A 108,550-nucleotide genomic window follows, 5' to 3' on the forward strand; every position below is an offset into this window, starting at 1 on the left:
AGTTTGAGGTTGCTGTAAGCTAGGCTGACCCCACAGCACTCTAGCCAGGGACAAAAGAGTAAGACTCTGTTTTAAAAAGAAATAAAAGGAAAAAAGTATAGCCTTTTTACAGCATTGCTCTGAGAAAGGGAAATCCTTAGTAACTTCTTCACAGAAGCTTCCCACACTAGCAGAATGGCCATCAAAGTGTTTCAGTGTGAGCAATTAGTAATTTTAGCCACCTCCCAGTTACAGGTGATCACAGTAACATACGCACATGGCAGATCACAACCACTATCTTCTTGTAGCCCCGCCAGTGAACCTGGGGATAGTTCAGCCTCCTAGGATAATTAAAGTTCTTTCCTCAGCACCCAACTTCCTAGAAAGGCTACTCTGAAGGCTTACAAAAATATTTCTCTACCCAATCTATACTGTGAAATAGCCCGGTTTAGTGAGATTTTTCCCTCTCTTCTAGTGGAAAAAGAAAAATAGCCAATAAATAAAAAATAAAAGAACTATGCTATGTCAAAGGCATAGCTTTGTTATGAGGTGTCTCTCACAGAAGATCCTGAGAAGATCTCTGAGAACAAGGACAGAGCCTCATTCATTCCTATATCTCTGGCACATAAAAGTCACTGTAAGCATTAGTTCCCTTCCCTTCTAAATTCCTTCTGTCTCCTCATTCCTCATCTGTCCCAAATCTTGACCACTCTCTATTCATCCTCCTTTATTAAGTGTGAGTTTCCTCAAATCCAATCCCATTATCACCAATCTAAAAAGTTACCTACAATTAAACCAATAGTTCTGAACCTTGACTGCAGATTTTAATCACCTGGGAAGTTCTGAAACCATACCAATATCCAGGACCCATCCCAGACTAATTAAACCAGAAACTTCCAAGGTGTGGCCCAGGTATTGGCTTTTTTTTTTTAAGTTACCTCAGTAATTCTAAATTAAATCACTGTATTAAACTCTTTCTGATTTCCTTCCTCCTTGGCTGAATAAATGCCCCCCTCCCCCTCCCTGGCTTAGGACTAATCCCTCTGGGTGTGGATTCTATCCTGTCCTTTCCTACCTCCATCCATTCTCCCATCTCTCCTCTATTTAACTCCAACCTCTTCACTTTTCTTCAGACATAGCAGACATAATAAAATAAGATCTAGTAGAACCTCTGTAAGTTGACCACCCAAGAAACTGTAACAAACTGGTCAATATATGGAGGTGGTCAACATAAGGAACTAGGCCCCAGTGTACTAATATGTACATGTGGTACATGTCCCATCTGTGACAATTAGGTCAACTTAAGGAAGTGGTCAATGTAGGGAAATGGTAAACTATGTTCTACTGTACTTCCCTCCACTTCCTCCTTCCTTTCCTTCTCCTCCAAACTTCTTTTTTTTTTTTTTTTTTTTGTAGAGACAGAGTCTCACTTTTATGGCCCTCGGTAGAGTGCCGTGGCCTCACACAGCTCACAGCAACCTCCAACTCCTGGGCTTAAGCGATTCTCTTGCCTCAGCCTCCCGAGTAGCTGGGACTACAGGCGCCCGCCACAACGCCCAGCTATTTTTTGGTTGCAGTTCGGCCGGGGCTGGGTTTGAACCCACCACCCTCAGTATATGGGGCTGGCGCCTTACCAACTGAGCCACAGGCACCGCCCCTCCTCCAAACTTCTTAAACCAGTAGATTCTTCACCAACATCCTTCCACCTTCCTTCACTCCTCAGATCCATCCCAGCCATCCTTTCCATGTCTTTCCTCCTCCCAACTTCGAATACTAATGTTTCCCAGAATTCAGCCTTTGGCCTCTTCACTTCCCACTCTATATGCTTTCCCAAAGCAACATCATCCACTCAGTGGCTTCAGTCAGTGCTTACTTATTAATGCTTCTAAATCCAGGACTCTCCTCTGAGCATTAGACTCATATTTCTAACTTCCTACCAGAACTTGGCCATTCCTTGAGTACTTTAAATATCCTAAGTTTAAATGAATATATGACCTTCCTTCCATCTCCATCCCCTTGACTTGTTCACACATTTATCACTTCCAAACTTGTCTAATTCCCTTTCAAATTATCCTGCTCCCTACTGCCAATTTTTCTGAAAGAGAAATCAGCCTGTCACTACCTTGCCTAACACAATCCAATGGCTTCCCATTGTCTACAAGAAGAAGTCAAAACTTCTTGGCACTGTGTACAGTCTTCAATACCTGGCTCACTCTCCTCCTTCAGCTTCATCTCCTATTGCTCCCTGTAATTCAAAGTGCAAACATTCAATATACTGTATCAAACTATGGCCATCTGCTGTTGTTCTGCTGACTTGGGACCCAGTGTTACTCCTCTACCATCACACAGTGTTTCTGTCGCATGAAATGCCTCCCCACTTCTCTGCCTAGGAAGTTTTGCTCATCCTTCAAGATTCCTGTGTCTGTGGCCTCCTCTGCAACTCTTTCCTAACTTTCCCAAGCAAAGTTGTATATCCTCTGCACCTAGAGAGTCTTCTCTGTGCCTCCAGAGCTCCAAATACCTCAGTTTTAGCATTTATGGCATTGTACGTTGATTTCTTATTTACATATATGTCTGCCCAGCTGTTCTGTGAGCTTTTCAAGTGGTGGAAACAGTGCCTTACTTAACTTTCTATGCCTGTCACCTCAGAGAATGGTGCACAGAAGTGAGTGTTTGTCCAATAGAACACAGGAGAAGAGACTGAGAGGAGAACTGTGGAATATCTAACATTAAAGTAATCTACTTGTATAAGGAAATAACAGTGTGGCTCGGCACCTGTAGCTCAAGTGGCTAAGGTGCTAGTAACATACACCCGAGCTGGCGGGTTCAAATCCAGACCGGGCCTGCCAAACAACAATGACAACTGCAACCAAAAAATAGCCCAGGGTTGTGACAGGTGCCTGTAGTCCCAGCTACTTGGAAAGCTGAGGCAAGAGAATCTCTTAAGTCCAGGAGCTGGAGGTTGCTGTGAGCTGTGATGCCATTGCACTCGGAAAAAAGGAAGGAAGGAAGGAAGGAAGGAAGGAAGGAAGGAAGGAAGGAAGGAAGGAAGGAAGGAAGGAAGGAAGGAAAATAGTGTTTGAAGTTGAAAGAGATTCTTCTCTATTTTACAGATGAGGAAACTGTTGCAGAGGAAACAAATTGCCAAATATCATACAGCTAATTAGTAGCCGCTCCAGAGAACTAGAACCTGGGTCTCCCAAGTTCTTATTCGGTAGTCTGTCAAGAGCACCACATCAACTGAGCATTATCTGTCTCTTCTAAAATAAAGATACAGGGCAGTGGCTCTTAGCCTTCTGTGGATTGTCTCTCTAAGACTTTGATGAAAGCTATATGCTCTCCCCAGAAAAACATACATATATAGACAGAGAATTTTACATCCATCCTCAGGGGATATAGGGACTAGTAGCTGTGTGAGACATAGTTTAAAGGGGAAGAATCTAGAACTGGAGAGACCAGAAAGAAGGGTAATACAGTGGTTTAAGGGGGATGGCTGACTCCAAGACTATGAAGACAGATGAGGATAGAAAAGAAAGCAAGTATGAGAGGCAACCTGCAAGCAGGATGAACAGGATTAAGAAACAAGGAGACATTTAAGATGACTCAGAGGCTTCTGTTATAGATATTTCGGAAGAAAGTGATGCCACACATCGAATTAGGGGAAAATGAGAGACCATAGGTTTAAAGGGTAGATAATGTATTTGATCTGACAGGTGTCTCATGTATCTGTGGGCCATCAGGGTGGGGATATACATAGGAAAACGGTAATAACATGCCTCAGGCCATCTGGGCAATCTATTATTCCCTGAACCAAACAGGGTTTCTGGCCTCCAATCCTTTGCTCATCTTGTTCCTTCTATATGGAACACTTTCCTTGCACCATCACCCATATTTAAAATATTTCAAGGTCCAATTATAATGACATTTACTCTATTAAATCATTCTTGAAACCACCACCTTCTCTAAAATTCCAAATCCTAAGGCCAGGCTCAGTGGCTCACACCTGCAATCCTAGAACTCAGGTGGATTGCCTGAGCTCACAGGTTTGAGACCAGCCTGAACAAAAGTGAGACCCTGTCTCTAAAAAGAGCCTGGCATTTGGCAGGCACCTGTAGCCCCAGCTACTCAGGAGTCTTAAGCAAGAGAACTGCTTGAACCCAAGAGTTTGAGGTTGCTGTGAGCTTTGATACGACAGCACTCCACTAAAGGCGACAAAGTAGACTCTGTCTTGAAAAAATAATAATAATAAAAATAAAATCCCAAATCTTTCTCCAAACCTCTCTTACCATATTTCTATTTTGAATTCAAATTTTTTTATGTTCCTGAGAAAAAGAAGAAAAAAGGCTTATCAGAGTAGCTCATGCCTATAATCCCACCACTTTGCAAGGCCAAGGTGAGAGGCTCACTTGAGGCCAAGAATTCAAGACCAGCCTGGGAAACACAGTGAGATCCCCATCTCTACAAAAAAAAAAAAAAAAATTCCCAGGTATGGTGGTGCACACTCATAGTCCCAGCTACTCCCGATGCTGTGGCAGGAGGATCCCTTGAACTGAGGAGCTTAAGGCTGCAGTGAGCTGTGATTGTGCCACTGCACTCCAGCTTGGCTCAATCAAGTATAAAACATTCCACTCAAAAAAAAAAAGTTCCACTCAATAACAAAATGTACATTCTTTTCAGGAACATTACAAATAGAACATTTACCAACATAGATCGTATCTCGTACCATAAAAGAAGTTTTGATTGATTTAAAAGGAATCCAGTCATACAAAATATATTCTCTGATTATAACAGTATTTAATTAGATATCAACAATACAAAGATATCTGAAAAATCCCCAAATATTTGGAAACAACACAATTATAATTAAATCATGGATGAAACAAGAAATCAAGAGAGAAATTAATATTTTGAACTGAATGAAAATAAAAACACAATGTAATAAAACGTGTGGTAACGTAGCTAATGTGGTACTTTAAAGGGAAACTGATAGCACTAGGAACTTATGCTAGAAAAGAAAAAAAGGTCTCAAGTCAATGATATCTGCTTCTACTTTACAAAATTAGAGGAGAGCTTTTTTTTTTTATAGTTGTTTTGCTATTTATCCATTTTATTTTATTTTATTTTATTTGCAGTTTTTGGCCGGGGCCGGGTTTGAACCCGCCACCACCAGTATGTGGGTCCAGCACCCTACTCCTTGAGCCACAGGCACCGCCCCCTACTTTACAAAATTAGAAAGAATACAAATTACACTCAAAGTAAGCAGAAGAAAGTCAATAATGAAGATTAGAACAGAAATAAATTAAATGGAAAACAGAAAATCCATAGAGAAAACTCAGTGAAGCCAAAAGCTGTACCCTGAGAAGATAAGTAAAATAGACAAATCCAGCTAGGGTAATCAGATAAAGAAAAAACTCAAATGGCCAATACCAGGAATGAGGGAGGCGACATTGCTACAGATTCTACAGTTATTAAAAGGATGATAAGAGAATATTATAAACAGCTTTATGCCAATAAATTTCACAATTTGGATGTACTCTTGAAAGTAACAAACTCACTCAAGAAAAAGTAATCTGAATCATCCTATGGCTAGTGAAGAAACTGAATTATAGTTAAACACCTTCCGGCAAAGAAAGCACCAGGCCTAAATGGCTTTAGTGGTAAATTTCACCCAATACTTAAGAAAGAAAGAATACCAGTTCTACAAAAACTCATCCAGAAAATTGAAGCAGAGGAATTACTTCCCAACTCATTTCATGAAGCTGTATCACTATGCAAAAATCAATTACATTTTTACATACTAGCTGCATTAGTTTCCCACAGCTGCCATAGCAAAGTACCACAAATGGGAATGGCTTAAAATGGCAGAAATTTATTTTCTCATGGTTCTAGAAGCTAGAAATCTGGTATAAAGGTGTTGGCAGAGATGTGCTCTCTCTGAAGGATCTAGGAGAGAGTCCTTCCTTGCTTCTTCCAGCTTCAGGTATATTCTGGCAATCCCCCGTGTGGTGTTCCTTGGCTTGTAAATGCATCCTTCCAATCTCTGCCTCCATTGTCATATGGCTGTCTTCTCTTATAAATCTCTACATCATCTTCTCTCTATGTGCCTGTGTCCAAATTTCCCTCTTCTTGTAAGAATACAAATAATATTGAATCAAGGGCTCATACTACTCCAGTTTGACCTCAACTTAGCAAATTACATATGCGAAGACCCCTGTTTCCAAATAAAGTCACGTTCAAAGGTACCAGGGGTTAGGACTTCAATATGTCTCTTGGGAGGAGGGGGGGGTCACAATTCAACTCATTACACTAACAATGAACACTCTAAAATTAAACTTAAGACACCATTTTAAATAGCATTAAATACTATAAAATAGTGAGCGATAAATCTAAGAAGAGATGCGCAGGCTTGGCGCCGTAGCTCAGTGGTTGGGATGCCAGGCACATACACCGCGGCTGGACGGTTTGAGCCCAGCCGGAGCCTGCTAAACAACAATGACAACTGCAACAACAGCAACAAAAAAGAACAGCTGGGCGTTGTGGCAGGCGCCTGTGGTCCCGGCTACTTGGGAGGCTGAGGCAGGAGAATCGCTTAAGCCCAAGAGTTTGAGGCTGCTCTGAGCTGTGACGCAGCGGCACTCTACTGCGGGCGATGTAGTGAGACACTGTCTCCAAAAAAGAAAAAAAAAAAAAGAAGAAGAGATGTGCAGATCCTGTACACTGAACCCTAAAAAAAAATCACTCAGCGAAATTAAAGAAGACCTAAATAAATGGGACAATACACCACACATTATTCATGGACTGGAAAACTCAACGTTGTTAAGATTTCAGTTCTCCCAAAGTAGATCTATAGATTTAATGCAATCCAAACAAAATCACAGCAATTGTTTTTATAGAAATTGGTAATCTGGGGCGGCGCCTGTGGCTCAGTCGGTAAGGCTCCAGCCCCATATACCGAGGGTGGCGGGTTCAAGCCTGGCCCCGGCTGAACTGCAACCAAAAAAAATAGCTGGGTGTTGTGGCAGGCGCCTGTAGTCCCAGCTGCTCGGGAGGCTGAGGCAAGAGAATCACTTGGGCCCGGGAGTTGGAGGTTGTTGTGAGCTGTGTGATGCCATGGCACTCTACCGAGGGCCATAAAGTGAGACTCTGTCTCTACAAAAAAAAAAAAAGAAAGAAATTGGTAATCTGATTCTAAACATCATATGGAAATGCAAAGGACATAGAATAGCAAAAATAACTTTGAAAAAGACTAATAAAGTTGGAAGGCTTATATTACATAAGTTCAAGGTTTTTTATAAAGCTACAGTAACTAAGGCAGTATCATATAGACATAAAGAAAGACAAAAAGATGAATGGAATAGAATACAGAGTTTATGAAGACATTCATATACATAAATCAATTGATTTTTTACAAAAGTGCAAGGGCAATGCAGTAGAGAAAGTAGTGTTTTCAATACAGACAGTTCAATACCTACATGCAAAAAACCAAAGAAGAATTTCAATCCATACCTTATCATACACAAAATTTAACTCAAAATTGATCATAAAACTAAATATAAAACCTATAAAATGTCCTGACAAAAATGTAAAAGAAAATATTTGTGATCTTTGTGGGCAAAGATTTCTTACAACCAAGAGCATGATCCATAAAAGAAATTAAATGATAAATTACATTTTACCAAAATTCAGAAATTCTGCTTTCAAAAGACACTTTTAAGAGGTAAAAGGACAGGGAAAAATAATTTCAGATTACATATTTGATGTAAAAAAAAATTGTATCCAGATTATATAAATCTCAAACTACCAAAAAAGAAAAGGGAAACTATATAAAATATTGTAAACGAAAAAATACAACTATTCTTGTAATAAAGAAAAGATTGATTGTTTAATAAATGAAACTGGGATAACTGGGTAACCATTTGGAAAAAGTAACATTGGATTCTACCTCATTTCTTATATCTCATAATGCAGGTCAAAGGGTCAAAGGTAAAAAAAAACCTACGGCTCAGTGCCAATAGCTTAGCAGCTAGGGCGCCAGCCACATACACCGGAGCTGGAGGGTTCAAACCCAGCCTCGGCATGACAAACAACAATGACAACTACAGCCAAAAAAATAGCCAGGCGTTGTCTAGCTACTTGGGAGGCTGAAGCAAGAGAATTGCTTAAGCCCAAGAGTTGGAGGTTGCTGTGAGCTGTGACACCACCGCACTCTACCCAGGGGGACAAAGTGAGACTCTGTCCCCTCCACCAAAAAAAAAGTAATAATATAAGTATTAGAAAAGAACAATGGAGGTTTTTTGTTTCTTTTATGATTTTGGAGCAAGGAAAGCCAAGGTCCAAAATGCAGAAGTCATAGAAGAAACAATTATAAATTTGGCTAAATAAAAATTTTCTGCCTCACAAAAGAGTTACTATCTATAATTCTATGAATCTTGCAATTTTATAATCCTAGAGCTCCTAGAATCAATTGGAAAATTTTAGACAATCAAACAGAAAATGGAAAATGACATATTCAAGGATATTCACTGCTGCAAAAAAGTAGGGAAAAATCTTATATGGTAAGTATATTATGGAATGTGTACATAAGGAAGTATATGTAAATAAAAAGAATGAACTAGGTCACCATATACCAGGTTTATATTTCCATCTCATATATAAAAGCAGAACAAAATGTAAAAACACAATGTTACCTAGGAAGAAAGAAGAAAAGTAAAAGAAGCAGAGTGAGATATACAGTACAATATTCTTTGGAAATGTAAAATATGAAAAATAATCTAATGTAGTGATCATAGATACATGTATGTGTAGATAAAGGAACAAAATGCGACACAAAGCGGCCAGGTGCGGTGGCCCACGCCTGTAATCCTAGCACTCTGGGAGGCCAAGGCAGGTGGATTGCCTAAGCTCACTGGTTCGAGACCAGCCTGAGCAAGAGCGAGACCCTTGTCTCTAAAAAACAAAAAAAATAGCCGAGCATTGTGGCAGACACCTGTAGGCCCATCTACTTGGGAGGCTGAGGCAACAGAATTGCTTGAGTCCAAGAGTTTGAGGTTGCTGTGAGCTATGACACCAGGGCATTCTACTGAGGGTGACAAAGTGAGAAGCTCTCTCAAAAAAAAAAAAAAAGAAAGAAAAGAAATGTAGATACAAAGACACACACTAAGTAAATGACTAAATCCTGCAAGGAGAGTGGGGCTAGGAATGGAAAAAGAGCAAGCAACACAAAGGGAAGCATGGGCCAATTATTTAGTCACAAACTGAAGAATATAACTGATTAGAGAAGCTCAACTTTGTAAAGAACAAAGACATTTTTACTTTATTTAAAATAAATCGTATTGCTTAAATGAAAAAAATATCATACAACCAAAAACAATGAAACATAAAACTTTAATAATCCAAGGATATGAACTGAAAGTTCACAGAAGAAATCAAACACCTAGTAAGTGCATCAAATTGTCAGCAACCTGAAATAATAAGGGGAATTCTAATTAAAGAAATATTTGTTATTTTCTTTTGTCCATCAAATTGACAAATGGAGAGAGACAGAATAATAATATCCATTGTAATGAAGGATGGGAGAAATGTAGACTGTCACGTGTGGTTGGAAATAGTGTACACTGGTAAAGCCATTTTGGAGGGATAGTGGAAGTATCTTTCAAATTTCAAAATGTACATTCTCTTTAATCTAGCAATTCCATTTCTAGGAATTTATTCCTTCAAAAATGCTCACATAAGTGCACAAATATATGCACGTAATGATGTGCACTGCAGCATTGCTAATAATAAAAGATAGAAACCAGTCTAAATGTCCGTCAGTGGGAGGAATTTCGATGAATTATATACATACGTTCTACCTATGCAGAAGTTTCAAAAGTGAAGTTAGAGCCTGTAGTCCCAGCTACTCAGGAGACTGAGGCAGGAAGGAGCACTTGAGCCCAATAGTTTGATTCCAGCCTGGGTAACATAGTGAGAGCCCTCCATTTCTAAATAAATTAATTAGAAAAACTTTTAAGTGAAGTTGGTCTATACGTATTTATACATAAAGATGTCTATAATGTATTGTTAAAGGAAAAGTAGCAGCACTGTTAAGTAAAAAAAGAAGTCTAACAGTGAATGCACAACGTAATTTTTAATTCATTCACTTATACATTTATACATATTGGTAAAATGCAAAGTCTGGAAGCATACAGTGCAAATAGTTAAAAGGGATTACTTTTGGGGAGGGACATGTTATTGGTATATAGAGGTTATATATTTACTTTAAGTACTTGAGTATTATTTGAATTGATTACCATAGGTGCATATTGTCTTGCTAATTTTCAAAACATGTTTAAAAAATAAGTAGTCCGAGCTCGATGCCCGTAACACAGTGGGTAGGGCACTGACCACATACATCAGGGCCAGTGGTTCAAACCTGGCCTGGGCCCGCTAAAAACAACAATGACAACTACGACAAAAAAAAACCGGCCATTTTAGAGGGCACCTGTAGTCCCAGCTACTTGGGAGGCTGAGGCAAGAGAATCACTTAAGCCCAAGAGTTTGAGGTTCCTGTGAGCTGTGACACCACGGCACTCTTCTGAGAGTGAGACTCTGTCTCAAAAAAGAATAATAATAATTAAAAAATAAGTCGTCCTATGGCTTCTAGTGAAAAGTAAAAAAGATAAGACAGCTTCTGGAGAGAAATAACCTATGAGAACCCCACCTGAAATGTCAAATGGAGTGGAATAGATAAACAAATCTATATTCTCAAGGTGAATGGCAGCAGGTGGCTGTTGGGACAACTCAGCAATTTAAAGTGGGAGATAGTAAAATCATTGCTTATCCTAATGCAGCCACTGTTTATTGAGCTTCATCATGTACCCACATGGCTAAGGGCTTTATGTGTTATCTCTGAGTGAGGAACCATGCTCAGAGAGTTGAAGTAGCTCACCCCAGTTCACGCTGAAACCCACAGGACAATCGACAGATAATTTCAGGGTGGTGCATGAAATTGTAGAGATATGACAAGGAGAAAGGAGGGGTTGAGCTTGGGCTATTGGAGTTGAGCACCAAGTCGGGGAGCTTCTCTGGAGGTAAGGACATCGTGTTGTCTTGAAGACTGGGTGGGACTCATAGCAAGGAAGCACTGGAGACCACAGGAGGACGACCCCCAAGAGCAAAGGCACCGAAGTAGAAAACAATATGGTGCATGCCAGGCAGCTTCAAGCTCCTTAGATCTGTTAGAGCATAAAGTACAAATGACGAAATGCCAGATGGGCCTGGACAGACTGGCAGGGGCTGCGCTGTGAAGGGACTTTCATGCCATGTTGAAGAATTTGGGTTTTATTCTGGAAATAAGGGGTAATTAAAAGGATAGTATAGGAGTGTCCTGGTTAGATTTGTGTTTGGGGTGGGCAAGTCCAGTAGACATCTGAAGGGTGTGCTTACCAAGTGGGAGCCAAGAACAATAAGATCAGCTAGGAGCTGTAATGGTGGAGGGGAAGGGACACAGGGGTTGCCCTGGTGGAAACACAGACAGTTTGTGTGTGTGTGTGTGTTTTGTTTGTTTGTTTTTTGAGACAGAGTCTCACTTGTCACCCTTGGTAGAGTGTTGTGGCATCACAGCTCACAGCTCAAACTCTTAGGCTTATGCAATTCTCTTGCCTCAGCCTCCCAAGTAGCTGGGACTACAGGTGCCCACCACAATACCCGACTATTTTTTTTTGTTGCAGTTGTCATTGTTGTTTAGTTAGGTTGAGTTCAAACCCCCGAGCCTCAGTTCATGTGGCTGGCACCGTAGCCACTGTGCTATGGGCGCCGAGCTCACAGACACAGTTTTAAATCACGCTTAGGAGGTAAAATGAATGGCTACTGATGATGGGTGGAAGGTGAGAGCGGAGGGGAAAGGTGTAATAGTCAGGGCATTTGAATGCTGGTGGCACCATGTACTGTCATGGCCATGCCCACAGAGGATTAGGGTGGAGAGGAGGAGATAAGTTTGTGGTGTGTGGAGTTGGAGGTTCCCCAGTAAAGAGGTTCAACTCTGCAGTTACAAACCAGATAGACAACTTCCTTCTGGACAGTCCTCTGGGAAGGCTCCTCGAAAACTCTGGTTCAGCTTGTCCTTATAACATCACCATGACTGCCACGATCCCCACCACAAACCCCACAAAGTTTCTCCTCCTATGTGCTCTGTTTTAGGAAGTGGCATCACTGTTTATTCAGGCTCCCAGACCAGGAACCTGGGAGTTTGCAGTTACCAAACCACGACCTTGTGCTGAATCTACCATTTAAATAGCTTTCCTAAGTCTGTCCTCCCTTCTCCATATCTATGGCAGTTGCCTGAATACAGACCCTCATCTTCTTGCAGATGATCTTACAATAGCCTCCTAAGACTGTCCCCTGCTCAGACCTTACCCCTGTTTGGTGATCTTCAAAATTGCCCTTAAGGTGATATTTCTAAAATGTAAATATGATGACAGTGTCCATCTACCCTACTATATCCGCTGGTATCCCATCACTGTGATGCAAAATACAAGCTCCCTAGTATAACATACATGGCCTCCCCAGGCTAGGTCCCTGCTTACCTCTCCAGACAACTCTCCGTCACTCTTCTATCCCATCAGTCTCTTGCTTTATATGTCCCAATAATGCCACACTGCTTATTGTGTGCTCTTGCTCACCAAACTTTCTTAGGGCTTGCTACCTGGAATATCACATCTTAGGTAGGGTTCCCGAGGAAATGGATTTTTTAAACTCTGAGACTGCATGCAGGAAAATGCTCTTGGGAACACTCTTGGGAACATCTGTTAGGTGTGAGCAAAGCGGAATTAAGCAGAGAGAGAAGCTAAAATATAATGCAATTGCCAGAGAGGCCTCTAGCAAACTTGCAGGATATCCTTAAGCTGGGATCGATTTGTAACCCCGCACCAAGCAGTCAGTGCCTGCAGACTACCCCAGGGAGGGAGGAGAACCTTAGTCAAGGCAGCTTTCTTCCTCCAAAACAATTTCTGAAGAGAGACTCAGCTGTGCGTCAAACCTGCCACAGCTGGGATAGTGAGCAGCCTGTCCAGTGAAGGAGAAAATCTGTGAAGGGGGGGTCTTGGCATCAGCCCACAGGATTCACCATAAGCACCTATTGGTTTTCAAACCCCAGCTCAGATTTTACCTGCTTAGTCCCTCACTAGCACCCTCTCTGAGGTAATCACTCCCTTCCTCACACTACCACTTCTATTCCTCACGCATGCCTTTCACTGTTAGCAAATTCATGTGTTTGAATGTCTGTCTCCTACACTCCCCTCCCAAGGAGATGGTGGACAGAGCTTGATCCTGTATTTCAGAATCCAGAACAGTGCCTGCCTAGTGATCGTCTATTCAATAAACACAAGTTGCACTGAATAAATTGGAATGACCAGTGAAAGAGGTAGCTACAGGTTACAAAAGGAGAAGGCTGGAGTTTTGTGGCAGTGAGGATATAAGGAAGGTAGGGACAGGGAGGCAGTGATCCCGTGGCCCTCCCTCTCCTCTCACTTCACTTGAGAGCCACGCTGGGAGGCCCAGGGTGCCAGGGTAGAACAGAGCAAGACTCTTGAATTTGTAATTTCCAAAGTGGGGCAGAAGCCAGAAAAACTGTAATCTGTAAATAACCATGAGTCTGGTGGAGCTGGGAGACCGAAGTAAAATCTGGAAGGAAGGAAAGGGCTTCCAGGGAAGAGGAAATTAAACAGCTGCTTGCCCTTGCTCCAAACCTGACAGCTGTCACTCAGATAGCTACAGAAAGAAGGGCACAAACAACAAGCACGTGGATGCAGACACGTGCAAGCACCACAGACGCAGGTGTGCAGCCCTAGACACAGAACACACAGATGCCCAGCAAATGAAATAGGCACAGGCCAGGGGAAAAATTGATCTGAAAATTATAGACTATCAGTATATGTAAATGAACACCTACGACTTCTACTTTATTTATCCCTAATCAGCAATTATCCCTCTTTCACATTCCAGAAAACCTCTGACCAGCACAGAATTTTGGATTGCAAAATTGCATCTCCTTTGTCCTTTGTCCCCAGGGTGGAGTTCCTTCTTTTTTTCCAGTTTCTCCACAACTCCAGCCACAGACAGGAAAGAGGGAAAACACCTCTGCCAGTGGCCAGCAGGGGGCAGTGTTCAACAAACAGTAACACGGAAACTTGCTTAAGGGAGGGGGACAGGGAGAGGGAGGGGAACGGGGAGCTGGACGGGGAGGAGCAGAGAAAGGGCCTCAAACCAACTGGTCCCTCTGATCACACCCTCTGCCCAGCTGTCCCGTCTTGCCTGCTCCTTCAGCCCCTTTCACTTGGGCTGCAGCTTCTCCACCCTCAGTTTAGTAAATCTCGTGGCTTAACTGTTCCCCACTTTCCAGAGAAGACTGTCCAAGGATCCCCACCTTGGGCAGAGGCGTCCCCCATACCACCTTGTCCTCCTCTATCTTGATTTCCAAGATGACCAGGACTCCTGAGCTTTCATCTGGACTCCTGACCAATGACCAGGAACCCACATGTGGGGCTCCATTCCGGGGCCACTTCTCAGAGGATGCATGCATCCTGGTGCACAGCTGGTGTGGTGGCAGGGGGGTGGCTGTCACCTGTACTGCCTGTACTGTCCCAGCCTGGAGCCGGAGTACAAACTGTGCAAACTGTACAGCAGTAAGGGTCAATCCTGCTACTGACTGCCCCTGAGGTAGCTTTTGATGAGCACTTATGGTGCTAAATACCTTCACCATTATCTCATTGAATCCTCATAACACCCTGATAAGAGTGTTTTTTGAGACAGAGTCTCACTGTGTCACCCTCAGTAGAGTCCCATGGCGTCACAGCTCACGGCAACCTCAAACTCTTGGGCCCAAGAGATTCTTTTGCCTCAGCCTCCCAAGTATCTGGGACTACAGGCGCCCACCACAACACCCGGCTTTTTTTTTGTTGCAGTTGCCATTGTTGTTTATCTAGCCCAGGCCGGGTTCAAACCTGTCAGCCTGGGTGTATGTGGCAGGCACCTAACCACTGTGCTACAGGCACTGAGCCTACCTTTCCTGTTTTACAGATGAAAAAATTGACACCCAGGGAGGGCATGTGGCTCACTGTGTTACAAAGAAGAAAGGAGGAGGATTGGGGATGCAGGTCCTCTGGCCTCCAGGGGTGGGGTCTCTCTCCCCTCTAGTGCAATGTTGCTGCCACTGCAGCTGCCACCACCACTGTCTCCTTTCTCCTCTCCCCCTCAGCCTTGCCCATGGTATCTCTGCTTGCTTCCTTCTTCCATCCCTTCATTCATTAACATCCTAGGACTGTGACCCTTCTGTTGGCCTCTTTCTTCTACCCACAGTCTTCAGCCAGTTAGAGCTCAGGAAAGGACACAAGAGGCCGAAAGATAGAGGAAGCAGGGAGTGCAAGGGGCCTTTCAAAAGAAGAGAAGACAAAGATCACAGGCACTGCATTGGAAGTGGAGAGGCTGGGGAGGTGGGTGAGATGGCAGAGATGAGCATCCCTCACACCGTGCCCAGACTGGAAAGGGGGCACGGATAGCGCCTCCATTGTGTGGGCACAAAAGGGCCATATGCCTGGCAGCTAATGACAATGTGTGTGAGTGTGTATGCAGAGGGGAGTGGCTTAGAGACCCCAACACCCTCAAACCCCTGTGGCCTTGCTTTCTGCTTTGTCACTGGAGGTGGGGTTTGCTGAGGTAGAGGGCAAAGGGAGGCAATTATGACAGGACTGGAGTGTCTGGAGCCTGTGGTCACTAGGCCTGGAATAGGGCATGGGCCACTGACAGGAGCCATAGGCCCTGACCCTGCATGGGACATTTAGGGAGGAGCTAGAGGAGGAAGGGGAGGATGGTGTGACAGAGTCCCACTGGCCTGGGGTTCCCAAACTGCCCCACCCCTGCCCCAGCGCCCACTAGCTGGGTTTAAAGGGATGTGAAATGAGGGTTCCAGACCAGGTCCTCTTCTAACAGTCCCTTCCCTCCCTCTCCCTGTCAGCTGGCCCCCAGCTCACACTTTCCCCTCTGCCTGGGGACTTCCATCTCCTGCTGCCTGGTCCCCTGCTCCCTCCTCCTCCCACTCTCCGCCTCCTCAGGAAGAGAGAAGAGAGGCAGCCGAGGCCAATTGATTATCTGAAGAAATTCGGAGCTAACAGGAGAACAGCTGCAGCTGCCCCTCTCACCACCCCCAGGCCCTGAGGGATCCCTGAGGGGCGGGGCCCCTAACCCCTTCTGCTCTCCAGCCCAGGCAAAGAGTCAGAGAGCCCAGAGGACTGTGGCTGCTGAGCAGAAGAAGCACAAAATGCTGGGGCCAGTGATGGAAGACTGGGGTTCTAATCCCAGTCCATCACCATACGGGAGCCACATCAATCTTTCTGGACAGTAGTTTACCTGCCTTTAGAACAAAGGTATTGGATTCACTTATTTCTGGGCTCCCTTGCAACTCTTCGCTTTGTACTCCTGAGATTCTCCCTGATCGCCTAGATCTGCCCTCCCTCTTGCCAGGCTCTGTGCAAAGCACATTACATGTAATTCACAGGGGGCAGAGAAGACGTCAAGTCCTTCCTGTATTGGAGTTCCTCCCTAAGTCTAACTCAAAACCCTCTTGCTGCTTATGCCATTCTTTGCTCATCAAAGATGAAAACCCCTCAGGGACTGGAATTTTTCCCTCCTGCTAGTTGCCTTCAGCCTTCAGATACAGCCTTAAGTTAGGAAAGGATCTGCAAAAGTGTACCTCGCCAGTGTTCCATTTGAGGTGGGAATGTGCTTTACAGGTTCTCTGCACTTGGTTGATTTACCAGCCTCTCTATTCGGCCTCCTCTTGAGGCAGGCACTACTGCTGCTGGACAGCTCCAGGTATTGCAAAGATTTTCTTGAAATTAAATCTGCTCTCCGCTAACTTTCACTCCCCAGTTCTGTTCTGCCTCCTGGGGCCCCACAGAATGTCTGTTTTTTATTTTCTTTCAATATGTAAAGTTGGATATCAGATTACCCCTAAATCTACTCTCATCGAAACACATGTCCACAGGTTTTCAACTATGTCTTCTTTAAAGTGGTCTCCAGAATTTTTGACTTCTTGGCCATATGACCTTGAATCCTGTCTAGTTTACCAGTGTGCCTAATTAAAATAAGGGATCCATAGAGTATCATTTATCAGGTGGGGTCATTTTATTTATTTATTTTTTATTATTATTATTATTATTATTATTTTTAGCCGGGGCTGAACCTGCCACCTCCAACTTATGGGGCCGGCACCCTATCCCGTTGAGCCACAGGCGCCACCCAAGGTGAGGTCATTTTAGACAAGCAAAGAGGAGTTAGTGGAATAAAGAACCTGAATTTGGGCTTAGGTGTGCCCCCGGTTAATGGTGCAACCTCGGTCAAGGCCCTCTCTGTCTCTGGGCTTTAATTTTCTCATGTATAAATTGATTTGGGTGTTTCTTCCAGAATCCTTTTGATGTCCCTTCAATAGTCTTTTTCATCTTTTTCTTCCAGGCCCTCCATCATGTTCTTCCTGGTATCCTAGGGCTAGGGAGCACAAAATGGGCCAAGAAGTGAGATTACAAGGACTTTTGACCCAGCGTAAAGAAAATGTCTTAATTTTATGCCATAACTTTTCTCAGCAGCATAATCTTGTTTCCACTTTAATTTGATTTCCACTGGGCACTCAGTTCCTTCTTAGGATCATGGGGAACAGGAGTTGGAGCTTAGCTTCAGACAAGTCAGAAAGTGCTACTCACTGATTGCCAAGATGGGGGTATCCAGGACTTCAGGTGGAGAGATCTGATACCCGTATGTGTTGTACCCTCCCCTGAACCTCTTTCCCTGTGGCCCCTTCTTCTCTCTGTCTTTGTTTATCCACCATACTGAGCTCTTATGACCCATTCAAAAGAGCTTTCAAAGCCTAAGACCCTCCATACCCACTCTCCTATAACATGCAGGCCAGCTTCCCAATTCAATCCAATGAACCACAACCATATCCGGTACTAGAACGAGGTCACTTTAATTTTTCTTTTTGTATGAAATTGGAAATGCCACAGGAAGGATTCACATATAGGACACAGACCCCTGGGGCCTGCTCTTGGGAGTATTAGGAAGAAGCAAGGGTCATGGGGGAGGGCTGGAGAGAGAAAAAAGGCAGGTGTGACTGGGGTGGGATTGTCTGGGGATGGAAGTAGGAAGGACATCCAGGAGCCCCAGAGCTGAGAGAGGGGCACTGTCCCAGAGGACCAGAGTGTCAGGACAGATGGATCTGAGGAAGGTAGTGGGTGTGGTGAGCAAAGGGGATCCCACACACACTTGGAGTAGAAGCAGGAACATGAAAAGGAAAGGAGTAACCAGGGAGGAAGCAGGAGAGACCCAGCTACAGCTGCTGGGAGCCCCCCCTCACTCTACCCCAAAGTGCACAACTTGGCAATAAATAGTAATATTTATAAATAAATAAATAAGTAAATAAATAGATGAATAAATAAATAAATACATAAATAAATATACTTGTAGAGCTAGGAGTCCAGTGTGAGGGAAGAGGGAGCATAGAAATGCAGTGAGTTCAATTCTTCTACATAGGGTCTAACGCCCTTCATGCTGCCACAGATCCTGGGTTAGTGAGCAGGTGGGGCTCACCATGTTGGGAGTATAGAGATCCAGGTGTTGGGGTGGAAAGTCTCTTTCCTTGCCAAAGGCAGCTTAAGGAAAGAGGAAAAAGTGTAATAAATATGTCCTAGGGCAAGGATAACTGAGCATTCCCGTAGGGCAACGGTAGGGCATCCTCCTTGTGTCTGAAGGAGCAGCCAGGTAGGTTTTGCACGTTTTCAGGGTAGGCTGCAATGGGGTAAGCAGATGCGAGATCAGATACTGTGGGCCACTTGGAGATGTCATTCCCTACCCTAGGATTTAGGTTTTCCCCTCTCTAGTGGCAGAGAGGGAGGGAGAAATATGGGACCTAGGGGTTAGAGGGGGCAAGGAGGTGGCCAAATGGCTCAGAGAGGGCAAGGCACTCACTACCAAGTAAAATCTGAGGTCTGTATGTGCTAAGCCGCAGGAATAGGTGGATGAAAGAAAAACAAGAAGAGTTTTTCTATAACTCCCGGTTGCTGAGATTCCCTCTCACAGGAGGGAGGCCCCCCACCCACCCCTGCCTCCCCAGGGCCCCACCCATATTCAAGCCTGAGAGACTGAGATCTTGGAGGAAGAAGCCCACTCCTCACCCCAAGCCCCACCTTCCTCCCTCAGGGTTCTGATGCTCCATCCTTACCATGGGCAGGAGAAGCTGGAACCACTGGGAGATAGCTGGAGTCTGGGGTCTCTGAAAATTTGGACATGGGGTAGAAGAGACAGCAGCTTATGAGAGAGGTTGGGGCGACTCCAAGTGTGGCCTTAGAGAACCCAGCAAGGATTCCATACCAACCACACAAGCAAACGATCTGACCAGCCGGGCCCAGCAACAAACCCAGAAGGAACCCATGAGAATAGCCCTCACAGTGCCTAGGTCAGTAAAACGAAGTCGCCTTCATGACCACACAAGCCATTGGGCACCCTGCCTGGGCCCATTGACTTTGGGCCTCCATGCCAAGGTACAGGGGTGAAGGGAGGAGGCGCTGTTCTAAGCTGTGGGCATGAGAAGGGGCTCGGAGACGCCGGGCTCGGCAGGCCAGGTTCAGACGTCCAGCACGTGGTTCAGGTAGGAGATGTAGCAGATGGCGAGGCGCAGGATTTCAATCTTGGAGAGCTTCTTGTCCGGGGGCAGCGTGGGCAGCAGCTTGCGCAGCTCGGCGAAGGCCAAGTTGAAGGCTTCCACGCGGATGCGCTCGCGCGTGGCGTGGGCCGTTCGGTACTTGGCGGTAGCGCGGCGCCGGCGCCGACGCTCCTCGCGGCTCAGGTGCTGCAGGTCTTTACGGCCAGGCTCTCCCGGGTCCGGGCCCCGGGCTTGGCCCCCTCCAGGACCCCCGGGCCCAGCGCCATCAGGGCCCGCCCCGCCCCCACAGTCGCTGAAGCCCGACTCGGTCTCCGAGTGGGTGGGAGGCAGGTCCAGCTCCATGGTGTCTGAGTTGAGCATCATGATGGAACCCCGCTGCCCTGTGAGATCGGGATCCCCTCCCCACCCCTCCCTCTGGGCGCTGGAGAGCCTGTTGTGGGAGGGGCAGGAAGGGCCTGGGGTGGTGGGGTCTGCCACTGAGCTCTGGAAGTCAGAGCCACTTCAGGGTTCCATGGTCAGGGTTCCAGTCTGGAGCCTAAAAATGAAGGAGGGAAAGTTGATAGGAGCAGAGTGAAGAAGGAGTGGACAGTTCAAAGATGGGGATGGGGGGTTTGAGTTGGGCTGGAAGGAGTCAGGAGCTGGGTGTGGGGGGCAGGTGGGGAGACAGGCAGGTGTATATGTGAAAGGAATAAGAGGACAAATGGTAAGGAGGGAAGACAATCCAGAATATGAGTAACAGGAGAAGTGATGAGAAGAATACACCAGGCAGGATCAAACTGAGCAAGTGGACTGAAGGCCTGAAACTGAAAAGCTTCCTAACATTGACCTTGGCAATGATTTCTTGGATAGGACAGTAAAAGCACAAACAATGAAAAACAAAAATAGACAAATGGGACCACAGAGAACTTAACTTTAGCGAATTAAACAACATAATCAACAAGGTAAAAAGGCAACCTATGGAATGGGAGAAAATATTTACAAATAATATGTCTGATAAGGGTTAATAACCAGAATATGTAAGGAAGTCCTACAATTCAACATCACAAAATCAAATAACCCAATTTAAAAATGGGCAAAGGACTTGACAGTTCTCCAAAGATGATGTACAGATGATGGAGAAGGATATGAACAGATATTCAACATTACCAATCATTAGAAATGCAAATCAAAACCACAATGAAATATCACCTCATACCCATTAGAATGTCTACTACACAAAAAGCTCCAAACAAAAACCAGAAAATAAGTGTTGGCAAGGATGTGGAAAAATTGGAAGCCTTTTGTCTTATTGGGATGGAAAAATCGTGCAACTACTATAGGAAATAATATAGATGCTTCTCAAAAGAGTAAAAAAAAAAATTGCCATATGATCCAGCAATCCCACCTCTGAGTATATATTCAAATAAAGTAAGTTTCAGAGAGGTATTTGCACACCCACATCTGTAACAGCACTATTCACAAGAGATAGAAGTAACCCAAATGTCTATCAGTGGATGAAAGGATAAAACGTGGTGTATATATACACAATGGAATATTACTCAGCCTTAAAAAAGGAAGGCACTCCTGTCACAAGCTGCAACAAAGATGAACCTTGAGGACATAGTGTAAATGAAATAAGCTGGTCACAAAAAGACAAACACTGTAAGACTGCCCTTATATGAGCTATCTAGAGCAGCATAATTCACAGAAACAGAAAATAGAATGGTTGCCAGGGACTGGAGGGAAGGAGGGCAGGGGAGTTGTTGTCTAATGGGTATAGAGTTACATGTTTGCAAGATGAAAATGATCTGGATATCAATTTCAACAATGTATATACAGGGGGTGCCAAAAATGCATATACATTTTAAGAAAGGAAAAAAACTGTGAAATTTGTAATAGTCAAGTCACATTTGACTTCTGCAATTATAAGAGGTGCTCGATGTGACTTGTATTCATCTTTTGTTATTAGTATATATTATTATAGTTTTCAGACAGTTTTTTTTTCCTTTCTTAACATTTGTATGCCTATTTTGGCACCCTCTGTATACTTAACACTACTGCGTACTGAAAAATGGTTAAGATGATAAATTTTACCTTATGTATTACTACCAAAATAAATAGATAAATAATAACGGGGGGAGTAAGCAAGGCTGGAGCCACAGCTCTGAGAGGGCAGCTTGCCCAGCTGTGAGAGAGACCTGTGAGCCTTGGCCCTGCAATCCTCTCCTTCCCAGGGCCCTCTCCACCCTTGCTGCCTGGGAAGGGGGTAGCGGATAAACACACAGATTGTCCATTATAGAGTGGACTAGGACATATGGAGCTCTGCACAGCTGCCCTGACTCAGTCCCTCTCAGCCGCTCAAACCTCCCCAACATAGCCACCATAGTCATCAGATCCTGCCCTCCTGCCCACTAGAACTAGGGGAAGATATCGCTTCTTGCCACAATCCCCCTGTGAAACCAGCCGCTCCTTTCACCTCTGTTCTCAACACCTTCAGCCCTTGCCATTCCCTGCAAGGAATGGAGACTCTGCAAAGAAGATCAGGGTAAGGGAACATAATTAGCTTCCTGCCTCCCACACTTTCCCGTGGCCAAGGTAGGTCAGATATGGCCTGCGGAGGAGGACCTGAAGAGCTTGTTGGACCTCTCTGTGGCAAGGCTAAGGCTGCTTATCCCAGCACTGGAAGAGATTGGATAGTAGAGATTAGCAGTAACATGGCCTGGGAAAGGCTGGGCATGGCGGGCCATTCCTTGCGAGCTCAGATTTACTTAATGGTCAGAAACAGAAGCACTCCACAGTCATCACCCCTTTTTCCCCACTCTGGCTCTCCTGCCTCATAGATCAGGATCCCCACACAAACACTGCCAGCGAATCTTGCTTCATCCCACTAGGCAGAAGACAAGTTCAAGTCAAATCGACAGTTATTAAGCTCTGGAGGGACACAAGGTCATCAACATCTAATGGTGGGGAAAACAAGTGCAAACCTAACACCAAACAAAATAGTTAAAACCAAAATTTAGAATTCACTCTGCATTCTGGGGTCCAGAGGAACAAGATAGGATGGCAATCGTGTGAGGCACCAAAGTCAGCATCCCCAGGTTGTGTTTAGGGCTCACAACTCCCCACCCACATGCTCAGGTCGGGAGCAGTTGAGCTGTGGGTTCTTAGCACATCTACCCCTCACAGCCCTGTTCTCTCTCTGCCCAGTCCTCATGTCCCTTCATTCATCATCACTTTGCTGTGCCCTTCCTTTTCCTCTCTGCCCCAGTCCCATTCCCACTTGGCCCCACTTTCTCCCTAGCTCCAGTCCCATCATTAGCTTCTATTTTGCCATCAAGTCTTCATCTCCAAATCTACTTCTGGTCTCAAAGTTTCAGGCTCCAAGAATCAGGGGAACAGCAGTTCCAAGCATCCAGCATAGGACTTCCTACCCCACTTCTGCCAACCCCAACCCAGTTGAGGATAGATAGGCACAAAGCATTAAAGCAGAGAAGTGAGCAAGAGGGATGCAGAGACTGAGAGAAGGAAGCTCTAGGAGGAGACTTGAGCAAAAGAATGGGAAGGACACACCCACCCTTCCCCAGCCCATGGTTCCCCCTTTACCTAGGAGGACTCTGTTAGGGGATCCAAGCCGGCAGAACAGGGGGCAGCGCTGACAGCCCCAGTGTCCTCTGGCTGCTCAGAGCTCATCCGTCAGCAAAGTTAGTGTCCAGCTTTCTAGAACTGTTGGGGGCAGCGTGGCATGGCTGTCCAGGCTCCAGGGCAGATAAGAAGGCTACACATGGTGGGGAGGTGGGACCCCAGTGCCAGGGGTGGGCTTGGCCAGGTGCTAGGGCCAGCCACACTCACGCCCACAGACACATACACACCTGAGTGTGCCCAGCCCTAAGTATATATGTGGAGTTATACACACACACCCCCAGCTCTTCATTGGCTGGCCCAGGCACCCCCCACATCAATATTAAACAGCCAGGCCAGGCAGCCATTGGCAGAAAGATCTGGGAACCCCCCGGGAGCTGGGGGCGGGGGCTGGCCCTGGGGGGGGCGAGTGGGGGAGCAGGGACATCTGTTCTCCATGCATATTTCATAAGCAAGAAATGGAGAGCTGGGGAAGGGGTGGGGCTGGGGCGAGAGCCAGGGCAGGACCACAGATGAACCCCCTCCATCTCCCACACCAGAGGCAGCAGGGCAGAGGCTCCCAGCAAGCTAGGGTTAAGTGCCATGGTCCCATTCTAAGTCCCAGCGTGACTTTGACAGCCCCTTCCCATGTCTCCTTTTTCCTAGGAAGACGACTCTCCAAGGTACAAACAGGGAAACAGAGAAAAGAGCTAGTGGACAGCACCGAAATGCAGAAGGGGACCTGAGAGTCCTTGCCCACAAGCTCTCATCCTTCATAAAGCTGGTACCCATGGCTTGCCAGGCTGCCTGTGGCTACTGTTCAGGCCCCTGCCCTCTACACCCTGAGACTCAATCGCCCCCCACACCCTTGCATGTGAGACCCTCTCCTGCTGCCTGCCTGATCACCATGGGAAGATTGGAGGCAGATTTGAACACAGACCCCACAGGAGCTTTTCTAGGCTGGCCAGCCCAGCCTGACCCACTGGGAATTAGGGGCTCTTAGAAGGAAAGACATGAGAGCTAAAAGGACAGGTGTGGAGTGCCAAGAGAGGAAGAACTGGAGAGGAGGGCGGGGCAGCCCAGGCAAGCATGGGGTGTGCTGGGCATCAAATGAGCAGTAAGACCAGGTTCAAAATTATATGCAAATGAGCACAGATTACATTCACATCAATAGCTCAGGCGCCTTATGCGATGTCACGCATGTGTGTGCGTGAGTATGTTTGCATGTGGCTGGGTGGCAGGATCAAGCAGGGGGCTCCAGGGCTGAGAGAAGCACAGGGCATGGCCTAGGTTTCAGTATCTGAACTTCTTTCCCTTATGCAGCTATGAGTGTCTTCACTGAGCCTTTGTGAGTATCCAAAGTACTTAAGGTGAGTACTCCAGAGGTAATGCAGTGCAGTGTAAAAGGCTGTCAGTTGTGTGACCTTGGACAAGTAACAACCTCTTGAGCCTCAATCTTTTTTTCTGTAAAATGGGGTTAATTATAGCTGCTTTTTAGGTTGCCATAGAGATTAAGTGTGATACCATACCCCCTTAGTAGGAGTACACCCCACGTCCAGGCTGGAGGGATTTGCCATTTCCCTGCTGCTGATCAACCCTTTCTGGGCTTTGTCCAAGGTGAGTCATTCCCTAAGGGGAGCCCCGTAAGTCCTCCCCAGGCTCCCCCATCTATCCCCACCCCCAGGTCTGGGAGGTGCCAATTCTCACCTGGGCAGGCCCAGACAGGTATCCAGGCGCCAGCAGATGGGTTGAGCTGGAGGGGAAAGGAGGCTTGAGGAGGGGGGCTACGGGGGCAGGGGATCAGGTGGCATCTCGGTTCTTGCATCATCATTGCCATGGTGCTGATTAAAAACCAATCTCCATCTAATGAGCCCCCAGCAACAACAATGCCACCTCCCCCACTCTTCTGCCCTCCACCCCATCCAAGAAATTGGGAGACCAAGAGACTCAGGAGAGAGTGCCATGGGGGAAATGAGAGATCCAGAAAGAATGGGAAATGGAAAGAAACAGGGGAGGCAAAAGGAGATGATGAGGGAGACATGGGAAGATACTGAAACCCAGGGAGAGAGAAAAATGAGAAGCCAGAGTCATTGGGTAACAGACATGGGGATGACACAGAGAAATGGGAAGACAGTCACTGGGAGCTCAAGACACAGGGAACACAGAAAGATAAAAAAAGAGTGCGGGAGCAGAATTGCCAGGTTGCTAAGGCTTTGCCCAAGACTTAGAAATGCAGGATATGGAGGAAATAGAGATGTGGAGAGAGACTTGAAAGGAGGAGGCCGTCAGGGAGACACAGGCCTGGGTGAACACAGGGAAGAAACACAGCCTTGCAGGGAGAGAGACTGCCACTGCGGCATTTAGTCCTGAGGGAGGCCCCATGGCAGGATGGAGACAGGCATGGGGGGAGCCCAGAGCAGACAGCTGGGAGGAAACAAAAACTACCAGAGCCAAGGAGACGTGGGGGGATAACGCACAGAATGGTGGAAAAGAGGGACCATTATTGAAGTGGGAAGCCCGGACTCTGAGGGTAAGACATTGAGGACAACAGAAGCAGAACATACAGACTCCGAGGCAGAAAGGAACTCCAGGGGTGGCATGGAGAATGGAGGAAGGAGCCAGGCCCTTGTTGCTGTCCTCCATCCTGTAGCCCTGTTTACTCAGATGCTTCAGCCCTACAGCCGCCCTAAAGCACCCAGCCATGCTGTGCCCCTGCAGAGCTGACCCTGGTGCAAGCTAAGGTTCCATGGTGCAGGAGGCAAGAGTGCTCCAGGGACCACTTCCTCCTCCTCTGCATCTACCATCCCAGGATCCTGGACTCCTGGGCCCCAGTCTTCAGCAGGGACTTAGTTTTTGCATCTTAGGGGAGTAGCTAAAAAGAACACATTCATACGATAAAGAGGAGCTAAAAGCAGGAAATGGTGGAAAGAACTACATTTACTGAAGCTGGGGGCCAGTTAGACCTGAGTCTAGGTCATTTAACCTTGACAGAGTCTTATTGTGTCATAGGGTTGTTATGACACCCATGTGAAATAACACATGGGAAAGTACTGGGTAAACTGTAAAGTCCCAACCCCTGCTGCACAGTGCTTTGAAGGTGGCAAGAAGTTTCAGACACATGTCTACCTGAGGCATTAGAGTTGCAGAAGCTGGGATGGGCTCTGAGGTTGACTCAGGCTACCTGTAGCCAAGGCCCAGGGGAAGGAGGCCAGGGAGGTTGTTGTGTGGGGGGTTTGGGGGTTGTCTAGAAGGCAGGGGGAGCAGGGCCTGGGGATAGGGAGAATTATGCCTTTATGGTTTATTGCTGTTATTACACTTTTTTTCAGTTTAAAAACTTCATCAGCTTTTATTTGTGATTCTAGAACTGGCCAACACCTTGCTGTAGGAAATAGAGTGAGTGTTTTCTGTTATTTTACTTTTTACAGGTGTTCACTTTTTTAGACTGTGGGTCATGAATTTCTTTCTGTCTCCAGACAGCCAGTGAGGTAGACTGCTATGGGGGAGACAGATCTGCAGGGAAGACACAGTGGCCTGGGCCTTGTCCTTGAGGGTGGGGGAAGGGCCTGGAGGAGCTGGGAAGCAGTGGGTTTGGCAGGAGAGGGGTTGACATATGTGGGGAGCCCTGGGGACCCAACCAAGCAAGCGGCTGGCAGGGAGAGCAGACGGTGTTAACCCTCGCTGTGCCACAGTGCCTGACCCTTCCCTGGGAGTGGCCCAGGGCTGGGGTGGCGGCATCATGGGCCACAGGAGCAAGATAGGCGGAAAAGCCTGGGCAGAAGCTGTTGTGTTTCTAGGAAGGGGCAGCCTGTCTTGGGCCGTCTTCTGCCTTTAAACTTCTGTCCTTGTCTGTTTCCACATGGTCTCTGTCAGTCTGTCTTTCTCTGTCTCTACTTCCTTGTGCCTCTGGAAGGTGACAGAGGGTCTCCACTCTGGCTTCACTACACAATCTGTCACTCTCTCTGCTGCCAGCCTGGCTGGAAGCCCCCCTTCTCAGCGCCCAGCCCGAACCCTCTAGCCCCTGGCCCCCTAGGCCTGTCGTCTTTGTCTCTTGAGGCGGCTTCCCCTTTCTTCTTTCCTCTCCACTCACCTCTCCTCAGCTCTGAGCCCATCTCCAATCTCATTATGGCCTCCAACCACTGTGCTGCCCTCCCCCACTCAGCCTCTTCCCTTCCCTCCCCCATCCATCTGTCTTCCCTGAAGCTCTCTTCTTTGTGTCCACCCATCTGTCACCACCAGCTCTGGGCCTACTCCCCTCCTGGCCACGCCCGCCTGGCCTTTCTCCCCTCAGGCTCAGTTCAGTTCCCTCTCAGCTCAGCTATCAGGCCTCCCTTTCCTCCTCTAGCCCTGTGAGAAATCTCTGCTTCCTTAGTTTCCTTTCACTAGCTTATTTATTTCTGGATCCTCTTTCTTATCTCCATTTTTTCTTTCTTCTCCTGTTTCTCTAATCCCTCCTCAGTTTTGAGTTGGGAGAGAGAGAGAGTAAGGACTCTAAGGTCCTAGTCCCAGCCCCTCTGCAACGCCCAGCTCAAGCCAGAGGCTGGTAACATTTGCTCACAATTGCGTCACCTCAGACTAATGGCTTCTCCTTAGGCCTCTTGAGATGACCTCTTCACTCTGCTCCAAGTTTCCTCTGGTTGGGGACAGGGTCTACAGCTGCCCTTCTCCACATTAGCAAGATGGGAGCTCCTCTCACTTCTGACCTTGAATTCAGAAGGAATAAAAATGACCAACAGCCCACTTGGACCCCAACCTTCCAAGGGCCTCTACTTCCCCAGCTGAACCTCAGCATCTCTTCCAAGCTTTGTTTGAGGATGAGATGCTAAGTGATAGGGTGTCTTTTTTCTGTCATGTTATGACACAATCCCCCAAATTCCTACTGTCCCTAGGTTAGAGGGCAGTAGTGCCCCTCAGGACTTCTCCCTAGAACTGACCTCAGTGCTACCTTTGGGAGTTCAGGAATTGATCAGCCTGTCAAATGGCCCCGGCCCTGAGGAGTTTAAGATGAAAGGGAGAAGACAGAGGAGGCTATACATCTTGCTCTCCCTTCACAGAACCAGACCGACAGGGCCAGAGGACCTCAGAGGCCAGCCCCTTGTCCAACTCCATGTAGAAGGTAGAGAATGCCCTTTCCAGGACACAGGGACTATTAGTGGCAGACCACAAAATCTAGCCCTGAGCTCCTGATGAAGCTCCTCTTCACAGCCCTGCCCGCCTGAAACAAACCTCCATCCTCCCAACTTGGATAGAACCTGTCTATAGCACCAACTTTTCATGGCTCCTACACTGCCTCATCTGGCTATTTATCTTGTGGCATGTCCCATCTTGCCATTTGGACCCTGAATCCTAAGTCTCCAAGGCAAGGCATTGTATCATTCATCTTTTGGCAATGCTACGACAGAGTGCCTTGCCCAGAGCTATGCTCAGTAAATGCCTATTACTGCCGAGGGATGCTCCAACTCTGTCTCTCTGCTGTGTGACTCTGGGCAAGCCACATCACTCCTCTGGGCTATTTCCCTCATCTAGCAAATGAATTAGATCATCTGCATGATTTCTGTAGCCTCTTGAGGAAAGGAAGACATACTGAATAAGGCCGGGGTCTTGGTACAGAACATCGGACTCTGGTTAAAACATATCTTATCCCGGAATGTGCCAGGATAGAAGAAGGGACCTAGACATGGGAAAGAAAAAATAGACCAGGTATGATGGCTCATGCCTGTAATCTTAGTATGCTGGGAGGCCGAGGTGGGTGGATTGCCTGAGCTCACAGATTCAAGACCAGCCTGAGGCAGAGCCAGACCTCATCTCTAAAAAAAAAATAGCTGGGCAGTGTGGCAGGCGCCTGTAGTTCCAGATACTTGGGCAGCTGAGGCAAGAGGATCACTTGAGCCTAAGAGTTTGAGGTTGCTGTGAGCTATGATGCCACAGCACTCTACCAAGGGCAACAAAATGAGACTGTCTTAAAAAATAAAAAGAAAGAAAAGAAAAAATAGTAAACCCCTCTGCTCAAACAAACTGGGAGAGAAACACCAGCTGGGAGGAAACCCTTCAGGGTTAGTCTTCAGAGACAAGGTGTCACATCAAGTTCAGACAGGCCAGGTCCTGGGATGGGGGGAAGGGAAAGAAAAGAACCTGGAAAATGATAAATCTCAGAAGAACAGGGGTGAACAAGGCCTAGATCAAGGGGGAGGAGGAGGCTAAGGAATTGAGCCATAAATGCTGCCAGCCAGTCACACATGGTCTTCAGGGGTCAGGAGATATCCAGTGAGGAGCCAGAAACATGGTCTCAGAAAGGCTGGGTGTTTGGAAGCCCCAGCAGGCCAGCCAGGTGCCTGTGGTCCTTCCATGGAGCCTAGCCTCTCCAAGAGCCATGGAAAGAGCCCAGTTGTGTTTTATTTGGGGGGGATGGGTGGGAACAGTAAGATAAGGGAGCATGGAAAGCAGACTAGCTTGTGATAGCATTCTTTCCTAAGGAAAAGTTGCAGTATTGAGGGTCTTCCATGTTTACCCTTCTTTATTACTCCCTGATCCCTTGATTCTGCCCAGCCATGTTTCCTTTTCAGCCCCGTCACTAGTACCCAGCCACTTCTCTGCTTCCTGAAGCTGCCAGCAGGATGAGGGAGTTTACTGCTCTGTCCGCTGGGAGACCTGTTGGCCAAGGGAGGTGGGGAGCCAGCCCAGGCGATAGTGGCAGCTGTGCTCGACTCCCGCCAGCTCAGTGCACAGTCTCCCTGGCTCAGACTGGGAAGGCTGGGGGAAGCAGCAGGGTATACTTCCATATCTCAGAACTCCAAAGATGCCCCTTTTATCCCTAAGAGAACTCAGGGAGAAACCTGGAGAAAAATCACCTCTTCTTAATATTTAAAAAGGTAGGGAGAGTGCAGTGGCTCACCCTAGCATTCTGGGAGCCTGAAGCAGGAAGATCCCTTGAGTTCAGTTCAAAACCAGTCTGAGCAAGAGTAAGACCCTGTCTCTACTAAAAGTAGAAAAATTAGCTGGGCTTAGTGATCGGTATCTGTAGTCCCAGCTCCTCAGGAGGCTGAGGCAGGAGAATCGCTTGAGCCCAGGAGTTTGAGGTTGCTGTGAGAAAGGCCAATGCCATGTACTCTAGCCTGAGTAACAGAGTGAGATGCTGTCTCAAAAAAAAAAAAAAAAAAAGTAAACAGCTCACTCAGGAGTGCTGGGGCCCCTGTGAAAATGGCCAGTGCTTTCCCATCACTGGTCTCAGGTATGTACCAGAGGCAGCCTCTTGGCTAGCAATGCAGAGAAAGGGGATTTAGGTTTCCACGCTCACCAGTTATCTTCCCCCCTCAGCTGACTCAGCCACTGCCCACGATCATTTACCAGTTCTGCTATGTTCCAGAATTTTGCCTCCATGAAGACCCAGGGAATTAGAATATCCCCTACAAAGCTGAAGTTGTCTTTCTCTAATGGTCCAAACCCGTTCTTGTTTTGGGCTACAAAATGCCCACCATTAGCAGAAACCCCAAGCTTTTTAGCATGCCTACCATCCAAGAGCCCTCAGGATACAGCCTGGGCTTGCCTCCTGCTGACCTCTTATGGCTCAGGCATGCTCGATAACTCACCATTTCCCAAACATGATTCTGCCTTTTTTGCCTTTGTGCTTCTACACCTAGTGAACACATAACTTGACTGTCGACCCTTGTCCCTGAATCCCGCCAGGTGCTGTCAGAGCACTCCGGAAATGCTGCAAGTACTCCATGTTACACTGGATTCCAGCTCATTGTCTGTCTCTTCCCTCACCCCCAAGGGTAAGCATTGTGCTCCTTTCATCTCTGTACCATAACCAGGAAGAAACCAGGCTGACACTGTTCTTATAAGAGGGGACTAAGGCTCCAGGGCTGCGCAGAGTCCTTTTTTCAGGACTTCAACTGTTTCTTTTTTTTTTTTTTCCTTGGCCAAGGCTGGGTTTGAACCCACCACCTCTGGCATATGGAGCCGGCGCCCTACTCCTTTGAGCCACAGGGGCCGCCCAACTTCAACTGTTTCTGACAGAGCCTGACTCCTTGGGTCCTCTGGAGCCCAAGAAGATAGTGTGCAGGTAACAATTTCACGACTTCCAGTCTGGTCACTGGACAGGGTGGCCTGGAAAGAATCAAGGGCAGCAACACAAGTCATGTGGGATAATCTATTTTAATGAAACTTGCTATGTATATATTTACAAAAAAAAAAAAAAAAAGAAAAAGAAAAACAGATATTACAGCTTAATAAAAAGTACAACTCAGTACTGTGGGCTGGAGGTGGGATACCCACCAGGCAGCACGCCCACCCTAATGTGCCATCTGCAGACCTGGAGAAAGGATGGGGAGGAGACAGCAGGTCAGCCCAGAGATCCTCGTCCTCCTCCTCAGGGGCTCAGTGTAATTTGATCCCAACATTCAACCCTTCATGTCCTTCTTCCTAGTCAGGAAGGTGGTTGGGTCAGGGGGTAAGGAGCAGAGAGAGGTACAGGGTGGCAAAAGTGGGAGAGGGACCTGAAGAAGGGCAAATTAGGGTGGGTAATTAGGGAGTTAAACAGGAGCAGAAAGCTTCTATTTATAATCCCAGAATCTGGCAACGGTAAGGAAGGAGGAGGAAATGGAGAAGGGGGGGAATTTATTTCTCTCTCTCTTCTGGATAATTCCACTACTTTATGTTAATCCCAGTCTGAGACAGGCTCAGAGAGTTCCAGTGACAAACTACTGGTTTGTGTCCCAGTGGGACAAAATGACTTAGGAAGTACATGGCAGAGCTGGCAGGAAAACCTGGGGTCCTCCTCAGTAAGACACAGCGCTGGGCTCTCGGGGAGTAATGAAAAGGATGTCGGCTTTGGCATTGATGCAGTACGTGACGATGAGAGAGAAGACAAGGATGCCGAAGCCCACCATCAGGGTGATGAACTGTAAGGGCAGAGAGGGAGAAGGTGTTCTCAGGACTCGGTGCAGTTTGGGGTTACTATTGGGGGTTGGGAGCCAGGACACTGCAACTCTGATACTGGCTCCAAGCACCAAGCATGGGACAATCATGGGCAATACCTCCCCAACCTGTGATTTTCTCTCCCCATTTGAAAAGAGAAGTAGAGGATCTCTGTTCTTGCTTCCACCTGGTATCATTTACTCAACATCTTGAAAGTAGAATCACATAGTTGTGATTCTCCCATGGCACTGGCATTACTGACTTACAGGCTTAATAGAGAGAAGAATGCCAGTTGGGGTCAGGGCTGTGGAGGAGCTTCTAGGATCCACAGAATGAACACATACTCAAACTATCTGTGAAGAAAGGCCTTCTAATGGGACTCGCTGGCTGACCAGGGAGATTTGCAGTAGGTTTTGGAGGCAAATCTGGGGCAAATGGGAGATGGAAGGGGATATGAGACAAAAGACCACAGAAAGAAGTCCAACAGATCACTACCTCCTCCCCTTCTACCCCAACGCACCTCAAGCTCTTTACTGGCGATTAGAAATATCCGGGCACGGATGTCTTTCCAGCGGCTCTCGGTCCATGTAGAGTATTCAGTAGAGCTCCACTGACTCAGCTCAAAGGCAGGGGACAAGGCCCTGGCTAATCGTGTAGTGGAACGCACACAGTGGGGGAGCCGGTCCGTCTTGTTGGAATTCAAAGGGCCTTGAACCCATGAGTACTCATAAAGCTGCACAGGAAGATGGGCCCACACACAGGGCTGAGGTGATCCTCTTCTCACTCGCTTCTTTACCCTTTGTCAGCACCGTGCTCTAACCAACTGAGCTGACTGGCTGCTGTCCCTTTACCCTTTAGGGGGTTCATTTTCACCCAGGCCACTGCCTCTTCAGTACTCAAGGTCTGAGGGCTACATCACTTTACCTCTCCATACCAATTCCCTGAGTCCAATTGAACCCAGGAGAATCTCCAACTTTCCCAAAGGAAAGGGGCCCCAGGGCATCTCCAACACCCATGACCACTCACGTCCTTGTTTTCATTTGGGACTGTAGTTGGATCCTGGCACTGCTCTTGGGTAAGGTTGATCACCTTGCCAGTCAAATTTGCCAAGGCATACTGTACAACGTAAGTGGTGTTGGTGGGGCTGGAGACAGCAATGTAATGTTGAAGAGGCCCATCACCTGATTACAGACCAAAGGGAAGGGAGGATTTGGTAGGTGGAAGGTGGGGAGAGTAGGCAGACATAGGAAAAGCCCATAATTGGCAGGAGCCAGAAGACCGGAAGAGAGGTTAAAAGGATCCAACAAAGAAAAGGAAAGGAAAATGGGGAAGAGAAAATAGAAAAAAATATAAAAAATTAAACCAAAATGAAGACTTTTTCTCTATTAATTTCATTAGTTAAGAGTCCCATTCCCACCCCAGATGCTTACCCAAGTAGGACCTTAGGTCCTGCCTGATGATAGACTGGAACCATGTGTTGTTGGCTCTAACCAGAAAGCCATAGAGCAGGCGGGTAACCTAGGACGGGAACATCGAGAAGAGAAAGAAAACCCTTGGGGCAAGTCCAGGGAAAGAATTACCAGTGGAGAGTCAGTGAGGAGACAGGAACCAGACTGTCCAGACAGGCTGTGGTTGGGAGGCAGCTCATAAGGATGCAGATGAGGCCACCCTAGAGCTTGCTGCAGCAGCAGGCATCCTCAGTGGCATGAATAGGAACACTGAATTCCAAGGTCTGGGACACTAGGCAAGGGACTAAAGGATGGGGAGCTGCTTGTGTAAACTGAGGGTAGGGCCCATATGCTCTTACCGTATAGGGATCAGCCTGAACTGTGTCGGTGAAGTTGGTTCCTCCCGCAAGCTTGTACAGTGCACGTCCTAGCACCGTGGCCACATCTGCCAAAGCCTGTGGTAGGTAAGGGGGTGCCAAGTGATCCACATTTTCTGTCCTCAAACTTGAGAATTCTAACCATCCTCACTATGCTCCCCATGCTCCTGCCCAGCCCGGCTCAGTGCTACCTTGGCAGTGTCTGGCACAAAGTTCAGATCCTCTTCAGGGCTCAGCCATTCAGGATAGTGTACATTGATGTTCTCAGCAGTGTCATAAATGCTCTGGTAATACCTGCAAGGAAGTAGCATAAGTCTTAGCCACATGCAGCCAGGGCCTCTTCTTCTCCCCCTCAAATGGCCTCAAGTAGGAACTCAGTGTCCCCCTTCTCATCATCCAGGGAAAACAGGTGATTGGAAATCAGGGTCCAATCAGGGTGTAAAGAAGAAGTGTGGGGCGGCGCCTGTGGCTCAACGGGTAGGGCGCCGGTCCCATATGCCGGAGGTGGCGGGTTCAAGCCCAGCCGCGGCCAAAAAAAAAAAAAAAAAAAAAAAGAAGAAGTGTGGAGAATGGGGAGGTGGGGGTGAGGATGGGAATGCTTCGGGAAATACAAGGACTTGCCTGACAGATGAGGCAGAAAAGGTAAGTGAGCTCAGATATTTAAACATAGAAGAGACTCTTCCATATCATTTGGACTAAAGATATGGGGGTGTGGCTAAGATGATTTTCAGAGAACTCTGCCACACATCATCAGAGCAACTGTGCAGGGTTCCAAAGAACACTTATATCAGTGGGCAATGGAAACAGAGGCAGGACTAGGAGGCATTAGGATCAGGACTAATCAGGATCAGACACAAGGACACACTACATCAAACTGCCATGAAGATGCATGGGGAGCCTCAAGGAGACAGATCTTAAAAGAGAGGCTAAAAGAGCCTTCAAAATCAGTAAATCCTTGCCACCCAGAGTCAAGTCAGCCACACCAAGGTGCTATTGGCTAGGGTCCGAGAACCAGAGCTCAGGCATTTTCACTCAGAAACTCATTTGGCCCCATAGCCCCATGCAGACTGAGGACTTATAAATTCAGCCTGAGTAAGATGTCTCCTGTTATCTGAGGCCTTGGCAGGGGTAGTTTCAGGGCTCCCAGGACCACTGACTGTATGTGAGGAACAGCGCCTTGCTTCTTCCTCCGTACACCCCTCAGGGGCAGGAGACACATTTATCCTCACATTGAACTGTATGTACCTACCACATTGCAAGAACACTATGTGGCACGGGGAGATGACAGGAGAGGACGGCTGTTTGCCCTGACTCAGAAAGCCCCACCGGCCTTCCCATGAGCTTATTTGAGATGATGCCCTCTGCTGGCAGCCCCAGGGAACTCAGGCTCTGGAGAGCATGGGAGAAGCAGGACCACAGCAGACCACCCTGCTAGGAAAGGATGAGGCCAAGGATGGTTTTCTAAGATGAACATAAAGTCACATTAGAGGATTGGTCTGATGTGAACAGGCCACTGAGCAAAGAATGTAAAGTGACCTAAGATTTTGGAGGGAGTGGTGTGGGAAAAGAGGAGAACAGTGACTTTCCCTTAGAATACAGAAAAGACTCTTTAAGAATGAAGAGGGAGCTGAGTGTGGCAGCTCACATCTATAATCCCAGCACTCTGGGAGGCCAAGGTGGGTGGATTGCTCGAGTTCAGGAGTTCGAGACCAGCCTGAGCAAGGAGAGCCTGTTGCTACTAAAAATATAAAAATTAACGAGGCATTGTAGCAGTTGCCTGTAGTTTCAGCTTGGCTCACTCTTGGCTGAGGCAAGAGGATAGCTTGAGCCCAAGAGTTTGAGGTTGCTGTGAGTATGATACCACGACATCTACCTGGGGCAACAAAGTGAGACTCTGTCTCAAAACAAACAAACAAACAAAAAAAAAAAAATGAAGAGGGTGTAGGGCCAAATGATGCTCACTTGTTGTGGAAGTTAGCAGAGTGGTCAGCCAGAACGACACCAGAGATGTTTCGAGCCCGAAGAAATCGCTGCAGAGAAGATGGTGGGAGAGGCTGGGACTGACTTGGCCTCCTGAGGATGACAGCAGGGACGCCAGCACCACTCTGCTCCAGGGTGGCCAGGAGCTCCTCCACCTGAGGGGAAGAGGGAGATTAGCCGATGGGAGCCTGGGGGATGGGAAGCAGGTGGTTTCTCTTAGGCCTGAAAAGTTCTATACTTCAAGTCCCCTGTGCGAGGAGCTGCCCTGCATGCTTCTAGACCTATATGCCTCAAGCTTTTTGGGACTAAGGCCCTCTGAATTTCCTACTGATCTCATCATTTTTTAGGTTTAGGACTCTGGGGCACCAAGAAGAGCCCTATGTTTACATATTTATAGATAAATTCCATTGTCCTCAGGACTATGCCTTATCTTCAGTGGATGCTTTGCTTCTTTGCTGCGCAGAACTGAGGGGAGCACATGATAACAGAAAACTTTGTGCTGAATGCCACATAGGGAACCCACTCTATAAGTGATGGGAGTCCAGAGCAGGGTGACACTGAAGGCTAGAAAGCAGAAAGATGACCACCTGGGAAAAAGCAGGCCTAAAGCTATACCTAGCTGGACCTAGAGAAGAGGGAGGGTCTTGCCCCAGCAGTGAGGAAAGTGAAAGACAATTTGGGTAGGGAGTCTGACACAGCTAGGCCTAGGGTAGGACAGCCTTGACAACTGGATCCATGGCACAACAAGGAGAAAAGGGAGCTAATCACTTGCCTGTCCTTAACAGGCAGTGGTAATTTGCTAGGCACCAAATTATCAGAGAACTTACCCATCCCAGGGAACCAATGGAACACCACTGAGCTCCTGATTTTTTCCAGCAAGGCATAACGGCTATAGTGTTCATCCTTTAGCCAACACCCAATCTAATCCTGCCTCTTATCTCATAGTCCCTGAGGGGTTGGTGGAAATAGGGCAGGATTAGGGTCCATTTGAGCTGCTAAAACAGGAAATGAGGAGAGATGCTCAGGTTACCTGGCTCTGCACAGTCTTATTTTTCTGAGACATGGGATCTGTGTGCATCCAAAGCTCTAGTGAAGTTCTTAAGGCCACCTGGGGGGAGGATGAAGAAGCAACAGTGTTAATCAGTCTCCTGTTCTGGCTCATGCCTGGGGGAAAGGAAGAAAAGAATGAGGTGGTGGTATCTGCAGCGAGGACAATAGATCAGAGTGGAAGCTTTAGGCAGGAAAGTAGTGGAGGACACAACATACACACCTGTCCCAGCTCCACGAATGAGTCAATGTTCTCTAACTGCACAGGAAACTTGCCCTTCTCCATGTCGTAGACCATTCTTGAGCTGCCAATGTAGTCGAAAGTTTCCTGAGGGGAAGATATGGGTGGGAAAGGGAATTGAGGTCCCAAAGGGTTAGAAAAGCCTCAAGGAAGAGCAGGTCATCAAAGCTGGAGGCAAGAAGGCCACTGTCTTAGGTCTTCTCAATTGCTGGTTGGCTGACACAGTCATGTGACTTTATACTCCTTCCAGCTGTGACTCTCCCTCCTGTATCACAGGACTTCTCAAGCCCAGAAATGGGGAAAGCAACCTTAGTAAAGGCCTAAGGCAGACAACAGCTATTACATGACTGCTTCCTAACTCTTCCCAATCTCCTCTAACTCAGTCACGGCTGCTGTTTCTTTATTCTAGGGCCAGGTTATAGTGCCAGTGGGTAGAGGCAGGAGCCTTGGGGCTCCTGGTGTAAGCCGCAGAAAAGGAGTCCAGGGAATTAAAGTAAACGGATGCTGCAAATAGATCTTAGCAGTGAGCAAGAGCAGGGGTTGATAACACACTGATTCAGGGTATAGAAGCTTCCTAAAAATGAAGAATCCAAGGGGAGACACATGTAGACACATCCAAAAGCCTTGAGCCTATTCATAACTTAGGTCAAGAGTCAAGGTCTTCCCAACTAATAGCCACTCCCCTTTTACCATCCTCCTCTTTCCCTGCCATCCCACCCAGCCAAAAAACCCTTACTTACCCCTTGGAAGAAGACAAACATGACGTTGCGGGGCAGGGTGGTCACATCGGGTGCCTTTTGCAAAGCTTCAGCTGCAGCCAACTGGGTGACGAAGGAGGCAACAGCACTTTCAGCGCCTGGAGCCACATTCCAGAAAAAGGAACGACTGTCCAGCTGGGTACAGCAGAAGAAAAGACACACTTTAAAACTAGCCCTAAGCCTCCATTCCTATTCCAGCAAAGAGAATATATGTGTCCTGGGGCAATAAGGACAACCTGAGAGTCCCACAGTCCAGATTCCTCCCCATTTAAAGCTCCCCAACATAGCAACTCTGAAATCTGATATGCCAGAGAGAAGCCTGCCAGCTCTTTCTGTGCCAGCCCTGCCCATCTTGATCAGAGGCCAACACTTACCCGGGTGGCAGCAACTACAACCCTGTCATCGGATTTTAATGTCCCAGATGTATTTATAGGCTTTAGCATGCTCCATACATTGTAGTCAGACAGGGGGTCACAGACGATTTCTAAGCAGGACATAAACAGTGAGAAAACAACAGAACTAAGGGAAAGGGCAGCTAAAGCAGGCATGGAAGACTTCTTTGACCAGTGCCCCCCCAGGATTTGTGAGTCATAGTTTCTTCCGCCAACCGGTCCAGGTTGGTTTCTCTGCCACCATCCACTTTAGAAACAAGCTGCCTAAATTATTCAGAATTGTTTCCACTCTCCACCCAATGCTCTTTGCCAGATCCTTCCTCCCTCCCAGGCTCCCTCCCAGCCCTCAAACACACCCGGCAGGGCTTGGCTCTGCTCTACCTGGGTTGATGCTGAAGGTGCTCTGGATGGAACTACGGCGCATGCAGGTGGCAGTGCTGACCACAGCGTGCATGTGTGAGAAGAGCTGCATGGCGCACAGTGGGAAGTTCGGTGCAGAGCCATTCTGACTCAGGTTGTGATCCTGGTAGCACTGGAAGGAGAGGAGGACCCCACTGAGATGGGAGCTGTGGAGGCCCTCCTTTACTTCCCAGAAAGAGGAGGGTCCCAGCAACATCCTCAAGCCACTCCGTTTTGAGAGACATCTGTCCCTGAACTATAGTTGTCCTGGTACAACCACAGGATCTATCAGGTCAAAGAGAAAAACTCATCAAGAGGTGCAAAGGGGCACAGACTCAATGGCAGATGGGAGCAGATGAAAGTACCTCATCCCAGGGCCTCCCTCAATGGGAGAAGATGAAAAGTACCCAATCCCAGGGCCAGGTGCAGTAGCTCATGCCTGTAATCGTAGCACTCTGGGAGGCCAAGGCAGGTGGATTGCCTGAGCTCACAGATTCAAGACCAGCCTGAGCCAGAGCAAGATCTTGTCTCTAAAAATAGCCATGCATTGTGGAAGGCACCTGTAGTCCCAGCTACTCGGAAGGCTAAGGCAAGAGTATTGCTTAAGCCCAAGAATTTGAGGTTGCTGTGAGCTATGATGCCAAAGGACTCTACCAAGGGTGACAAAGTGAGATTCTGTCTCAAAAAATAAATAAATAAATAAATAAAATAGAAAGAAAGTATCCCACCTAAGTGGCCTGGCTCAATTGGAGCTTCAGCCACTGAATAAGATTCAGTGTGATTTGACATAAAGAGCACTGGAATAGAGGTACAAAATCAGATGCAAGACAGCCTGCACATCAACTCATTACGTGATTTGGAAAAATCTTGTAACTGCTCTTTAGGTCCAAATGAAAAAAATTAGACTAGAATTAAAACATACTAGAGCTAAAAAGAACCTCAGAAATTTTACCAAACTAACTCTCTTGATTCCTAACCAAATGCTTTTTACCATACTAGTGGTCCTTAACCAGAGCTGTATGCCTTGCTTCACCCTATTCTTTCAAATATCCTTACTTTCTCCCAGTCTAAAAGCCATTAGTGCTGTGATAATAGGCAAAAGAGAAATAAACCTCTGGGTTCTTTTTGGAGCAACTGTCTTCAGAAGCTACCCTAGTAAAATGAGCCTCCCTCTGCATGGGAGGAGAGCCTAAAAAACATTCTTCAGTTTCTAACTGGAATTGCAAGGAGCTGACAGAGTCATTACCTGCTTGATGACCCTGGTTTCATTTTCATCTTCAAGAAGGAAGATGGGGAAACTAAAGTCTTCATAAGCCAAGCCATTGCCCAGGGAGTTCCACTGTATTTCTCCACAGTGAGCAAACTCTGACCCATAGGAGTTGGAGTAAACACCTGAAGGAGAGGACAGGGGTAGAGAAGTGGGGTGTGTGGGTGACAGGTTATTGGGACACTAAGCACTTAGGGACAAGGTAAGAGAAAGATTACACCATTATAGGGTTGGGACTAAGAGTTCAAAAAGAGGGCTTAGCACCTGTAACTTAGTAGCTAGGGCGCCAGCCATCTACACCAGAGCTGGCGGGTTTGACCTGCCAAACAACAATGACAACTACAACCAAAAAAATAAATGAGTGCTGTGGTGGGTGCCTGTAGTCCCAGCTACTTGGGAAGCTGAGGCAAGAGAATTGTTTAAGCCGAAGAGTTTGAGGTTGCTGTGAGCTGTGACGCCAGGGCACTCTACCCAGGGCAACATAGTGAGACTCTGCCTCAAAAAAAAAAAAAAAAAAAAAAGAGTTCAAAAAGAGGTGGTGACTCAAAGCAGCAGGCATGTATTTACCACCATCCACACTAAAATAGAGAGACACAGACACTCAGACTTCCTTCTGAGTCTGGACTATACAACCCTAGGTGTCAGGGAGCCCTAGGCTGGCAGATTAGGGATCTGAGCACGTGGAAAAAGGGCATAATAGAAAATAAGCAAAGGAAGAGGAAGCAGAAGAGGGAAGGGATGAGTGGCAACTACAAGGAAGCACTATCTTCTGTTTGGGAGTTCGTAGTTGATACTGTAAACAGACACACGTAAACACCCTTCAAAGACACAAGACTGAAGCAACCAATGAGACTTGGGTGACAGTAGGCTCTACTGATTGTTTGGGGCTCTTACCAAACCCATCATTTGGGCACTGCACACTAGGTGAGAAGCCTGAGGCAGGAATGGGCTTGGACAGGGACACTGCAAGACCAGCAATTCGGCTGGTTCTTCCCTTCAGCTTCTCCATTAAATGCCTGGAATAGGGAAGGAATGGCATGATGGAAAACAGAAAGGTATCAGACAGCCTGACATCCTGCCCTCCAGGACAAATGGCAATGAGGGGAATTCCCATCCCATGGGAATGAGACTGTTGACTCATTTCTTCTTTTTTCAGTTTTAACTTCTGAGTCTGGACTATACAACCCAATCTGAGCTCAAGGCTTAATTTCATCTACCTTGTCCCTGAGTGACCCTGGGGACTCTCCCTCCCTGGGGGTTCTTACTCACTAGATCTCCATTTTTAAGGCCCTCAGGATGATTCCCCTTGATGGTACCCTCTTCCTTCTGAGGACTACCCCTGACCAGACCAGGGTAGCCAAGAGAAGTTTTCACCAAGTGTGAGGACTATTCACCAAATCTTTCCCTGTCTGGATGTGCTGTTCTAGCAAAAACATCTAGTTCTTACCCAGTAAAGAGATTGCCCTCCAGCAGAACCATGTAAGGGGGGTTGGGGCCATCAGTCAGTACCCACTGCAGGTCCTCTTCTTTCTCCACTACATGGATAACCCCTGTGTCTCCGCTAATTGAAGCTGCCAGGACAGAATGAGACAAGTTAAAGCCCGCACAGTTGACAATGCCAACTTTGCCTCACTGATCCTGCAAATCTGTTATTTCAAAGACACAATATATTTGGGTAAATATAGGTACCTTTGGATTTGAACTGAACAGCTGAATTTCCCCAGCTCCACCTGAAGGTTGTCAGGAGGGAATGGAGGACAAAAGAGCCCAGGAAGACTCATTAAACACTTGCTCATTAAATGACAGAAAGGCTCTATGAACTTCATTTTCCTGCCCTCTTCCCCCAACCTCATTTAGCCACATATATAAGATTCTAGAACAGTAAACACCAAAGTTTTCAAACCTGTATTTCATCCAGGAAATGCCAGGCTCTAGATCTCTAGCTCGGAGTTCTAGCTTTGAATCTTCCTTTGTGAAAACATATGTGTAGATTCCCTTGGCCTCAGTAGCCTTCCTGGATCGCCATTCCTTTGCCCTATTTGGGAATGACTTTACTTGCTTCTGGCCAATTTTAGGTGAGGTTAATCAAGAACTCTGAGGTCTGTAGAACAGAGCTTCCCAATTTACAGGCCTTGAATGGATTAGAGATGTGCCTAATCCATTCCTCTTATTCCTGGGTCCTAGGGTTTCCAGTGTCCCTAGGTTGGTCACCTCCAGCCAGGAGCAAACTTATCACTTACTCCAGGAAGACCCTGCAAGTATCACCCATTTCCCTATGTGCCAGGAGGCTGAACAAATAATGCTTTCTATGTGTTTCATGATTTGACAAACATTGGGAAGCACTGCTCTAGAATATGAATGATCAATAGTCCAGAATGCCTTGAATTCTACGTAATTTGAGGCATTAGGTAATACCTCTCAAATCCCTAGTGATTCACATAGGGATATCCCAGGGTCTCCCTGTGAGTCTCCTCTCCACAGAAAATTTGCTGTGTTAGTCATAAATAATTTTAGACTAGTAGTTCTCAGCCCTGGCTGTGTGTCAGAATAACTTTGGGGTTTTAAATAATACAGATGCTTGGGCTTTAAGTAGGATATACTAAATTAAAATCAGTAAAGGCAGGGGCCAGTCATATGTACATTTTTTCCCTATGAGATCTGGAGAAATCTAGACATGGAGGCCTTGTCTCCAACATTCAACTATGTCTTATATATAGTAAATACTTAGTAAGTTCATGTCAATAATAATAATAAAATATGGAGAAAAAGCAGAGTCTGGAACAACTTAAGATCCAGATACCAAGGCTGGGCGTGGTGGCTCACCTACCACTCTGGGCAGCAGAAGTGGGTGGATCACTTGAGGTTAGGAGTTTGAGACCAGCCTGAGCAAGAGCAAGACCCCTGTCTCTACTAAAAAAGAAAAATTATCCAGGCATCACAAAAATAGAAAAATCAGCCAGGCATTGTGGTAGGTGCCTGTAGTCCCAGCTACTTGGGAGGCTGAGGCAGGAGGATCACTTGAGCCCAAGAGTTTGAGGTAGCTGTTAGGTTGACGCGATGGCATTTCAGTCTGGACAACAGAGTGAGAGTTTGTCTCAAAAAAAGATCCAAGCTGGGCAGGGTGGCTCATGCCTGTAATCCTAACACTCTGGGAGGCCAAAGTGGGTGGATTGATTGAACTCAGGAGTTTGAGACCAGCTTGCGCAAAAACAAGACCCCATCTCTACTAAAAATAGAAAAACTAGATGGGTGTTGTGGCAGGCACCCGTAGTCTTAGCTACTTGAGAGCTTGAGCCCAGGAGTTTGAGGTTGCTGTGAGGTATGATGATGCCATGGCACTCTACCCAGGACAACAGAGTGAGACTCTGTCTCAAAAAAAAACCAAAAACTGGCAGCACTCATAGCTCAGTGGTAGTGCGCCAGCCACATACACCGAGTCTGGCGGGTTCGAACTTGGCCCAGGCCAGCTAAACAACAATGACAACTGCAACAAAAAAATAGCCAGGCTGTGTGGCGGGCGCCTGTGGTCCTAGCTACTAGGGAGGCTGAGGCAAGAGAATTGCTTAAGCACAAGAGTTTGAGGTTGCTGTGAGCTGTGATGCCCTCACAAGGGCGACATAGTGAGACTCTGTCTCAAAAATAAAACAAAACAAAAAAAGAACCAGATACCAACGGAATTTCTAAGTAAAACAAACCCCAACAATTCTGACATAGTATTTAAGTCATGAGAAAGGGAAAGCTAGAATGGTAAACAAAAAATATATAATTTCAGTTCCAGGGAGAAGGAAAGAAGCAATGATACTAGACTAAAAAAAAAAAAAAAAAAAACCTGGATTCTAATCTGGATTCTAAGTAGTGACTGTATATAGTCTTTAGTAATTTGCTTATTTTTTCTGGACCTTCAATAAGAAGATGATTTCCTACCCCTATTGATGTCATATCAGAGGACAGATCTAAAAAGGAAAGAACAAGGAAAAAGAAACCATACATAGCTCCCAATGAAAACTTTAAAGGGTCTAACAGAAACGGCATTATAATCAGAAATCAAATACGGTTTTCACCTTACCTTTATCATGTTAGCAATCCTAATTAAAGAGGGAGCCTGCTCAGAACACACAGATATGATAAAGTAAGACTTATAAATAAGCAAGTTGGGCCAGGCAAGGTGGCTCAAGGCTATAATCCCAGCACTCTGGGAGGCCAAGGTGGGTAGACAGCTTGAGCTCAGGAGTTCAAGACTAGCCTGAGCAAGAGCAAGACCCTGTCTCAAAAATAAATAAATAAATAAATAACTGGGCATTGTGGCAGGTGCCTGTGGTCCCAGCTACTTGGGATACTGAGGCAAGAGAATTGCTTAAGCCCAAGGGTTTGAGGTTGCTGAGAGCTATAATGCCACGACACTCTACCAAGGGTGACAAAGTGAGACTTTGTCTCAGAAAAAAAAAAAAAAAAAAAGGTTGAACAGGAAACAAGATCCTAATGAGGAAGTGGTCATAGTCCAGCTTCTCCCTTCTTGTTTCTCTGTATTGGCCTTTGGCTTTATCTCTAGAGGCTCCTGCTTTGCTTCGCACAGAACTATTCTAAGAACACAGCAAAATGGCTCATTCCCAAAGGGGATTTCTAGTTCTAGAAGAATGGAACCTAGTTCTAAAAGAAGGGAGTCTGGGTCTTTTGTAGTTATAGAAAAGTTGCAGCACCCAACAATAAAAAAAAAAAAAAAAAAAAAAAGAAGTTGCAGCAAAACTGGCTCTTAGCCTACACTGGACATAGTTCTCTTCCACCCATAAAACCAGTATGGAAACTAAGTCTAACAAACACCTTATTTGAGGCTATCTGGAACCAATCAACCTATTTCCAGTGCTTTATGTAGCAAGGACATGGGAAAACTGACATACAGTATAGCTCAGGGAAGGATGGGTAGAAGAGCAGTAACTGCCTCTGAGCAAATCTTTTACTTGCCAGTGTTTCAGCTTTTTCCTACCAAATTGGAAGGTTTCAAGCAATTGCACAGTACTGCTGAGACCACATAATTTACTCAGCATTATCAATAAACATCTATTAAAAGGCAGTTTGGCTTTCAGCTTTGAACAAGACTATAGGCGTTAAGTTGAATTCAGATGTTATCAAGTTGATGATGAAGAAGCCAAGACCGGACCTTAAACTTTCTGCTTACCTCTAAATCTACACCCTGACAGTACTACTCCCCCTGGAAAGACAAAAACTGAAGATAGCAGGTCAGCCTTCAGCTCACAACTTTTTCCCCCTCTCAATAATTTCTATAGGTTTTAGAACCATGGCGCTATGGTATCTTATTTTGGAACACATTTATAACGCACAAAGACAGGCTCGGCGCCTGTAGCTCAGTAGCTAGGGTGCCAGCCACATACACCAGAGCTGGTGGGTTCAAATCCAGCCCAGACCCGCCAAACAACGACAACTATAACCAAAAAGCAGCCAGTCATTATGGCAGGTGCTTGTAGTCCTAGCTACTTGGGAGGCTAAGGCAAGAGAATCACTTAAGCCCAAGTGTTTGAGGTTGCTGTGAGCTGTGATGCCACAGTACTCTACTGAAGGCAACAAAATGAGACTCTGTCTCAAAAAATAAATAAATAAAGTATAAAGATAAATTTGAATGCTTCACTAATTCCTTTTGCAACTATTTGGCATTTTCAATGCCTTTTTTTCAAATAGTTCATTGCCTTTAAGAAGCCCGACTGTTTCCGAAAAAAATCACTCAGCCTGCAGGAGATAACTGGACTCTATGGAACACAACTTCTTTCATTTCAGAAAACAGTATAGCAGGTGATTAAGAGTCCTGGCTTAGAACTTGTGCCACAAGGTTTTAAATTCTGGCTTCCTTACCAGTATGATCTTGGGAAACACACTCAATTTCTCTAAGTCTTACTTATATCATTTGTAAAATGACAATAATAATAAGACCTACTTTATGGGGGGGGGGTTGCAGGGTTAAATGAAATGCACTTGTGAGTTAATTGTGGGGTGGGAGAAATAAAATGAGATGCATATGTCAAACTCTTGTTATCCAGCATTTACTAAAAGTTATTCTTGCTGGCAGTCCTATAGTTACAAACATGGACTTACAAATAATTTATACTTATGAACAGTAGCTATTACAGGTAATGGGTAAATGTACCTGTTCCAACTTACATACAAATTCAACTTAAGAACAAACCTACAGAACCTATCTCATTTGTTACCCCTGGACTAACTGTATTTATTTTCTTGCATGTTTTGACAGATGGTTCTCTATTACCTCCTACTCACATAGTCTAATTTGAGTGCTAAGACTCCTAAGCAGGACATGGATCTCTCTTAATATCTAGGGCACAGACTGAAATACCAATGTCCACAAGCATGCATCCCAACTTCAACTCACACTGGCAGCCAATCTGATGGGTAGCATTGAGCAGACGAACACAGGGAGCCGTTTTATTTAAGGGAATATAGATCTTCCTTTCCACTGAGTTTCCCCTGCACAAACCTGATTGGAAGATAAAAAGTATTAGAAAAAATTGAGATACAAGTATCAGCTTCTATTACAGCATTAGTTCCATGTATGCCTTGGGTAAATCATTTAATATTATACTGTCTAAAATGGAATTAATGTCCATTCTTCTCGCTTATTGGGCACATTATTAGAACCCATAAATGCTCTACAAAGCACTCACCTATGTGCCTCAAAGGGTTATTACTAAGTCCACTGAAGAGCAAATGACAGTGAAGCTAAGAGAGAAAACTTGATCTGTCAAAGTTAAGTGTGTGACCTTAGATGTGCCAGATTCTGGTTGCATTGGTGACCATACTTCTGCTTTTCTATCCCGTAAATGTATATTACTAATTAGTTAAGAAAAAGTGCTAGTTTAAAGACTTAGATTACAACAATACAAACTTTCTGAGACATTTTTTCCAAGAGTGTGAATAGAATTGGAAGAAACCTTATGGTATGATGTTAATTTAACATCAGTAAGTTAGTTGTGTGTGTCCACAGTGTGAGGCAGCTATAGTTTCTCTATTGGGGAATCTTTAAACACAATATGAATTTATAGGAGGGCATTGTCATAGTTATATATAGGCACGTTTGCATTTTAGAGCTCAACCAACTACAAAGTCATATACCAAAAAATAAACGCGTGTAAGCAAACACTTAAGTACATTATAAAATGTCTAAAATTCCTTGAATTGTTACTTAGTGATCTTAACAGTCCAGAGTACCCAGATCTTACCTTACTCTCGCTTTACTGATGAAAGGAACTAAGGTAGAGTCACAGGGATGTGAGTTTATGGTGGAATCAACAGAGGAAGAAATGAGCACTATACCTTTTAAGTGCTGCATAGCACCCAGAGAAAGGGTCTGCTTTCATCCCCAAAAGTCTATATACGGAGAAGAAAGCTGAACTTTCACACCTGTTCCTTTAGATTGTGGGTGGGGTGGCTGGGGCTGTGGGGAAAATGAGGCACCAGGACTAACAGACTTGAGAGTCAGGCTGGAAGGCGACAGACACGACGTACTTCTGGGGAGAAGGGACCCCTCAAGTCCAAGCAGAGGGGGAACTTCTGTTGCGGGAACGAAAGAGAAGGAGGATTTACAGGGTGGGGGGACAGAGGAGCAGAAGGGACCACAAGGGAGACGGCGGCGCTCACGGCTGGGTAGATTCCGAGAATTACCCTCACTGAACAAACCTCACGGGCATGGAGACCTCACCTGCCAGTAGGACGCAGAAAGACAGGCGAAGAAGACCCCGACTTCCCGGGTCAGCCCCAGAGCCGCCCCCAGCCGTGGCCATCTTGCCTCTCAGCTGAGCGGAAGCCTGGGTTTCCCTCCCGTCAGATAGCGGCCTCTCTAGGCTGCCACCGACGCAGTCTCTATGGCCCGAAGCGCCAGAGACCGGAAGTTCGTTTCCCCAGGAGCTTCCGGGAGCCGCGGCCCAGAGTCGTTGACGTGGAAGCATCCGAAGGCAGCGAGGAGTGGCAGGCCTACTATTAGTACGTCGGATTCCGAGGCCTGAAGGATGCTAACCAAATTTGAGACCAAGAGCGCGCGAGTCAAAGGTAGTGAAGAAGAGAAAAGGGAACCTGGAGGTTTGATGTCGGGGCAGGGGCGACATAAGGGAAGAGAGAATGGGCAGACGTGCCGCCGCATCGGGCCATCGACGGACCCACTAATATTACTAATTAAGAAAAAGTGCTAGTTTAAAGACTAGCACTAGTCTAATATTATAACTAATATATAATAATATAACTAATATTACTAATTAGTTAAGAAAAGGTGCTAGTTTAAGACTAAAGACGGGAGGGAGAGAGTTTAGGCCTGGCGGGCAGTTGTCCTTCTCTTCTTTGGCGTGTCCTGGCGCTTTTATTTACCTATAATGCGGTTCCTGCACCGCTAGGGATTCTTTAACTATGCCCGCTCCCTATTCCTTCTCTATTTCACTTTTGGGGGCCGTGTTCTCGCTTTTTTATTCTTCTTTTCCAAAGACCCCGTGACCCCTTGGCTTTTTCCAACCATTTTTTTTTTTTCCTCTTAAGACTTTACAAGCAAAGAGAGTGTGGCTGTTAGTGGAGTGGATCTAGGGATCGAGTCTGTCACAGGCACCTGAGTCCAGCAGCTTTTTCGGAGATGAGCACAGGCTACCTCAATTTAAGGAGATTGGCCGCACCATCTCAACAGCCAGTGCCTCCCTTGGACTTTATTTTCTACCTGGAAATAGGCGATTGAGGCTTGTAACCCCAATAAAGTCTGAGCTTGATAGAATTGTCAGATAAAATACAGGACATATGGACTTGTTATAACCCTTTGAGGCACATTTAAATTTCAGACAAAACAGCGGATACTTTTTTAGTATTGTTCGTTGTTTAAGTGAAATTCAAATATTACTGGCCATTTTGAATTTTTATTTGCTATGTATGGCAACTCTAGAACTGGAGTATGGTGGATGGGGATACAGGGTAAAAGACTGAGATCTCAATAGTAGTCTTTCAGAATTGTTAGAATAGGAAAGCCAGAGAAGTAAGGTCTCCTGAGACCTGGAAAAAATATATCTGGAATATTTAGTAAGATGCAGCATCTCAAGCAAAGTGGTTAGGAACTTGGTCTTCAGAGTCAGATGGGTTTGCTTTATAATCCATTAACAAGCTGAATGACCTTGCGGGACTTACTTAAAATCTAAATCTCCTATGTCCTCCTCTGTAAAGTGTGAGTATTATTCTCTTTTAGAGAGAATTAAAATGAGAAAGAATATGGAAAGTATTAATGGTGCTTGGTGTGTAAATTCATTAGTTCAAAAAATGAAGGCCATTATTAAAGTAAGAATATGTTTTGAGCAGTTTCTAATGCTCATGGGAATATTAATCATGAAGGTTGAGTACCATTAAGAATTTATTTTATTGGGCGGCCTGTGGCTCAGTGAGTAGGGTGCTGGCCCTATATACCGAGGGTGGTGGATTCAAACTCAGCCCAGCCAAACTGCAACAACAAAAAAAAGAATTCTTTTTATTTTTGTTGAGACAGAGTTTCACTTTGTGGCCTTTGGTAGAGTGCAGTGGCATTATAGCTCACAGCAACTTCCAACTCTTTTTTTTTTTTTTTTTTTTTTTTTTTTTTGTAGAGACGAGGTCTCACTCTGGCTCAGGCTGGTCTTGAACTCCTGAGCTCAGGGCAGTCCACCCACCTCGGCCTCCCAGAGTGCTAGGATTATAGGCGTGAGCCACCTCTCCCGGGCGTTAAGAATTTGTGTGGTCAGGCATGGTGGTTTATGCCTGTAATCCCATTGCTTTGGGAGGCCAAGGCAAGAGGATTTCTTGAGCCTGAGGAGTTTGAGATCAGCCTGGGCAACGTAGTGAAACCTCATCTGTCCAAAAAGTAAGAAAACTAGCCGGGTATGGTGGTGCACACCTATAGTCCCAGCTCCTGGGGAGGCTAAGGCAGGAAACTCACTTGAACCCAAGAGTTCAAATTTACAGTGAGCTATGATTGTGCTGCTGCATTCTAGCTTGGGTGACAGAGTGAAACTCTATCTCTAATAAATAAATAAAAGAATTTCTGGGACCTGGATAGTTGACATGGGTCTTCATAATCCTTGAGTTTTCTCATCTCCTAATTTCTTGGGCATAAGAGAAAGATAAAGATGTCAGGCCAGGAAGGCTATGTTAACCAGTGTGATGAAAATATGTCAAATTGTACATAAAACCAGTGTATGGTGCCCCATGATTGCATTAATGTACACAGCTATGATTTAATAAAAAAAAGAAGTCAGAATATTTGAGAGTTAATATTAATTAATGAGTATTTTAATATATCACAATAATTTTTTAAAAAGAGGAGAAAATAGATAATTTAGAAGAAATGTAAATGTTCAATAAATAATGAAGACATCTCACTAATCATGAAAGAAATGTAAAAAAAAGTGATAATTTTTTGGAGGTCTTATTTTAGTAAAAGATAATAGCAAATAACTGGTAACATTCTGTGTTCGCCAATGTATGCAAAAGGGTTACCTCCATAAACCTGGCAGGATTGTACAGTATTCCTACAGTTAACAGTATTTACTGAAATATTAAATGCACATCCTCTACCCTGAGCAATTCCACTTTGAGGCCTTTAGCCTAAAGCAGTAATGCAAATAGGTTTAGAGTACGTGTAGCAGTATCTTCAGTAGGCTTCTTCTGATTGGCCAAAAATTAGGAGGAATTTTTATTTATTTATTTTTTTTTAGAGACAGAGTCTTGTTTTGTCACCCTCGGTAGAGTGCTGTGGCATTATAGCTCACAGCAACCTCCAGCTCTTGGGCTTAGGCAGTTCTCTTGCCTCAGCCTCCCGAGTAGCTGGGACTACAGGTGCCTGCCACAACATCAGGCTATTTTTTTTGTTGCAGTTTGGCCGAGCCAGGTTCTAACCCTCCACCCTTGGTATATGGGGCCAGTACCCTACTCACTGAGCCACAGGCGGTGCCCTGGGGGTGGGAGGTGCAATTTAAATGCCTGTCAGAATAATATAAATGTGATCCATTTGTACCTTGTAGTTGTTAAAAATTGAGGCTACACATGTACTTATATGTAGTTAAATGTAATGAGATCCATATCGTATCATTAGGTGAAAAAAAAAGTTTGCAGTACATTGTAGTGAGATTCCCATTTTCTTACAATAATACAATAATAATAACTACATTAAAAATCTGAAAGGTTGTACTCCAGACTGTTAATAGTTGTTACCTATGGGAACTTTCATTTCCATTTATGATGGAGTAACAAAGATCACATTTTCCTTTCCATCTTAAGCAGCTGAGCAAAATGTTTGAAATAAGGGTTTTCAGATATTGGACAACAGACAGTACAGGAAAGTGATTCTTGACAGAAGGGAAATAAATAAGGCAAGTCCAACGATTGTCTTAGGTTACTGCCTAGGGAGAGTTTCCAGGTTACAGTGAATAGAGAGAGAAAAGCCCTTTGATCTTTCTGAGGAGACTGGAGTTTGAGGAAGTAAGATAGCTATAATTGGGCGGCGCCTGTGGCTCAAGGAATAGGGTGCCGGCCCCATATGCTGGAGATTCAAACCCAGCCCCAGCCAAAAGCTGCAAAAAAAAAAGATAGCTATAATTTGCTGAGCAAAATACTGGACAAGAGGATGCTGCTTAGAGCAATGGAGATCTGCAGGGGTACCCTTAGGCCAGTGTTTTTCGATCTTTTTTTATCTCACAGCACATTTGGACCTTACAGTTAAATTATGTTGATCAAAAAAAAAAAGAATATACTTAATGTGCTTCGAACTTCTTTCAAAAATAATTAATGATCTTTAAAAAAGAAATTTTTGCAGCAGGTGGTGCCCATAGCTCAGTGGGTAGGGTGCCAGCCACGTAAACTGAGCCTGGCAGGTTTGATTCCGGCCTGGGCCTGCTAAACAACAAGAACTGCAATCAAAAAATTGATTGGGGGGCTCAGTGCCCATAGTACAGTGGTTACAGTGCCCGCCACGTGCACCAAGGCTGGTGGGTTCAAACCCAGCCGTGGCCAGCTAAACAACAATGACACCTGCAACAAAAAAAAATTGCCGGGCGTTGTGGTGGGCACCTGTACTCCCAGCTACTTGGGAGGCTGAGGCAAGAGAATTGCTTAAGCCCAAGAGTTTGAGGTTGCTGTGAGCTCTGATGCCATAGCACTCTACTGAAGGTGACATAATGAGACTGTCTCAAAAAAATAAAAATTTTTTTTTGCAGCACACTGGTTGAAAATCACTGCCTTCGGCCTTTTGAGTACTCATGTGCATGTGTGTGAGAAAACTCTCCAAAACCTAGAGAGGTACCATTGGAAAGGAGAAAGCAGGATAATCTCTAGGGTTCACAGCGCTGGGAATAGTTTGTGTTCCCAGTAGCCAGAGTGGGAAGACATCATGGCTTCATGTAGAGACCTTAGAAGGGTATTACTTTAACAGTGGTTCCAAATTAGATCGAGACCAGCAGTTCTCAACCTTTGGGTCACGACTCCTTTGGGGGTCAAATGACCCTTTCACAGGGGTCACCTAAATATATCCTGCATATCAGATATTTACATTATGATTCATAACAGTGGCAAAATTATAGTTATGCAGTAAGCAAGGAAAATAATTTTCTGGTTGGGGGTCACCACACATGAGGAACCATATTAAAGGGTCGCAGTATTAGGAAGGTTGAGAACCACTGGTCTAGACTAAAGGCTGCTGTGATCCACTGTAACAAAACTTAAAAGCAAGACTTGAAAGGATCAATCGATTCTCAGTTAACTCTATTCTAGAGTTACAAAGCCCAGTAATACTTAAAGAAATGTAACAGAAATCCATCACCTGACAACATAAAATTTAACACTATCTAGCATCCAATAAAAAAAAACATTAGATATGTTGAATGAATGAATGAACCCAGGATTAACCTAGCTATTTTTTTATCAGAATTGATAGACAGTGACAACATGGGAGGTTACTTAGCTCATTGCATCATTTTCTGGTTTTTTTTTTTAGGTCTCAGCTTTCACCCCAAAAGACCCTGGATTTTGACTAGTTTACACAATGGTGTCATTCAGTTATGGGACTATCGGATGTGCACTCTCATTGACAAGTTTGATGAACATGATGGTGAGACAGTTTCTAGGTGGAAGTTAAAAGAAATAGAAGTGTTTATTGTATTCTGAGGTATTAAGCCTTGTTTGAGATTGATTCCTCTATGATTAAAGAATGTGGAAGTGATTGAACTGAAAAATCTTTAAAAGGATTAGAGGTTAAAAAGGATAGACCTCTCTAACATATATTACTTGCCTTCTCCCCCAGGTCCAGTGCGAGGCATTGACTTCCATAAGCAGCAGCCACTGTTTGTTTCTGGAGGAGATGACTATAAGATTAAGGTACAGGTTCTGTCATGATTGAGAATTAAGGAGACAGAACGATGTGGGAAGGAGTGGGGATTATGGAAGAGACTAAAAGATAGTACAACTTACTTATGCAAAGCTTAGATTTTTGACAACATTATCCAGAGAACTTAGCCAGCAAGTGTTTGTTGAATCCTTATTGTGTACTAGGCACTGTTTTCTTTTTTGATAATTTTGAAAGAATCAAAAACAAGAAATGGATTCTTTTCTCCAGGAGCTTTTATTCTAATAGAAGAGATTAAAATATACCCCCAAAATAGCATGTACTGTTTGGTGAATGATATGATATATATTTAAAGTGGAATAGAAAGAGCAGTCCAGGTGCTGGGACAAAAGGCATGGTGTAGCTGGATACCTTTGAGAAACTCTAATTAATTGTATATGGAAAAGACCTAGAGAAAAGGTCAGAGACGGGGGCAGTAGATGAGAGGGCCGGATCATGGAGTACCTGTTTATAGTGCTTAGGAGTTTGGATGTTGTTATATAGGTAACAAGAGCCATTAAAGGGGTTTAAATATGGGAGTTACATCAGATTTACATATTTTTAAAAAGATTATGTGGGCAGTAGTGTAAAGAAAAGATTAGATGATTTGGGCAAGACTGGAGGCAGAGTAACCCATTAGACTTTATGTGAGCGCCTGAGCTTAGGCAGTAGCATTTGAATGGAAAGAAGGAGATGGATATGAGAGCATCAGGAAATGAATTAGTAAAGTCTGTTGAATGGATAGTGGAGGGCCAATAAAGGAAAATCAATGAGATGACTTTCAGGCTCTTAGTTTGTTTAGGTTACTGGGTGGAAGAAATGTTATTAACTAAGAAAGGAAAATCAAGAAGAGTATGGTTTTCTGGAATAGGAGAGAGGTTAAGTCTCTTTCATAAGCTCCTTTGGGAAGTTATAGATTATACAGCAAAACTTACATGACAGGAATGAGAGTGACAGAAGCCTGTAGAGAAAAAGATACTAGAATTATAGGAAGGACAGTTTTTTCTGTTTTCTAGGTTTTAGGTATCGTGGAGGTGGTAGAACCGCAGACCACCAGATGGATAATGAATTCCATATTGGGCTTTGGTGAGTTTGATGGGTCTAAGGGACAGTCTAATGTAGGTATATCTGTACTAGAGATTTATTTGTAAATTCTCATCATGACGAGGGAGCAGCCACAGGAGAAGTAGCAGAAGATATCATTCAGGGAGTAGATTAAATAAGGAGAAAAACCATCATTTAAAATGGAGAGGAAATAGAGTTGAAATAGGAAAGAGTGATTTGAGGGGTTGGAGATAAACCAAGAGGGAAACACAGAAGTGTTTTGGATGCCAAGGAGAAAGAGAATTTGGGGAAGGAGAAAGTGGTCAGAATAAGATCAAGACTGAGAAGTATCCTTGGAATTGCTTAATTAGGAGGGCATTAGAGATCTTAGAACCTTGAAATGAAGTGACGAAGCAGACAATTTTAGGCAGTTCTTTGAAGAAGACTGTGATAAAGGGAAAAAGTTATGGCCTGTGACTTGGAAACTGTAAAAATGAAAATTTGCACTCTATTTACTTCTATAAGTCATTTTCGTTAAGTTTACTTATCTAGCCAAACCAGTGAAATTTACTTCATAAAAAAGGTTAAATCTCTTTTATAAGCTCTTTTGAGAAGTTATAGATTATACAGCAGAACTTACATGACAGGAGTGAAGAGTGATAGAAGCCTGCAGGGAAAAGGCATATTAGAATGATAGGATGGGCAGTTTTTTCTGTTTTCTAGTTTTTAGGTATCCTGGGGGCAGTGGAACCTCAAACCACCAGATCAATCTCATTGTCGTATTTCTAATATTATATTTGTTACTTATAGTGATGAGCATTGAGTATCGAGAGTGATTAACTTTTGTGGTGTGCGCCTGTAGTTCCCAGCTACTTGGGAGGCTGAGGCAAGAGAATCACTTAAGCCCAAGAGTAGGCATCCTCAAACTTTTTAAACGGGACCAATTCACTGTCCCTCAGACCGTTGGAGGGCCAGACTATAGCTTAAAAAAAAAACAACTATGAACAAATTCCTATGCACACTACACATATCTTATTTTGAAGTAAAAAACAAAATGGGAACAAATAAAATTCACACTGCCTCATGTGGCCTGTGGGCTACAGTTTGAGGACGCCTGCCCAAGAGTTTGAGGTTGCTATGAGCTGTGATGCCACAGCACTACCCAGGGTGATTCTGTGTCAAAAATAAATAAAATAAGAAGGGTTAATTTGGGTTTCTTATAATCTGTTTAAGAAAGGAAAAAACTGGATGTTGAGAAAAAAAATTCCCAAAATGATTATTAATATTTTGGAAAAGAAGTTATTTTCTATTTATGAAATGTCCAGAATAGTTAAATCTATAGAGAAAGAAGAGTAGTGATTATCTAGGGTCAAGGGGTTGAGAGGAAATGGAGAGTGACAGCTAATAGGCATGGGTTTCTGTTTAGTAGGATAAGTGTTTTAAAATGATAGTGAAGGTGGGCGGCGCCTGTGGCTCAAGGAGTAGGGTGCCTCCATATGCTGGAGGTGGCGGGTTCAAACCTAGCCCCGGCCAAAAACCACCAAAAAAAAATAAATCAATAAAAATAAAATAAAATGATAGTGAAGGGCACTCTGGGAGGCCAGGGTGGGTAGGTGGCTTGAGTTCAGGAGTTCGAGACAAGCCTGAGCAAGAGTAAGACCCCGTGTATACTAAAAATAAAAAAACTAGGCTTGGCGCCCATGGCACACTGGTTATGGTGCCAGACACATACACTGAGGGCGGCGGGTTTGAACCCGACCCGGGCCAAATAAACAACTGAAACAAAGAAACAAACAAAAAAAATAGCTAGGCGCTGTTGTTGGCGCCTGTAGTCCCAGCTACTTGGTTGGTTGGGAGGCTGAGGCAAGAGAATCACTTAAGCTCAAGAGTTTGCTGTTGTTATGAGCTGGGATGCCGTGGCACTCTACCGTGGGTGGCATAGTGACACTCTGTCTCAAAAAAAAAAAAAGAAAAGAAAGAAAAAAAAATACTAGCTGGGCATTGTGGGGAACGCCTGTAGTCCCAGCTACTTGGAGGCTAAGGCAAGAGAATCGCTCAAGCCCAAGAGTGAGATTTCTGTGAGCTATGATGCTACGACACTATGAGACTTTCTTTCTGTCTCAAAGAAAAAGAAAATATTGTGGTGAAGGTTGCACAACTGTGAATATACTGAAAATCACTGTATGAGTAAATTATATGGTATTTGAAATGTATCTTTATAAAGCTATTATTAAAATAAAGGTATTCTCTATTAGCTAGGTGGTGGATGTGTCATGTTGTGCTGTGGCTTTAGTTTTCATTTCTCTAATGACTAATAAAGTCAAAAACTTCTTCATAGAAAGGGGAATTATCTAGAAAAGTCATGTCTGTGGATCATCTTATTGCTTGCTATACCCAAATAAATCTGTCATTAGTATAATCCTAAAGAGTGAGAAAGAGAGCCCAATAAGTGGCCACAGATTAGTCTAAAACTCTTTTGGACTAACAGTTCTGGAGTTTGACAGGACATTAAAGGAATCAAAATACAGTAGAAACTCTGTAAGTTGACCGCTCAAGGGACAATCACAAACTGGTCAACATATGGAGGTGGTCAACATAAGGAACAAGGCCTAATGTATTGACACACATACATGGGGTGCATATCCAATCTGTGAAAATTAGGTCAACTTAAGGAGGTGGTCGGTGTAGGGAGGTGGTCAACTATATAAAGTTTCCACTATAATTTGAAGCTAGAAATAAAGAAAATTTAAAACACTGATTCTGTAAGGGAAATAAAAAGCAGTTAAAGAGTATTTTTTGTGGCATTATCTAATTTTTGTGTACTTGTATGTTAGATGATTGAACACAGGAAGTACTTTTATTTTTCATGTTATCTGCTCTTTCTCCTTTGTACACATACTTAACTGAGCATCTACCTAGTGTCAGCCACTATTTTAGGTGCTAAGACTATAGTAGTGTTAAGCATGATGGACAAGAACCTTGCCTTTAAAAAACTGATGCTGCCAGGCGCGGTGGCTCACACCTGTAATTCTAGCACTCTGGGAGGCTGAGGCAGGTGGATTGCCTGAGCTTACAAGTTCGAGGCTAGCCTGAGCCAGAGTGAGACCTTGTCTCTTAAAAAAATAATAGCCAGGGGTTGTGGTGGGTGCCTGTAGTCCCAGCTACTTGGGAGGCTGAGGCAAGAGAATCACTTAACCCAAGAGTTTGAGGTTGCTATGAGCTGTGACACCAGGGCACTCTGTCAAAGGTGACAAAGTTAATCTCAAAAAAAAAAAAAAAAATGCTGATGCTATGTGTTACATTCTTGTTTGGAAGACCATACTTCTGGGTTGGCTGAATTTGTTATAGGAAATGATAATTTACAAAAGAAAAATTCGAAATTTAAAGAAAAAGAATAGTAACAAGCTGGTCCAGATAGATTATAAATAAATATTAAAAAGAAATTTTTTTATTAAATGAAACTGAAAGAAAAAATTCTTCTGATCTCTCATTTTTATACTTTGGGGGGTGTTTTCTGAATGAAGAAGATGAGCTGTCTTTTTTATTTTTTTTTCTTTGGGACAGAATCTCACTCTGTGGCCCTGGGTAGAGTGCCATGACATCATGATAGCTCACAGCAACCTCAACTCTTGGGCTCAAGCAATCCTCTTGCCTCAGTTTTTCTATTTTAGTAGAGACGGAGTGTCACTCTTGTTTAGGCTGGTCTTGAACTTCTGACCTCAAGTAATCCACCCACCTCGTCCTCCAAGAGTGCTAGGATTACAGGTGTGAGCCACTGTGGCTGGCCAGAAGATGAGCTGTCTTATATATATTGTCCTGGTTTTAGTGTCTTCATTTGTGTCCATTGATGCCTGGTGTTTTGGTAGTTGACACAGCTTCGTTTCTCTGCTGAGCTCAGCCTAACTGAGTAATATAGTGTTTTCCATAGCAGTAAACTTAAGTTTCCTTGGTAAGTGAGTAGAGAGCACAAATATCTGGGCGTCATTTGCCACCAAGTTAGCCTAAGAAGCTGATGCCATGTGTTAGCATTGTTGCTTTCTTTGGAATCATGGTGTCTGTCCTACTTTTTTAAGGTAACAGATAAAGCATTTAGGGGTCTGTATTCACAGTAGAAAGAAGAATTCTATTCACAATAGAAAGAAGAATTTCAAGTTAAGATTTGGATGAGAAGTACCTTGTCTCTTGTTATTAAATAGAGATGGTTTCTCTCCAAAGAAAGAAAAACTTGCATAATTTTATCTTTAGCTTTTCCCTAACCTTTTCCCTACTCCTCCAGCCCCACACTGTTTAACTGACCAGTATTTTCATTCATATTCTTTTTTCCTCTTATCTTTAACCAAGCTTCCTACCAAGGTTCTGAGATATTTAGAAATACCAAAGTATAAATCCAGACTTGTTAATTGAGAAATCTGAGCCTTTCAGAGGCCCAAGACCCTTCATTCTGTTTCTTAGTTGGATTTTTTGTCTTGCAGGTTTGGAATTACAAGCTTCGGCGCTGTCTCTTCACATTGCTTGGGCACTTAGATTATATTCGCACTACATTTTTTCATCATGTAAGTAGTCATTGTGGTTCTAGTTTTGGAGTAGTCTTCATCTCTGTAGTAATTTTTTGCTTAATCTTCAGGAATACATGTTTTATTGACAGAATTGTGTTCTTAGAATGGCTCATTGAGGACCTATGTAGTATTGACCTTTCTGCTTTGTTTCTTTCTACAAACAGAAGCAGTTACAGTTATACTTAACTGAATTTAATTGGATTCAGTGGGCTCTATGAGGAAGTCTTGTTTCCCAAGTCTCAGTAACGAAAGCAAAAAGTAACATGTAAAGACTATTTAGCCTTTTTGGAATCAGTAAGATTGCTGAGAAAAGGAAGTATTTCTTTTGTTGTTGCGACAGAGTCTCACTTTGTTGCCCTTGGTAGAGTGCCATGGTGTCACAGCTCACAGCAATGTCAAACTCTTGGGCTCAAGTGATCCCCTTGCCTCAGCCTCCTGAGTAGCTGGGACTACAGGGGCCCATCACAACAGCCAGCAGAAGTATTTTTTATTTATAGATGTATCTCCAGTGTTTAGCACAGAGCTTAGCAAGTAAAACGCACACAAATATTTATTGAGCTGAAAAACTAAAAGAAAATAAGGCTTTTCATAACTTTCTAAGTAGATGGCAACTTGCTCTAGGCAAGGGTCTTCAGCAAGTCCTTTATGACAATGGCAAACAGATTCTACCTAATAGATTATCTTATTGAGAAGTTCTCATTCACAAATGTTACAGTTGTAAATTTTTCTTTCTATCCTAAAATTTTTAAAATTTAAGAAATAAACTATATTCAACCAATAAATTCTTAATTATTTCATTATATTCCTTCTAACTTAATTCAAGAAACTAAGCTTACCGAAAGCCAAAGACTAGCACAAGTTCTTTCCAATAGCATACAATTACAGGGAAATCCTGCCAGTTTGTGACTGGATTAAGAATTTGGGAGTTTTTGGGGCGGCGCCTGTGGCTCAGTGAGCAGGGCACCGGCCCCACATACCGAGGGTGGCGGGTTCAAACCCGGCCCTGGCCAAACTGCAACAAAAAAAATAGCCGGGCGTTGTGGCGGGCGCCTGTAGTCCCAGCTACTCGGGAGGCTGAGGCAAGAGAATCGCTTAAGCCCAGGAGTTGGAGGTTGCTGTGAGCTGTGTGAGGCCACGGCACTCTACCGAGGGCAGTAAAGTGAAACCCTGTCTCTACAAAAAAAAAAAGAATTTGGGAGTTTTTAATATGTGACTCAGGATCTAAATCCACTATAATACCTGATAGATCAAAGAAGGCAGTAAGCCTGGCTAAGTGAACAACAGCCTCTACTACATCCCCAAATCCTGGAATAGAAGGGTGTGATTTTTTTTTGAGACAGAGTCTCACTTTATCACCCTCGGTAGAGTGCCATAGTGTCACAGCTCACAACAAACTCCAAATCCTGGGCTTAGGCGATTCTCTTGCCTCAGCCTCCCGAGCAGCTGGGACTATAGGCACCCGCCATAAGGCCCAGCTATTTTTTGTGGCAGTTTGGCCAGGGCTGGGTTCGAACCCAGCCCTCGGTATATGGGGCCAACTGAATCCAATTAAATTCAGTTAAGTATAACTGAATTTTCCGTCAACTTGTCTCCAGTGCCAGCCCTGACCCAGGCATGAGTGTCCCACCCATAGTTTGCAACCTCTAGGTGTCTGTCTTTACCTCAAAGCTTCCCATCAGACCCTGTGTCTTCCTGGAGAGAACTTGAGGGGCAGTGGGCCTGCCTGACCTTAGGTCTTGTCCCCCACCGGCGACCTGATCTCTGTTGTCCCTCTCACCTTTCTACTTTAGGGTGTCTCTGTTTCCCTAGCAGGAGAAAGCCACCCAGACTGTACCCGAGAGTAACAGACCATGCAGGCTTACAACCAGAGAGCTCTCTCCTCTCCCCATTGCTCCTCTGCCACCTGAGGCTCCACCTTCCACACTGGGGGCCAGGTGCCCTGCAGAAGCTGTCAGCTCCGTGGCTCTCCACCTTTCCCTGTCCAACTCCATCACCCCATGCAGAGAGGGATTTGTTTGCTTGCTTTTTCCCGTGGGCGGGGCACTGATAACATTTGCACAGCCTGTGTGCAGGTCCCCAGGCACTGGGCACTCCACCCTTTTATCTCCATTCAGGAAGAGCTGCAAATACCAGCAAGGGAGAGTGATGTCACTGCAGACAAAACATTGAATTCACTGATATTTATCCTAAAACAACAAACCCTTTGCTACTTTCCCTAACTTATTTATAGCTCCAAATTATTGGCCAGAGGCCTGAGAACTCTGAGGAATGCTTTCTGCCTCAGTGCCAGCACCGAGAACCATTGCCTGTGCCCAGAAGATTCTCCCCAAAGCCCAGGATAGGGATATTACTATATTATTTTCCCCATTTTGTCCCCAGATGAGGTCCCTGGGTCTCAGGAAGGGCAAGAAATTTATTCAAGGCCACACAGCAATTAAGTGAAGGAGCATGGACTGGAGTCCAGTGGTCCTGGCTGTGAGTCCATCTGGTGCTGTCCCAGGCTCGCTGAGAGGTGGAACTGCTGAGGGACTGGGGGCGTGGAAGTGTGGGGTGGGGGTGCTCTTCAGGTAAACTGAGGATGATAATTCTTGCCACGTGGAGGCTGTGGTGAGAATTAGGTAAGGCATTCGTGGAGAGAGCTTGGCAAAGTGCATGCTAGCACATGGCAAGTGCTCAGGAAACAGAAGCATGGGGAAGACAAAGCTGGGCTTTGTGTGGATACCGGGCTGGGAGGGAGCTGATGCCCAGCAATGCCATGACCCTCAGTCGCTGTCCTGCTGGACCTGGGCTTCGAGTGGTGCTACCCCAACTCTCTGGAATGGCTTATTCTCAAAGCAGACACTGGATTTGAGAGGTGCTCAGGGTGGTGAGGGGGGAAGGCTGGCTGTGCCCATCACCCAGCAGCTTTGCCAGTCACCTAGCAGATTTGTGAGGAATCTCAGGGATTTTTCTTCCTTCTGGAACTGGCCAGTGAATGGCATCTCAAAATTTTGCTTTGTTTTCTGTTGGTTTGCTTTTTAGCATTTTGTCCCATCTGAAGTCACAGTTTCATTCCTAGTTTGGCCTTTCCCCTCTCTCCTGACCTCCCTTCAGGCCCTGGAGCCCAGAATGGGGCTCAGAGCAAAAGCTCCTCTGCATGGCACTCCCTTTTCTTGTCATCTCCCAGTACTCTGTTCTCCGTGGCTCTGTGTGCTGGCGTTTTGTGACACTGTACTTGCAGTGCTATTCCTGCTGCTGGGGAGAGTCTCTCCCAGGTCTCACTTTCATCTCCTTCCTGTCTTTGTTCACATGGCACCATCCACATGACCACGCTGTTTGAAATTGCACACTCCACCCTTAGCCTGCACCCCACTCTCCACTCCTGCCTTCTTTTATCACTCTCTCTATATATATATATTTTATTTTTGTAGAGACAGGGTTTCACTTTACTGCCCTCGGTAGAGTGCCGTGGCCTCACACAGCTCACAGCAACCTCCAACTCCTGGGCTTAAGCGATTCTCTTGCCTCAGCCTCCCGAGTAGCTGGGACTACAGGCGCCCGCCACAACGCCCGGCTATTTTTTTTGTTGCAGTTTGGCCAGGGCCGGGTTTGAACCCGCCACCCTCGGTATGTGGGGCCGGTGCCCTGCTCACTGAGCCACAGGCGCCGCCCCAAAAACTCCCAAATTCTTAATCCAGTCACAAACTGGCAGGATTTCCCTGTAATTGTATGCTATTGGAAAGAACTTGTGCTAGTCTTTGGCTTTCGGTAAGCTTAGTTTCTTGAATTAAGTTAGAAGGAATATAATGAAATAATTAAGAATTTATTGGTTGAATATAGTTTATTTCTTAAATTTTAAAAATTTTAGGATAGAAAGAAAAATTTACAACTGTAACATTTGTGAATGAGAACTTCTCAATAAGATAATCTATTAGGTAGAATCTGTTTGCCATTGTCATAAAGGACTTGCTGAAGACCCTTGCCTAGAGCAAGTTGCCATCTACTTAGAAAGTTATGAAAAGCCTTATTTTCTTTTAGTTTTTCAGCTCAATAAATATTTGTGTGCGTTTTACTTGCTAAGCTCTGTGCTAAACACTGGAGATACATCTATAAATAAAAAATACTTCTGCTGGCTGTTGTGATGGGCCCCTGTAGTCCCAGCTACTCAGGAGGCTGAGGCAAGGGGATCACTTGAGCCCAAGAGTTTGACATTGCTGTGAGCTGTGACACCATGGCACTCTACCAAGGGCAACAAAGTGAGACTCTGTCGCAACAACAAAAGAAATACTTCCTTTTCTCAGCAATCTTACTGATTCCAAAAAGGCTAAATAGTCTTTACATGTTACTTTTTGCTTTCGTTACTGAGACTTGGGAAGTTTTTGAAATTGGATGGTCTGACTGGAAGAAGTCAGGCTATAAAACAGTATTCCCATCCTAGAGGTAAAAAGAGAAGAACTTTCACAGAATCTTTACTTATAAGATGAATGCCACTGAGAATTTGTTGACATTCATCTTAATTCTTAAGCCAGAACTTGTCTGGCTTCCATTCTTAATTCTTATAGGGTAAAGTGCCAAAGTTGGGGTAAGCCTCTGGAAAGGTGGGGAAGAGGAGGTAGCTAGCCCCATTGCTAATATAGCTGAGGATTAAGGTGGCAGAATACTATTCTAAAAGAGAAAAATGATTATAGGAGCCTGACAGAACAAGTTTGTTTAATGTTTAAAGCTTTTGTCTGGAATATCTTTCAGGAGTATCCTTGGATTCTGAGTGCCTCAGATGATCAGACCATCCGAGTATGGAACTGGCAATCTAGAACCTGTGTCTGGTAAAGTAGAAAGCAGAGGGCTGAAAAGAATCTTAATTTCTAGTTTTTCATTATCAGCTTCTCTTCAGAACAGTCATCTCCCTTGTCAAGTGAACCATGTCTGCTGACTAATTGTGGACTGTATTCATATTATATGTATAAAATGTTTCTAAGTACAAAATAATAAATACAGAGTCAATCTTGCCAGGCGCAGTGGGTCACACCTGTAATCCTAGCACTCTGGGAGGCTGAGTCAGGTGGATTGCTTGAGCTTACAAGTTCGAGACCAGCCTGAGCAAGAGCGAGACCCAGTTTATAAAAATAGCCGTACATTGTGGCGGGCCTGTAGTCCCAGCTGCTTGGGAGGCTGAGGCAAGAGAATCACTTGAGCCCAAGAGTTTGAGGTTGCTGTGAGTTGTGGCACTCTACCAAGGGTGACAAAGTGAGACTCTCTCAAAAAAAGAAAAAGTCAATCTCATTAATAATGTATGAATTTGGATCTTCTGATAATTTCTTAGTAGAGAAAAGAGGTCATATTGCTAACCTTTTAGAATATGAACTTTTAGCTGGTTTTCAATCCTTTTTCCATAAAACTGAGTCAAGGTCTAGACCTTTGTCCTACTTTGTATTTGTGGCTGCAGCTCTATATAGAACTTTCCATGAAGAGGTAAGGACAGTTTAAAATTATGTATGTCCTTTAAGATGGACTTCCTGGGCAGCGCCCATAGCTCAGTGGGTAGGGCACCAGCCACATACACTGAAGTTGGCGGGTTTGAACCCAGCCCACGCCAGCTAAACAACAATGACAACTGCACTAAAAAAATAGCCTGGTGTTATGGTACAGTCCCAGCTTCCCAGCTACTTGGGAAGCTGAGGCAAGAGAATAGCTTGAGCCCAAGAGTTGGAGGTTCCTGCGAGCTGGGACACCACGGCATTCTACCGAGGGCAAAATAATGGAACTCTGTCTCAAAAAAAAAGAGAGAATGTGTGGAGCTCGGCACCCCTAGCACGGTGGTTATGGCACCAGCCACATACACTAAGGGTGGTGGGTTCAAACCTGGTCTAGGCCAGCTAAACAACTGCAACAACAACAACAAAAATAGCCGGGTGTTGTGGCAGGCACCTGTAGTCCCAGATACTCAGGAGGCTGAGGCAAGAGAATCGCCTAAGCCCAGGAGTTGGAGGTTGCTGTGAGCTGCATGATGCCATGGCACTCTACTGAAGGCGACTAAATGAGACTCTGTCTCTAAGAAAAAAAAGATGCAGTTCCTACTAAAATCTAACAGGTAATTTCTAGTTTGAATCAGAAAGATTCTGTTTATTTTGATAGTTTAATATTTCTTTAATCCGAGAGAAGAGCTATGCAATCTCAGGTCTCCTGAAATTAGTAATATTTAAATACAAAAGCATTAGAGGCAAGAAGAGAGCTATTGTTAAAACAGTTGACCTTAATATTTTTTATTCAGAATTATTAGGATGACCTATTTTTCTCTCCATAAAAATATAACATCTGTTAAATATGGGAAAAGGTATTTAGTTTAAGAATCTATTGATTTCCACCTCTAATTTGGTGTTTATCTTTTTTTTATTTCTTACAGTGTGTTAACCGGGCACAATCATTATGTAATGTGTGCTCAGTTTCACCCCTCAGAAGACTTGGTTGTATCAGCCAGCCTGGATCAGACTGTGCGCGTTTGGGATATTTCTGGTGAGCTGCCCAAGTTCAGGGGACAACCTGGTCAAATCTGGTGCAAAACTGCAATTGCTTAAAATAGTGATTATAGTTACTTAGAAAAGGACGATTTAGAATATTTCATTCTCTTGTAATAGCATCTTTATTTCTGAGGCTAATGAATCTGCTTTGATCATTCTTCATATTGAAGGGATTCTCTAAAAGTGGTTATTCTAGAAAATTCATTTGATTTGAAGAAATGTTAACTTTAAATTAGATCAGTTTTTAGTTAAAATCTATATACCATCAGGGTATTTGATTAAGAATCAAGCTTTCTGGGCGGCGCCTGTGGCTCAAGGAGTAGGGCGCTGGTGGTGGCGGGTTCAAACCCAACCCCAGCCAAAAAAAAAAAAAGAATCAAGCTTTCTGTTAAAATAAGAAAAATAGCAAGCCTCGGCTTAGTGCCCGTAGCACAGTGGTTGCGGCACCAGCCACATGCACCAAGGGTGGCAGGTTCAAATCTGGCCTGGGCCAGGTAAACAACTACAACAACAACAAAAAAATAGCCGGGCATTGTGGGAGGCGCCTGTAGTCCCACCTACTTGGGAGGCTGAGGCAAGATAATCGTTTAAGCCCAAGATTTTGAGGTTGCTATGAGCTGTGATGCCACTGTGCTCTACCGAGGGTGACATAGTGAAACTCTCTAGAAAAAAGAAAAATATTAAGCCAGGTGTGTTGGCTCATGCCTGTAATCCTAGCACTCTGAGAGGCCAAGGTGTGTGGATTGCCTGAGCTCACAGGTTTGAGACCAGCCTGAGGAAGAGCAAGACCCTGTCTCTAAAAATTGCTAGGCAGTACAGTGGGCCTATAGTCCCAGCTACTCAGGAAGCTAAGGCAAGAGAATTGCTTGAACCCTAAAGTTTGAGGTTGCTGTGAGCTATGATGACATGTCACTCTACTGAGGGTGACAAAGTGAGACTCTTGTCTCAAAAAAAAAAAATACCTTTTTGGACAAAAAGAAATTTTGAGAATAGATTGATGCAGGAAAACTGGATGCTTGGATTGTGTTGTTTTGTTTAGAAATAGGAAAAAATCCTCTGTTAGGTTCCTTCTAGTATAAGGAACATGGTTGGGATAGGGGAGTTGGTGATTTTTATGTCCAGAATACCCTTTAATGGTCAGATTTTTAATAGGCAGGCTTCTAGGAACAGAAATTAACTAATTTGTAGATTTTGAATAGTTGAGATAGTTCTTCCTGTCACAGTTTACGTTTCATGATTTTGAAATAGTGTTTAAATGTTTAGTCCTACATAAAGGAGAGCTAAGAAATTGCTAACTAGAAAGTTTGTTTGTTTCTTTTTTTTTTTTTTTTTTTTTGGCCGGGGCTGGGTTTGAACCCGCCATCTCCGGCATATGGGACCGGCGCCCTACTCCTTGAGCCACAGGTGCCGCCCCTAACTAGAAAGTTTAAATGCAGAGACAGGAGGACTGTACCTGTGAGATGGAAACTCTCTGTATTGGAAACAGAGAAATAAGACGTGAAATATTGTGGTTCTCTGCCTTTCTGTATTTACTTATAACCTGATAATTATCTCTTATTTGTTGCCTTAGAAATTTTGAATTTTCTGAAACGTCAGTGGCTAGACTACAAAACAGTGCTTCATTTCATAAAAGGAAGACTGCTTCATAGGTCTATGCCTTCATTCTTTGTGGTAATGAAGAAGTCACCCTTTTGCATTTTGCAGCTGAGGTGACAATTTATCCCAACTCCCTTGGTGCATGATAGGGTGGAGAAATATGGTAATTGTTCTTACAAATCAATAATGAACAACAGTTTGAAATTTTGGGTTCTTGGATATAGCATTCAGAATGTTGCTGTTGCAGTAGCAATTATTTATACAGGGTTTCCATAAAGTTTGTGTGCAATTTACTATGTTAAACTATTTTAAATTGCACATGAACTTTATGTCTACCCTGTATTAATGTAGCATACAAATAAGCCAAAGAAAGGTGAGGACAGTTGTAGAGTAGAGCCTTAAGTCTAGATCATGCTGTCTTTACAGTTTTAAAAGGTTTAAAATTAAAGGGAGTTATATACACAAGATTGTACTAGAGATAGGACAGCAGTACTCTCTTTCTCTAGGGCTTTGCCATTGCAGTTTTTCATCAGACTGGCTAGATTTTTTGAAGTACACCCAGATATGACCAGCCATTCCAAAAGGCACTGTGAACCCATGCTCTCTCCTCACCACCAGTACCAGGGAACTCAGCATCCACTCTCCCAGTAACCTCTCTGTAGCTTTCCATAGTTTCTCCCTGTGCACACATTCAAAGCACCCTCTCTGTCTCAGGATATAGGAGCCTGATGGTGTTGGATTCTAGTTCATGCTGTTCCATCTGATCAGGGGTGATTATTTAGAGCATCCTTTTCCAAACTGAGTTCTGTGAAAGAATTAAATGCTACAAAAAATACTTTGCATGACTATTTATTCAATTCTTCCAAGAATGGTATAAAGCTCATTCCATTCTAGATCATAAAGAAGTTAATTTATTACATACCTTAACTAAAGCTTTTGGGCATTAGGGCTTATTGGGGTTGAAAAGAGTATTTAAAGATTCACCACCCAGTGGTTATGGCACCAACCACATACACCAGTGCTGGTGGGTTCAAACCTGGCCCGGGCCAGCTAAACAACAATGATAACTGCAATAAAAAATAGCCAGGTGTTGTGGTAGGCACCTGTAGTCCCAGCTACTTGGGAGGCTGAGGCAAGAGAATCACTTAAGCCCAAGAGTTGAGGTTGCTGTGAGCATGAGTGCCATGGCACTCTACTGAGGGCAACATAGTAAGACTCTGTCTCAAAAAAAAAAAAAGTATTTAGACTGCTCAACTCTGAGAGTACTGTTTGTACCATCTGATGCTAGCACAGCTGGTCCCCTGGAGTCTAGTTAAAGTAGTCTGGGGTAATCAAATATTTCATACCCATGGCAAAAAATACTTTTCTTCACTTTTTGTAGGCAAAGAACATTTTTGCATCAAAATTAAGGGCCCTAGATCAGAGAAGAGAGGGAGAAGGTGTGACCCCACAGGGTTTATACTTGCTCTTGAATGTGTGAAGTACGTGCATTACTGTATAATAACAGTGCAGTTGCTATACTTAGTATATGTGAAAGTGAGAATTTTGTGCTATTTGCTGTACTAATGTTAATGCTCTCTCTATTCTAAGTGTTTTTCTCTACCCATAACTCTCTTGACTTCTAAATCCCCTTAACCGGAGTGGAAGGAAATGCTTTGTATTTAACCCAGAAGCAGCAGCTTTGGGGTTAGACTTTTTTACTTAACTTTTTTTTCCCCTAGAATATACCATACTCTTTCAGCAGGGATCTGTTTTGTTTGGGTTCATCAAAAAGATTGAACATAGAAAAAGTAATTAGCTTTCAGAACCATTAGGGACTAGATAGAGCTAGTATTTCCAAGAGGGAAGAGTCAGTTCTGAATAAGAATACCCTCAAATTTAGAGGACTAGTGAAAATGATAATTTTTTAGACTGTCTCTTTTTGAGCTAGATAAGCAGTAAAAGAATATAGAAAGAAAATCACGTCTATTGATACTTCTTACATCAAGTTGACTCCCCTGGAACTTAATTTGATGATTTTTTTTTTTTTTTTTGAGACATTGTCTCACTCCGTTGCAGAGAGAGACAAGTGCAGTGATGTTATCACAGCTCACTACAACCTCAAACTCCTAGGCTCAAGCAATCCTCCTGCCTCAGTTTCCCAAGTATCTAGGACGATAGATAAGTGCTAACATGCCCAGCTGATTTTTTCTAATTTTAGTCTCATCTTGCTCAGGCTAATCTTGAACTCTTGACCTCAAGTGATCTTCTTACCTCAGCCTCTCAAGAGTGGTAGAATTGCAGGCATGAGCTGCCCTGCCTGGCTCTGTTGAATCTTTTGTGTTAGCCTGACAAAAACTATTTATTTAAAAAGGAATATGTTTGCAACCTGGATAAAAAGGATAGGTTACTTTCTTAGCTTGAGCTTCCAAGTAAACTGACAGTTAAATTATTTTAACGTGCTTGTACCTTTGCATGTCAGACCCATGTAATTGGGACTCAATCTTTGAAATAGCTACTAAAAAAGTATTAATATGCTGCCAAATCCTGTCCTCATCCCTCTCTTTACTGCTTCCCTTGGTCCCCATTGGGAGGCGTGCATCAAACTGGTCCATTCTGAGAGTGTTCTCTCTTCCCTCTGGATTTGGGTAGCTTCTGCAGAAATTTTCCATCTGTTGTTCAGTCCTAGTGAGTGGCTTGTTGAGGGCTCAAAAATTTCTTCTCTCAGTATCTTTTCACTGCCTGTCACTATTCATCTGTTTTTGCCCTTCCCCTTTTCCTGGATCATTACACGCAGTGCAAAAAGGCTTCCATTCTGTCTTACAGTTTTCCTTTTAACGTGATTGTTGAAGCTTATTGGAAGTGAAGTTCCTCATATCTGCCTGTCTTTGTATCTTCTTTTCAATCTATTTCATATACCAGACTCATTAGAAAAAGTTGACCGATCCTATTAAAAGGACAAGTGAAATAAGTGAAAGGCAGCATCCCAGCAATAATGTATTTACGAAGTTTTGGGAAAGTGTATTTTTTGTAAAACATCAGATTTATTTCTGTCCACCTATTAAGTGCTCATCTTGGGCAGAGGACAAGATAATTAAAACTGTCATGGCCTTTTAAGCTCTTCTCCATGCTGATATGTAGGTGCTACTATAACAAGAGATACATTGTAATTTTAAAACAATAAATATAAATGTAATCATTAAACTTAAAGTTTTGTATTTTCCTACAGATGGCATAATTTATGCTTGAACTATTTAGGTTTTATTTTCCTTCTATTGTACGTAATTGTCTTTCATTTGTTTTTTATTTTACATGTGGTAGGTAGTTTCATCTTATTCTCTTCCCCCAAAATACTTCTAGAGATAGATTTTAATCCAAATTCTGTTTTCTCATCTATAAATTAGTATGATTATACCTGCTTGCTTATCCCAAAACTTTGTTTTCAAGAATCAAATCATATAACATATGTTAAGAGTGTTTTGAAAGCACGAAGTATTTTTTTTTATTTTTTTTGTGGTTTTTGGCCGGGGCTGGGTTTGAACCCGCCACCTCCGGCATATGGGACCGGCACCCTACTCCTTGAGCCACAGGCGCCGCCCAGCACGAAGTATTTTTTAAAATGTAAGGTACTATAGTATTGTTATCATAATTTTGATTCTGACTATAGTACAAATAATCAACTTTTAAAGTTGAACATTGTTGATCCACCAATGTGGGTCCTCTATAAATAAAATAAAACTCTTGTTGGCTCGGCGCCTGTAGCTCAGTGAGTAGGGTGCCAGCCACATACATGGAAGCTGGTGGGTTCAAGCCCAGCCCAGGCCTGCTAAATAACAGTGACAACTGCAACAAAATAAAAACTTGTTATCCTGGTACCTTGTTATTATTTTTAAATTATGGGCTAATTCCTCTAAGTGAGACTAGCCTTCAAAGGTTTTGATGGCAAAATACATGTATGCAGATCTATCAACAGCCTTTTAAGCAAGAACTTAAAAGGACATGACAGTTTTAATTACCTTGTTCCCTCTGCAAGAGTCATGCACAAAGTATAAGTATACTTTTTAAGTGGTTCATGGTTTTACAGCATCTTCTACAAAATAGTGATTTGTATTTAATAGGTCTAATTTACATAACCTATTTGCACCTTCCCCATGAGTTGCCTAAAAGTTTCTAGTTTGAGAAACACTGAGCTGTGGGCTCCCCAAATGGTTTTTCTTTCAAATTTGTTGAGATGATAGGGAAAAGTTGCTATAGATTTCAGCTCGGCACCTGTAGCACAGTGGTTACGGAGCCAGCCATGTGCACCGAGGCTGGCAGGTTCAAACCTGGCCCGGGGCCTACTAAACAACAATGGTGACAACAACAAAAATAGGTGGGTTTGTGGCAGGTACCTGTAGTCTCAGCTACTTGAGAGGCTGAGGCAAGAGAATCACGTAAGCCCAACAGTTTGAGGTTGCTGTGAGCTGTGATGCCAGGGCACTCTATAAAGGGCGACATAGTGAGACTCTGTCTCAAAAAAAAAATGTTGTAGATTTCATGAAATTGAAAGTGAAAATTAAGGCCATACTTAAGAACACTGAAGAATAGGGCGGCACCTGTGGCTCAAGGAGTAGGCACCAGCCCCTGTACCGGAGGTAGTGGGTTCAAACCTGGCCCCGGCCAAAAACTGCCAAAAAACCCCCTGAAGAATAGAAAGTGGTCATTAACTGAATTAGACAGCTCTTGAGGTGAAATTAGTTGAAGAGGAGGTTAGCTGTATCAGAAATTCAGATTGACCTCTAGAAAGAAATTCCAATAGTGAATCTAAGTCCTGAGGGACCAGAAGAGAAGATATTGGAGAGTACGTACTCCCATTTTTTGAACATTTCCAGAAAGAGATAGGAGTTCTTGAGTCTCCTCTCTTTAGTCTTTCTCAATTTCTTTTTCTCTCCTTCAGTATTTCTGATGCTGTGCTCTTTTTGATAACATTATGTTTACATCCTGTATCCTACCCCTAATCCCTTCAAAGGCCTAAGGAAGAAAAACTTGTCTCCTGGTGCGGTGGAGTCGGATGTGAGAGGAATAACCGGGGTTGATCTATTTGGAACTACGGATGCAGTAGTAAAGCATGTACTAGAGGTACCTATCTCTTCAGCCAGTGGCTAGATACGGGCTGTCATCTGGGGAAGGTCACAACATGCGATTCGTTTGTTCCTTCAGTAAACATTTATAGAGTGCTCATTAAGTGCCAGGCACTGTTTGAGGCCCTGGAAATAGAATTATGAGTGAACCAACAGAAATAGAATTATGAGTGAACACCTGAGATAGAGTCGCCTAACCTTATAAACCCAGTGGAGAGAAAGAGAGAAATCAGGGTGTACTCTCGTCTCCATCCCTAAGTGTTGCTCATTCTCAAGCCTTCTGTAAGAGATAGAGCAGAAAGAAATTAATCAAAGTTACTGAGAATTAACCATGTGTCTGTAACTTGTGCATGGTGGGAAAATAGAAAACCGTAAGGGAAGTATTTTTTTTATGTTTTAATTAACTAATTTAATACTCAGCTATCCAATGAAGTAGCCTCATTTTGTGGATGAAAAACTTCTGATTTAGAGAAATTAAGCAGTTTATCAAAGTCCACCTGTGTCTAATAAATGGAAGAGCTAGGATTTGTGGATCTGTCTGCAGTGCTTTTTACCACACTGTGATACTACTTCTCAGAAATACTGCTAATTCAGAACTGACTTATCTATCATTCTGTCACAGTATGGTGTATAACCATATATAGGATATCTTAAAATCAGCAGTTCTAAAAACTTTTGGTCTGAAGATCTCTTTATGCTCTTAACATTTTTTGAGGATCCCAAAGAATTTTTCTTTATGTGGGTTATATCTGTCAGTTTTTACCCTATTTGAAATTAACACTGAGAACTTTTAAAAATATAAAAGTATATCAACACACATTGCATTAGCATCAAAGCAATGACATCATCACACATCATGTCATCTCTGGAAGACTCTACTATATAGTATAGTCATGAGAGAGTAAGAATGAAAAAGACTATCTTAGTATAAAAAAAATTGTTTTAACCTTGCAGACTCCCTAAAAGGACCTGGGGGTCCTCCACAGGTGTCCAGGTCATACTTTGAGAGTTTTTGCATTAAGCTATAATATTAGTCTTTACACCTAAGATGTTAATGATTGGTTGGAGAAGTAAGATATATAGTAAGTAGATAAGTAAAAAACAAGGCAGTATATCCTAAATGCAATGAAACTAAGTATGGGGATAGAAATACATATTTGGATATTCCCATGAGAATTTAGGGTAACGTTGGATGGATTGATGTGGTAATTGTGATGTTCAAATCTTAGAGCAGCATAGTCTCTTTAGTCTTTCTCACATGAAGACTAAATAAGGCATCTTTTATAACCGCTAGGATGTTTCATTGACTTGCTTTGAGTAATGGTTATAAAGCTATTTTAGAAAAACCACTTATTTTTTTCTACAGGGTCATGATCGTGGAGTAAACTGGGCTGCCTTCCACCCCACAATGCCCCTTATTGTATCTGGGGCAGATGACCGTCAAGTGAAGATCTGGCGTATGAATGGTGAGTGAACCAGTGACAGCATTACTATGTGTCTAAGAAACTGACTGCTGGCCAGAAAGATAAAGTAGCCATGTCTTTTGGACTTTGACTTATTTTCTTATGGTAGATGATTATCTTATGCTAATCCTGGGAACACAAAAATTCTCCCTTTTCCATTTTTTCCTGTGGTGGGATCGTGATTTTGAGGAGTATGAACATAGCTAAGAGTACAAATTCATCCATTCATTGACATACTTATTGAGTACCTACTTTTTACTAGATGTTGTCAACAATGTTGGAGATACAGTGGTGTCTAAAACAGATAATCTCCCTGTCTTTTGGAGCTTGCACTTGTTCTAAATTGGCAGCTAATGACAATTACTATCAGGATTAATAAAACGGGGTAGAGGGATAAGGGATGATAGAGAAGAGGTGTTGTAATTGATAGGTGGGTCAGAATGAAAGAGCAAAGAAATAGGTAAAGTTTAAGAGACTTAAATTAAGAAAACTCTATTAGAAAGAAGTTGCTAATTTAACAGTTTGTAGAACTGCCTAGCACTTGATTAAGAAGATGTCTTATCTCTGACTCAAAATTGTACTAGTAGAGAATTGTGACGACCCATTCTTTTTGTCCTTTAGAATCAAAGGCATGGGAGGTTGATACCTGCCGGGGCCATTACAACAATGTATCCTGTGCTGTCTTCCATCCTCGCCAGGAATTGATCCTCAGCAATTCTGAAGACAAGAGTATCCGAGTCTGGGATATGTCTAAGCGGTAAAGGAGTTATCCATGTTGTGTGACCAAATGCAGGGGAATGCCCCCTTTTCTTCTCTTTTAAAATTAGCTTGGAATATTTTGTCTCTCACATTTTCAGCATGTAGAAATATCAAATTATATGTTGTGAAAACCTGAAGAGATACAGAGATCAGCCAACACTCAACATATTTTCTATCAAATAGAATTCCCCATGTATTCCTTTTCCTCCTCTAAATTTAAACATGTTTTTTTTCCTCCCCCTTCCACCAATTCTGTAGCTGGAGAAGAAATAAGAAAGCAGTATAGTAGAAAATTATGAATGGGAGAAATCGAAATATCAAAATAATATGGTCAGTTTAAAGTCTCCTCTTTGTGTTCCTTGGTATAATTTATCATAACTGGCTTAAGATACACAATTTACTGTCCCTGATTTGCATTTTTAATTGGCTTGCTCACTTACCATTAAGTATTCTTATGTATGATGGGCTGGACATTTGGGGGAAATTAATCATTTTCTTTATGTACCTTTTGCTTTTTTAGGACTGGGGTTCAGACCTTCCGTAGGGACCATGATCGTTTCTGGGTCCTGGCTGCTCACCCTAACCTTAACCTCTTTGCAGCAGGTATTGTCCATTTCCTCTTTTTCTTCCTTGTTTTAGTTCAAAGTTTATAAGAATTAAAACTGATTCTCCATTAGCTTTGTGTCTAATAAATGCATAGTGGGATGACAAGGAAAAGCACAATTCTCAGAACTACTTAGTTGAAGCTTTTTTTCTTCTTTTTTAACCCCCCATTACCTTCTTGGAGTAGTGTTCTTTTCTCTACCAAATGGGCTACTCATTTAACAGTAGCCCATAGTCTGGCTACTGAGAGTTCATAGGAGGCTAATACTTGTCTACTTGAGAAGCTAGAAACTATGTTTTATTCATTCACTTAGCAAATACATACTGAGTCCCATGCTCTGTTCTGGGTACTGATGTTATACAGCAGTGTACAGAACAAAATCCCCACCTTTATGGAGCTTTTATTTGTAGTGAGGGGAGACAGATCATAAAACTATATGTATATGTTTCATATATATATGTATATGTAATGTATATATATTATATATATGTGTGTGTGTATGTGTGTGTATATATATGTATAATGAGGCATGGTGAAAAATGCTTTGAAGAAAAATTAAAAGTCGGGGATAGAGAGGGACAAGTATGGGATCTGCTGTTTTATACTGCAGTTTTTATATTTAGAAAATTGTATGGGAAAGAGACAGTGGGAACAACAAATGCAAAGATATGAGGTGCTTAGTAGCATGTTAAAGGAACATCAGGGAGGCCAGGTACAGCACTGTAAGTAAGGGACTGAGTAACAGGAGATAAGACCAGGCCAAACTGTGCATTGTATTGTAGGCCATGGTTAGAACTTAAGGTTTTCTTCTGAATGAATGGAAAGCCATTGGAAGGTTGGGACAGGGAAATGTCATGATCTGATTCAGTGTACAGAGAAGACAGGAGGAGGACAAGAGTAAAAGGGTTCTCTAAGGGTGGGTGATGCCAGTAGGGAAAGAGCAAAACATTTTTAAAAAATACAACCATAAAAGCTTTTTAAACTAAAATTCATTTTTTCAGCAAATACTTTTTACCCTTCTTTTTAAAAAGAGATAGGGTCTCCATGTGTAGTCCTAGCTACTTGGGAGGCTGAGGCAAGAGAATCACTTAAGCCCAAGAGTTTGAGGTTGTTGTGAGCTGTGACGCCATGGCATTCTACCGAGAGAGAGAGAGAGAGACAGGGTCTCTGTTGCTTAGGCTGAAATGGCAGTGGTGTGATTATGTCTCACTGTAACCTTGAATTCCTGGGCTCAAGTGATTCTTGCACTTCAGTCTCCTGAGTAGCTAGCTAGGCCTATAGGTGCAATCTACCATGCCTGGCTAAATTTAAATTAAAAAATATTTTTTAAGAGATGGAATTTCACTGTGTGGCCCAGGCTGGTCTTATACTCCTGGCCTCCAGCGATCCTCCTTCTTAGGCCTCCCGTAGTGCTGGCATTGCAGGCATGAGGTACCACACCCAGCCTGTGCTCTTTTTATATGCTAAAGGCTGGGTAAGGATGAAAATTATTGTAATTTCTGCCTTCAGGGAATTCTATTTTCCTTGGTATGGTAGTGGTGATAAATGATTACAGGCCAAGGTGGTAAGTACTATAAGAGAAGTTTGTGCAGAGTTTTAGGGGAACACAGAGAAGGAGATGTCTAAATGTATGGCACTCCTGCCCTGGTGACAGAGCAAGACTCTTGTCTCAAAAAGAATTGAGAATTTAGGCAGATAAGAGATTATTTAGGTGTCTTGTTTTTGATATAAGCATACGTATATAATCCTCATCGTTGTGTATCTCCTCTGTGTCCAGCTTTCTTTCTTGTTTGTAGCCGTTAAATAATTCTTCTCTTCTCCCTGTCTCCCAGGCCATGATGGTGGCATGATTGTGTTTAAGCTGGAGAGAGAGCGGCCAGCCTATGCTGTCCATGGCAACATGCTGCATTACGTTAAGGACCGATTCCTACGTCAACTGGATTTCAACAGCTCCAAAGATGTGGCTGTGATGCAGTTGCGGAGGTAGCTCGTCCTTGTTTCTTCCCTCTAAACCAATAGCTCTCAACCTTCCTAGTGCCACAACCCTTTAATACAGTTCCTCATGTTGTGGTGACCTCCAACCATAAAATTATTTTCATTGCTACTTCATAAGTGTAATTTTGCTATTGTTATGAATCATAATGTAAATATCTGATATGCAGGATGTATTTAGGCAACCCATGTGAAAGGGTCGTTCCACCCCCAAAGGGGTCACAACCCAGATTGAGAACCACTGCTCTAAACCCTCTGATACAACACCCACAAACAGGAGTCTTTTAAACAGCATGTTGGCTCTTATCTCTTTCACAGGCGGGATACCCATTAGATGAACCTGCTCAGTTTAAACCCTAGGAGCGTGGTAGGGAAGGATGTGGCCGTGAGTAGAATGGAAATTCCCCTCTTGAGAATGCTAGGAACACTGTATGTAGGAAATTGGACTACCACTGTTTGCTCGGTCTCTTGCAAACCAGAGAAAGTTTCTTGGTAGAGAGTAGCCCAAACGGGTAACAAGCCTTTTTGCTTTTATTTGTCATTATTCTGGCAAAATGTACACAGCTCTAAACCAGAATTTATGTCCCCAGAATGATAACCTCTGGGATGCCTGGCAAAAGGAACTGTCCCTTTGGAAAGCCAGCTGCATGAGCATGTTGAAACATTAATGGTGGCAAACTTTGGCATGAGGGTTTGATAACCACCCTCTAGCATCTCTGCAATAAAAGATGGGTTTATGTGAACATTCCAAAGGATGGGAGAAACCAGCCAGGGACAGACTCTGTGGTGTCCACTGCAGTTATGTGTAGGAATTTGAATCCAGGCAGAACCAGTTCCACTCACTACAGTAACCCTATCTTCTGTTGAGTAATTTGGCTAGGGTATACTTTTTTAAACTGTTCAAAGCTGAGATAGAGAATAAAGGCAATATTCATTTATTTTTATTCTAAGTATTTGTGTAAGTATTAGAAGTAAGAAATATGGGGGTAATTTCTTTCTTCCTTCTATTCTTATGTCTTCCCTGTTTCTGCTTTTTCTATATACATCTCTAGTGGTTCCAAGTTTCCAGTATTCAATATGTCATACAATCCAGCAGAAAATGCAGTCCTACTATGTACGGTAGGTATTCCCATTTTTCACAGGTGTCTCTCTTGTGCCCTTAATGAATACTTAATGGCTTCTAAGGAGCTATTTAATGGCCATTTTGCTAATGCAGCTCTCCTCACCCATAGCATCTCTTCTTAAGTTTATCCACTTTGCTAGAGCTAACACAATGAAAGCTACGAAGCTTAAACCAGATAGGCTTCAGTTGTCATACTGAATATTTGTGAACTTCTATCTTTCATAAGACTAATAGTGTCTGTATTTAATGGAGTATCAATATAAATGACTTAGATCAATGATTTGACAGAATGTTTAATGACTAAATTCTGTGGAAAGAAGATGCTTTATCCTTTCCTTTGGGTGCTAATAGAAGAACTTTGATTTTGAGAGGGAATTCTTTTGAGTGGAGTTCCCTTCAGAATTATCCAGTAGCCTTCCGCATGTCTTGCCCCACCATTGGTTAAAAAAAAAAAAGTGACATCCTAATTTTAGTACCCTAGTGGCCAACTTTAAAAGAATGAAAACCTCTTTCCTCATGTAACTTTTAGTGTTTAATCTTAGTCCTTCTTTAATATTTAGCAGTCCCGGTTGGGTGTGGTGGCTCATGTCTGTAATCCCAGCACTTGGGAGGCCAAGATGGGTGGATTGCCTGAGCTCACAGGTTTGAGACCAGGCTAAGCCAGAGTGAGACCCCCGTCTCTAACAAAATAGCCAGGTGTTCTGGCGGGTGCCTATAGTCCCAGCTACTTGGGAGGCTGAGGCAAAAGGATCACTTGCACCCAAGAGTTTGAGGTTGCTGTGAGCTAAGACGCCAAGACACTCTACCAAGGGTGACCAAATGAGACTCTGTTGCAAAAAAAAATTAGCAGTCCCATATTTTCCTGGCAATTTTCTTTAATATCTTTTCTTTTTTCTTTCAAGTTGATGTCTAAGATTATATACAATATTCAGGTGGGGCACCAGACTATCAGGAGTCTTAGTCCTTTATTTGTGGAGTAGAGAGCAATTCTTATTTGCATTCAAATAATATCTGCATCTTTGGAGGTTAGTTAAAGAAAATAAAGTGACATCAATGGTGAATTGTTTAGCAAAGAGCCCTATAATTCTCAGATGTGGAAGCATTTGAATGCCTGTAGGCAAAGGGTGAGAAAAGTATGATTTTTAGATTGTTGTCTGTGCAAAGAGCTGTTTTCTCTGGCAGGGTAAACTGGTATCTTGGGTGTCTCTCACTAACATTATGATTTCCCTTTTTCCTCTACAGAGAGCCAGCAATTTAGAAAATAGTACCTATGACCTGTACACCATCCCCAAGGATGCTGACTCCCAAAACCCTGATGGTAAGCATTCCTTCTGTCTGCCTCACTCTGCCTCCAGCTCTCCTCACCCGCAGCATCTCTTCGTAAGTTTATCCACTTTCCATCCCAGACCCTGGCCACATCACTCATGTCTGTTGGCAGATGCTGCTAACAATTGCATCAGAGGCGATCATGGTGTGAAATATTCATGTTCCTCCTCCATTTTATTACCCCAGCTAGATATATATATTTTATAATTTGGTTATTAGAAACTCTCCATTTTCTCTTTCAGCACAGCATGTTATTCTTGTTTATTGTCAGCTGATATGACTTTCACCCTGGTAGTTTCATTTATTTAAAATTGTGGTTCCAATCTTACAATGTTTCATCCTGGGACTAGGGATTTATACTCTCCCATCCATATCCAGATCCGATTTGCTTCTTTTTGCATGTCAAAAAGATGAGGCTGCTAACAACCCCATACTCCACCTGGGATTCCAGGATCCAGCTGAGACCCCTGCCTAACTCCTCCATCACTGCCATCCCTCACTGATATCCTTGCAATTAGAACTTGCTAACATACATTCTTAGGATGGGTCTGACTATTGCTTATACTCCTTTAATGTACTCCTCCAGGGGCTTTGTGGATATTACCAGGTCAGAAGCTTACTCTGCAGATCCCCACCCTGACTAGCATGTTTTCGTGGTATTTTAGACCTCATCAACAGATTCTAGAGAACCATTTTGCTAGTTCTTTTTCTTTTGTGGAAGCCACTAGGTTGTTATTACTAAATTATAATTCACTGACTCTCTTGTAATGTGATCATAGAGAGAAAAACCTGTGTGTATTTAGTATCCATAAATCAAATTCTCCCTTATAAATTAGTAAGTTAAGCCATTTGTGACTAGCTCAAAGCAAAAGGTTGCCTATGCCAGGTAACTCATCCCCTTGCTTTTATCCCCGTATCTGTTTACAATTTACAGAGTTTAAAATATCTTTATTTTAAAAAAATAAATAAAAAATAAAATATCTTTACTTTGTTTTACTACCACTTTTATTTACTTCATTTTTACGGGGAGGTAATAATTATTCAAGGTGTAGCCCGATGATGGGCAACAGAGAAGAGGAAGAGAAAAAGCAAAAGCTTGAATTATATGGTTCCCTGGCCCCTAAAAACTGGGAATATTGATTGTGATAATAATTAGTTTTATAAATTGCCTTCTACTCCAGGTGCCAGAGAAGTACAAGGTAAGGTGGTCCAGTATGTTCTGTCCAGTTTTCTGCTGCTCTAATAGTTAAAAGAGTATTTTGATGCATTCTTCTGCTTATCCATCTATAAATTTTTCCTTAGAGTGGAGCATCCATTTCAAAATTTTAATCAGCCACTAAGCTGAGGAACATTTTATAACTCTCCTCAGGGTGATAAGAATGGTCAGTTGACATTTACAGAGCAACAGCTTGGTACTAAGTACTGCCCAGCACTGAGCTGCCCTCAAGATTTAGTTAGGAGGGCTTTGCCCCACCGTGCCCTACTTGGAGGTCTGCATTTGCATGTTAAAAGCTGCAGAGCAGCTGCATCCTGGGGAGGGGATCCTATGACACTGACAGGCTGCTTCCTCTGTCACAGTTTGGCCAGGGAGGCTCTGCTCGTTAGCTTGATGGAGTGTGCTGTCTCCCAAGATGGGCGGCCCTTCTGCCAGTATGTGGTGTTAGCTGAAATGCTGCCACTTGGCCTAGAGGGTTGGCAAGGGTGGAGGTTGGAATTTGGAGGGAACTGATGGGGAAAAGTCACTTGGCAATAGCCCCAGGTTATGGCTGGATCAGTTAGGAAGCAGCTGAACTGGCAAAGCCAAGATGGCAGCCAACAAGACTGGCAGCTCCATGGCACCTGACTCTGTCACCTGCCAGTGGCTTACCACATGCTCCCGCCTTTCGTTTGTTCTTCTCAGCCCCTGAAGGAAAACGATCCTCAGGCCTGACAGCTGTTTGGGTTGCTCGAAATCGGTTTGCTGTCCTAGATCGGATGCATTCGGTGAGTAAAGACTATAAACAGAAACTAGGTCTGGTATGGTGGCCCATGCTTGTAATCCTAGCACTCTGAGAGGCCCAGGAGGGTAGATCACTTGAGCTCAGGAGTTCTAAGACCAGCCTGGCAAGAATGAGACCCTATCTGTACAAAAATTAGCCTGGCGTTTTGGTTGGTGGCTGAGGCGGGAGAATCAGTGAAACCTAGGGCTTTGAGGTTACTGTGAACTATGATGCCAAGGCACTCTAATCGGGTACAACAGAGTGAGACTCTGTCTCAAAAGAAAAAAAAAGTAGAAACAAATGAAAGCAGAAACTAACTTGGGGAGTGAGGATGAATAAAGGACATTATTTCTTCGTTTTCTCCCCTGGGCAGCTATAATCTTCATGAATTGGCTCTGCCTCTGTTCCCAGCCCTGTGCTAACTCCCTGGAGACAAAAGGCTTTAAAATTGATTTGATTGGGTTGACTATCAGTGTGCTCTGGGCTTAAAAACCAAGCTACAATCACTCTAGACTACAACAACCAGAGAAGCATCAAATTTGAAGTGGGTGGGCTGGATAAGGAGTAGATCTCCCTCTTTGTACTTACTACCTCTATTAATTAGTACTTGAAATGTAACAAGTCTAACACAGATAAGTAATGTTCTCTCAAGAAAATGTTTAACTACATGTAACCCCCAGAAGTGCTATTGTCTTCCTCTGGTTGATTGAAGAACTCAGACTTTACTTGGACTTTTGGGGGACAGGGAAGAGGAGAGGTATTAAGGTTCTCGGGAAGGATATTGGTTGGAGTGGTCTAATAGAATGGTAATGGACTCAGAGGGGAAAAGGTGCTACATAGATTATTGAGGGTAGGGAACAATTACTGAGGGACAGCATTAGTTGCCATCACATACACACTTCTCTTAACCCTGCCTTTATCACTCATTTCAGCTTCTTATCAAGAATCTGAAGAATGAGATTACCAAAAAGGTACAAGTGCCCAACTGTGATGAGATCTTCTACGCTGGCACAGGCAACCTCCTGCTTCGAGATGCAGACTCTATCACACTCTTTGATGTACAGCAGAAGCGGTAAAATTTCAGCTGCCCCTAAGCAGACAGGCATATAGTGGGGGCAGTGTGTGTCTGTAGTAGGCGCTTTCTTTTCCCCAAGTGAGTTTGTCTGTGGCATGGCCAGTGCTTGTGCTATTACTCCAAGACTCTTCCTAGCCACTTTTTTCCTTCCATGATTACTCTCCATCTTGCACATACAGGGTAGTGTTGCAGCAAAGAGTCTTGTTTATTTATTTGTTTTTACAGTACTTACCTGAGCAAAGATTGCTGTCATGGCTTAGAATGAGAGGGACTCAGAGATTAATAACACAGTTCATATACTTAAAGATTACAGTCCAGTAGTGAAATGAACATACACAATTCAGAATAATAAAGTGGAATAAGGAGTGAGGGGTTGAGGAAGGGGGAACTGCACAACATGAGCCAAAATGTTTACAGCACTAAGCTACCATGTGGCAAACTTCACGCTGCATTTCTTAAAGAAATTGGGGTTTAGGCTTGGTGCCTGTAGTATAGTGGTTACAGCGCCAGCCACATACACCGAGGGTGGTGGGTTCGAACCCAGCCCTGGCCAGCTAAACAGCAATGACAACTGCAACAAACAATAGCCAGGCATTGTGGCAGGCACATATAGTCCCAGCTATTTGCGAGGCTGAGGCAAGAGAATCGCTTGAGCCCAAGAATTGGAGGTTGCTGTGAGCTGTGACACCACATACTCTACCGAGGGCGACACAATAACACTCTGTCTCAAAAAAAGAAAGAAAAGAAAAAGAAATTGGGGTTTACATTAGTTTAGGGGTGAAAGGATGCGGGTCATAGCCTGAGATAAGGGAGTCAGATCCATTCATGATTTCCCTTCTCTCTCTCTCTCAGGACTCTGGCATCTGTGAAGATTTCAAAGGTGAAATATGTTATCTGGTCAGCAGACATGTCACATGTAGCACTGCTAGCCAAACATGGTAAGTCCTCATATCCACCTTGATTTAGAGACCAGTCCTTCCCTCCCCCCATCCCTGCCAATCTACTGCACTCACCCTGTCCAGCAGAGCACTCATGCCCTTTGCCTCTTACAGCCATTGTGATCTGTAACCGCAAACTGGATGCTCTATGTAACATTCATGAGAACATTCGTGTCAAGAGTGGGGCCTGGGATGAGAGTGGGGTATTTATCTATACCACAAGCAACCACATCAAATACGCTGTCACCACTGGGTAAGTTAATTATCTGGCATACAGAGTGGGAGAAGGCAACTTCATGAAATGACTGTCCTGTCTTGAGATACAGCTAAAGTCTCCCATGAACTTTCCTCATGGAAAACCCTTATCTGGCATATATGTGCCAAGGGCATCTGAACATTCTTTTTTCAGCTCTTTAAAAAACTGTAAAATAAAACACATATGTAAAGAATTATATAAATTATAAAATACAAAATAGCAAATAAATTATGTAGTGATCATCTGTATAACTGTCACCCAATAAATATAAACACCCAATAGCTACTGGCACCCCAGAAGCCCTTCGCCATGTGGTCCTTATTGACCACAACCCCCTTCCTTTTCACCACAAAATAACATTGTGATTTTTATGGGGATTTCTTCCTTGTTTTTCTTTGTCATTTTACTACTTAATGTATGTTTTAATATCATTTAGTTTTGCCTGGTTTTGAACTTCATGAAATCATACTAAAGTCATATACATCTTACTTTGCATTTTGTTCACTGTTTTGTTTGTGAGGGTCATCCATATTGTTGCTCTGGATTATTTACTTTCATTATTGTATAATGTTCCATTACACGATTATATCATAGTTGGTCAGTTCTACTGTTCAGGAATACTTGAGTAAATTCTAATTTTTGACTTGTATGAACAATGTTCTTTTAAACATTCTTTTACATGTTTTCTGGTGCACATGTACATAGATTTCTCTAGTATGTATACCCGGAGTAGAATTGCTGGACTATAGAGTATTTATATCTTCACGTTTACTAGGCAGTGTAAAACTGTTTTCCAAAGTGGTTGTGCCAGTGCATGCCTACCAACCTTGTAGGAAAGTTTCTTTACTTGTCATCCTAACCAGCGCTTAATGGATGTGTAAAAGTATTTCATTGTAATTTTATTTTCTTGTTCTCTGTTGCCTAATGAGTTTGAGGACCTTTTTATCTACCTGTCCTTTAGGGTTTCTTCTTCTGTGAATTTTGTTCAAGTCTTTTTTATCTGTCATTTTTCTTATTGATTTGTATAATTAATATTTGAACTAGTAAGTCCTTTGTTGGGGCTATGTGTTGCAAATATTAATTTCTTGTATAGCATGTCTTCTGGTTATCTTTATGGTAACCTTTATATAACTTGGATGTTTGTTACTCAGGATTACCTGTACATGTTGAGTATCCCTTATAAGAAGTGGGATCAGAAGTATTATGCATTTCAGATTTTTTTCTGAATTTGGAACATTTATCCATTGAATATCCCAAATCCAAACACTACAATGACCATTTCCTTTGGCATCATTTTGGTACTCAGAAAGTTTTGAATTTGGGGCTGGGCACAGTGGCTCACACCTGTATTCCCAGCACTCTGGGAGGCTGAGGTGAGTGGATAGCCAGAGTGATACCTCATCTCTAAAAACAGCCGGGCATTGCAGTGAGCGCCTGTAGTCCCAGCTACTCGGGAGACAGAGGCAAGAGAATCACTTAAGCCCAAGAGTTGGAGGTTGCTGTGAGCTGTGACGCCACAACAATCTACCAAGGGTGACAAAGTGAGACGCTGTCTCAAAAAAAAATTTTTTTTTTTTTTTTTTTAATTTTGGAGCATTTTAGATTTTGTATTTTCATATTTGGGATGTTCAACCTGTATTCAGGTAGTCTCATATGATTTTTTTCCCCCTTTCACCAATAAATGTAATGAATTCAGTTGATTTTTTTAAAATGTTAAATCAATGTTAATATTCCAGATATAAACCTTACTTGGTTATGATGTGTTTTTTTACCCATTCCAACATTACTAGTTTTAGGTTGCTAGGATTTTTTCATCTTTATTTATAAGTGAGATCGACTGTGATTGTCCTTTTTCTTTATCTCCTCAGGTTTTGGTAGTAAGATTGCATTAATTTCATAAAATGAGCAAAATGATGTGCCTTTTCCTGTTCTTTCAATGGATTTGCATAGATTAGAATTCTTTCTTGACTGTTGGTTAGAATTTACTAGTGAAGTCATATGAGCCTAAGGCTTTCTTCATTGGAAGATTTCTGTTATCTGATTCGGTTTATTTTGTTTAACAATTATAGGACTATATAGGAGTTTTCTGTTTCTTTTTGAGTCAATTTTGGAAAATCTTGTTTTCTATTTCTTAATTTCTACTGTTGGCTTTATTATTTTCTTCTAAATGCTTTCTTTGCTTTACCTTTTAAAAGAACAATAAAACGGGCGGCGCCTGTGGCTTAAGGAGTAGGGCACAGGTCCCATATGCCGGAGGTGGCGGGTTCAAACCTAGCCCCGCAAAAAAAAAAAAAAAAAAAAACACAAAAAAATAAAAGAACAATAAAACTTTTGAGACGTATACTCAGTTAATTTTTAGTCTCTCCCAACATGTGCACATAGAGCCCATTAATTTTCAGTATTTCTTCTAATACATTGCATGCAGTTAAGGCTATAAATTATTTGCCAAGTATTGCATTGGCCATATTGACAAGATTTTTTTTTTTACCTCTCATGTATTTCTCCTGAGAAATCAACAAGTTTTCATTTGTGATCTTTTTGTTATCATTCAGTTCAAAATGCTTTCTGCTTTTTTTTTTATTTCTTGGTGTGTCAGAACTCTTCACATCTACCTGTCTTCTAATTTCACTGTAATTTCTAAAGGAGTTACCTGTCCATAGTAACCTGATTATATGTCAGAACTTCAGATTTAACTTTTAGTTCTGATTCTTGTGGTCAAGTCTGTTACTTAGTTCCTAGAATAACAGCTTATAAAGCAAGAGGACACCATTTACCCTATCATACAAAAGAATAAAATAAAATTTGGTATTTAGTTCTGCTCTTTTTTGAATCACTTTCCTCCTACACTGTTGTTCAAATGGCACTTGACAAAAGGGTAATGAGAGGACAAAGTGCTGTGTTCAAAGTTTTTTCCATTCTTTCACAGGCTGGATTTTTTCTCTCACTTACTCAAAGTTGTGCCCTCTACCCCCTATGCTTAGGGACCATGGGATTATTCGAACTCTGGATTTGCCCATCTATGTCACACGAGTAAAAGGCAATAATGTATATTGTCTAGACCGGGAGTGTCGTCCTCGGGTACTCACCATTGATCCCACTGAGTTCAAATTCAAGCTGGCTCTGATTAACAGAAAATATGACGAGGTATGAAGTGAGGGTACATACTTGGAGCATTAAGGGGGGCAGCACTCTTTTTTATCCTGTAAGTGACCTCTGCTTCCTGCCCTACCCTACCCTACCCTACATGCCTAGGTACTGCACATGGTGAGGAATGCCAAATTAGTAGGCCAGTCTATTATTGCTTATCTCCAGAAGAAGGGCTATCCAGAAGTGGCACTGCATTTTGTCAAGGATGAAAAAACTCGATTTAGTCTGGCACTGGAGTGTGGAAACATTGAGGTGAGAAGAATATGGTCATTAGTCCTATATTGTTTTAGAGGAAGTCAGAGGATTAAGGTGACCTTGGGAAGGCCAAGGTCTGCTTCTTGAGCCAGAATAATGAAATTCGAGACTTTGTTTAGTTGTTAGATTGAGCTATCTTCCTGCTATTTGCTCATCTCTGCTTTTTCCTGCCTCTGCTTCTGCCATAGCATTTGTACTATTATTGTCATTCTGAATTCAGAAACTTCCAGGATAAAAACAAGATGACAAGATATTTGAAGCTCTCATTATTTTCTTAATACTTGATCTTGCTGACTCACTACTTAGTTGGAGGACCTATTAACTTTTGAGACTCAGATTATAAGGCATTATTTTCAAAGGGGAAAGGGCTTAGGAAAATTGTTTTTTAAATTCTGAACCTCCTCCTTTTGTTATTTCTTCCTTCTTTCCTGACATCCCTATGGATCTTTATACCTAGCAGGTAGGAAATAAAGTAGCTAAGCAAAAACTGGCCCTTTGGGTGGTGCCTGTGGCTCAGGGGGTAGGGCACTGGCCCCATATACCAAGGGTGGCGAGTTCAAACCTGCCTTTGGCCAAACTGCAACAAAAAATAGCCAGGCGTTGTGGCAGGTGCCTGTAGTCCCAGCTCCTCTGGAGGCTGAGGCAAGAGAATCACCTAAGCCCAGGAGTTAGAGGTTGCTGTGAGCTGTGACCCTACAGCACTCTACCAAGGGTGATAAAGTGAGACTCTGTCTCTTTAATAAATAAATAAAAATAAAACTGGCCCTTTGGGATCAGCAGCTACTAGGAAACTTTGTTGTAAGGTAACTTTCTAAGTAGGATAGTGTGATGTGATTATTCTATCCATGGCCTATTTGTTGATAGAATTTTCAATAGAATTAGATTAAAAGCTAGGAATGATTGAAAGGATAGGAATTTCCTTGAGAAAATAATATAGAGGCAAATGCTTTGAGTGCAGAGTCCCTGGTTTGAATCACAGTATCCTCCAGCCTGTTAACACTGACCCCGGGGACTCTTTAGATTGCTCTGGAAGCAGCCAAAGCACTGGATGATAAGAACTGCTGGGAAAAGCTGGGCGAAGTGGCCTTGCTACAGGGGAACCACCAGATTGTGGAAATGTGCTATCAGCGTACCAAAAATTTTGACAAGCTTTCTTTCCTGTATCTTATCACTGGCAACCTAGAGAAACTTCGCAAGATGATGAAGATTGGTGAGGCCCCTGAAACTAAGGATGGGCGGAGAGGTCCTTGGGGGAAGGAGGAAGATGAATAGAGGATAAAGAGAACTTGAGAGAAGACCTAACTCTATTTCCCTTATTGACTTGGTGCAGCTGAGATCCGAAAGGACATGAGTGGCCATTATCAGAATGCCCTGTACCTGGGGGATGTGTCAGAGCGTGTGCGGATCCTAAAGAACTGTGGGCAGAGTAAGTATCTGTCCAGGAATCTCTGGCTCCATTGGGGCCTTAGGAAGTGTCTCTGATGAGGCTACAGTCAAGGTGTTGCCCAGGGTTGCAGACATCTCAAGCCTCAATTGAGAGAGAATCCACTTCCACAGTCACATGACTGCTGATAGTCCTTACGTCCTCACTCTCTGTTGTCTGGGAACATCAGTTTCTTGCCATGTTGGCTTCTCCATAGGGTAATTCACGTGATAGGTGGTTTTTTTCTCAGAGCAAGTAAGGAAAAGACGGCAACCAAGGTGGAAGCCACAGTCTTTGTAACCTAATCTTGGAAGTGACATTCTGTCACTTCTGCTGTGTTTTATACATTAGAAGCTGGGTAAGTCCGATTTCCACTTAAGGTAGAAGGGTGTTACGTAAAAATTTGAATTCCAGAAGGCAGGAATCATTTGGGGACCATCTCAGAGGATGCCTACCATAGCAACATTCACCTTGAAATTACCTATACCACAAAGTCTGTTTTCCCCATAGAGTCCCTGGCCTACCTCACAGCTGCTACCCATGGTTTAGATGAAGAAGCTGAAAGCTTGAAGGAGTCATTTGACCCAGAGAAGGAGACAGTGAGTCTTTATTTACATAATTGTCTCTGATAACAGGATTAACTATGAGGTCTTGGAACAGTTTAAAACTAGCAATGTCACTCTCCTACCTCATTATTGGGGGAGGCAGAGAAACAAATGAGATCACAGGAAGCTCTACTTTCCCTACATGGTTTCTGAGAGCTCTTTGCTCTTAGCCTTTTTTCTTCTGCTGCTGTTTAGATCCCAGACATTGACCCTAATGCCAAGCTGCTCCAGCCACCTGCACCTATCATGCCATTAGATACCAACTGGCCTTTACTGACTGTGTCCAAAGGATTCTTTGAAGGCTCCATTGCTAGCAAGGGTATGTGCCTACTTTTCTCACAGCATTTTTGTTTTGTGAAGAACTGTCCTAAGGAGGACCCTTCTCAGTTAGTTTCATCTGTCCTTTTTTCTGTGTGAAGCTTCATGGAGCACTGAAATGCCAATCAGAGTTATGGTGCGGTCTCAGAAGCTGGTTAAAAGCATTGTAAAGAAAATTTGGCCTGTAATCCTAGTACTCTGGGAGGCTGAGGTGGGTGGATTGCTTGAGCTCAGGAGTTCAAGACTAGCCTGAGCAAGAGTGAGACCCTATCTCTAAAAAAAAATAGGTAGGCATTACGGCAGGCGCCTGTAGTCCCAGCTACTTGGGAGGCTGAGGCAAGAAAATCACTTGAGCCCAAGAGTTTGAGGTTGCTGTGAGCTGTGATGCCTCAGCACTCTAGTGAGGGTGACAAAGTGAGACTCTGTCTCAAAAAAAAAAAAAAAGCCTATTTTTGGTAGCAAGAAGGCCAGTTGCATCCATCTCTCTTGTATCCCTTCTTTCTGTGAAACGTTCTACAAGTTAGCATAACATATATAGCCGCAAAAATAAATGATACATAAAAATAATAAGTGGAGAGAACTTTGGTTTACCTACCTGTTTTTACAAGGATGCAACTTGCCTGCAAAGAAGGTCATGTATCTCACAGTCTCAAACTTGTTAGGTTGTAACAAGCTCCTGTCTTTTTCTTCCCTCTGTAGGGAAGGGAGGAGCACTGGCTGCTGACATTGACATTGACACTGTTGGTACTGAGGGCTGGGGAGAGGATGCAGAGCTGCAGCTGGATGAAGGTAAGAGTGCTGTTTTAGGACTGCTCTGGGAAGATAGACTCCCTGAATTGGGACTGGGGTGTGGGGAAGTTCTGATGAAACCAACTAGGATTCCAACATTCTACTTCATTTGGCTATGATTGTGTCACCACCCAAATCTATTTTGAGCTTGGATTTACCTTACAGATGGGTTTGTGGAGGCTACAGAAGGTTTAGGGGATGATGCTCTCGGCAAAGGACAGGAGGAAGGAGGTGGCTGGGATGTAGAAGAAGATCTGGAACTCCCTCCTGAGTTGGTATGTGGAATTCTTACCCTTGTGAGGTTCTCTCCATTCCCCTCTGTGGAAGCCACTGGCCTTACTGTCCCCTATCCCTATCTATCCAGAGGTCTCCAAACGGAAGGGAGTTTGGACCCTCCTGATCTGATGCTTATCTCCCATTTGAAAGAAGGAAGAATGAGGGAGGCCTTATCACTTCCATCTACCTTGATAGACCCAAAGAGCAGGGAATCTAGGACCCACCACTAATCTCATGCTTTTGTTCCATTTGGAAGAAAGAAGAATCAGGGTTGTGTAAGCAATAGCTTGGGAAAAGACAACAAGCTTTTTTTTTTTTTTTTAATCTGAATTGGAGCTTTTGGTATGTCATTTTGTCACTAGTGAGGGGGCTCCTATTTTGGGGATCTTTTCTCACAACTACCACCCATCCTCCCCAACAGAAGCAGGGAACAAGGTAAATGGTTGTATTTTAGATTCATTAGAACAAAGTGGCTTAAAAATGGCTCAATTTTTCTTTTTCCTCTAGGATGTACCCTCTGGAGCAGCTGGTGGTGCTGAAGATGGGTTCTTTGTGCCCCCAACCAAGGGAACAAGCCCCACTCAGGTAAGCAGAAAAATGTAGTCCTGTAAGGATGAGTAGTTCTGAGCTGGCTAATATTTGATTAATATATAAATAGTGTTGGATATTTTTTCTACTGTAGGTATGGAGGAGGAAAATTTGGGAAGAGAAAGGGCAAAATTTCACTTGGCCTGAACTTTTTGTTTCTTATTAGATCTGGTGCAATAACTCTCAGCTTCCAGTTGATCATATCCTGGCAGGTTCTTTTGAAACAGCCATGCGGGTAAGTTGGCTCTTAATCTTGGCTCTTCCTCTTAGGTGTGTTAGCTCAGGGTCTCAGGGAGACAGTTGACTCATTTAACCAAAAAGGAATGTTCCTTCCAACAAGGCCAGAGGTTTATGTTTTATGGAAGCCCTTGGTCTTGCTTAAGCATACCTGCCTCATAAGGCGTTCCTCTTTCCTGCTTCCCACTTGGCCATGCAGTCTTTTAAGGTAGATCCTTTAGCCATCTTCCACCCATTTATTGCCTGCTTCTGGCTCATATCAGTGAGGTTATTTTAGCACCCCTTCCTGAATGGGTATCTGTTTGAACAATAAGCCATGTATTGTAATAAAATTAATGATAATAATAGCAACTGCAACAACCGCCAGCATTTCTTCAGTGTTCACTGTGTGCCAGACACTGTCCTAAGTAGTTTATAGGTATTATTAATTGAGGTTGGTGTTTTAGTTAGTGTATTTTACTGATGAGGAGAGAAGTTAAATACCTTGCTAAGGTCCTCTTGTTCTTAAGTAGCAGGACCTAAAATTCTGTACTTTTTTCCTTCTGTGTTCTAGCTCCTTCATGACCAGGTAGGGGTAATCCAGTTTGGCCCCTATAAGCAGCTGTTCCTACAGACATATGCCCGAGGCCGCACCACGTATCAAGCTCTGCCCTGCCTGCCCTCCATGTATGGCTATCCTAATCGTAATTGGTAAGGCCCTTTGCTCCTTGTCTCCCTCTGTCCCAAGTTGTGTTTGGCTGGGCGTGGTGGTTCAAGCCTGTAATCCTAGTACTCTGAGAGGCCAAGGCAGGTGGATCATTTGAGCTCAGGAGTCTGAGACCAGCCTGAGCAAGAGTGAGACCCTATCTCTACTAAAACACAGAAAAACAAGCCAAGCATGGTAGTGTACACCTGTAGTCCCAGCTACTCAGGAGGGTGAGGCAAGAAGTTTGCTTGAGCCCAAGAGTTTGAGATTGCTGTGAGCTACGATATCACAGCATTCTATCCTGGGCGACAGAGTAAGACTGTCTTAATAAAAACAAGTTGTAGTAGGGACTTCACATGGTGTCTCAGTGACACAGTTATTTGGCATGTTATTCTGTGTGGTTTGAGGTTTATACCTGCTGCTGTACTATTCTCTGGCTAATTTCACAGGAAGGTGGTTGTTACGATGTTTGCCAAAAAGAGAAGTTGAGTCAGGCTGGGCACAGTGGCTCACACCTGTAATCCTAGCACTCTGAGAGGCCAAGGCAGGTGGAGTGCCTGAGCTCACAGGTTTGAGACCAGCCGGAGCCAGAGTGAAACCCCGCCTCTAAAAATAGCCAGGTGTTGTAGCGGGCATTCAGTGGGCATCCATGTCCCAGCTACTTGTGAGGCTGAGGCAAGAGAATCACTGGAGCCCAGAAGTTTGAGGTTGCTGTGAGCTATAACACCATGGCACTCTACCGAGGGCAATAAAACAACACTCTGTCTCAAAAAAAAAGGAAAGAGAGAAGTTGAGTCCTAGTTGGCAACTAACTATCCTGTCGTCTTCCTAATTTTCCCTGTCCAGGAAGGACGCAGGGCTGAAGAATGGTGTACCAGCTGTGGGCCTGAAGCTCAATGACCTGATCCAACGGTTGCAGTTATGCTACCAGCTCACCACAGTTGGCAAGTTTGAGGAGGCAGTGGAAAAATTCCGTTCTATCCTGCTCAGTGTGCCACTTCTTGTTGTAGACAATAAACAGGAGATTGCAGAGGTAAGAGTGGTCTAGCCACTGTGCCTGTTCTGAGCCCCCCAAAACCCTCTCTTCCGTTACCCTCCTTCCGTTACCTTCTATTAATGGGAAGGTGTTTGTAATGATGTTTGCCAGAAAGGGAAGTTGAGTCAGGCGGGACACGGTGGCTCATGCATAATCCTCGTACTCTGGGAGTCCGAATGGATTGCCTCGGGTGGATTGCCCAAGCTCACAGGTTTGAGACCAGCCTGAGCCAGAGCTGTCTCCCTCCAGGCCCAACAGCTCATCACTATTTGCCGTGAATACATCGTGGGTTTGTCGATGGAGATAGAAAGGAAGAAGCTGCCCAAAGAGACTCTAGAACAGCAGAAGCGCATCTGTGAGGTAAGGTCTAAGAGACTGTGAGCACTACAGAGGTGTCCTCTTCTCCCTCCTTTACGTCTGAGTTCTTTAATTCCAAACCCAGATCTGACTCTGGGGAGGAAGAGAAATTTGGGTTCGTTTCTGTTTGGGGAAACTTCATTTCTTTACTCTGTTTCATCTTGGTTCATCAGTCCAGCGTAACTGCTCACTGTTTCATAGCTAATCCTGTTTGTTTTGTTTTATGCCTATGGCTGGCTACAAAGGCATAAAAATGACCTGTGCGGCTGTGGCGTCAGCCTGGCACATATTCCTCTTTCCACCCCTAGATGGCAGCCTACTTCACACACTCCAACTTGCAGCCGGTGCACATGATCCTGGTGCTGCGCACAGCCCTCAACCTCTTCTTCAAACTCAAGAACTTCAAGACAGCTGCCACTTTTGCCCAGCGCCTGCTGGAACTTGGGCCCAAGCCTGAAGTGGGTCAACAGGTAGGTAGAAACTCCCTTCAGTTAACCACAGGGAGCCAGATTTGCTCTTACATGGAGGGAGCAGACCAGAGTCCTTGCCTCTGAAATAAAGCAATATATAATATTCAACAAAAAGAGCCAACAGAATGCCATCCTTTGTTTATCTCCTGACCTGGCTGCTTCCTTTCGTTCTTGGAAATTGAATTAATGTATTCAAACATACTATTAGTACGAGAGTTGTCTGCAACCCAGGAAAAGTTCTATGACACCTGAAAATAACCCATAACCTATCCATAAGCTCCAGATGTCCCACCATAACCATCACTAACCTTCACGACACGTACTATTACTTGTGTCCTCCAAAAAGCATTCTTCTTGGGTGATGGAAGCTTGTTGTAACCCTTTCTGGGGCCTGACCCTGATAATCACCAGTGTTGGTGGAAGAATGTGGGTTTAGATCCATGGATTCAATGCTGAGGGGGGGAAGCTCGATACTACAGGAACAGTGATTTTCAGTCATTTACATACATCCTGTACAGAGGTTGGGACCTGTGTCCACACAGTATAGTTGCATTGCACATCAGAGAACTACTTTAGAGTGGGGTGCAGTTTTGTTATAACTGAAACACTTTTTCCTTCCCCTAGACCCGAAAAATCCTGTCTGCCTGCGAGAAGAACCCCACAGATGCCTACCAGCTCAATTACGACATGCACAACCCCTTTGATATCTGTGCTGCATCTTACCGACCCATCTATCGTGGGAAGCCAATAGAGAAGTGTCCACTCAGTGGGGCCTGTTATTCCCCTGAGTTCAAGGGTCAAGTCTGCAGGGTCACTACAGTAAGTACTGTCTTCATGAAATACATCTAATTCTGCCTCCCTAAAAGACAAGAATAAAAAAATTTCAAAAAATGCTTATATACGTATATATACAGAGGGTGCCAAAAAAATTTATACAAATTTTAAGAAAAATAACTGTGTTAAAATTGTAATACTCAATATATACTGATAACAAAGGATGAACACAAGTCACATTTGACTTATGCAATTATTAGAGGTGTTCAAGTTTATACTTAATACATAGTACATAGATAACATTGCTTATAATGTGTATACATTTTTTTTGGCACCCCGGTATATGTAGGATAATTGAGGAAAGAGAAAGCAAGATGGGCCTTTTTTTCTCTTGTATTTCCCCTAGCTCCTTGAGGCATATCATTGGGGAAAGTTAAAACTGCTCCCCACTGCTCTTTACCAGTCAGTAACAACATACCTGTCTACTATGCTCACTGAGGGGGATAGGGAATAAACTTTCTAGTGTTCTTAACAATCTCTAACTTGTTCTTTTTCCTTATCTACAGGTCACAGAGATTGGCAAAGACGTGATTGGTTTAAGGATCAGTCCTCTACAGTTCCGCTAAGGCCCCCCTTTGTTTGTATGTGTATATCAGCCACCATGTTCTGCTCAGAACATGTCAGTCTTTATGTCCTCTTTCTAATGCCACTGCCTACCCCTCATGCCCCAACCCAGTCTTCACAGGTACACGTCAAATTATTGATATTTGATTCTTTCTGCCCTCAAATCTAGTGTTCTTTTCTCTTCTTCTATGGCAAATCAAAGTGTGTAGACTTTCTTGAGGACATCTCATCTTCTCAAGTTGACGGTAGTTATGGTCATAGTTGGCCTCTCCTTTCCACCTTAGTTCTTTCAAGAAACAAATGAAAACACTGTATGTTCAGTAAATGCCTTCAGTATTTATGCCTTCCTTCCTTACCAGCTTTGGTTCCTTTCTACTAGAAAGGAAGAGGATATAATAATTAAGATACCATTTTTACTCAGCATACCAACTCTGAGTCATTTTCCACTTTCCTTAGGCATTTAAACTCCAGGCAGGTACCCTCAGTGTACCAGAAACTTTAGGTCTGAAAACCAATCCAAAATGCATACCACTTGTTACTGCTCTGTCCTTCATAACTATTGTTCTCATATTTTGTTTCTCACACTAAATAAATTTGTATGAGAGCTTCTTGGCTGGCCATTTATTTATTGGACACTCTCATATTCCTTTTAATCTCATGCAGCTGCCTCACCAAAGCAGATATCTTTTAATTTTCTTTCTATTTTTTGTAGAAACAGGATCTTACTATGTTGCCCAGGCTGATCTCAAATTTACGTCCTCAAGTAATTCTCCTGCCTTAATCTCCCAGAGTGCTAGCATTCATTACAGGAGTGAGTCACTACTTCTGGCCATAATAATTTCTTAATTTCAAAATAATAAATACCCACTACTGAAAAAAGAAAGAAGAACATATTTTTCATAAACTATATGTGAGGCGTAAATCTAAACTGCTATGAGGAAGAAAGCAAGCAAGTAGTTCCTGTAGTATTATCATTATTATTATTATTATTTTCTATTTGAGACAGTCTCTAGAGCCTTGCTCTGTTGCCCAGGCTAGAGTGCCATGGCCTTAGCCTACCTGACAACAACCTCAAACACCTGAGCTGAAGTAGTCCTGTGTCATTCTTCCAAGTAGCTTGGACTACAGGTGGGCACCACCATGCCTGGCTGATTTTGTTGCTTAAGCTGGTCTGAAACTCCTGACCTCAGTTAATTGTCCAGTCTTGGCCTTTAGAGTACTGTTAGGATTACAGGCATGAGCTATTGTGCCTGGCCAAGAGTTGGCTTTCTTAATTAGCATCCCCAAATTAAGTCTACTTTCTCACAAATTGGCAGACCATTTTGGTAATATTTTCCCAAGTTACAAACATTTCTTTCTGTGAACAGAACAGGCAAGTGGTCATACATTTTGGCAACAGGCCAGGCATGGTGGCTCATACCTATAATCCCAGCATTGGGGAAGACTGAGGCTAGAGTACTGGTTAAGCCTAGGAGTTTGAGACAGGCTGGACAACATAACAAAACCCTGTCTCTACAAAAAAAGCACAAATATTAGCCAGGTGTGGTGGCATGCACCTGGAGTCCCAGCTACTCTGGATTCTAGGGTAGGAGGATTGCTTGATACCAGGAGTTGGAAGGTTACAATAAGCTATATATTGATGCCACTGCACTCTAGCAGTGAGAGACCCTGTCTTAAAAAAAAAAAAAAAAATTGGCAACAAAACCTTTTTGCAAGTTTACAAATTACAAAATTAATTTTGCACACATTCTGAATTGAGGGATATGAAAAAGGTCAACAATCCCTGCTTGAAACATCTGTAATTGGGGAAATGGATATATGTGAAATAATTGTGAATACCAATTAAGAATTTGAAGTTGGTCAATAAACTAGAGAACCATTAAGTCATTAAACAAGAATGATATGAATACAGTGCTATAAAGCACTGTTTTGCAACAGTGTTCACTAAAAAAGGCAGGAGCGGCTGGGAGGTGAGTACTGAGATAAGATGTTAGAAATACCAGTATTAAAAACAAACATGTTAGAAATAATGCAAAGAAAGAATCATGCTTATTTTTTGACTCCATCTTTATTAATTACCATCTAGTATTTTCCTTATTAACATCATTATCTTTTCATATTAATGCAAAGCCAATAGAGATGCCCTTTGATAGAAAAGATTTATATTGTTCACATGCTTATTAATAACCATGTTAAAGATACATGTAAATTGAATGGGATTGTTAGCCTGGAATAAATTAGGTTATAGGTGGTGGGGAGAAAAGTTAATCATGGAAGGATTAGATGACAGAAATTTAGAATTGAAAAAGACTTTAGGAAAGTGATTTAGTGACAAGAGTTCAGACTGGAACCTATGTTTTATTACTTACAGTTCAGAATGTTTTCTCCCAAACCACACCACTTATTGGAAGAAAATGGCAGGCTTTGCACAGGTGTGATTTTACAAGCCTATGTGCTATCTGAGGGAAAGGATACAGACCTATCTAGTACTTTATATAGTACTCAAATATGTGTTTAGGAAGCAAAGAATGAAAGTGATAAATGACTTAACCCATGAGTTTTTTTCCTTTAGGACTCTTCTGTCATACCTGCATGTATATCTAATCCAACCTCCCCCAGTCAGCTACCGTACAGCCAGTGCCGGTTCTAATTTATCTCTCCATCCTCCACTGTGCCTAAAACAAGTTTGTTTTGGGCTTTTGTTTTGTTTTTTTGATACTGGGTCTTACACTGTCACCCAGGCTAGAGTGTGGTGAAGCAATCATAGCCCACTGCAGCCTCCAACTCCTCGACTGGAATTAACCTGCGTAAGCCTCCGGAGTAGCTGGGTCTACAGGCATGCACCACCATATTCAGCTAATTTTTAAATTTTTGTAGAGATGAGGTCTCACTTATGTTGCCCAGGCTGGACTTGAGCTCCTGGCCTCAAGCATTCCTGCGTCAGATTCCCAAAGTGCTGAGATTACAGGCATGAGCCACAGTACACAGCCTCAGGACAAGATCTTAAACAGTAGGTGCTCTCTAATTGCTAAAATAGATTTGTGTCTGAAATAGTTGTTCCATTCTGAAGGAAGGGAAGGAAAATCTCCACAGGAAGGAAAGGAAATCTATAGAGTTTATCTGAACATTCTTCATCTTTACTCAATTGGTGGTTGGGTTCTGTATGGTGAAAAGGAGATACATAAGGGAAAGGAAGTCTATTACTACTACATTTGAATAGCCCGCTTGCTCAAGGTCCCAGAGTCACTTTTTCTAACATTGGGTTCCTGGCCATGTGTTCTGTAGTTGGACAGTACTAACAGAGAATAGGAAATTAGAGATATCCATTAGATTCCGCAGACAAATGTGCCTAATTAGAGTTTAAGAGAGCAAAGAGTGGCCAGTGTGTGCCTGCTAAGTTTTAAGACCCAGCTTAGGAGCTGGGGATACAGCTGCGAAGACAACAAACAAAAAGCCTTCCCTTCATAGTGCTTAAATTCCACAAGGTAGGAAACAGACTTATAAACAAGTACCTTAATAATGGTATGATAGAGTGTGTCAGAGTGTTAGAGTTAGGGAGAAAAAGGAAGGGAAATACAAAGTTTATGTGTGGGCCAGAGATGGGGTTCACAGCTGTAATCCTAGCACTCTTCAGAGGCCAAGGCAGGAGGATCCCTTGAGCTCAGGAGTTTGAGGTTGCTGTGAGCTATGATGTGACAGCACTCTATCCAGAGCCCTAAATGAATGAATGAATGGATGAATAAAAATAGTAAAAGTAGCCGGGTGTTGTGGTGGGCACCTATAGTGCCAGCTCCCCGGGATACTGAGGCAAGAAGAGCTCTTGAGCCCAAGAGTTTGAAGTTGCTGTGAACTATGACGCCAGGGGACTCTCTACCCAGGGCGACAGAGTGAGAGGAAGGAAGGAAAAGAGGGAGGGAAGCAGGGAGAGGAGAGGAAGGAAGTGTGGATATGCGTATGGGATAGGTTTGCAATTTTATTTGGTAAGGCCAAAGGAGTGTTTCAGAGAAGATAACATCTGAATGGAATACTGAAGTGAAAGAAAATAGTATGTTATGCCTTATAACTGTCTTTCTCCGTTACATACGCAAGGATTCTAGTTATTTATAGGCAGTTTGTCACATTCTGACCTACCCACAGCTCAGGAAGAAATAATGAAAGCTTCTCCAGGTAATGTGGGAAGTTGAAAGACAGGTTGCCAGGCCATTAAGAAACCTGCACAAGATAACAGTAATTTCCTCACCTGAGAGCTGTAGTTCCAGGAAAAATGGTTTAAAAAAAAAAGTACCTAGACCTAAAGCTTCCTGTCCCTTTAAAAATGGCGGTTCCGCACGGTCCAGCAACACCATTGGTGCAGGGGGTGGGGCGCGCGCTCGAGGGGCGGGGCACGTGGAGGCGCCGCAGGTTCCGCCCCCTACGGCACGTCGCGGGGCAGCAAGATGGCAGCAGCTGGAGGCGACTGCGGTGGCGTCGCCGATGCGGACCGGGAATTGGAGGAGCTTCTGGAAAGTAAGATCCCATAATGGAAAGGCCTGAAGGGGCGATTGTGTGGACCCATTCAGGGGGTTAAGTGAACCTGAGACATTTGGGGCGGGGCGAGAGAAGCTCTCCAAAGGTGAGACCTCAAAAGAAATCTCTGGGTCACCCTGTCCCACCTCCGCGGCGAGAGTTGGGGAGCTCATCTTGGACCCCTAAGCGTCCCAGAACGTGAATCTTCCTGCCGGAGGAGGAAACAATAACCCCTAGGACCTTGTTTCACGATCTGCCTCCAACTCTTAATTGCTTGGGTTAAGTTCTTGGGAGTGCTCCACCCTCCCCGCCGGCAGTAGTAGCAGCCTTTGGCCCTCGGTGGGCAACGAACCGCTGCCCTCATCCTTCTGTGCCTTGTCCTGTCTTCCTTAACACAAAGACACTTTTTTTTACTTTTCCTGATCTTTCCTCTTTGCTGTCTCCAGGCCTCTTACACAGTTCTTTCATCATGTCAGTAGGTCAAACCGACTCCTTTCGCATTATTTTGAGAAATTGAGGACGAGGTGTTTTCAAGGGGAAGACAATTCACCCTCCTGAAAGACGGTGCCTTATTCCCCACACCTCTGCTAGTTTCCTTCCCAGAGTGGGTGTAGTGCCTTCTCGCTAGACCTGGCAGACGGAGTGGTGGTGACAACACAGGCTTTTCGGGGTAGAGGTGAATTTTTTTATATACTGCCTAGTCACAGAAATGTGAGTAGGCAGGAAAATGAACAGAAACGGTGAGGAGTGCCAAGTGACTCTGTGAATTGGCATATAGTTATCTGCAGAGATGAGGCCATGGGGAGCTCTAGGAGCTTGCTGGGGAAGGGCTATACTGGAGAGTAAGAGAAGGCAGTTTAACGCCCTCCTATGGAGTGCAATATGTAGTCCTCCAATTTGTATTGGTACCAGGACAGCAGCAACTGGGTGGGTGGAACATCTTGTGTTTTCTTGCCAAAGATTGTTCTCTTTAGGACTCCAGAATGAGTTCAGGGTTGTAAGAACATTGATGTTTCTGATGGATATTTACATGAAATTGCTAGGGAATCATTAGAGTATGGCAGGGACACACTGTAGATGGAGATGTCTCTGCAGAACTTCTTTTAACCCTTTCCTCCTAGCTCTGAGGTGGACCTCGTTCTATCTTAAGGGGGTTTTAACCCTTTGATCACAATAAATTAGGTAATTCAAAGGGAAGTGGGAGGCTTATCAATGGGGTGGACTCAAAAAATTAGGAAATTGAGGAAAGTTGGCAATTTGAAGGATCTTTTTCCTAACGTTTTGCCCCCAAACCACCCAGCCTTCCATCCTCATTCATCCCCAACACATACACCATGTCTCTTGTCTCTGAAGGTGCTCTTGATGATTTCGATAAAGCCAAACCCTCCCCAGCACCCCCTCCTACCACCACGGCCCCTGATGCTTCGGGGCCTCAGAAGAGATCACCAGGAGACACTGCCAAAGTATAAATTCCACCCCTTGAAGGGAAGGGGGAGGGGTTGGGCTTATTATTCTGAGTAGAGGTGGGGTGGGCCCTGTGGGCCTGAGGGGAAAGGGTGGGGGAGGGTGTCTTGGCTTCACACTGCTGAGTGCTCTTACAGACCTCAGTCCTTGTGAAATGGGGAATTTTAAATGGTTGAATTGGTATGCCACCCATACCTCCTCCAATAGCCTTTTTTTGGGGTCCTCATTCGGAGAGATAGTTAGAATGTCCAGTGGAAGGAGGGAGGCACCACAGTTCCCAAGCAATTGCCTGTGGCTTCTGTCAGAGGCCAGGTGCAGTGCAGTGCAGTGCCAAGTAAGAGATGCATTTTGGCCATCTTTCCCTGCAGGATGCCCTCTTCGCCTCCCAAGAGAAGTTTTTCCAGGAACTATTCGACAGTGAGCTAGCTTCCCAAGCCACCGCAGAGTTCGAGAAGGCAATGAAGGAGCTGGCTGAGGAAGAGCCCCACCTGGTGGAACAGTTCCAAAAGCTCTCAGAGGCTGCAGGGAGAGTGGGTGAGGAGAGGACCCCAGACAAATGGAAATTTTGAAGAGACCTCTGAAGTCTTTGTTGCTAGAGGGCACCAGAATTCTTAGTAAAGTTGATAGCAGTCACCTCACAGGCTTGCATTAGGGCAAGGCAATGGAGGAAAGATAGGAATCCTTCTTTATGAAAAGAAGAAGATAGGTTGGAAAGTAATAGAAAAGATTATTCCAAACTTACCGTTTTGTTTTTCTTTCTTTTCTTTTCTTTTTTTTTTTTTAGAGACAGAGTCTCACTTTGTTGCCATCGGTAGAATGCTGTGGCATCATAGCTCACAGCAACCTCCAGCTCTTGGGTTTAGGATATTCTCTTGCCTCAGCCTCCCGAGTAGCAGGACCTACAGGCGCCCACCCCAACGCCTGGCTATTTTTTTCTTGCAGTTTGGCCAGGGCCAGGTTTGAACTTGCCATCCTTGGTATATGGGACCGGAGCCCTACTCATTGAGCCACAGGCGCTGCCCTAAACTTACCATTTTAAAGGCCACAATGTTGCTATCATAGAAGATAAACTGACACATAGTCTTATGTAGGTTTATGAAATGACTCTGAAGATAATCATGGTATTCAAAGATTAGGAGTATATGATTCACTAGTAAATGCTTCTTATCCAAACTGGTAACCAGTTCATTCTAGGCAAGAAAACAGTTAAAATTGTAAATGATGCTGGTTCTTTTGATCTCTTCTAGGCAGCGATGCAACCTCCCAACAAGAATTCACTTCTTGCCTAAAGGAGACACTAAGTGGACTAGCCAAAAATGCCACTGACCTTCAGGTGAGGGGGAAGGGGTCTCGGGCCACAAGGGGCCCACTCCCAGATACTTCTCCAAAGATAGGTGCTCTTGAGTATCACCCCAAGTCTGTCCCTGCCTAACTATTTTGTTACAGGCAAGTTTAGATAGTTTATCTCCATCTGGAAGAGTGGTAAGCATTCCAATAAAGCATTGTACTTCTCACCTCTCTCTTGTCCTGTCTAGAACTCAGGCATGTCAGAAGAGGAACTGACCAAGGCCATGGAGGGGTTGGGTATGGATGAAGGCGATGGGGAAGGAAACATCCTCCCCATCATGCAGAGTATTATGCAGAACCTGCTGTCCAAGGATGTGTTATACCCATCGCTGAAGGAGATCACAGAAAAGGTTTGTTAACCTTCCATTTCTGCTTTTTCTCTTCACTCTCCATGTCAACTCACATGGGTTATTTTGTCTACTCATAAACTGCAGAACAAAACTTGAGTGCACAAGTCTCTCTGATTTTTTTCTCCTTTCTTTATTTACTGGTACTGGGGAGAGTTGGAGATTGGGGAAAGTTGTGGTGTCTCCGAGACAATAAAGCTACCACTTTGAGAATGTCTAGGATATCTAGCACAGAGAGGGAAATTCTTTAGCTCTAGTTTTTGTAAAATGATTCAAGGTTCTGGGGTTGTTGTCTAATCAACCCATTCTTGCATTTCTGACTTCAATTCTCCAGCAAGGATTCACTGAGCATTTACTGGATTTATGTTATAGATAATGTAAAAGTACCTTAAGTAATGCTTCCTGCAGCAGAGAGCTTATAGTTTTCCAGGAGAGATAAAATAGAGGAATGGAAGCTTTCCTTTCTTTTTTGTTTTTTTTTTTTGAGACAACTTCAATCTGTCATCCTGGGTAGAGTGCCATGGGATCACAGCTCACAGCAATCTCCAACTCCTAGGCTTAAGCGATTCTCTTGCCTCAGTTTCCCAAGTAGGTGGGACTACAGGCGCCGCAACAATTCCTGGCTATTTTTTGGTTGTAGTTGTCATTGTTGTTTGGCAGGCCCAAATCCAGGGCTGGATTCCAACCTGCCGGCTCTGGTGTATGTGGCTGATGCCTTAGCGCTTGAGCTATAGGTGCCAAGCCAGGAATGGAAGCTTTTCAGTGACATAGAGCAACATATTTGGTGTCAAGTGTGAAAAATAGCATAGGCCAAGAGTAAGCAGACCAAGATCTGGTTGGGGCAAACCCAACTCTTTAGCAAGGAACAGTTTTTATGTTAAGGTTGTTTATGAAAAAGAAAGAAAATGGGTAGCACCTGTGGCTCAAAGGAGTAGGGCGCTGGCCCCATATGCTGGAGGTGGCGGGTTTAAACCCAGCCCCGGCCATAAACTGTAAAAAAAAAAAAAAAAGAAAGAAAGAAAATAAGCAACAGAGACCATATGTGGCCCTCAAAACCTAAAATATTTACTATTTGGCCCTTTATAATGAAGAAAATGTTTGCCAATCTTTGGTGACCATGAATGCTCACATGGCCAGGTGATCTAGTTGGAGTCAGCGCTGCTTTTCAAGATTAACTTGCTTATTTAGCTTTCCTTTCTCTGGTTTCACTTTCCCTTTCACATTTTAAGTATTGGTCTCTATACCCTTCCATATCCACTGTTCACTTAATTTTTCTCTACCCATTCTCTCTTTTCTTAGTATCCAGAATGGTTGCAGAGTCACCAGGAATCTCTACCTCCAGAACAGTTTGAAAAATATCAGGAGCAGCACAGTGTCATGGGTAAAATATGTGAGCAGTTTGAGGCAGAGACCCCCACAGACAGTGAGGCCACTCAGAAGGCTCGTTTTGAGATGGTGCTGGATCTCATGCAACAGGTAGGGCCTCCTTTTGCCATCTGCCCACAGGGGCTGCCCACATAGATGTTCAGTAGAGGAGGAATCTGGGAAAGATGCTTTACTGGCAAACCTGGGTGGAAGAAAGATCACAAAAGAGGCCACATAATGTGATCCTCAGAAGAAGATCATTAATCAAGTTCCTTTTCTGGGATCCTTCTATCTTATGTTCCTTTTTCCTCATTTTCCAGCTACAGGATTTGGGCCATCCTCCAAAAGAGCTTGCTGGGGAAATGGTGAGTGTATTTTCTCCTCCTAGATTTTAATCTGAGCCCCCTTGTTTCCAGAATTCTATAACCACTAGTGATTCCACCTAAGGTGCTAATTGTGGCTAGTGGGGATGGACCTTCAGAAGCACTGATTGAAATATGAGCAGTTATCTGAATCCCTTCATCTCTTCTCCAGCCTCCTGGCCTGAACTTTGACCTGGATGCCCTCAATCTTTCGGGCCTACCAGGTGCCAGTGGCGAACAGTGTCTGATCATGTGAAACACAACACGTTTTCCTCTCTGAGTCCCAGCCGTGGAGAACATCTGGAGTCAGCAGAATCACTGGGAACAGAGGCAGAAGTTATCATCTGCAGGAGCGGTCTGCCCGCTGCCCTCTTGTCATCCCATTCAAGACTGTGCCATACCAGCTGAGGTTTTTCCTCTGTCTTTCTAGGAATAAGGTCTGTTTTGCAGGCCTTTTCTGTGAGTCCTACTTCATTTTGGTTTCTGCTGCTATCAAAGACCCACCCACCTGGCAGGTAAAGGAAGGCATCCCTTTTGGGGCCTGCACCTTATTTCCTCTCCCAAAATAATGTTATATGTGGCCACACTGATGACCAGTATCTTTGTGCCTTGTCTCTACTCCCTTTCTTGGATCTGGAGAGCAGGGGCATAGTCCTGGGACTCTGTATTTCCATAGTTTTCTTGGCAGGGCCTTTGGGAATCAGGAGAAATGTAGTCTGGGCTGGGTTACAGGTCTGTCACCATGCCACCTCACCTTCAGACAGACTGTTCTGAATTCTCTAAGGGGGGAAAGGGCTTTTGCATCTAATCATGATAGGGTTGGAAGAGAAGTCCTGAGATTCTCTTCTCCCTAGGTGCTGAGCCCTCAGCTCCCTATTCTAGCCTGAGAACTCAAGTTGCTACCCAGGTTCTTCCTTCAGTGCTACGTGATCTGGGTAAACCCAGCCCCTGACCTTCCTTTGTCCCCTGCCTGTCCTCCTACTGCCTCTCTTTTTAAAATACGTGTTTATTCCAACCCTTTTGAGCCCAAGCCGTGACAATAAAGGGCCCATCCTATTTCCCCTCGTCTAGACTATCTACCACTCTCACTGGCTTCCTCTGCCTGGCAAACAATTGTAGCGTCAGGTCTGGGAAACGAACGGCCATTCTTCCCCAGATACAGTCTGGCTTATTTAAGCCATCTAATTCCCTTAGGATTCTCTCCCTTGGTTCAAGAAAGTAGCTTGGAAAAGGGAGAGGGTTAAAATCTGGGGCCCTTTTCCTGCAGGCTCCATGAGACAGTGTCTAATAAATATTCTGAGTGAGGAGTGTGGCCTGTTTTTCATTCAGGTCTTTTTTCATCTTCCTCAGCTTCTGTAAGCTGCAGAGTGAAGAGTATTAGGCGACTAGTTCTACATGAAACCGTAGTGCTCAGCTCCCCACCACCACCACCAGCCTTCCCCAGTTGATTCTGCACCTCAGTTGCAAAAGGAGACTGGATAGCCATCTTTTCCTCATTTTCTCATGAACATTTCAATCTGGAAGACCTTCAACTTATAATTCTATTTTAACATTTCTCATTGTTACTATTAATGTTAGTAATACCTTGTTAACATATTATCTAAATTACTTCTCTTTGAGCTGACCTTACCCTTCTCAGTGGCTCCTAGTGGTTCTGTGGACCTTGGCTGCTATATATTGGTGGATACTTTGGTCAGCCCAGCTTGAGTGAGTTATTTTTCACTCAGTAAATAACTCTTGCCAGGCAGATTTAAATTTATCATCTGAGTCACTTTCAGCTCTTGACATGTCACTTAGCTTGGATTAAGACATTTCACCCTTTATAGAACTCGCACATTCTGTGGTATAGACAAGGCATGAAATATGCTTGAGGTTTCAGGCTGTTTGGCAAAGTCCAGTCATTGTACCTTATCAGAGCATGGAAGAACCCAGATTTGAATGTGAGATTTCTGTATTCTTTGGGAAATGGAAAAAGTGCAGGCACACTTGCAATGATGTTTATGGGGACTGAATGCTAAAATTTTCCCTTCAAGATCCAACCAAAACCTGGACAAGGATAGAGAGGAGGGAAGAAGAACAAAAAGGCCCTGCCCCCTTGAACCTTGTGCCTCTTGTCCTGACAGTTTTCTTTTATAAATTCTCATTTCTAACCTAGCCAGGGCATACTCCCAGTGATTATCAACCTTCCTAATGCCACTGCCCTTTAATACAGTTCCCTACAGGTTGAGAACCACTGCCCTAGACCATTTTGGTTTTGTTCCCAAGGCACTCATTTTCATTTTTATTTTGATTGGATTTGAGCTGGTTGAACTCAGGTTGCACTCCATTCCAAAAACACTATTGGACTTACTGTAAGACTTACAGAGATATGGAGCTTGGTACTCAATGACATTCTTTTTTATACTGTATGTGGTAAAGGACCAGGTTTTTAGTTTCTCAAACATCTCCTTTATGTATCAATATGCATTTCTATTGCCCATAACAGGTACACTGCATGCTATCCACCATGCAAGTTTGACAACACCCAAGCTGGCTAGACCCTATTCAACAGGTTAAGTTTACTGATGTGATGATGTACTTGGATATCATGGCAATGTTAAAATGCCAGAAATATTCTAAACATCCTCAATTTCTAATGCATCATATCATAGACTGGTAAAAAATTATTCACAGACCAGCACAGGTCTGATAAACATCTTTGAGTAGCTCTGTTCTGGGGCCTCTGTTTTTCCATAGAGCCAAGCCAGACTGATATATGTCTGTGCTCATTCTCTCCTCCTCCCACTAAAGATGTCAGTTATAAGCCCCAGGTTATTTTGCCTAAATATAAATTGCGGTTCCCACAGTTCCCTCCTTGGGCTTGATTAATTTGTTAGAGCAGCTCATAAAACTTGGAGGAACACTTAACTTACATTTACTGGTTTATTATAAATGGTACAATAACAGATACATATGAAAAGATGCATAAGTTAAGGGTCAGAGCTTCCATGCCCTTTCAGGAATTCTCAGGTGTTTCGCTATCTTGGAAGTTCTTAGAACCCTGTCTTTTGGGGGTTTTATGGAGGCTTTATACATAGGCATGATTGATTATACTGTTGGCCATTGGTGATTAACTACCCACAGCCCTTTTCCCCTTCCCTGAAGTTGGAGGGTGGGGCTGCAAGTTCCAATCTGCTAAAACAGCTGTGGTCCTTTTGATGGCCAACACCCCCCCCATCCTGAAGCTACTTAGGGGCTGCTAGCCATCAGTCAACTTATTAGAATACAGTAAGACATCACTTTAGGGGCCAGGTGCTATGGCTCCTGTATTCCTAGTGCTCTGGGAGGCTGAGGAAGAGGATCACTTGAGGTTAGGAGTTGGAGACCAACTTGAGCAAGAGCAAGACCCCGTGTCTGCTAAAAATAGAAAAAATCAGCCAGGCATGATGGTGGTGTGTATGCCCAGCTGCTTCAGAGGCTGAGACAGAAGGATTACTTGAGCCCAGGAGTTTCAGGTTGTGAGCTATAATGACACCCTTGCACTCTAGTCAAGGTGACACAGTGAAACTCTGTCTCAAAAAAAAAAAAAAAAAAGAAAGAAAAGAAAAAGGCGGGTGCTGTGGCTCACTCCTGGGAGGCCGAGGCGGGTGGATTTCCTGAGCTCAGAAGTTCAAGAACAGCCTGAACAAGAGTAAGACCCCATCTTTAAAAATAGCTGGCCTTGTGGTGGGTGCCTGTAGTTCCAGCTACTGGGAGGCTAAGGCAAGAGAATCACTTAAGCCCAGGAATTAGAGGTTGCTGTGAGCTGTGATGCCAC

At 43.7% G+C, this 108,550-nt stretch overlaps 4 protein-coding genes across 7 annotated transcripts; 2 read left to right on the forward strand and 2 right to left on the reverse strand.

Moving 5' to 3' along the window:
* Positions 1 to 19,624: 19,624 nt before the first annotated feature.
* Positions 19,625 to 23,511, reverse strand: NHLH1 (nescient helix-loop-helix 1). The gene is made up of 2 exons (XM_053604504.1): positions 23,246 to 23,511; positions 19,625 to 20,198 (listed from the first exon to the last, which is right to left on the reverse strand). Exon 2 carries the CDS (start codon positions 20,024 to 20,026, stop codon positions 19,625 to 19,627), a length of 402 nt encoding a protein of 133 aa, XP_053460479.1. The 5' UTR covers positions 20,027 to 20,198; positions 23,246 to 23,511.
* Positions 23,512 to 31,397: 7,886 nt separating this feature from the next.
* Positions 31,398 to 47,975, reverse strand: NCSTN (nicastrin). Of its 2 annotated transcripts, XR_008382970.1 has the most exons (18): positions 47,806 to 47,975; positions 46,480 to 46,584; positions 41,530 to 41,653; positions 40,977 to 41,098; positions 40,062 to 40,207; positions 38,798 to 38,948; positions 38,399 to 38,508; positions 38,007 to 38,159; positions 37,249 to 37,353; positions 37,009 to 37,086; positions 35,961 to 36,133; positions 34,190 to 34,292; positions 33,981 to 34,076; positions 33,604 to 33,691; positions 33,200 to 33,354; positions 32,694 to 32,906; positions 32,440 to 32,598; positions 32,050 to 32,157 (listed from the first exon to the last, which is right to left on the reverse strand). XR_008382970.1 is itself a non-coding variant. In XM_053604508.1 (17 exons), the coding sequence occupies exons 1-17, from the start codon at positions 47,885 to 47,887 to the stop codon at positions 32,035 to 32,037; spliced, it is 2,127 nt and encodes a 708-aa protein (XP_053460483.1). In that variant the 5' UTR covers positions 47,888 to 47,975; the 3' UTR covers positions 31,398 to 32,034. The 2 variants fall into 2 exon arrangements, 1 of the variants encoding a protein (XP_053460483.1); XM_053604508.1 differs by lacking the exon at positions 32,440 to 32,598 and having other exon boundaries at positions 31,398 to 32,157.
* COPA (COPI coat complex subunit alpha) lies at positions 47,970 to 95,978 on the forward strand. 2 transcript variants are annotated; one of them, XM_053604505.1, is made up of 33 exons: positions 47,970 to 48,152; positions 53,089 to 53,202; positions 53,395 to 53,468; positions 58,992 to 59,072; positions 63,801 to 63,877; positions 65,455 to 65,564; positions 72,153 to 72,262; positions 73,631 to 73,730; positions 74,349 to 74,484; positions 75,007 to 75,089; positions 76,923 to 77,073; positions 78,135 to 78,201; positions 79,448 to 79,523; positions 81,432 to 81,514; positions 82,443 to 82,582; positions 83,438 to 83,523; positions 83,611 to 83,776; positions 86,761 to 86,923; positions 87,032 to 87,178; positions 88,202 to 88,391; positions 88,512 to 88,607; positions 89,115 to 89,203; positions 89,405 to 89,528; positions 90,227 to 90,316; positions 90,482 to 90,591; positions 91,100 to 91,177; positions 91,347 to 91,415; positions 91,971 to 92,107; positions 92,949 to 93,135; positions 93,388 to 93,498; positions 93,804 to 93,965; positions 94,590 to 94,784; positions 95,306 to 95,978. In XM_053604505.1, exons 1-33 carry the CDS (start codon positions 48,113 to 48,115, stop codon positions 95,363 to 95,365), a joined length of 3,702 nt encoding a protein of 1,233 aa, XP_053460480.1. In that variant the 5' UTR covers positions 47,970 to 48,112; the 3' UTR covers positions 95,366 to 95,978. The 2 variants fall into 2 exon arrangements, with proteins under 2 accessions (XP_053460480.1, XP_053460481.1); XM_053604506.1 differs by having other exon boundaries at positions 48,022 to 48,152; positions 83,638 to 83,776.
* Positions 95,979 to 99,764: 3,786 nt separating this feature from the next.
* PEX19 (peroxisomal biogenesis factor 19) lies at positions 99,765 to 106,061 on the forward strand. Of its 2 annotated transcripts, XM_053604519.1 has the most exons (8): positions 99,766 to 99,869; positions 101,223 to 101,332; positions 101,702 to 101,867; positions 102,581 to 102,666; positions 102,869 to 103,030; positions 104,327 to 104,503; positions 104,713 to 104,757; positions 104,927 to 106,061. In XM_053604519.1, exons 1-8 carry the CDS (start codon positions 99,800 to 99,802, stop codon positions 105,008 to 105,010), a joined length of 900 nt encoding a protein of 299 aa, XP_053460494.1. In that variant the 5' UTR covers positions 99,766 to 99,799; the 3' UTR covers positions 105,011 to 106,061. The 2 variants fall into 2 exon arrangements, with proteins under 2 accessions (XP_053460495.1, XP_053460494.1); XM_053604520.1 differs by lacking the exon at positions 101,223 to 101,332 and having other exon boundaries at positions 99,765 to 99,869.
* Positions 106,062 to 108,550: the final 2,489 nt, after the last annotated feature.

The sequence above is a fragment of the Nycticebus coucang genome, chromosome 10 (genome assembly GCF_027406575.1).
Source record: "Nycticebus coucang isolate mNycCou1 chromosome 10, mNycCou1.pri, whole genome shotgun sequence".
In the NCBI taxonomy this organism is placed as follows: Eukaryota; Metazoa; Chordata; class Mammalia; order Primates; family Lorisidae; genus Nycticebus; species Nycticebus coucang.

Excerpts from the sequence above, each read along its gene's own strand:
- COPA (XM_053604505.1), top strand. The coding sequence starts at position 48,113 with ATGCTAACCAAATTTGAGACCAAGAGCGCGCGAGTCAAAG. Across the intron at positions 83,777-86,760 it reads AAATACGCTGTCACCACTGG|GGACCATGGGATTATTCGAA; the intron begins GTAAGTTAATTA and ends CCCTATGCTTAG. Across the intron at positions 94,785-95,305 it reads AAGTCTGCAGGGTCACTACA|GTCACAGAGATTGGCAAAGA; the intron begins GTAAGTACTGTC and ends CCTTATCTACAG.
- NHLH1 (XM_053604504.1), bottom strand. The coding sequence starts at position 20,026 with ATGATGCTCAACTCAGACACCATGGAGCTGGACCTGCCTCCCACCCAC.
- NCSTN (XM_053604508.1), bottom strand. The coding sequence starts at position 47,887 with ATGGCCACGGCTGGGGGCGGCTCTGGGGCTGACCCGGGAAGTCGGGGT. Across the intron at positions 32,907-33,199 it reads TCCCAAATGAAAACAAGGAC|CTTTATGAGTACTCATGGGT; the intron begins GTGAGTGGTCAT and ends CTTCCTGTGCAG. Across the intron at positions 32,158-32,693 it reads TCGCCAGTAAAGAGCTTGAG|TTCATCACCCTGATGGTGGG; the intron begins GTGCGTTGGGGT and ends CTGCCCTTACAG.
- PEX19 (XM_053604519.1), top strand. The coding sequence starts at position 99,800 with ATGGCAGCAGCTGGAGGCGACTGCGGTGGCGTCGCCGATGCGGACCGG. Across the intron at positions 101,333-101,701 it reads CACCAGGAGACACTGCCAAA|GATGCCCTCTTCGCCTCCCA; the intron begins GTATAAATTCCA and ends CTTTCCCTGCAG. Across the intron at positions 101,868-102,580 it reads AGAGGCTGCAGGGAGAGTGG|GCAGCGATGCAACCTCCCAA; the intron begins GTGAGGAGAGGA and ends GATCTCTTCTAG.